Source organism: Thermobia domestica, chromosome 17 (genome assembly GCF_964235325.1).
Source record: "Thermobia domestica chromosome 17, izTheDome1.hap1.1, whole genome shotgun sequence".
NCBI classification, from domain to species: Eukaryota; Metazoa; Arthropoda; class Insecta; order Zygentoma; family Lepismatidae; genus Thermobia; species Thermobia domestica.
Genome location: NC_137470.1, coordinates 183,358,913 through 183,503,091, shown reverse-complemented (window position 1 = coordinate 183,503,091; position 144,179 = coordinate 183,358,913). Strand labels below are relative to the sequence as shown.

Genomic DNA, 144,179 nt, shown 5'->3' with positions numbered 1-144,179 from the left:
TTTGCAAGTTGTCTCTGCTTCTAGGGTCAACGCATATTCTTGTTGTAATTATAAAGGGAGTTAAAATGATTCCATTGGGCATCTAAGGTAAATGTAGCAAAATTGCACCAAAATATTTAGCTATGTGTTCGATTCTTTTCATCATATATGGACGTGAAAATTATTGAAAGTCACGGAAATTTTTTATCGTCACTCACATAGAGGGAAAAATGAAATAAAAAGTTTACTGAGAAGTAATAAAAATGACTTCAATGAACATTCCAGTGTTAGTAAGAAGAATACAGGCTACAATTTGTGCATAGCTACACAACAGATGCTCCTTGACTTTAACAAGTTTGTAAATTTTAGTTTACTGTATCTACTTGCCTACAGCGTATATGGTTGATAAGCAATGCTGTATCACAACGTTCTTATTCTATTTGACAAGACAAAGGAAATGGCATTATTCGAAATTTGCATAAAAATGGAAGTGTGAGTTTCGAATCACGCATTTTGGGGGCCGCGCTGGCTCAGTGTTGGAGCGTTCACCTCTTGTGCATGAGGTCCTTGGTTCGATCCCAGCTCGCACAAGGTGAGTTTTGTAGTGGAGAAACACCGTGAGCGTGGGTTTTCTTGGAGTTCTTCTGTTTCTTCCCACTTTTTCATTCCACCACTTCATTTATTTCTCATCATAATCGTCTACTTTATCCTAGCCGGCATAACTGCGGAACGTAAAACTTAAAGATTTCATTTTCAATATGATAAAAGTTATTTTCTTTCATAGTCAATTGAAAGAAATTACCCTTTGGATATACCACAGATTTTAATCTTGAATTTCGAATGACTGACTCATTTTATCTTTTAAAAAAATCGTGATTGGGCTAGTAACCTCAATGCTGGCTTTCGCATTAACCCGAAACAATAAATCATTACTTTAATTCTGATTTCCCATTGTTGGCAACCCTAACAAAATGGCCTGATGCCGTAATTGTGAATTTAGAATTCTTATTTTCAGAGCTTCTGAGGGAAAATCAGTGAGAAAGAAAATTGGCTGCACTACTGTTGCCCTCTACCGAGACACATTGAAACCTTAAGAACAACAAATAATAGAAAGTACTATCTACTGCTGCCACCTTGTGAAAACACTACTAACTTCTTCTGAATGAAAGTTTCAGTAAAGTTTCTCCCACGTATTGTGACGTTGAAGGGAAAGTTCCTTCCGAGGGATATTGCGAAGGGAATTTCCAAATTGGAGACACTTGTCCTAAATGAAATGAAATCTTTAAGTTTTACGTCCCACGGTTATGCCGGTTAGGCTAAAGGAGACGGTGATAATGAGAGATGAGTGAAATGGTGGAATGAAGAAAGTGGGAGGAAACGGGAGAACCCCGAGAAAACCCACAAGCACGGTGTTTGTCCACCACAAAGTCCACACGGCGCGAGCTGGGATCGAACCAGCGACCCCAAGCACCGGAGGTGAACGCTCTACCACTGAGCCACCGCGCCCCCCACACTTGTCCTAGTTAAATTTATATAAATGTAAAATTATGTTACCCTACTTGAAATATAGGTAGTGGCTAAATTATTATTATTATTATTATTATTATTATTATTATTATTATTATTATTATTATTATTATTATTATTATTATTATTATTTTATTTTTGTTTAGTTTGGCGTCATTCTTTATCATCTGCCTAAGTGACATACGGACCTACATTTAGCGTGGGATCCTTATGGGAATCGAACATGATCTACGTCATTGAACTAGCGGTGATGCAGTTAGCTCTTGATTGATTATGTAAATCCTTTGTCAACACCAAGGCTAAACACGATTAGGATTAGAAATTAGATATCTGGGCTGCAGGCATCTAAGGCCATTTAGCCCGTCACGTATATGAGGGATGACATCCTTCGGCGATCACACTATCTGATGAGAGGGAAGGTAGAAAGGATTGGGGAAGGAAGGAAGCGGCCTGGGACCATTACACTAGGTACCATCGCGGCATTCGTCTGGTGTGAATGAGAGAAACAAAGGAAAAACCTCACTCAAGATGACTGGCCTGAAAAAAGCTGTTACACTTTTTCGACTGAGTATCCCCTTCGGGAATCGAACCCGGGACCGCTCGTACCAAAGGCGAGAACGTTAGGGCGAGGCTAAATACGACAAGACGTATAATTTAAAGTTTGATCGGAATCAGTGTAATGTAATGTATTCGGTGCTTTCCCACCAGGAATCGAACTCAGTATTTCGTACACTTTGTACATCAAAATCCTGGGTGCCCGTTTAATGCATTTTAGGCACCATCAAGGACAGACAAAAACACAAACAAATTCTTTAGTTTATTTATATTATATTACATTTATTTATTTACTCGCTTTCTTGAATAATATCTTTTGAGCATTGAGATAATCTTGCACCACCCGTGATCTATATAAACTGAAAAGAACTAATGGAACTTCAAATAGGGATGATAGCGCAACCGAGAAGATTTTGTCTCTTCTCGACATTTTGATACATGATCGCTGTAGAAATGACTGTTTATAAATCGTGACGAGACCATGCCCCCGTCTTCAAAGTATTGGGCTTCCTCTCGAATATTAACATAAATTACTCGAATTACATTTTTTACTCAAAATTTATTACTGTTATATATAAAACTAGTTGAAATACTCATCCTTAGCATGGGCCCGATAAAATATCCCTGTGAAAAAACTGAACAACAAAAGAAAAATATATCAGTCTTTTTTTACTACTTTTACATATTCCAGTAAAAGCACTCTGAGAACTCCTGGTTCGGAATTTGAAAAACAAACAAACAAACAAACGCCTCTTGCCCCCAGCCAATGCGGGCTGCAGTTGGAAGTCAACGCGTCTGGGAGTATTATCATTCATCTCAGCGACAGCGAAAACTATGGATTCGATACTAATATTGCTTATTTTGTGCTATTTTTACCTGTATCGGTAACGCCCCTCAGCAGGTGACCCCTGGCCCGAATACAATGGTAGCTGAATTTGAAAGTAATCGCTAGTGGAAGTGTCACCATTGATCTCAGCGACCGCGAAAACTATGGATTTGACGCTAATATCGGTCATTTTGTATTACGCTCTCCTGAACCCTCTTGGTTCGAATAAAAAATAATCCGCTTCGTCTTGATGTGGGGCCTAGAACAAGATACTCGTGACCAACATTGGTAACTCTCGATCCAATCGTCTGGTCCCCAGGCCGCACACAGACAGACATACACACACAGTCTTTATTTTATTTGTATTAGACTAGCTGAATATACCCATTCTTCGTATAAGTCAGCTAAAATATCTGCGTAAACAAACTGGACAATGAAAAAAAGTATTGATCATTTTCTACTATTTTTACATATCCCGGTAAACGCCCCCTGAGACCCTCTGGTTCGAATTAAAAAAAAAAGCCTCTAGATTCCAGCCGATGGGGGGTGCTTTTGGAATTCAACGCCTGTGGGAGTATCATCATTCATTTCAGCGACCGCGAAAACTATGGATTTGACACTAATATTCGTAATTTTGAGCTATTTTTACACGTATCGGGATCCCCCGCACTGACCCCCGCCTGCATACAATTGTAGCTGAATTTGCAAGTCATTGCTAATGGAAGTGTCACCATCGATCCCAGCGACCGCGAAAACTATAGGTTTGACACTAATATTTCTCATTTTGGATTACTTTTAAATGTTTCGGTATCCCTCCCCCGATGATTCCAGGCCGCAGCCGAATAGGGTGAATTTGGAAGTTTACGCAATCGAAGTTTCACCATTGGTCTCAGCGACCGCGAAAACTATGACTTTGACGGAAACAGGTCAAAACTCCCACAGCCAAAATCCCCAGACTCAAGAAATATCAAAACGCCCACACAAACGGTCATAACCCCCACACAAATGGACAAATCTCCCAAATACACGAACGGTCATAACCCCACAGCCAAAATTCCCACGCCCACACAATCGGTCATAACTCCCACACAAACGGACAAATGTCCCAAATGCACGAACGGTCATAACTCCTACAGTCAAAACCCCCACACTGGTAATCAGTCATAACCTCCAACGGTCATAATTCCCACACAAATGGACAAAACTCCCACACATATCAACGGTCACAATCCCCACATAAATGGACAAAAACCCCACACAAATGGGCAAAACTCCCACATGCAGAAATTGTCACAAGTGCCACACAAATGAAAAAAACCCACACAATCGGACATATCTCCCAAACTCTGAAATGATCCTGGTTGCATGTTTTGCCCTTGTACTTTTTAATAACATTTTTTATTCCACTTAAACTGATGTTGCAACTATTCCTCTTGCACTGTTTTCTAATGACAGAAGCACTAAAGTTGGCGTCGCAATCACGATCATTTCAAAGTGTGGGGGATTTGTCCGATTGTGTGGGAGTTTTGTCCATTTGTGTGGCAGTTGTGACAATTTCTGCATGTGGAAGTTTTGACCATTTGTGTGAGAGTTTTGTCCACTTATGTGGGGATTATGACCGTTGATATGTGTGGCTGTTTTGTCCATTTGTGTGGGAGTTATGACCGATTGTGTGGGCGTTTTGACATTTCTTGAGTGTGGGGGGTTTTGCCTGTGGGGGTTTTGACCTAGACCCACTTTGGCACCAATATCGGTTATTTTCTAATACATTTACATGTCCAGGTAAACCCCCTTCTGAGGCCCCCTGGTTCGAATTTAGAAAACAAAAAAAAAGTTTCGCCTTTGTCTGGGGCCTGGACCACGGAATTCGTGACCAAAATTAGGTAAGTCTCGGTCAATTTGTCTGGTTCCCACGGCGGTCCTGGTTAACGCCCCCACTAAGACCCTCTGGTTCGAAATATATATATAAAAAAAACGCTACGGGTTGATCTGAGGCCTGGACCAAGGTACCCGTGACCAAATTTTGCTAACTCTCTGACCACTCGTCTGGTCCCCAGGCAGCACACAGAGAGACAGACAGACAGACAACACACAAACAAACTCTTTATTTTATTTATATTAGATTATATTAGATTAGATAGTGAAACAACTTAAATTAGATGGTCTCAGTTACAATCATATACACTAGAGAAAAAAGTCGAATCGCTAATTATTACTTAGTATGTTGCTGAGCTGTTCCGAACCTTAATTTTTAAAACATATAACTTATTTCAAGTTCCTAAATATTATTTTTTACACACGAATTATGAATTTTCCAGGGAATCACATGTTTAATAAAAAGGACCGGCCACCACTCTAAACTTTCTGGATCTTAAACTGTACTGTACCATGTAGTGCTGCAGTTATTAATGAAACAGTTTTACATGAATTACGAACAAAATTAGAAGTCAATTTCGGAAAACTTCATCGAAAGTCATCTCCAAAAGTAAACTATCCTTTGGGGAGGGAGAAAATTGATTTTAAAAAATATATCGAAAATGACAGATATTAGTACTGAATCTACAGTTACCGAGGTCTTTGATATGAACAGTGGGTCTTCCCATGCTGTTTAAAACCAAATTCAGCCACGCAACTTGGGGTAGGAGGGACAAGAAATATAAAAATCATCGAAAATGACCGATATCAAAGAGCGCTTCAGGAACAATGAAAAGCGACTGACTAAGCATACTCTGAATGAAGAGCATACTACCATGTTTTTTTCTTAATTTAACTCAGCGAAGCAGGTAATAGATGCTAGTCTAATATAAATAAAGTACTGAGTTTGTTTGTGTGTTCGTTGGTCTGTCTGCGGCCTGGGGACCAGACGAATGGACCGAGATTTACCAAATTTTGGTCAGGGGTACTTTGGTCCAGTCAACAGATCAAGAAGAAGCTTTTTTTTTTTTTTTTTTTTTTTTTTTACATTTCGAACCAGAGGGTCTCAGGGGGTCGTTTACCGGGACTGGCCTGGGGACCATAAAAGTTGACCGAGAGTTACCAAATTTTGATTACCGATACCTTGGCTCAGGCCCCAGACCAAGGCTATGCGCTTTTGTCAAAATTCGAATCAGGGGGCTGAGGGGGCGTTTAATGAGACATAAAAGTAATCCAAAATGACCGATATTAGTGTCAAATCCATAGTTTTAGCGGTCGCTAAGATCAATGGTGACACTTCCATTGGCGATGACTTGGAAATTCAGCTACCATTGTATTCGGGCGGGGTCACATGTAGTGGGGGTTACCGAGACATGGAAAAATTATCTAAAATTACTGATATTAGTGTCAAATCAACAGCTATCGGAGTCGCTGAGATCAATGAAGAAACTGAAGATCGCGTTTATTTTGAAATTTAGCCTCCATCAGCTTAGGAACGGGGTCATAATAGAGGGATCATCGAAACGAAGTTTTTTTTTTTTTTTAATTTCCAACCAGGGTTTCTCATGGGGGGGGGTTCCCGGGACCGGCCTTGGGTCTGGGCTGAGAGTTACCAAATTTAGCTCACGGTTAAGTTGGTCCAGGCTGCAGACCAAGACGAATAACATTTGTTTTTTAAAATTCGAACCAGGGGGTCTCAGGGGGCGTTTACCGGGACATGTAAAAGTAGTAGAAAATGACCGATATTAATGTCGAATTCACTGTCTTTCGCCGTTGCTGAGATCAATGATAAAACTCCGATCGCATTCACCCCGTTCGGCTGCGGGCCGGAGGTCACTGGAGTGGGCGATACCGAGACATGTAAAAATAATCCAAAATGACCGATATTAGTGTCAAATCCATAGTTTTCGCGGTCACTGAGATCAATGGTGATACTTCCATTGGCGATGACTTGCAAATTCAACTACCATTGTATGCTGACCGTTAGTCAGCAGGGAGGGGGAAAGACATGTAAAAGTAATCCAAAATGACCGACATTAGTGTCAGATACATAGTTTTTGCGATCGCCGAAATTAATGGTAATATTTCCACAAGCGTTGACTTGAAAATACTGCCCCCATGCGAAGGGTGGGTATATTCATCTAGTCTATTGTATATTATAAAAATGAAGGTTCATATGTTTGTGACTTAATTACTCTTAAACTACACGATCCGTCTCGATCAAATTTTCAACATAGACGAGGTTCTCGCTTGCAATGGTTTTTGTCATTTCACTTTGACTTTGAACTTAGTGTTTCGGGAGGAGAAGTGAGATATTTGAAAATTATCGAAAATGAATGATATTAGTGTCGAATACAAAGTTTTCGGGGTCGCTGAGACAAACATTGACACTTCCGATGCCGTTTAAATCCAAGTTCAGCCCTTTATGTCGAAAATAAAGCTATTTTTCCGTGCGAAGAATGGATATTCCGCCAGTGATGAAATATGAACAAAATTGCCTGAGTCATTCTTGAGAAAATTCATCCCAAACAACAAAATCAATACAGCCATTGTTTAGTTAATCGTTTTCTCTCTCTCTCTCTCTCTCTCTCTCTCTCTTTCTCTCTCTCTCTCTAATTCTTACCCTTAATTTTAAGCCTAGGAAGAAAAATTTAAAAAGAGGGAAGTTGAAGAATCATGTAAAATCTTTAAGTTTAAAATTAGACTTAGATACATTGAACGATATGGCCTCTAGACAAACGAAGGAACAGACGAAAACACGCACGGACGGAAAGATGTCAAAATATCACTTTCTCGGTTTCTATGGGCAATGTAAAGTGTAAATCAGTTGAAATTTCGAATTTGATTGTTCTTTCACAATCAAAATATTTTCTTCTTTCCTAACGCCGCTCGAAAGTAAAAGTGCATGCCTGTACGTTTGTATGTTGCAGCATAAGTTTGGAACGCCTTGAGCAATTTAAACCAAACTTCGTACACAATGTACAAAACAACTCTGTCAGGGTAATACTTATTAGCACACATAGGAAAAAGAGGCATTTTGTGACTAATAAAAATAAACAAAAATGACCGTTATTATTGTCGAATTTATAGTTGTCGAGGTCAGTCGTCACACTTCCGATGCCGTTTAAATCTAAGTTTTGTTCCCGTTGGCACTGTTGGGGGAGACTAGTGTATATAATAATAATAATAATAAAATGACGATATGTGTCGATTTCATAGTTTTCAGGATCGCTAAGCTATTTGATCACAGTCTCGATAACATTTGAGCCAAATATTAGGCAAAAAGGGCATACACATTTTAGGCAAAAGCTGGCGTTGAAATTTACTGCACCCGTTTTCAGCAGAAAGGCTATATGAGACGTGGACTACTGCTTAACGCAGAATTCAAACCACATGAGGGTCCGATGAGAGTCGAATCGGGTCTCCCACGCCAAAGGCGCGTGCGGTAACCGCTTAGCCACAAGGGAGCTCTCGCTGTAAATTTAACTCATTTTGACAGGGAGTAGACAGAAGGCGTTGCTCCTCCTTATTTATTTGTTTCACTCATTTCCTTTTTATCTTCTCCGTGCGAACAACGGCGATTTAAATATCTAAACAAAAAATAAATAAGGTTAAAAAATACAAATAAGTAAAACGATAATACCAAAAGTGAGATAAAAAACGATGATGATATAGAGTGGGTGGAAAATAATTTGATATTGTTGTTTCAAGTCGAAATACCACGGAAAAGTTGCGAATTGATGAGACTAACAACAATTTTAGGTGTCATAAAAAATGAGTCAAAAGATTACAATCTTGGCCAATAATCAGTTTTTTTGGATCAGGGGGCCACAACATTTTTGAACAACCCCTAAATCGAGTTTTTTTTTTTTTTTTTTTTTTTTTTTTTTTTTTTTTTTTACGGAATAAGCACATCATACTGAGTTAAGTGATAGTTCGGGTTTGACTACACTATATGTAGCTCTCCAGATATAAGACCTACAAAAAAATGATTGAAATGTATTGGATCTTTTGTTCCAGAGAGGTTCGAACCCAGCTGGCGCAAAGTGAGCTTTGAGGTGCACATACATCGTGTGGGTGAGTTTTCTGGGGCTTATCCCGTTTCCTTCCACTTTCTTCATTCCACCATTTCCTTCATGTCTCACCATTACCGGCTCCTATAGCCTAGGGGACATGATCGTGGGACGTCAAAGTTAAGGATTTCGTTTCATTTTCTTGTGTATCAGCCTCTCCATCAAGAGTGAATTTCGTGCATTTGCTCTTAATATCTCCTGAATTTGTCCAGCTGAGGACTTTGCCCCCACAGACCCGTGTTGGCTCGGCCTGGGGCCTTACACCTTTTAAACCCACAATTCTACCGAAATTCATGCTTCCTTTCGTATTTCAACTACCTAAAAGATAAGATTTTGTATTCCAAGAAAATGCCCTTTTAAATAACATGGAAAACTTTCACTTCTCCATTAGACGACCTAAAAACTAAAACTATTCTGCTTTGGCAATTCTGTACGTTAGGGCAGTCTTTTGTAGCTTACTCCCGGAAGGCTACAATCTTGAAAAATTTAATCATTGTAGCCTTATAGGAAGTGGAAAGTAATTTTAGGGTGTAGAAGATGTCCCATATAAACAGCATGGTGTAGATTTTTCAGATCCCCATAAAACTAATCTAAAATTGATTTTTAAAAAAATGTTAAATAATTGTACAGAAAAGTACAAGCTTACCAAGTTTCAAGTTTTCATACCGATACCAAGTATTTAGAAAATGCAATTATAAGTCTCTAAAATGTCACTTTTAAATAACATGGGCAATTTCTTCACTCCCCCACTAGACCCCCTAAAAGTTAAAAATGTAACTTTGGTAATTTTCCTGTGGGTTTGTTCTGAGAAGCTACAAACCAAAAAGAAAAAAAAAATGCCAAATTTCAACTTTCCAGGTCAACTGGAAGTACCTTTTTTTTTTTTTTTTTTTTTTTTAATGTCAGTGAGTGAGTTAATGTAGTTTTGTATATAGCTAGGATTAGAATGTTGAGGTGGAAACTTCAAGTAAAAATTTCAAGAATGGGGTCTGAGGTGGCCGGGAGAAGTAAAATGGAGAGAAGAGGCCCTACCTGGGATGAAAGACAAGGTACAAGGCGCTTTGAGTAAGAGAGGAATGGAGAATAGAGGATGTCTAAGATAGAGAGAAGTGGAAGAAAATAATTAAAGTCGGGACTGCCAATCCCATATAAACTTCGGAAAAGACGGAGACAAAGAAGAGGAAGAACTAAAATTTCTAATATTAAAAATTGAGACATGAAAGTTTAAAATAACTCAACAGTCGATAATGGAACTTAATTTATTTATTAAAAAAAAAGAAAAAGAAAAGATTCTGAATTTTGAAATTGAAATGAAATCTTTTAGTATAAAGTTCCATGTTTATGCCCTTTTGAGCTAAGGGAGACATATCCTTAAGGCAAGTGAATGATGATGGAGAAATTAGTGGAATGAGAGTGTGGGAGAAAACGAGAGTATTCCGAGAAATCCCATCGACACGATTTTGTTCACAGAAACTTACTTGTCGGGGAATGGAGCCAGGAATCGCACACACTATAGTGATACAGTTATATAGGATTTTTAGGGGGGAGGAGAATATGCAGAGGGTTTAAGCATATGTAAGCGCATTCACACTTTTTCACACAGAGGAGGACATCCACATCTGACCAATACTCCATCCTCACAATCAGTATCATATATATATATGTAGTGATTCAATTTTGGGGGGAGTATCATTTAGGGAGTTAGAGAAACGTGAGTTTGATGTTTCCACTTTTTTTTTTAATCCTGACAAAAACAAACCCCCCCCCCACACACATATATATATATATATATTAAACACCTCTGCTTCCCATATGCATATATTTCCGTTTTGGGTCTACCTTTATTTATCTATTTTTTTGTGCAAAAATCCCATACATTTTAAACACAATCAAATGAATACAAAAATGAATACAAAAAATGAAAATGAATACAAAAGTGAATAGTTACTACAATGGAACCTTGTTGATAACAAGGAGGTAGACATCTTGAAATTTAATGTGATTATCTTCTGGCCAAGACAAATGATCCTCTGAGACCAACTCCACTTACATTTTCAATGTCACCATTCTCCAACATGTTCTTCAATATCTGCACACATCTTATGTACTGTCTTCCATGATTTTGATGTCTCAATCTATCCTTCAATTTCCTGAAAGACAAAGGTGCCCCTGCTTCACCATTCGCTAGATGAATATGATCTATCAACATTTTGCGCCATTGTTCATCGCGTTCCCTTATTCGGAGACTCCTCCGTATAGTGTTATTTTCTGAATCTATAGTTTTGCTATGACGTCCTTCTGGAAGGTGAAACTCATTTCCATTTAAGTCCATAACATCTTCAAACAACACATGCTGAATGTCTCTATGAAACATTTCACTGATGACCTGATCACACAACTTATCAGTCTCGTTCCTTTCTGCCAATTCATCAATCCCATCAAGCACACTACACAAACCCTGAGTTTCAGCATCTGTAAGTGAGTCTATATGAAACTCTAACGCTAAGAACTCCTCGGAGATGATTGATGTGTCTTGGACAATACAGCTAAAGAGGTCCATCTTATAGCAATTTATAGTCCAGTAACTGCAATTCGAAGTAACTACTTGGAACTGTCCAGAGAAACTAATTAATATTATGCAAAATATCCAAGCTTTTAGATCACGTGTTTATAGATAACGCTCAAACATTATCTACATTTATGTAACAGTGATTGTTGTCGTATTCGTCGCAACAATAGGAAGATAATTCTTTTTGATTTTTCAGCTTCATATTTATATATTTATCTATATAAATAAAAGTGAATACAAACATTTTGAAAGCTAACTTCTGCTAGACTGCTGCAGTAGTTTTGAGAATTTTGATACATGATTGACCCTGGCTTAATATAGGTTTTAACAAATATTCGAGAAGGGGGTAAAGGTGAAGAGGTGACGTATAAAAATAATCGAAAACGACCGATATTAGTGTTTCATCCATAGTTTTCGGGTCTCTGAGATTAATAGAGATACTTTCGGTGTAGTTTGAGTGAACGTTTAGCCTCCAGCAAAGGCATTGGCTTCCTAGGACACCCGAGGGGGAGGGGCAAGACAAAAAAAATCAGAAAGGACCGAGATTAGTGTCGAACCTATACTGTAAAGTATTTTGGCGGGCTTATTTTTGCACGTAGAAGATTGAAATTTTGCGCAAACATTCAGTCCACCGAGTAGTATTTACCAGATTTTTTTTTCAGATTTCTGCGTTAAAACACGGGGGTATCCAGAGGGTAAAAAGTTGAAAAAAGAGATATTTTTACCAAAATAATCCCTTTCTTCGCGATTTTCCCGCCTTAGATGCATGATGGAGACAAGTGAATGGTACCGCCTGAAAGGCAGTTCTATTCTGAAGAGCATGATGTGCGACACATGGCCCTAGGGTAATTAGGGAAGTGTCAGGGAATTTTTATCAAAATATACTTCTGTATAGGGAAATTTTGGACATTTTCGGTATTACTTTTTGCGGGCTTATTTTTGAACCTAGAAGATTGAAATTGTGCACAAACATTCAGTCCACGAAGTAGTATATACCAGATTTTTTTTCAGATTTCTGCATTAAAGCAGGGGGTACAGAGGGTATAAACGTTGAAAAAGGGAGATTTTTACCAAAAAATCCATTTTTTCGCGATTTTCTAGCCTTAGATACACGACGGGGACAAGAGAATGGACCGCCTGAAAGGCAGTTCTATTCTGAAGAGAATGATGGGCGAAACATGACCCTAGAGTTATTAGGGATGTCTCAGGGAATGTTTAAAAATTTCCCTCTGTATACGGGAATATGGGACATTGTCGGTATATTTTTTTGGCGGGCTTACTTTTGCACCTGGAAAATTAGAATTGTGCATAAACATTCAGCCCACCCAGTAGTATTTATCAGATTTTTTTCAGATCTCTGCGTTAAAACAGGGGGGTCCAGGGGGGCTAAAGTTGAAAAAGGGATATTTAGACCCAAAGATTCCTTTTTTTCGGGATTTTCCCGCCTTAGATACAAGATGGAGACACGTGAGTCATACCACCTGAAAGGCAGTTCTATTCTGAAGAGAATGATCGGCGAAACATCACCCTAGGGTAATTAGGGATGTCTCAGGAAATGTTTTACCTGAGATCATGGTGGTTTACGGTATTTTGGGGCATGGTGGGAATTCCTGATAAAATTTCCCTCGCCCTTGGTATTCAAGATAGAAACTTGAAATTTGACACACACATTCAGTATACCAAGTACTATTTATCAGATCTTTTTTAGATGGCTACGTTCACACAGGGCCGCTCCAGAGGGGCCCAAAGTGCGAGAAAAAATTTCCCTCCGAAATTTTTCCCGCTCCTGGTATATGGTATGAGCATACAAGTGGTACCATTTGAAAGCCAGCTCCATTCTGAAGAGAATGAGGTATGAACCATGATCCAAGGATAAATAGTGACGATGCAGTAGCTGCTTGACTGAAAGTATAAAAAATAGCCCAAAAAGCCGGAATCCGGAAAGGGTTAGGAAATGAGGTGTAAAAGGATGACCTGTAAAAACAAGCAAAAATATCCAGTTTTAATATCCAATCAATAATTTTCCCTACTGCTGAAATGAATAATGATACATCAAACTCGTTTAAGCCAAGTTCAGTCCCATCGGCAGATGAGGAGGAGGGCTGGAACATAAAACGTCCAAAGTTACAGAGATTAGTGTTGAATACGAAGATTTGGCTGACAAGATTTACACTGTTGTCAACCCAGCACAACGTCTTATTTTTTTTTTTTTCAAATAACACTACGTTAGGTTATTAGAAATTTTAAATCTACGAAAACCCACAATTCCATATTTATTACGCAGTGTTGGAAACTAAGGACGCTACAGTATCACAAACATACAAATTTTGGTGACTTCTGCTGTAGTGTTGCCACGAGATGAGATATTTCTCGTAATTTTAAGTTCGTATACCAATTTCAAGTACCTAAAATATGATATTATAGCTCAAAAACCTCCCATTTAAATAACATGGTCAATTCCATCATCTCCCTATCAGACACCCTAAAAATTAAAAGTGTTTGCTTTTGCTAATTTTTCTGTTGGTTAATCACAAAAAGCTACAGTCATGTCAAATTTAGTCATTGTAGCCCTAATAGAAGTGCCCAATAACTTTGGGGTGTAAAGGTGTCCCATCTAAACAGCACGGAGAAGACTTTTCAGTTCCCCAAAAAATCTGTCTAAATTTGAAATTTTTATTTTTAGTGAATTACTTAGGTAATGCTGAGAACTAAGTATAAGCATGCCGAATTTCAAGTTTTTATTCTAATTCCAGGTACCTAAAACATTAAACTATACGTCAAATAAATAAAGTAAATAAATAGAGATGCGCACGAATCGAGTCGAGTCGAGATTTAAGCCTGTCTCTACTCGTCTCGAGAAAATGTTGTCTCAACTCGTGTCTCGGCTCGAAAACATGTTTCTGTCTCGATTCGACAGTTTCTGTCTCGACATGTTTCTGTCTCGATTCGACAGTTTCTGTCTCGAATTCGAGCCGACACAAAATATACGAGTTAAAGTAATCGCACACATCAGCCAGACCATTATGACTACCTACTTAATTGTCAGTATGTTCACCTTTGGCACGGATAACAACGGCGACGTGTCTTGGCATGGGCGCGATGATCCTTGGTATGTCGCTGGAGAGAGTTTGTAGCACACACAGTTCACCTAATGCCCGTAAATTCCGGGGAGGGGGCAATGCGCCCTGACATTACATTCAATTACATCCTAGATGTGTTCGATTGGGTTCAGATCCGGCGAGTTTGGGGGGGCGTCACATCACTTAGAACTCACCCCTGTGTTCTTCGAACAACTCCATTACACTCCTGGCCTTGTGACATCTTGTCGAAAAATGCCACTACCATTGGGAAACATGGTCGTCATGAAGGGGTGTACGTAGTATGCAAGTAGTGTGGGATACGCCTTGGAGTCATGGTGCCTTACTCGAGCTCCAGTAGACATATGGGATAGGTGCTGATTGCCACGGGTGCTGACTGCCACAGCCAATTATTGGTGCTGACTGCCACGACTGTCACTGATTGCAAATATGAAGATGCTGACTGCCACGACGGCTTGCTGACTGCCACAAGCCTGGGAGAAACTGTATTTGGAAAGAGAGGAATTAATCCCTCATACTTAATTTATGATTATTAATTAATTTAGTAGGGATTAATTTAGTAATCATCACAGCAAATCTATGTGACATCCTATAAGTTACAAAGTTGCTCACTAAGTGGAACGACATACACTTAGATGTTTTTAAAGGGATTGTCTTTTCTGTTATATGTACAATTTGCACATTTCATTGTTTATATTAATTGTTTTATTGTATTATTTAATTGATATGAAGGTCTGAAGCCAACTGACAAGGGAAGTTTGGGAGAAGCACTCGACTGCAGAGCAATAAGCATGTCATTTGAAGGACCAATTCATGCTGATTACAACAGGTAATAAAACTCCTGTACGTTGAGAACTGTTCGAGATATTCAGCTTGGAAATGTATATGAAAAAATGAGTGGGTGCACGTTTCAATGCGTTAAGTATTCTCACAAATGGCGAAGCCTGATGGTTTGAACTTGCTGTTGCTTGATCACTGGGGTCCATTCACAGACAAATTGTCCATTACAAGTTGCATGACGGATGGCAAAGACCTAATGGTTGAGAAGATACCAAAGAATTGCACACGATTTGTGCAACGATTTCATGTGTTTTGATTCCGATCAATCAAAGATTATGGCATAAGATTTGTACATAGTATGAAATTTCTTCATCCGGACGTTATAATGTACCAACGAAACAGTCAAATAAAGTTCGTGTCCATACGAATCACTTCCGATCACCGCGATGGGTTACGAAATAATTATAGACCTATAACTTTTGAATCGCTTGTCGAATTTGCTTTTTGCTTTGGTTCTGCGAACTGTGCTCTTGACTGATGCAACACAATTGCACATACAAAATGTTCATGGTGCAAGGGAGTCTTTTGTCTGCGTCATTTCTTCATAAAACAGAAGAACAACAGTGATCAATTTTCATCTCTAACCTATAGTTGTTGTGAACAATGCAATGACTAATTGTATCTAACAAACCCGTTAGTTATTGCGAAACACTTTTTTTTTTCTGTTACTTCCGATAGTTTTCAATTCGTATGTCAATATGTTACTAATTATGTTATACTTAACGCGTATAAATGTGTATATCCTCATTTACTAATATAAATTTCCAAGTTGAATATCTCGAACCGTTCTCAACCGTACATGAATTTTATTAGCTTGTTGTAATCAGCATGAATTGGGACTTCAAATGGCATGCTTAGTTTCTCGGCAAGCGAGTGCTTCCTCCTGAACTTTCCTTGTGAGTTACAGCCAGCAGTACTTTTTTTATGGAACTTTCAAGAGCTGCTCGAAACAATTTGCACAGATGTACACAGTTCAGGCTGACCTAGGGAGTTCAAGTGAGAATACATAAATCGTACCAATTTTGTACGCACCGCTCCCTGACGAAACTGAAAGTACACTCATGCCCAAAATTATTGTCGCATATCTATAACTGTCTTCTTGTAAGAATATAATTTGATAATTTTGCAGAGTATTTTTAATACTTATATTATGTGTATTATCAGGAAATTTAAATTTTTGTGATAAATTTTATAGAAAATTATAAATACGAAAATCATAATGAGTAAAATAAAATGTAACTAAATGGACAAGAAAATTTTATTTTCGTTTTATTGTTCTTATTTACTGCTCTTTTGACATGAAACTTACCACATACTTGTCTTTGCTGATTATACACATACTAACATTATAAGAAATACCTGGCGAATTCGTTATCAAATTATATTACTAGAGACCTGTTTACCTTTGTTAGGTGTTGGTCTGAACAACACGATCCTAACAGCTTATCTCCGTCCCGCAGTACAGTTATCAAAGAGCTGTTCCCTTGCAACATGACGGATTCGCACCCTCCCATCGTCATGATGAAGAAGGTATCGGGATTCATTAGACAATACAACGCTCTGACACTGCGCCAAGGTCCAGTGGTCACGTGTTCATTTCAGTGGTAGTTGCCAATGTCGTGGTGTTAACATTCGCACATTTGAATGGGTCGTCGGTTGCAGAGGCCCATAGTTAGGATTGTTCGGTGCACTGTGTGTTCAGACTAGTGTTGTGAAGGCCTGGGGAAAATCGGAAATTTTGGGTTAAAAAAAAAAACATTTTTTACGTTTTTTTTTTCGAGCTTGGGAAAAACGGAAAATTTGGGAAAAAATTGAAATTTTCGAATATTTTATTATGCTATGCTTTCAAAATGAAAACTATTTTATATTTACTAGTTTAGAGTTAAGATAATTGAGTACTTATGTTTCTTGTATTAGAATAGTGAAATTTTGTGCACTCATCCAAACACTTCAAAGTTAGCACCGTGATAGAATGGAGTTATGGCTACAAAAGAAACTAAAATATAATCCTAACTAGCTTAATTAGTATAGACGCAATAAATTTATATTGAGTAATCTTATGAAGTTGATGGCAGGGAAGTGTTAAAATAACGGGACCAGAATCATTTCAGTCAATATGTTAAATCAAACATATATTTTATAGAGATATCTTCCTTGTGCTGAGTAATATTTCCGGAAATTTTAAATCGATTAAAAAAAATCATTTGTTCGGAAATGTTAGCAAAAACCAGAAAATATAATTTAAAAACTATTTCTTGGTCTGACGCTAGTAATCTTACTTATTGTCACATGTCTGCAGCATATACAGGGTGTTTCAAAACAACACCGACAAGGTTTGGGAGGTGATTTTTGACAGCAAGATAAAACAAAAAGTATATAGTAGACCGTCCTGGGTGAACAAATGCCTCCTTTCGGAGTTATAGGCTGCCGAAAGCATGAAAAAAAATGAACTTTAAAGATCCATAGCTCCAAAACTATGGGACCTGCTGTAGTCGGGTCAAGACTTTACTTAGGAACTAGTATGTGTCCTATTCAAATATCCAAGTTTTAGAATCCTGCGATACTTCTCCAACAGTTTTTATAAAGGTAGTTGGAGAATACTTCAAATTATATGACCATAGTCAAACTCCCTCCATAAAAATTGCTTCGTGAGTACCACAGGATTCCGAAACATGTATTTTTGGATAGCATACATATCAGTTCCTAAGTGAAGTCTTGAGCTGACTACGGTAGGTCCTATAGTTTTGGAGCTATGGACCTTTAACGTTCATTTTTCATGTTTTCACTGTATATATATCCTCCCCCTTCCCCCAAGTTGCAGGGCTGAATTTTGATTTAAACGTCCGGAAGTGCCACTGTTCATCTCAGCGACCCCGAAAACTATTGATTCGACACAAATAGCGGTAATTTTCAATATTTTTTTTATATATATATCTCCTCCCTCCTCCAAGTTGTGAGGCTGAATTTTGATTTAAACGGCATCGGAAATGTCATTGTTCATTTCAGTGACCTCGAAAATTAAGACACAAATATCTGTCATTTTTCCCTCTCCCCTTCTCTGAAGTTGCACCTTCAAAGTGAAATAGTAAAGAACATCCCAACCCTCATCTACTGTATGTTGTAAATTTTATCGAGGTCGTCTGATGATTCAAGAGTTATTAAGTTACAAACGTAGTCACTTTCATTTTGATATGTAATAGATAATGTGTCGCACTAGAAATCATGTATTTGTTTACATACAGGATTTTGTACATACAGTTTATATTAGTGTCTATATTAGAATATTAAATAATAGTAATTATATGTTTTAGTGCATGAATATTAGTGAAATTTGGCTGCTACTCTTTCTCTTCAGGAGCAATTTGGTGAAAATTAACAAAACTCCAACAGATCAAAGAGCACATTAAGAACACAGTTTCATTCAAGCGACATATTTTTGCAATAGAAACACTTCATGATGATAGGCTTGTACGTAACTGTAAAAGTTCTGTAATTAATGCACATCCACGAATAAACGACATAACAGAAATGAGTGCATACTATTAATTTTCAACTAGCTAACCTGCGCACTCTACACAGCGCATCATTCACATATGAGCATCAATTTCCTTGTCATTCCACATATCTGTAGATGTCACTTTACAGATACAAGTGAAGGACTTCTTTATAAAAATCGGCCATTGGTATCATAAAGGGATAATATTTTCTATTGTTTTTTTTTTTTTTTTTTCAATATCTCGCACCGTTTGCAAGATTTGAGCACGCTCCTGCTTGGAATTTCTAATTCATATATGATCAGCGTTTTCTTTCTTTTTGTATACAGTATGTAATAAGTAAATAAATTACACACACAATTAATTATAATTTCAGCGATATGTGATGCTCATTGGGCAAAACACTGCAAACAATGAAGATTCATCTTAGATTGGAGAAATGGTTATCCTTCGTTTTTCATTATCATTTAGCAATGAAATAGATGCCTGAGAGATATACAACCCCTGTATACAACTATGTTATGTTGGAATATATAACTCGTAGGGTATGATGCTTTACTTTTTTAAAAAAAAAAAAAATCAGTATTTTCAGTGTATCCCTAAAAATGTAACAAAGAGCTAATGGCCATGTTTTTTTTTTAACATTCAACTAGAACTGGACAATTTACACAAAATTTGGAATCGACCAGTGAAAATGGCACTTTTTTTTTTTTTTAGCACTTGTGGGCTTCGAGATCTCATTGTCGAAAGGATTGGAGACAAACATATAAACTTTTTATGTCGGGACAAACACCTAGCATTTTAATATATAGATAATAATTGGAATAGTTTTATTTTCTTTTTTCTTATTAATATTCGCAATATTGAAATTTCCGAACTTCTATTTTTCACGCGTTGAAAAAAAAAGTATTCCATTACTAGTAAAATTACCCTAATACAAACTTTTTTTTTTAATTTTTCAATTTTTTCCATTTTTCCGGAAAGAAATCGGATACAATGCTTTTTACCAACAGGCTCAAAATTTCCGGAAATTTTACATCACTAGTTCAGACACACTTGTACTTTGCCCAGCATTAAAGCTTGATGTTACTTCCGCCACAGTTCTCTGCCTGTCCTATTTTACTGTACCAGTCTGCCCAGCCTACGACGTCCGACATCTGTAATGAGGTGGGGGACGCCCAACACCTCGACGTTCGGACGTCGTTTCCCCTTGGTTTCGCCACTTGTTGAAGACACTCATCATAACACTCCTCGAACACCAGACAAGTCCTGCAGTTTCCGATATTCTCGTGTCGAGTGTTTCTGAGTGAATACTTTCTTCAAAATAATATTAAAATTATAGAAAGGTTTTCGAGACATTCGAGTCGAGTCGAGATTTTTATGAGCAGTCTCGACTCGAAAATCGAGTCGAGAAATACGTTTGTTTCGACTCGTCTCGAATTTTACAAAGTGTGTCTCGACTCGAATTCGAGCGGAGTCCAGTCGAGATTCGAGACATGTCTCGACTCTTGCGCATCTCTATAAATAAATAACGTGGGGAAATTCTTCATCCCCCTTTAAAGTCCCTAAAAATTAAAAAGATTCACTTTTGGCAATTTTCATGTCGATTAGTCGCGGAAAGTTACAATCATGCCAAATTTTAACTTTTCACGTCAACCGGAAGTACCTCTTTAATTTATGTCAGTTCGTATAGTTTTATATATAGTTTGGCTAATTAGGATAAATATTTCCTTGTTGAATTACATATACTTTTCAGTGGAAAATAGAATGAAATTTGAAAATCTCAAAGCAAGGAAAGTAGGACAACGTTAAAAAAAAAGTATAAAATTCGACTTTGTCTCGATATCCAAGAATTAAGTTCTATTGCTATTATTACAATTACAAATATCAATATGCTAAAGTGCTTGAATTTCTTTTTTCACTTAGATATACTCATCTCCGTTAAGTAAATGGAAACAAATAAAAAAAAAAAAAAAGAAGAAGAGAAATCGAAACCTTGAAAGTAAAACTAGTCAAATTCAGGAGATGGTGTTTACAATGCACCAAGTAGAGTGCGTCGGTAGGTCATAGTGGATCGATGGGTGAGAGTGGATCATGGTGGGTCGGAGTGGGTCAAGGTGGATCGCAATTGATCCTGTCCTGTTGAGCCACAACTCACTGAACCACTCACAAATCTTGACGCATTTGACCCACGACCCACCAATTCACTCCACATCTGGTAGAAACAAAATTTCTCATTTGAAATAATTAGACACGTGTTTCAGCTTTTTTTAAAATTATTTTTCCAATAGAAAGGAAGAAAAAGTACTTGGATGAAAATACAGGGTTAAAATTGTTTTAAGAAGATACCACATCTCGGAATCCTTTACGGTTAGAGACGTATCAATTTGTATTTAGAATTTTCATTTAAAATAATTCAAAACGTATTTTAGGTTATTTTTAATACTTTCTTTACTAGGGGAAAAAGGCGTAAAGAATATAGTGTCTGTTTTGCAATCCGGATGAGATATAACTTGTTTCTGAATTACGATTACAGCCTATACTGGAGCTAATTAATTTGAAAGTTACGTCTTCTCTCAAAATGTTATCGCAATTGTTTTAAATCCAATATGACGTTAATCTGAAGGAACCTTAAAGGTACACGATAGATGGGCTTGTCCCTACATTACATAATATTCTAATTCCTTTTTTTAAAAAAAAAAAAAAAAAAAAGTAAAATCAACTTCGATTAGTCTTTAAGACGCATACTTAGAAGTAACAATGATTGGAAATCTTCGGATGGAAGATAACTGCTAACTCATATGGAAATAATTACAATAATATATGCGTAAGCTTTAGCGTATATCAAAGAAACTAAACAAGCATTAATAGCAAATATGTGAACTAATGAAAAAAATATTCACTGAATTCCTTCAGTATTCTAAGGTCTCCGGTTTGTAGCATTAACCTTACCATAACTTGGAACCTATCCGGTAGATGGCATCAATGTATTCTTTCTCTGTATAAGCTCTCTACAACAGAAAGTCCAATAGATCTTCGCGGCACTTTTTCAGCTTCAAATACCGAAGCCAAGAAAGCTCTTTCCGAACAAAACAGTTTCTCCAAAAGTTTGTTCAGATGAATAATTAACAAATATATTGCAACTGAAAATTATAGCGCAGCATAAAAAATTAATGGAATTTCAAGGGTTTAAGTTTCTTGTGTGCTTATTCTTGTTTGTTGATATAAATGCTAGCTCACGTGCCTTGGTGCGCGATATTCTCGAATCAATTCTCGGTTGGAGGTCAAAAATAATCTAAAATGACCGATATTTGTGTGGAATTCATAGTTTGGTCTACATTCATGTTTTTTTTTCTGTTTAGTAGTAGATCGTTTTATTGTGGTTAAAAACAGGTTAGTTAATGGTTATACTAAGCATAAACCGTGTTTACTATTAAAGTCATCCCAATGGAAACATATATACTTTGTCGGATGTGCATTCACACAAAATAGATCCAGATTTAGAAATGTTTAATTTTTCTTTCGTTGTTCAGTTTTTTTTTTTTAACATAGATATTTTATCTGACCCATGCAAAGAACGGGCATAACAGCTAGTTATCTATATAATTGAATTCATCATAATTCGGCCCATGACACTTTACCATTTTATTTTCTAAAGGTCAGGTCCATCGTTGTTGTAATAGAACGGTGCTTGAGCGATTGATCATAGAAATTCAAATTCCGATTAGTGATAATTTCATAGCCATTTCTTATTGCAAGTGTAAACTCTTTAATCAATAGAGAAGAGGGCGTGGATCACGGGTCAGAGCTAATGACGATCGATTTTAGTAGGTCCGTGGGTCACAGTGGCTGAGAATGGTTCATGGTGGGTGGTAGGTCAGTGTGGGTCACGGTGGGTCATGGAACGGAGTGGGTCAATTGTCGTGGGTAAAGTTTTCATTGATCCACGCCATCTCTGAACTTCAGTGTTGAAAATTAATCACTGAAAATCAATTGCAATTGGCCAATCAACTGAAAGTAATTGTTGTGGAAATCAATTGCAATTGAATTAATTGCCAATTAATTTCAATTGCAATTATTTTCCACTGCATTACTTTCAATCGATTGATTAATTGCAATTGATTCTCATTTATTGGTGGCCAACTGCAATTAACAATTGACCATTACTTTCTTCAATTGTTAATTGCAATTAACAATTAAATTTACAGATTAATTGTTAATTGTGAATTTAATTGAAATTTGCCCAACACTGGTGTGATGGCACATGGTGCGTCTTAGAGTGTTTCGTCACCGTCCTTAAACTTGTTAAACCACCGCTGCACTGTTCGCGTAGTCAGGAAACACTGACCAAAAGCTTGGCATATCTTCCATCCCGCTGCATCATCGTTTAACACCAGTTTGAACTCGTACAGCATACACGCCCTTATGACGCTCTGTGGAGCTCCCATGCTCACTCTGACCTTACGCAAGTTCACGGAGTAACTGAACTGCCACAATCAGATAGTATGCTTCTGATTCTTCTTCATCTTATCTCCATTCGCATTGAATTCATGGTGTGGGGGCCAATTCAACACTAACCTCCCCAAAAAGCGATGGAAATTTCTTGGATACCTTTATAATAATAATAATAATAATAATAATAATAATAATAATAATAATAATAATAATAATATAAACGAGATTAAATATATTCTTAAAATCTTCTCGTGTTTATATGGTGTCGGCGTTCCCGTCTTTAATTCTTTTAATCCACTCTCTTCTATTCTGGGCGTCCTGCATTTTCTGTTCCATCTCCTTAAAATCATCTCACATCATGTCTTTCCATATTCTTGGGTCTTACCTCTTCTTTCTTCCTGCTTTTTCCATCTTTCTAATTCTCTTTCCCACATAGTCGCCTGTAACGAAGGGTCTAAGTCATCCGAAGATGAAACAGATAATAACGAATTAGAAGTGGGCTTTTTTTTTTTCACCAGTGTTATCACCGGTACCTTCACTAGCATCGATGAAACTAGCCTGGGAACCATGCCGATGCGAACACTACTGTAAATACTACTTGATAATACATACTGTAAAGAAAGCTTGGAAAAGTGCGTGACAGATACTGTACTTATATTACGTGGTTTGCTTGCCATAACGAAGATTTTCAATGGGATTACGGAAACGACGAAGTTCTCGGAATACGTATATCGTAATTATGCGCAGTGTAAATTATATAAATTATTATGAGGAACGAAATATAGTCAACGACGAAGAGTAACATAGTGAATATAGGAACAACAGATAGCACCACTTCTACTCATATAGATGCTATCAGGAAATTTATACTCTCACAAACTATTTTCGTAAAATATTTCAGGAAAAATAACAAGGTACCGGTATTCCTTACCTGGTGTAAATATCAAATATGCCGCGTATAGCTTAGGTCACAGCAAAAATAAATAAATAAATAAATAAATAATAAAAAGTGATACCAATAACAATTTGAATTTAAATAAAGAAGTAATAATTTATTGAATATTCGCTCGGACCTGCCCTGCGAAAGTTCCAGTAATTCTGCTCCAAGACGTACATAGGTTTATTGAAATTTGTATTACGGATTTATTTGAAACGTTGATCATACAGAAAGGCAATGTATACATATTTTATATTTTGATGTATACAACATGAATACATCGTACAGAAAGATAATTTTACTAATTGTCGAAATTGACAGAATACCTAAGGTTGAATTTTGGAAAATTCAATTTGAGGTTTATAAGTTTTAAGTATCAATTTCAACAAAACGGTGGAAGTCTTCCAATTTCGATTGTAAGTATTTTGTTTTTTTACATAACCTTTGCAAAATAGATGCCTCCAGAAAGTTATCTCGGGATGACGGAAATTGACGAGCAATTTCCCTAACGATTTATGTTAATTTTCAGTGAATCCATTGTTTTCGGATGCGAGAAAACGACTTGAATCGTCTTAACGTAGTAAAGAGATATTTAAAAGCACTTAAGACGATAATTTCAGCAAAATTAGACTTACATAAAGAAGTATTTGAAATCAGAGAAGTGTTGTATACAGTTTTAATATATTTTTCATTAGTCTTATTCTTCCAGTACTGGGAACAAGGCATTTGGGGTATTACATAAATGTGGCAACAATTAAAGAGTGCTGAATTTTAAGCATAATAATTCTGAAATTTTGCATAATTGCTACTCTTTGTTTATCAAGTGTGCGTGACAACAAACAATAAAGTTACAAGACATTAAAAGCAAGGAGTCACTTATTATTTTTATGTAAATGTATTTTTTGTTCTGTACGGGATTTTAATTAACAAGTTAATTATCCGAATTAACAGTTGAAGTTTTGTTAGGAACATTTTTAGAAATTAAAGTATCATATTTTATGTGAGAACATAGGTCCATTAATTATTTACATTGTTTCTAGAGACCGTTTTTTTTTTTTTTTTTTAATTTCAGATATGACACTACTAAAAAACAACATGATATAACACTTAAGAATCCTGTAGGGATAATGAGGTTTTGTGAATAAAGAACTTATACTACTCTGTCAGACTTACAACGTACTATTTGTTTTATTATTATTTCAATATTAAAAAGGAAACTAATACTTAGAATCTTCAGTAAAGATAAGCTAAAAATGAGAGCGATTTTTAAGCATACTTCTCTACCGAAACACAAGTTAGATAGAACCTTTATTTTTTAATTAAATTAAAATTTATTTATTTATTTTCTGGATCAAAAGATCCAATATATTTCAATCAAAAATATTCTTGTAGGCCTTATATTTGGAGAACTTTATATATAGTGTAGCCAAACCCAAACTATCACTTAATTCAGTATGGTGTGCTTATTCCTTAGAAAATACTTAAACTCGACTTAGGGGCTGTTCAAAAATTTTGTGGACCCTGATCCAAAAACTAATTATTGGCCAACATCGCAATCTTTTGATCCATTTTTTGATCATTCTTAAAATTATTGTTTAATTTTACTTTATTTTTATTGAAGGTCGTATTGTTTGGCGGCCTTCAGATTTGAAGTAAGGCAACTGAGGAATTTCACGAGACGACATGCATATCTTTCAGGCAATAATATTGTAATGTATAATAGAGAAGTGATATATTTTTTCCCTTTTTTGTTCTAAAATTTTTTTATTTTTTTTTTCTGTAGATTATACTACTAATAAGAACATAGTTTAATACTCCTTATATATTTAATACTCCTTTCACTCTTTTCAGCAGATCTTTCCACAGTCATAAAACATTCATCAGTTCACTTCTATGCGGATGATACCCAGATCTTCATCAGTAGTACGCCTGAAAATATTATGGACACAATAGAGTTACTTAATACGGATCTTTCAGCTGTTAGCAACTGGTGCCTTAAGAATGGTCTTTTACTTAATCCACTAAAATGTGTTTTCACTGTATTGGGAACATCACATCAGTTGAGCAAAATCAACCCTGATGACCTAAAAGTAACTGTAGTGAATTCCAGTATTCCATTTTCTCCCTTTGTAAAAGATCTAGGCTTAATAATAGACCAAGGGCTTAGCTGGAATAAACACATTTCTGAACAGTGTATTAAAGCTAAGCGCATCTTACGACAGCTTTATAAATTGAAAGGCTATTTATCGCAAGAAACAAGACTATATCTTGTTAACACTCTGATTTTGCCTCTCTTCGATTACTGCGATTCAATATATGGTAGCTCTCTCTCCACTCAAAATACTAGAGCAATTCAGAAAATACAGAATTACTCTATACGCTTCTCTCTCAATTACAGGAAGTCTCAGCATATTCTGCCGGTACTTAATGTCCCGAAGACGATATCTCCGATACTGTTGTTTACTATACAAAATAAATTCACATAAAGCACCACCTTACTTGCATCATAAATTAACATGCAGATCAGAAATTCACCGTTACAATACCCGAGGAAGTAATAAGCTGAATATGCCCCGGCATTCTTTAAAAATAACAGAGAAGGCATTTTCAATCTCGGCAGTAAGAATCTGGAACTCCCTACCAAAGTCAATCACTGACAAACGGTATAATTTATTTAAATCATCACTCCAAAGATTATTATTTAGAGATCAGAGACAAAGCATTGGCACACATGACAAGTTTACTACAGTTTGAAATTGGACTGAAATTGGTATGAAATTGGACTAGCACTATGAGTATAGTTTTTTTTTATTTACATTTACTGAGTGTTTTATTTATCATTAGTATTATTGAATGTATCATGTTATGTTGTTATTTGTATCTTGTATCTTATTTGTGTCTATTTTTTTCTTTCTTTTCTTTGTAATGATGACAAGGGTTAGGTGGCAGAGCAGCCTCCGGCTGAACCTGGCCCGCTGAAATAAAGAGAAATTCAATTCAATTCAATATATATATATATAAAAGGAGTATTAACATATGTTCTTATTTATAGTATAATTTACAGGAAAAAGTATATATATATATATATATATTGCTCGAAACAGCGCACAGGTGAGTAGTATTTCTTGCTTAGTGCAACGCGGAAATAATAATAATAATAATAATATATATATATATATATATATATTTTTTTTTTTTTTTTGCCTGTAGCAGCACAGAAGTGGATAGTATTTTTCTGTCTAGTGCAGTGCAAAAATTAAAAAAAAAAATGCTCTTGCTCCTAGCAACGTAAAGGTAAGAAGTGTTATTTGCTAAGTAGAAAAATTGGTAAGGCTAGAAAAAATATTTCGTTTAAAGCAGCTTAAAAAAACTAAATTGTAATTAGCTAATACTAATGTTTCTGCTTTTGAAGATGCTCATTTACTTTATGTATTTTTTTGTAAACAGTATCTATCAACTAATGGGTAATTATTGTAAAAAAGCACGATGTGTTGTTTGTATATATATAACATCGCACTGTGGTGGGCTAGGGAATCAAACTAATACTATTGGTAAACTTTGTTACTTAAGTTAAAGTCATAGCAAAACAAAATGAATTTGGAAACTAATTAAGAGCCCTCACTACTTCTCGAGCATGTCAGATTTCAGTGTTCTGGGAGCGGAGAGAAAGGTAGTGTAGGTGTGGCCATTCGTCTGTCAGTCGAACTCGTCCTGTAGTGTTTCCACTTTGCATTAAATATCGTTATCGGTACTTACACATTTTCCTCTTGTTTTGTCATTTGTTAGGAAAATTCTACCACATTCTCATAGGTGACGTATTCACACAAAAGATACTACTGTACAAATTTCTTACTGTTCTTCTTGCAAATTTCGTACAGAACGTTAACATTCTTGTCGAATTATTTTTTTTCCTTTAGACAATTCTTTCATATCAGATATGGTAACCTTGAAATTCCGCCCAAAATAGTTCTCATCAATAAAACATGTAAATTTCGGTTATAAGTTTTCTTTAAAACTTTTCACTGCTTGAAAACAATCATAGTGAACCTTCCTGACATTCCTACAGACACTGATCTCAGCATAAACGATGAACCCTATACTTCTGGGACAGTTTACTGCAATACATCCGCGATGCATGAATGGCAATGAAGTTGCATTGTAGTCGACTTCGAAACTACCCTGTACTCTGCAACAGCGCTAGAGATATGAATAAGCGACATACCACACACACACAAATACACACACACACTCACAACGTGTGAACACAGGTTCTTCTTAGAAACGCGCGCGCAGACTTTTGATACCTGCCGGACAGATAGTAAAATTATTCCCGCACTCCACAGTCCATTGACACGGTTTCCAGCTGTGGAGGAGACCTTTCAGTTTGTCAAAAAGATGAAGGGACTTCGTAATGAGAACTGCTGTGTTGCGTTTCCTGAAGATTTGTTTTTTAGTCTCCCATTGTAAGAAAGCATATGCCCTATGCAATTTCAGAAACGTAAATCACAATACTCCACACGCAGAAAATGCTAATACAGTGGCATCACTAAAATATTTTTTTTGGGGGCCTGAAGATCTTTTGGGGGCATACTCCCCAACAACCCAAAAACTCCGTTTAGTATTTTAGAATCATCTTCAATCAAGGACACAATGAAATTCGCTTTTCGGCGAGGGAAGGGGGGGGGAGAATATTGTTGCTGCTCTACGCTTTCATATTTTTGTTATCATAGTCATGTTTATTTGTTTCACTTTTATCGTTGCGGAAATGCACATTCTTGTACTTCATCGATTCATTCAGATACGAGGGTCACTACGAAAGTTTTGAGATACGCATTGTTGTGGCACAGTATTTCAATTCCAACAATTGCGTTCGGTAGTGGTATCCAGAGCAAAGAAGCGAAGCAAGTTTCAACTCGCCTCGCTTATCGGCATGGCCGTATCGCCTTCACTTGTTTGTTGATGTGAGCAGTATTCGGCTGTCTAGAATGGAGCTCGAAAGGGAACATTTTTGGGCAATGATCCTTTACGATTTTAAAAGTGGTTTGAACGAGACACAAAGCCTTGTCCGTTTGCAGGGGGCATTTGGGGCCCTTGCTCCTTCCCGTGCTACAATTTTTCGGTGGTTTGGTGAATTCAGAAGAGGCCGGACATCGTTTAAAGATGAAGAGAGAGCTGGATGTCCGGCAACAGCTGTGTCAGATGAAAACATTGCCGGTGTGGAACAAATGATTCTAGAAAATCCTCGAACAACTTTCAAGGACATTGAATCTACAGTGAACATTGGATCGCCAGCAGTAACAAAAATTCTTCATGATCATCTTCGGCTCAGGAAGGTTTCATCTCGTTGGGTGCCTCACACTTCTTTGACTGAACATCAGAAGCGCATGCGTGTGGAATGGTGTGAAGAAATGCTTGCAAGATTTGATGGAGGCAATTCTCGACGCGTCTCTGACATTGTTACTGGTGATGAGACTTGGATCTATCAATTGACCCTGAAAATAAACGCTAGTCTACAGTTTGGATCTTTCCAGACAAAAATTCACCCACGAAAGTGAAGCGACGGCGAAGTGTGGGATAGAAGATGGTCGCAACTTTCTTTTCCAAATCTGGCCATGTTGCAACTGTTCCACTTGAAGAACAAATGACTGTTAATGCTCAGTGGTACACCACTGTTTGCCTAACAAAAGTGTTCCAGAAGCTTCGGGAACGGCGTCCAAGAACTGGATTTCGTGGGATCCTGCTTCATCATGACAACGCGTCTGCACACACGGCCAACATCACAATTCAGTTTTTAGAATCTACGGAGGTCAAACTTATGACTCATCCACCGTATAACCCTGGCCTGGCCCGTGTGATTTTTTTTTTATTCCCCAGGATCAAAGATCGCATGCGTGGGAAGAGATGTTGCAGCCCTGAAGAAGCTGTAGTGGCTTACGAGAATGAACTTTCAACATTTGAAGAAAAAGACTGGCAACACTGCTTCCAAAAGTGGTTTTCGAGGATGCAAAAGTGTGTAGAGTGTAAGGGTGAATACTTTGAGAAAATGCAAGTGTTAAATTGATTTTAAGTATGTAAGTTATTCACATCTCAAAACTTTCGTAGTGATCCTCGTACAATCACGCATTTTTTTCTTTCTTTATCCCCTTCTTTCCTTGATAGTTATTTTTCTTAAAAATACTTCATGAAAAACTTCTTTCTCAGCAATCTTATATTTATATTCACTTCTGATCTGCCTGAAATAGTAATACAATAAGATAAAAATAGGCAATAATAAATAACATAAAATTTCTTAAAAGTTATCCATCTAAAATTTGCCGCATGAGATAGTTTATAGTTGAGACCTCACCTTGCGGAAACTAAGAAGTAAAGGAATGAGAAGTTCAGTTCACATAGTATTTCCAAGTGAGAAATACGATAGAAAAGCATAATTACGTCCAGTGGCGTATTTACGATTTTGTTTCGGAAGGGGCTTTCCTAACTTTCGGGTGGGGGAGCTTTGCCTGGAAATGTGAAAATTCTGCAAGATATTTCAGTTATTTTATTATAGTAAGATTTGGGGGGGAGGTTAAGCCCGGAAGTCCCCCTAAATACGCCACTGATTACGTCATAATCATAATAGCTATCGCTTTTCTCAGCTAAAACTAACACATCAACAAGTATCTGTAGTCGCTCGCCGAAGACTGAACTTCACATTGAGAACTCTATACAGAACGCGTTGCTGTTTGTTGAAGCAAAAAGAAGACAACCCAATATATCATGAGTCTACTGATGGCGTGTTATAATCTTACTTTTGAAATAAATTTCTCAGTATATAACGTATTTTCAGTGTGAGATTTGGGAGGGGAGCTTGGAAGAAATTTCCGGGCTTTAACCCCTCAAATAAGGCCTAATGACGCCACTGTACATATAGTCGTCTTCTGAAAATCAAAACGAAATTAGGTAAGTAAATATGTATATTTTTAAATAAAATTCTTACATACTGAACTTGCATACAATAAAAAGTCTCATATCACAGAAACAGACACATTGTATTGGGTCCATTATTTCCCTTAAATGACTACATAGTAAACAACAAGATGAAAAAAAAAGACACATGCTCAAATTGGTTATATTTACATATTATCCATACACTGAATAACTTACGTTTCGATTCTGTTTCTTTTCCCATCCCCTCTCTCTTTTGCACGTACCGTAAGACACGGTTACTTTGCACACGATTTAAGGAATTTTAAAGAAAATCGCATGTAACTTAGAAATGTAATGATTTAGAACACTGTATTTTAAACGTACTATAGCTAGATATGTGTGGAAAACATTCGTATAAGTTCATTAGTAAACATTCAGTATGACATAGTTACTGAAATATAAACTTTGGTGAAAAGTATCCCCATAGTTGGGGTCACTTTACACAATATACAAAAAAGTATGTTAACATACGAATATAACGTTTCTGTGCAATGTTTTCCCTTCAGAATTTATACATTTTACTTTCTACATAAAAGTGCATACAGTTTACAAATATTGATATGAGAACGAGGGTACTGGTATCGATACTAAGCATGAATTACCAATATTTGTGAAGAAAATTATGTATTTTCTGGTACCGGCACAGGGACTACATTCTAATAGTTCAGCATATGTCCCACATAAATGCCAACTCAGGAACAGAAAAAATCCCCGTGAACTGATTTGCCTGGGTTATTCCTTATACCCAAGAATATCATCCCAACCGTAATTAGTGGAAGATTTACGGAGTTTGAGACTTTCAGGCTGAAGTCCACCCAAATTGCATGATTTCTTTTTCAAAAAATCTAATGCTAATCATCGAGCCGTTGACAACCCTAAACTCGGGCCGAGCAGCTATGAACATGTTTGGCCGACGCTCTATGAGTTGTAACAATTTTTGGCTCAAGCCCGAATACTTGTTCCTCCGGAACTCAAACCCAGAACCTCGTGACCGATGTCCTTCCCTCCTGAAGACTCCTCGAAGACCGAGATCGACAATCAACTAGTTTTAAGTATTTCAATCCAAACCGCCGACCTTTCATGTTTATACACAGTGTTATAATAATAATAATAATAATAATAATAATAATAATAATAATAATAATAATAATAATAATAATAATAATAATAATAATAATAATAATAATAACAATAACAATAATAATAATAATTAGTAGTAGTAGTAGTAGTATAATCACCATCATCATAATTGATAATTATACTGTCTATGTAGGATATTTGAAGAGAGTACTTGGAACTACACAGGGTTTAGCTCAAATTGGCTCGTTTTGGCTCGACTCGACTCGAAATTTGACCCAAATTCGAGTCGAGTTGGAAGAAATTTTTCGAGCCGAGTTTTCGAGTCGAGCTCAAAGATATCTGTTTCAAGTTGAGTCGAGTTTCAAAGAAAACTCGCTCGTGCCCATCCCTAAGTATTACAGTCTTCATTGATAAATCAGTGGCCACCCCTAGAAACCTGGAACGGTGAAACGGATGTCAAATCAGGGAGTTTCTGGGGCAAACTTCTAATCTCCATACGTTGTTATTTATCATTATACCCATTATTACAATTTTGGCCTATTATGATTTGAAGCTAATTGAACTTTCATTCTCATTTGTGAAAATTGTATTATATGGAATATGATTACTTATCATCATTAACAGGAGATGGGCAAATATAGTTTTTCAGAGAGAAATGGAAAGTTTCGCCAATAGGTACTGTTGCTGCCCTGATATTTCTGCTTTGCTCTAGCAGAATTATAATCATTCATAATTATTATAATTATAATTGATAGTGTAATATTATAATATTACCTCTGCCTTATATTAGCATGTTTCATAGTAAAATATATAACACTAAAAATATGCAAAATGCAAGTCAATTACATACTATACAGTGACCCTGGTGGAATGAGTGGTTACGCTCGTCGCATTCTAATCAGTGCTTGGGTTCAATTCCCTGTGGGACACAAGTGGCTCATGTCTCACGTTAAACTATAGATCCCGTCCTTTGGACGTCATCATAATCCCATAGAAGATAATGGCAAACCACCATGGGCTTACCTTGCCAAGAGATATTCGGGTTAAAGACCTACTTTCGGGCAGAACACTCATCATCATATAATGTACACTCATGTTCAAAATTATTGTCGCATGTCTATAAATATGTTGTTGTAGGAATATAATTTGATAACGAATTCTCCCGGTATTTCTTATAATGCTAGCATGTGTATAATCAGCAAAGACATGTATGTGGTAAATTTCATGTCAAAAGAACAGTAAATAAGAACAATAAAACGAAAATAAAACTTTGTTGTCCATTTAGCAACATTTTGTTTTACTCACTCTAATTTTCGTATTTTAAATTCTTTTCCTATGAAATTTACCACAAATATACATTTCCCGATTATACACATAGTATCAGTATTAAAAGTACCCCTCAAAATCATTATCAAATTATATTCTTACAAGAAGACAGTTATAGACATGCGACAATAATTTTGGACATGAGTGTACATCGTTAGTTGTCTTCATTTTTCAAGTTCCGTTTTCTTTCTACATCACTTCAAGTGCAAAACTTTTTTTTTTTTTTTTTGCTAGTAACCTCACCTTACGATACGTACAAGTAAAGTGAGACATTCACCAAAAACAAACAAACAAAAAAAAAGAAAAGAAAAGAAAAGAAATAAATAGCTGCAGGCACGTGTAATGTTAGATGCGTGGTATTCGCAAAAAAAAAAAAAAAAAATTAGTATTTGTTGCCAGGGTAACTCTATTATCACTGGCATGGTACTGTAACTTATCACTTAATATTAGCAATGTCCGTTGACTAAATACTAGCCCGGTTTGTGAAATGATGTTCGGGAAGAGAAACCGAAGTCAAATAGCAGTAATAGGTGAGACAATACCAAGAATGTATCTGCAACACACCAACAAAATGTACTCAAAATTATAGTCTATTTGTGAGGTCCCAGAAAGGATAATGACTCCAGCTTTCTGAATTTCTCGTAACCTTCTTTAGACTACCTGATCTTCTAGTCAGTAAAGTGTTTTTCCTTTGATTTTCCCTCATTGATTTCGGTCGCTACTTTGCCACAGAACCGAGAATATTTATAAATCAAGAATGCCCTTCTGATAAGGATTGTAAACAGGAACGTACGCAGGGGGTGGGTCCTGGGGGTCCGGATCCCCCCGAAATTTCGACTTTTGTATAAATTTAGCCTAAGTTTAGGGGCAATTTTAGGAATTTTGATATAAAATACCCTCATTTTGAGTTTGGACCCCCCCGAAATAAATTCCTACGTACGGTACGCTACTGATTGTGAATTATGCAACCATCCCCGCCTACTTTACATTGCTTTCAAGCTCTTTACTTTTTCTTTCGCATAGGCAAAGTATCAAAATACTTGTAATCTTTACTGATGAGTGATAAACATAACAGTTATATACTTGATAAAAGAAAGACAGAATTTTTATGCTGAAGACGTCCAGTTGATAGACAAGCCATCAACATTTAGGGTATTCGGTGCACTAAATTACAAATCAAAATCTTAAACTAACAACTTATCTAAAAATTTAATTAAAAATCTACCTAAGTAATGAATGAAAAATTAAGAAGAAAATTTTGTCAATAGTTTCAAAATTTACAAATGACATTTAACTTTGTCCGTTCCCTCCAGGCAGCTAAATTTTCGCCTCGATTTGTTTCCTTCTTGCAGAAAGATAAAGGCCGCTCTTCTTCCTTTTCTGAGATGGCATTTTCCTAAAGATTACTTTCTTCAAAGCTGCACAAACACAGTGCGGAAGCAAAACAAAAACACACTATGCGTTCGCCCTGGAATTCGGAGATTACAAACCTACCAACAGAGGAAAGGATTCCCGAACGTGACATAAGCAGCCGATTTGGAACGAACTGAACTCGTATTTCGCGCCTCCAAGAAGTTGAGTGAGGCAGACTGCAAGGAATAGTATCACTCCGCGCTGACGTCAGAAAGTGGGTGGGTCTATGCTTGCAGCAAACGCCGCCTATGCTGGCTAGATTTTTTTTAACGTACCATTTTTTTTACGTAATAGTTTTGCTAATATGCATTCAAAATAGATTTTGATTTCAGGAACGTTTAGCAAAATGTACAATCTACAAATCCCTGTTTTTACTTCTTCTTTTACGCAACAATTTGTTTCTCTGTTGAGGAGTAATTGATAGACAAGCTGTCAATTCGATATTTTATTAATACTTTTATTAATTAAAGTTGCGAAACATGGTCGCTTACTCTGAGGGAAGAACATAGACTGAAAGTATTTGAGAACAGGATCCTGAGAAGAATATTCGGACCCAAGAGGAACGAGAATGGGGAATGGCGGAAGCTTCATAACGAGGAACTACATAGTTTATACGGTTTACCCAACATTGTTAGGGTCGTCAAGTCTAGGAGGCTTAGGTGGGCAGGTCATGTAGCTAGAACGGAAGAAAGTAGAAACGCTTTCAAAGTCTTGACTGGTAGACCCATAGGAAAACGACCATTAGGAAGACCTAGGCGCAGATGGGAGGATAATATTAAGATGGATCTCGCAGAGATAGGAATACAACGTAGAAACTGGATCCAATTAGCTAAGGATAGAAGTCAGTGGAGAGCTTTCGTGAACGCGGCACTGAACCTCCGGGTTTCATAGGCCATAGAGTTAGTTAGTTAGTTAATTAAAGTTATTTTACCATGCTTATTGGAGGAAAGAACTACAGACAACTGTTACATACAATTTAATCTATCTAACAAAAAAAAAAAAAGAGCACAACGATATCTCACATGATAAGAGAATTAGAGCGAAAATAGATTACCATGGATTCAAATAGCAATAGCGAACTTGGACAGAATGCAATAACTCCTCTTAAGAACTGGCAATAGATCTAACCCGTAACTTAATAGCCTACCATAGGAAAATAAGAGTTATTTTCACATATAAATTATATATATATATATATATATATATATATATATATATATATATATATATATATATATATATATATATATATATATATATATATATATATATGAAAATAACATGCATGGATATAGAATGAATATTGAACATGGATATAGAATCCAGCATTTATACAAAGTCAGTCAGTTTGCTTCAAGTTCTGCGGATAATTATGGTTTTCATCCTTTACAGGAAGGGCCATAATCGACAAGACGTGGTTTGTGAATAGTACGTTTGTAAGAAATAATTTTATAAACGATGTAAACTATGTTAGGTGTGTATAAGATGTAGGTGTGTATTGAAAATAAATAGAAAAGGATTAACTATTTTTATACTTCAAAGATGGTGGATATATTGAGTTAATTATGCAGGATTTTCAGTGCACGGTAACTCCATATTGACAACGAACTCATAACTTGAATAACATGTTTCAATAGAATGGATCTTCGTAGAGTTGGCAGGCCTAAATGTACAAATACCGAACAATATCTTATGGCTATAGTGCAGTGTTTTGTGCGATGAAAATCAAAAAGTTGTCTTTGAGTACATTCAGGGAAAAAGTGTGTTTTTCATTTTGTAAAATTATTTTGGGAATAACATTGAAACGTAGACAGTTTCACCTAAATGAAACCGACACTATTCATAGTTAGAGATTTGAAACAAAATCTGGGGCCATGTGTATAAACAAGTTAATAAAAGGAATTATTTGTCTCCTAATTTGTTTCTTCAACTTTCCCGATCCAAGAGTTTATTACTCGGACACAGACAAGACATATCTTTCAATGTTCTCGCTTGTTGAATATACTAGAAAGTCTTATATCGGATGCATAGGAATTGAACTGTGCAACCAACTAAACATCTGCTTAATGAAACAAAGCCATAATCACTAAATCATTGAAATGTGGTATGCCTGCTTATGTACAGTCAACAACAAAAGTTCTTTCCATTCTGTAAAATTTATTTTGGGAATAGCAGTTGTATTACTGGAATATATGTATGGCTGGAACGTATAGAAAACTATATTCTTTTTTTTTAATTTACTGAAAACTGTGCTCAAATTGTCCTTCCATTCTGAAGTTATTTACGAAACCAATTTCATCAAACGGAAAGAATTTTTGTTGCTGACTGTACATGACTTAGGTAACCTAACTCAATGTCATGAAACAACTTGTTCGTTTTTTTAATTGATAAACAAGCCATTTCAAATGTACTTACGGTTCACCCAGTAGATTGAAAAGACGAAGGATAGAAATAACAGCAACAATTGTAAAATAAAGAAGTCATTGTTTAATATTAACAAATAACAAATTATGTACAACATGTAACAATAATAATAATATTTTGTGTTGAGCACTTGAGCAATGACACTTTGGTGTGTGAGCACTTTTAAGTCCTGAATATTTCACTTTCTTAGTCTCTGACAGTTGCACACTCCGGATGAAGATCACTCGTCTGAAGATACAACGGCTGAAAAAGAAAGTAAAATTATTTACGTTATCTCTTATTACTACATACGATGACAGAAAAACAGCGCTGGCAATGCTTTCAGTGGAAACAAACATTTATAGTTATACCAAAGACTGTTGCTAATTTAGGTAGCAGAGATACAAATAACCTAAATTGCGCCACATGGTGTCGCTATTGCATATTAATCTAAATAGAACAGTAATTCAAACACACTTCATTTAACCCTTTTCTTGACCATGTATCATTTGGGATACATAATTTTTTTGAACAGTTTTCGTTCTTTGACTACCTATTTTGGCAATGTATCCTATGGGATACATTACATCACAGCCTTGTGTAAATAAAACATGTAACTAAAATGTGCAATTATCTATTATTTTATAATGGCACGGAAGTCGCATCCAGTATTTTTTCTCGGCAACACAAGTCTCCTTGTCAAGAAAAGGGTTTAAATTCCCTATTATTGAGTTGATTTCAGTTTAGCATCCCCTTCAGCAGCGAGGCTATATGAGACGTGGACTGCAGCTTAACGTTGGATCCGAACCACATGAGCTCCAGCCGGGAATCGAACGCGGATCCCCCACTGCAAAGATACATACGTTAACCACTTAGCCAAGAGAGTTCATAAGTTCCCTAGGTCTATTATAATCAAGTTAAAGTAAGTAAGGATATTAGATGTGTAATCACGTTGAGAGCCACAGGGATTCGACCCCTCAAATGAATGTCTGACTCCTGCCGAATTGAGTTCGTATGTTTGACTCCTGATTATTAAACGTGTCTAAATATAGCAAACTAGCAGCGTTCACCCCGCTTCGCTGCGGTCACCCCGGAACGCAATAAACTTTGTTACTTAGATAATTTTTACTTTTTCGCTTTCAAGTGATATGATAAAAACCATAGAAGATTGCAGTAAATCTTAACATTATATCGCCTGTCATTTATGTTAACCCGCCCCGCTTCGCTGCGGTCATCCCGGTGCTGGCATATTGTAAAAGTGTCTGTAAAAATAAGCAAATCAATTAAAAAATTTTAAACAGAAGATTCAAGCTATTTTCCGCTGTATATCGCCTGTCATTTATGTTAACCCGCCGAGTGACGCGGTCATGCGGGTTGCATATAAATACGTTTATTTTTACCTATGATGAACTAATAACAAAGGATTTGTACGTTATGGACACTTGAATGGTCAATTATCTCAAGACACTGGTAATTAAAAATTAAAGTGATATGATAAAAACCATCTAGGGTCCAAATCCTAATAACCCCCCAAAAATGAAAGAAATTGGTTCAGCCGTATTAGCGTGATGAGCGGACAAAGGATTTTGTACGTTCTCTTTTATATATATAGATGAAATATGCTTATAGTAGAACATGGAAAAAAATAAAATAAAATGCACAAGATCAATGTGTTAAAATAACTAAAACAGCTGACATTATTCATGAAATTTGTTACTCTCATCCGCCTAACTATATGATCACACAAGATGCAATGCGCTTTCCCTACTAAAATTTGCTTGCTACACCGCTCTGGGTGTAGACACGGGCGGGTATATGGATGCCGGTCCACTCAAACGATTTCCTGTTCTCAAATGAGATTAAATGCTCACCATTCTACCACTGAGCCACCGTGCCTCCTGTGTATAGTCCTTTATGACATGATTCAATGGTATGCAATCTCCTTATAATTTTTGATATAACTTATGTGACTTGAGTATTTTTAAATGGGCGTGTAATTCTTGTTTGTAGTAATTCTTTACAAAATTTTGGGGGGTAATTTTGTGACAATATTAGTGTTTTGAGAAGAAATATGTTTATTGTAAGTGAAGATAGGGTGATTCTTCCCTGTAATTTCGTGAATATTTGAAATGTGTTTGTCATCTGAGAGTCTGAATATTGAGTAATCTGTTTCGCTTACATTTGGTAATGCTAATTATGTGGCTGATTTCTGTCCCATGTTTCCAAAACATTCAGAATATGAGATCATGCAATACTATTTGGAGACACATATGCTTTCTTACTTAGTGGAGATTAAGAATTAACTTTAAGGGGTTTCGGCATATATGACCAATCTAGCCTGTCATATATATGAGGAGGGATGGTGTCCCTCGGCAATCACAGTATCTGGAGAATGTGGAAGGAAAAAATGAATGGGGAAGGATGCAAGCGGCCTGAACCATTCTGTTAGGTACTATCCTGGCATTTGCCTGGTATGAATGAGGAAAATCAGGAATACTCCACTCAGGATGGCTGTCCTGAAAGAAAACTTTTACACTTTCTCGACCGAGTGTTCCAAGCGGTAATCGATCCCGAGATACTGAATTGCCAACACTTCATTGTCATTGGTTGTTTCCTTGCATTTGAAAATACTTTGATTTAACTAAAAAATTTGTTTGGATTTACGATGAAATATTTATTGGATTGTAACTGTGGAAAGCGTCAAACCTTCAATGGTTCTACTAAATCTAAATTTTAGATTGTCTAAACCGCTCTACACTAAGAAATATCCGTTCTCCGGAGAGCGGTGTATTGTACAAATATGCGGAATCATCTTGCTTACTACAGAAATCAGTACGGAGCATTGCCCTTAGATGTTACACCATACCGTTGCAGGATGTCATACATCTAACAGTTTTCCGTATATCGCATGCATATAAATACTCACTTATGTTACATTCCTCAGCTATATGTTATATACGTCCATTTGTATGTGAGATCCTTACCGCCTATATTGTTTCATACGGAAAGTACGTATAGATGGAACATTTAGACAGAAAGTATTTTAAAGCATGCGTTTTCAGTTATACGTCTGCTGTACGTTAAGTCCAAAATCTACAGAAATAAACTGAAATAGTATGACGTCATATCCGTCTCGTTGCCATGGTGATCGTACTTTTGTTTTCTAAACAACATGGCCTAAGAACCTAAGTACAAAGCAAAAACAGTGACGCGTTAACTTCCAGATTGCAAACATTAGAGTAAAATAAACACTTGTGCGTATGTGTTTTTAAAAATCCAATGAATGAAATCACAAAAGCATAGAAAAAGCAAGCAATTGGGCAAATAATATGTTAAAATATGTCAAGCATTGAAAGTTAGTGTTTGCCCTGATATCGCAGATTTTGTGATTTATACAATTGGAGGTTACGTTAAGTGTCAAAATATACTTAGCTTATTTATTATCGGATATTAAATTTAAATAATTCTGGAAAATTTTTATTCAGTATCATACAGTACATTCCAAACGTGCAGGTCTACAGAAATGGTGTTTAAAACTTAAGCTGAACCACTAATAATTAGATGGTTTGTTGTTGTACTATCAGTATACTATATATTTTTAAGGTAAGTAGGAAATATAAGGAAAGATCCGATGCATGTTAACCGATCAGAAATTGGTCCAGATTGAAAATTCTCAGAAGGCATATGGTTAAAACTTTGGGTTCCCCCATTTTTTGGTTGACCATTTATTTGTTTATTTTGTAGCTACTGTAACTACGCACACACATTTTAAATGGTAGGCGTAAAATATCGAAATGCGCCAATGTAATTAATATTATTTTCAAAGTTGACAATTATTTTTCCTCGTAGACACGTGATTTGCTCTATTTTCATTGTGCCGACAACTCATCAGACTTGCCTGTATTTTATAGTTTTTACATTGTGTATAGTTGCTTTTGTTCATTGTGGATTACGTGGTGATGGCTCTGGCATTACTTATGCAATTTCTATCTTATCAGATTATCTAGAGATGTGACCCCTGTAGAAGAAGGTTCCTTAAATGTTACTTTGTTAATTACTAGTTTTCATTCATAAATTTTCTAAATAATGGACCCATATTCTTAATCCGTATCTTTTCCTGCCAACTTTACCTTCCCCAAAATATTCTAAAATTATTATTAACTGTTTGTTCTTATTAACAGTATAGTTCAAAGTATTCCTGTCGCTCCATGCATTTGTTTAGAAAAAAATGGCAATTACCATGGTAACGAAGAAGAAATGACGACATCACTATTTCAGTATATTACGCATGTAACCTACCTTTTCAAGTACGCCACCTACTTGCTTTTCTCAGTGTACAAGTGGAAGCATTCTTTGTCAGTGATGTGACGGCAACTGAGATAGATCTTCTACCAATTGAGATTTTCCTATAATTTGCTCTAAAGCAAGCAATACACCAATACTTATTCTTCAAATACAGGACAAAAGCTGGTATCGTACGTTAAAGAAGAAAGTTGTAGGATGGTCAGCTTGAGTTTAGAAGTAAGGGTATAAAAATTCGTTCAATGGTGTTCTCCATTTGGAATAGACGAAAGTAAAAAATCACATTTTCTTGGCTTTGACACGTACTTACAAATGTAGTCACCTTCACACTCCGACGATAACCATTTTACAGGTGCTAACTGGACTAGTGAGTTATTAAGAAACAGTGGTAAAACCGGAAATATAACTAACTAACTCTATGGCCTATGGAACCCGGAGGTTCAGTGCCGCGTTCACAAAAGCTCTCCACTGACTTCTATCCTTAGCTAATTGCATCCAGTTTCTACTTTGTATTCCTATCTCTGCGAGATCCATCTTAATATTGTCCTCCCATCTGCGCCTAGGTCTTCCTAATGGTCGTTTTCCTATGGGTCTACCAGTCAAGACTTTGAAAGCGTTTCTACTTTCTTCCATTCTAGCTACATGACCTGCCCACCTAAGCCTCCTAGACTTGACGACCCTAACAATGTTGGGTAAACCGTATAAACTATGTAGTTCCTCGTTATGAAGCTTCCGCCATTCCCCATTCTCGTTCCTCTTGGGTCCGAATATTCTTCTCAGGATCCTGTTCTCAAATACTTTCAGTTTATGTTCTTCCCTCAGAGTAAGCGACCATGTTTCACACCCATACAGAACAACAGGCATGATTATCGTTTTATATATTTTAAGCTTCAAATTCCTCGACAGAATTCGCGACGACAAGAGATTTTGAACCGAATAGTAACACGAATTCCCTGCTTTTAGTCGACATTTAATTTCTTCGTGAATATGATTTTCGTCTGTTAATATTGATCCTAAATATTTGAAACCGGAAATATATCCCGTCCCAAAGTGGGGATCGAACCCGGTAAACCCATTACTGATTAGTAGACTAAGTAGACATTTTATCCTGAAGAGGCTGTTGTCCGAGTGAACAGGATATTTTGATGGAAGTTGTATGAAACTATTGGTATAAGATGAGGAAATTAGCCAGATGTGCATGAGCCAGCAAGTAAGTCTTTTAATGTAAAAAGCAAATAAGTCAACATTTAGTCTATTTGAATATCATACTTTGGAAGCTTTATATATGTATGTTTTGTGCATATACATAGTTTTAGCTTCATTAATATTTGCATTATAATTTTGTCTAATTTCGTCAGTAGAGAAAACCTACGTAACTTTTATTACTATATATATATAGATAGATATATATAGAGATATATAGATAGATAAATAGACAGATATAGATATATATGACTTTTACAAACTCAGCTCTTAAATTCATGCGTCAATGAAGAAACTTAAAGAAAAACAAATATGGATCACAGTGGAAGTGGAGCGAAAGTTCGATACGCACGGAATTTCTCATCAACATTACATATAATATATAGTGAAGAAGGGTAGGTTATATTTCGGTAGACATGGTCCTAACCGTAAGTCAAATACTACTTGTAAATTCATAGCAAATGGAAGACAGTAAATTAAGATAATTTCTACGGACTCGTTTACCAAACAATGTTCACATAGTTTATACCGTTTACGAAACATTGTTAGGGTCACGAAGTACACGAGACTCAGATGGGCAGGTCATGTAGCCAGAATGGAAGAAAGAAGAAACGTTTTTAAAGTTTTAACTGGAAATCCAATCGGAAAACGACCATTAGGAAGACCTAGGTGCAGATGGGAGGATAATATTATGATAGATTTCGCACAAATGGGAGTACAAAGGACATAATGCAGATGCAGATGATACGGTTATAATAGCTCAAACCGAAGGAGGACTACAGAGGATGATTGACAAAATAGTTGACACTTGAAAACTGTATGGTATGGAAATCAACATCGAAAAATCAAAAGTGATGAGACTATTCAGTTGAAACTAGCCCTTACGGATCAGAGTAGAACAAATAGAAGTTGAAGAGACCGATAATTTCAAGCATCTGGGAAGTATTTTACTAAAGACCCTTACTACACCAAAGAGATCAGGTCAAGGAGCTACCATAGTGAAAAAAAGAATTCAACAACAACAAGAAATATATATATATATATATATCACTCTTAACTAGCAGCCTTAATATTGGACTAACGAAGATGTTGGTCAATTGCTATGTATGGAGTATTGGGTTATATGGTTCAGAAACTTGGACATTGTGGAAGTTAGAGAAGAATTATTTAGAGAGCTTCAAAATGTGGTGTTGTAGTAAATTCGAAAATATAAAATGGACGGAGAGCGCAACAAGCGAAGATGTTTTAAAACGGAAAGGAGAGAAGATACGGAAGGACATTTCTATCCTGCATCCTTCGTAGAAAGCCCAATTGGATTGGACACATCTTGCGAAGAAATTGTCTTCTTCACACCGTCATAGAAGGAAAGATAGAAAGGAAGAGAGGAATAGGAAGAAGAAGAACACAGCTGATCGATGATTTGAAAAATAGGAGAAAATATTGGGTGTTAAAAGACGAAGCTGAAAATCGAGAAACGTGGAAGAAACATTTCCAGGACCAAACCTAAAATTAAAAAGAAAGTACTCATTAGTCCCAGGACCTGAAGGAGGGTAGAATACTTAATAATAATAATAGACAGAAGTCAATAAAGAACTTTAGTGAACCAGCGTTGAAGCTCCGGATTCCATAGGCCATAGAATTAGTTAGTTTTACGAGACTCGGGGTGGAAGCCTCATGGTTCTGATCACACATGATTCTGATTCGTGCTGAACAGGTATGTTAACCTTCAATTAATCAATAAAGTAAATAAACTAGACAGAACAAAGAGAATTGAATTAAAATAATCCCTGAAACAATAATTAAGTAATCGGACAATGAACCAGAAAATTATTCTTTGAAAGAAAATGCTGGAAGTGATATAATAATTAAGTCTCTAACTCTGTACAAGTTAGTGCCACCATGTATTAGTTTTCTCCTTAAAACATAGGTGAATATTGCGTGCAGAAATAATACAATAACGATTCACACCTTATGGTCTTAAGTGTAGTACAATAAAGTTTAATAAAGAAACCGGCAAATTGTAGGAGCACGATACTACACGGTATTTTACGCTCTAGGAGTTGTCAACTATGAACCTCAATGCGACAACACGATCGAAATTCCCTTGTGTACCCATTATATCTCCGAGATATCATATTCTTTCCACTTTGAAACGAAACAAAATATAAAAGAATCTTTTTTCGTTCTTTGTTTCTGAACGAGTGGCTACAATTAGAGTCCATGCATTGTGGACAAATATAGAAGATTCGCGTAATAACTACGTCATTTCACTTTCGTCCTGTCTTCACGGAGTGTTAACAGTTTTATGGTGGAGTACATTCCTTTCCATCAGGACAGATTCACAAATTTTGTTCGCATGCGTTTGATAACAGAGTTTCAACTTGTAAATGGTTGTCTTCTTATATGTTGTGAAATGTGCTGCTATTAATAATATAAAAATCATAAGCAGAACATGACACTTAGTTTAGGGATTTACTTTCAGCTATCGTGTAAAATTAGCAATTAGTCGCTTTTTTTGGATGAAAGACTGTTATGTAAACAACGCTATAAAATATTATATTTATAGCCCCATTACATTTTTCACGATGTTACTTAATTTAAATAGGAAAACATGTTTTTAACGTAATTTTCACATTTATATCCTAATTTGAAAATTCGTGTTATTATTCAGTTCAAAATATCTTGTTCTCGCGAATTTTGTCGAGGAATTTGAAGCTTAAAATATATAAATTGATAATCATGCATGTTGTTCTGTATACTTGTGAAATACGGTCGCTTACTCTGAGAGAAGGACGTATACTAAAAGTATTTGAGAACAAGCTCCCGAGACGAATATTCGGGCCCAAGAGAAACAGGAGTGGGGAATCGCGTAAACTTCATAACGAGGAACTATATAATTTATACGGTTTTCCAAACATTGTTAGGGTCATCAAATTTAGGAGGCTCAGGTGGGCACTTCATGTAGCCAGGGTGGAGGAAGGTAGGAACACTTTCAAAGTTTTGGCTGGAAATTCAATCGGTAAACGACTATTAGGAAGACCTAGGCGCAGATAGGAGGACAATATTGAGATTGATCTGGTGAAATAGGAATACAAACTAGAAACTGGATCTAGTTGGCTAAGGATAGGAGTCAGTAGAGAACTGTTGTGAATGTTGCATAGGACCTCCGGGTTCTATAGTCCATAGAATTAGTTATTTAGCTTATAGGCTACCCTAATCGATATTTGAGGAAGGTGTTAATACAAATTAACATTATTTTTTCTAAAACAACCATAAAGTGGAAGGAACAAGGAGTCCTATGAGAAAATTCGAACATAGTCTTGTTAATTTGATTTGAATTTAATGTCCTCTTGCAGCACTGAGACTAGATCAGGCTCGGATCTGAAGCTTAATGTAGGATTCAAACCACATAATCCTTCATAACCTACGTAGCACGAAGTTGATTAATTGATTGGTTGTCGTTTAACGAGGGCGTTAGAAGCTTGGCTATTTATTTGTCCCTGTCAGTGTACAGTCTGCAGCAAAAAAAAAAAAAAAAAAAAAAAACCTGCAACATCAGCATGTAAGTTTATTGTTTAATGACGAAGTCTTTTGCTCCTAAATAAGTATGCAGGGGGAACGCCGAAGTTTCTCCTGGCGTGATTCGTGCAATTTAGACGTTATGTTGATTCTCTGGACTGTTAGGCGTAGTTTTAAATAAACTTACATTCTCATCTTGCAGGTTTTTTTGCTGCGGACTGTACACCACGAAGTGTATCGAATGTGCGTCATCTTGTATGTTGTGTGAAACCAAACCTTAGTTTTATTTGACTCTGCTAAAAAAAAAAAAAAAAAAAAAAAAAAAAAAAAAAAAAAAAAAAAAAAAACGAAGCACACAATAACATAAAATGCTTGCTACACATTAAGACTATATGCGCATAATAAAGAAAAATATGTGTTTCTTCCAAAACCTTAGTTTAAGATATTGTTACATTCTCAAACTGTGCTCTACGATCAAAGTATTTTTTCAATACTCAGTGCATTCTAACTGTTACCTGGAAATATACGGGTATTGATGTTTCAACGATCTGAAAAGGATAAGAGTAATTCATGTAAATTAGATTGACTTAATGGAATGGAAATAAATTATTGTTTCCATAATCGTAATTGCCATGGCTGCCTGGAATCCTTCAGGATTTGAGATTAAAATTTATAATATATATACTATACAAGAAAGTACCATCCTCATTCTAGCGATAACCTGGAAACCAAATAGTACTTAAATGTAAGCCCTCAAAAATTCAACAGCATAACATTTTCACTATTTATTTAGAAGAAAAAAGATGAATTTCCAGACCACACTTTGTATAGATAGTATAAATTGCACACCAAACAGTCAAAATTACTTCAGATTTACATTTTTATATCAGAGTCGTCCCTTCATGTCCTGCTCTCAACACACTAATATAGTTTAGAACATTTTCCTTTTTTGCAATAGAGGGTTTCCAACACATTCAACGTGAACGTTCTTGAGTCCTGATGAATTATAAGATTTTCTTCTTGTTTATATATCTTAAATATCTCTATAAAATTCCCTGCGGCCCTATTGAACATTAGCAGTATTTCCTGGGCAACGTTTCTCGGCCCTGTTAGGCATAAAGTACCTCATTATTCCACTCTATGCCTAACCCTATGAAGTAGATGCGCCCATGCTCTGAACCATGAAGCATCGTCTTCCTTAGCCTTGGAGCATAATCATGGAACAGTAAATTAAAAAAAAAGCTTACTTGATAATATAACGAATTCAGTGACACAGGTATCAGAATATATGTTAGCAAAAGAAAAACATTATTAACTCTTCTTTGTGACTAACTATCTTTGCTTTCCTCCATCTAATTTGCCGTTTTACACATTCAAATGTAAATTGGTCGAGGGCTGTGTGTGGAAGTTTGCTGTAAATAAATAAATTAATATTAAAGCAAACGAAATAAAATAAGTTTTACAGGTAGCTTTATAATAATTTTAGAACCTTCGAATTAGTGTTGTCAATTCTAGGACATTTCTTGAGTATGCATTTCTATCAGTCCCTCAAATATTTAATTATGATGTGTCTGGATTCATTATTATTATTATTATTATTATTATTATTATTATTATTATTATTATTATTATTATTATTATTATTATTATTATTATTATTATTATCTATTTTGAATATGCTATTAAACGGTAATCTACACTAGCTGTACTGCTATAGGGAAGAACGTAGACTGAAAGTATTTCAGAATAAAATCCTAAGATGAATATTCGGATCCAAGAGGAACGGGAATGGAGAGTGGCGAAAACTTCATAACGAGGAATTACATAATTTATACCGTTTACCAAACATTGTGAGGATCATTAATTCTAGGAGGCTCAGGTAGGCAGATCCTGTAGCTAGAATGCAAGTGAATAGGAACGCTTTCAAGGTTTTAACTGGAAATCAAATCGGAAAACATCCATTAGGAAGATCTAGGTACAAATAGGTGAACAATATTGACTCGTAGAAATAGGAATAAAAATTAGAAATAGTATTCAGTTGGATGAGGGCAGAAGTCAATGGAGAGCTTTTGTGAACATGTCATTGAAGCTCCGGGTTCCCTAGGCCACAGATTTAGTTAGTTACTGAGCTGTATGATGACCTGAATCTCAATTGTTTTAATTCATACACTCTTCTATCATCTTATATCAATAGTTTCTACATTTTCAAAAGTTATAATAGTGGTTGCAAATGATCAAAAATGAATTAGAATGCATACAATATTCTCAATGAATTCAACTTTGGCTTTAGCGGAAGCAAATCCACAATATATACCAAATATGTTTTGCTTTGAAATAAAGTATTTAAATTCAAAGTTATTGATTTGGCAAAATATTATGATCTTACCAAAGTATTTGATCATGTGGATTACAACTTCTGATAAATACATTGACTTTTTATGCATTCCATGGTAACGATGTGAACGTTTTGAATACGTAACTACAAGGTCATTCTTAGATTATCAACGTAAATGGAGAGTAGTTAGAAGCAGCTCGAATAAAATATGAAGTGTCACAAGGATCCATCCCAGTGCCTTTACTTTTCATATTGGATTGCACAACTTTTTGTCAGTAATAATAATAATAATAATAATAATAATAATAATAATAATAATAATAATAATAATAATAATAATAATAATAATAATAATAATAATAATAAAACCCTAGTACAGTTACAAAATAGATAAGAATGGTTGTAACAAATCAAAATGGAAATAACAGTTCGCTGAATGTTCTAATGGAAGACCTACAATATAGAATCTATATGTATCATATTTGATAGGCAATGATCATAGGACACTCATATAAAGTATGTACGATTAAAATTATATAAAGTAGTTTGTTTAATATGGCTTCTAACGGTTATTGAAAAGTATCTAATATCAAAGTATTACATATGACCCAATGTTATGAGGCAGCGATAAAAATAATCTAATTTGATTAAGCCGCTGTTTTGATTGTTTGAAAGGAATATTTAAAAAAAACAACATAATAATAACTTAAGACTCCTATAACATTTTCAGATGCGGAAGTGAGGTTCCAAAAGTTTTGAAATTTGAACCTATCAGTTACTTAGCTTTTGACACTACATTAAAGTGGCAACCATTTTCGCGAAAGAAGTGTTAATTGCTTTCCCTTTAGTATAAAGAGAAAGATGATTTTTTGTCTTCATCGGTTATTCATTATAAGTACTAAAAATGCACAATTGTATGTATAGTACACGAATAATTGTATACTACTATATAATGCAATTGATTGAATATATTTTAATTTCGATTGTGTTCTACCTCAAATAAATATTTTATTTAAATTATTAATTTATTTCTTAGTGTATGAAAATAATATTACAAGTATCTCTAGCAGGTACAATTTTATCATTGTATTCCTAAATATTTTAAGATAATACGTGCATTGTTTAATGTACCACATAAGTATAGGACGAAGTAAAAGTAACATTTTTTTTTATTTGCATTGTGTTACCCGTCAATTAGAACACAATTGTTATATGCTAATTAAATTGCAATCAGAAAAAAATGATGGTGTGAGCTTTCAGAAATAAGAACTCTGGGTTCCTACTTGTTCATCTTTCTGTTGAATATATTGAGCGATAATATTTACAAAGTAGTTATCGACTACCATAAACTAATGATTTCGTATAAAGGAGAATATTTTGCTTAGTCAATTGCATAAGTAAACTCTCACGTGAAATCATATATTGATTGAATATATTGATTTTCTCTCATATTTCATATTCGCTGGTGCAAAGGAATGATATATCTAAAACTCTGGACCGGACTCACCCATCTGGATGTCCGGATCTAGAGATAATATGTGGTTCTTACTGACTTCTGCTAATATATTTCTGTGAAAGTACAGTAGAAAAGTTAAGGAAATACACGTAGTTCTACATCAACCATATAATGTATTAGATGATATTAAACTTAATGGAACCTTCCAAATACATGATAACAAACAAAGTTACCCTTTTGTATAAATGTAAGAAAAAAAATATGATTGTATCTTATAGCATTCCTTTTAGACAGCCATTTGAGATTTTGATTAGAATGGGAGCCCTTGTCCTTCTGCAGGCCTGGGTATACAGCTCAACTAAGTCCCCCCCTTAATTCCGCCCTGCTAAAACTTTCCCAAACACAGAATAGTGCATTCCAGGAGGTCTAATGTAATTTCCTCCGTCCTCCTGTTGGTGTAAACTTTCTAATAATTCGAGATCAAAAGAACGTCCTACCATCCTCCTAAGAAGAGCAGCTGATATACTATAATGCACTTTTTTTTCTTCAGTTTTATGATTTAGTTTTGTAAAATGTTATATATCTCAAAGTATCAAAGTTCTGATTGTTTATATGAAGATATGAATTAAAAGCTAAAAATCCACACACCATGGATCAAGGCTGCTTCGTGGTATCCATGAGGTTTGAACATTACGGCCACCATTGGCTACACTGGCTATGTCTGAAATTTCAAGGATCACTAATTGAAATATGGGACCCGAGGAGTGGCTACCACAGTCAACTGGCTTGTATCCTTTGAATTGTGGGACCGTGGAGGCTCAGTGGTAGAGCGTTCACCTCTGGAGCATAGGGTCCCGGGTTCAAACCCTGCTTCCCGACAAGTGAACTTTGTGGTGGACAAACACCGTGTGCGTGGGTTTCCTCTGGGTTTTCCAGTTCCCTCCCACTTTCTTCATTCCACCCTTTCATTCATTGTTCAGCATCGCAGTCTTCTTTAGCCTATTCGGGATAATCGTCGGACGTAAAACTCCAAAATTTCATTTCATTTTTCCCCTTTGAATTGTACGTGAAATGGAATCTTTCAGTTTAACGTCCTACGTTATGCCTTTTAGGCTAAGGGAGACGAATGATAAGGCAAGTGAATGCTAATGGAATAATTGGTGGAATGAGAATGTATGAAACGAGAATACCCCAGGAAAACCCACTGACACGATGTTGTCCACCTCAAACTCTCTTGGCCGGTGTTCGATCCAAGAACCCCATCTACCAGAGGTAAATGCTGTCCCCTGAGCCAACGTGCCCTCTCAATTGTACATGTCATGACATACGAACCAAGGTGTAGAGTGTCACTTCAACATATCTAAAGCTTGGAATCTTGGAAGATTGTGGACGCCAGAGGCTCTCTTGTCTGGTCAACGTGGGACGCAGGAATTACGTCTAGCAGATTGAATGAACCTTGCGATTCTAAGTGTAGTATATCCAAGTTAGAAACAGAGTACCTGTGTACGAGACCTTCGCCTCACTCTGTGAATACTGTATTACGCTTACATTTAACCTGTAAAACACTCCCAAGCTATCGTCCAGAATGTCTTATGTAACTTATTTTACGGATTATAAGGCTCTCTTTTTTCCTTTGAAAAATTGCCTCGAAAACTCAGGTGCTTCTTATATTAGAAATTAGTATAAAAATGTTCAGCGTTTGGTTTAAAATTCGCGTCAGTCTTATAAATGATAATATTTTCGATGCTGCGGGAAACCTATCTCTATCTGGCAACATTGGATTTAACTAGTAGTAGCAGTGCACCGATGCGACGAACATGAAAATGTAGTCTTTCAGTTTTACGTCCTATAGGCTAAAGGAGACGACGATGATGAGAAATGAGTTGAGTTGATTTTAGTTTAGCGTTCCGTTCAGCAGCGAGGCTATATGAGACGTGAACCTACTGATTAACTTGGAATCCGAACCACATGAGCTCCCGCCGGGAATCGAACCCGGGTCTCCCACACCATAGGCGCGTACGCTAACCGCTTAGCCACGAGGGAGATGATGAGAAATGAATGAAATGGTGGAATGAAGAAAGTGGGAGGAAACGGAAGAAGCCCGAGAAAACCCACGAGCACGGTTTTTGTCCCCATAAAGTTCACACGGCACGAGCTGGAATCGAACCAGGAACCCCAAGCACTGGAGGTGAACGCTCTACCACTGCGTCAGCTCACCCCCGAGACGAACATGAGTTGCGTGCATTCACAAGCTTGCGAACACGGTCTCCCTACCGCCCCACCATCACAAAATTTCTTAAAAAAATGCTTAAATAGCCGAAAACAACGCTTAAAAATTAAGGTGCCTATTATAGTCCGTACAATACGGTAACAGCTCTTGTCTTTCACTCGTTTACCACCAGATGTCTAAGCAAAATCTAGAAGAGATAATAAGAAACGATTTTTTGATGTGAATTCAGGGTCCCAAAAATACCTTTTGTCTCTGCCTTTGTCCCTCTACTGAAACAGAAACTGGTGGAGGTGTGATATTTCCGGTTTCAAAACTGAGCACTCATAACGAAATATCGAGAAATGGATTTTGGTGTTCATTGAACATTACATAAGTTATTTCATCTTCGCCATTACATTTCTATTGAAACAAAAAGCTGTAAATATATCTTGAGGTTTTGACAAGGTAAACCGTAGTACCAAAATGCAAATATATCTTGAGGTTTTGACATTTTTATTATTATTATTATTTATTATATCCAAGGGTAGATGCTTATATTAATACAGATATATATGTTTATGTTTCTTAGTTACATGTAATGGTCACTATCATCACTGTTCATACACTAGAAGCTAGGATCATCTATGAAGTAGGTCTCCCGCCTTTGGCATGGGTGATCCGGGTTCGATTCCTGGCCGGAGCTGTAGGTTCACGTCTCATGAAGTCTCGCTGCTGAAAAGGACACTAAACTGAAAATCAACTCCTATATTTTACAAAACTGTGTTAATATTATTTTGTGGTAATTAAAAAAAAATCCCATAATTCTTATATTTACCTATAATGATAAGAAAACAAATAAAATTAATAATAATAAATAAATATTCAATTGGTTAACATTTTTGTTTCATAGAGTTATTACTCTGTAAGAAAATTCACTTAGGTACTTTACAAATTCATTTTTAAAACTCTATTTTTTTTTAAATCTACGTGTTTTAAAATGTAATACTTGCCTAATGATTCTTACATGTATTAACGCTATAGGAACTTTCAACAACAAGTGGGAATACATCATAAGTGGTTCTATGTTTATGTGTGTGTGTGTGTGCGTGTGTGTGTGTGAATGTGTATAGATATGGTTATGCGTATGTTGGTTTGAAACGTCGACTACCATTAGTGATTTTTTTCTTTTCTAAAATCAGCAATTCATGGAAAATAGTGAGAGAAACTTCAACAAAACAAAAAATATAAATAAAAAATAAAAAACGAACACGGTAATAAAAAAGAAATATATATATATACTTTCCCAGTAATTTCCCTCCTTAAAAAAAAAATGTGAAATTGCGAACATAAGTAATTCGTGTCACACATTGCGTGCAATATAGGATCTTGTTCAACAGAACTAATTAAATAGGACAACTAGGAAGAAACTCTTACAGAGTACAATTGAACGTTTTTATGGTATGTTCTTCCTATCAATATCTTCTACTTAGGTCAGCAGTATGTTGATTTGTTTCATGCATTTTTATTTCTGTTTTTCCCTGTCCTGAACCAGACTTTTTCTTTTTCCTTAGTTTTTCCTTCCTTACATCTATTTTTCGTTCGTTTGCATTAATAACGACCCTCTTCTAAGAATTTGTCCTACTGTCATTCTCTTCATAGATAATACCATGATTTGTCTATGTTTAATATGTGTTCAATCCTGTTTTATATACATAGTCATTCATCATCATCATACGTATTCTTCCATTATTGGCAGAACATTTGCCGCAGCTGAGAAGCTTCCATCTTCCACGGTCTTCCGCTAACTTCTTCATCTTCACGTACGAATTTTCAGTTTCGATGTTGTCCATTAATTGTAGTCTTCTTCGTCCTTCCCTATCTTTCCTGCCACCATACCCTCTAGCACGTCCCTCATGGTACAGTATTATAGGGAGCTGGCTTTAATGCGAGGCTGAGGAATTTAGAGTTGGTTGACAGGTGCCCCACCCCGTCACTAAGAAACGGTCACTCGACTGTCCTGGGCAGGGTTGCCAGTGCATTGTCAAAAAATTCAGCTAATACTCACTTAATTCAAAGAGTTTATGCAATTATGCAATCCCTATCAAAGATCCCTGTATACATGGACACACGCAAATTAGGCTGTGATAACAAATGCTTCAGATTTTTTCTCCCTGGCTTGCACTGCACTATGGCCTTCCTTATTACTTCTCTAGCTTCGCTGTGTATAGTTTGCCCTCTCTTACGCTGTGAAGCCATTGTCAAATGAATAATAAACACCAAAACCGCAACCACAACAGCACACAACAAATAACTCACACTCTCACACTCTCTTCAGCATACTCACACTCTCTTCAGTATGACATTCATATGACAATTTTTTTAACCCTGGCAACGCTGACATATAGAAGGAGGGTAAGGGAGTATTGCAAGATTCAGGCAGAAAAATTGTTGAAAGCTTTCCCCCTTTACCTCAGTCCCCGCTGGTAAACAAGCTAGCTCCCTGTAATACCTTCTTGTCCAATGTCCCAGCCAATTTATCTTCCTTTCTCTTTATTTTGCTCTTCTTAATAATAGCTAGAATCGTTTTTTTTTCTCCCACCATTTCTAACACTCTCTTATTAGTTTTCCGCTCAACCCAACTAATTTTCTCTATTCTCCACACTCACATTTCGAAAGCTTCCAGTCGTTTCTTCTCCTTTTTTTGCAATGCCAATGTTTCTGAAGCATACAGTACAATACTCCACACAAAGCGTTGTATGACTTTTTTCAACTCTTTATTCAAGGTCTCACAAAATAGACTTTCCTTCTTCCTAAAGGCTTCTTTCGCCATTCCTATTCTTGCTTTTATTTCATTTTTACACTTCATATCATCACTAGTCATACTTCCCAGATATCAAAAATTGTATAGTTGTTCCAGCGTTTCTTTTATATTAGACGTAGAAGGGAAGTAAACGAGGTGGGCAGGAAAGATGGGGTAGGAATACAAGTATTGTTACAAGATGTCTGTATTATAATAAGGTGTTGGTATCTCGAAATTCTTCAATGGTCGATACATTTTATCTAAAATAATTTGACATGTATTTCAGCATATATTTTAAAAATATTTGTCCTAGGAGAGAAGAAAATGAGTTGGAAGATAAATGGAAGGTGATGAAATTATTATTATGCTTTATGTTATTGTTATCGGGCACAATTTATATATTACCACATATTTTCTTTGTCATTATTGCATAAGATTGATGGCATGCATCATATACCCAGGCGCACTTGTGGCTGAAAATGATGTTTCCTGCCTAATAAACAAATAAATAAATAAAAAGACAAATAAGTATTACAGTCATACGATCTTTGTGCGTTCAATTCGTTTTCTGGACTTTTTATCTAAAGTAGCAGAACACATCTTTTAGCACTTTTAGATGTTTGACCTAAAATGTAAAGAAAAGAAGTAGGGATTCTCCCATAAGGTGCCCAACAAGACGTTAGAATTTTGGGCGAGATTTTGAATTCAGGCAAATTCTATATGAAAAGTCCAAAAGGAAGGTCGTAAAATGTGCCCCAAAAATACTATTAGTGATGATATGAAGTGTAAACGTGAAATGAAAGCAAGGATAGGAATGGCGAAAGAAGCCTCTGGGAGGAAGAAAATACTATTTTGAGGAACCTTGAATAAAGAACTGAGAAAAATACTCATAACATACTTCGTGTGAAATATTGTACTGTATGGGGCAAAAATATGGATATTACGCAAATATGATGAAAAAGTATTTCAATTTTTCGAAATGTGGGTGCTGAGAAGAATGGATAATTAATTGGGTCGAGCGGAAAACGATTGAGAAGGTGTTAGAAACGGTGGGGAGAAAAAGAACAGTTTTAGATATTATTAAGAAGAGGAAGAGAAACTGGTTTTAAGAAGGAACTGTATTATGAGGAACGTGGTAGAGGGGGTGATGGCAGGAAAGAAAGAGAGGGGCAAAGAAGACTACAATTGTGGACGATATGAAAACAGAAAAATCGTACGTGAAAAAGACGAAGATGTTAGCGGAAGAGCATGGAATATGTGAGCTTCTCAGTGGCGGCAAGTGACCTGTCAGTAATGACAAAGTACTCACGATGATAATGATGGTGAATTCGCTGATGGATGAATACTTCCTACTCATCTTTTTTCATTGCTAAACTTCCAGAATAACATACGATTTCATGTCTTGGTGCTGGTGTTGAAGTTTAGATTTCCTTTTTTCAGCACTGAGCCTATACAAGACGTGAAACTGCACCTTAAGATAGAGTCCTTCTAACCAATTAATCATCTCCCACCGGGAATCGAACTTGAATGTCCTACACCAAAGGCATGCGCTCTACCAGTAGACGACTGGGGAAAGCTAGTCTAATTTAATTTATTCATTTTCCATCTGAAGGTTTTCCAGGCCATTTTTTATCTCTTGAAACCTACTAAGAAATGTTTGTGCGTGATTTGTTTGTTCTTCTAGTTACGTGACCCACCAATCTCCACGTTTTTCTTCCTTTTTAGAGCTTTGATCACGTCTTCTACCTTTGTTTGAGAATAAATCCGTTTCACTCCCCCACTATTTCTCCTAGTTATTCACAACACACATTTTTCCATTACTCGGCACAGCCCAGGCGATACTGCCTGGATTAGAAATTACGTTCTCGGATAAATTATACGTTTTATGAAAACTTTTGATTGTCAATAGGCTTAAATATTTTATCTTACTTCGCGTAAATAATGTCAGGATACAATTTCCCTCTTTGTGCAAATTTCTGAATTTAGTGTCTCCAGGTTATGACGTAAGCTGATAATGAAAATTTAATAGAGTATGATAGAAGAACGATAGAAAGAAATGCAGAGATCTTATTAAACGCTTGTAGGGATATAGGCTTAGAACCATATGCAGAGAAAATTAAATACATGAAAGTTCGTCGAGATCGTAATACCGCAAATTATGGACATAATACTTTTGTTAAAGTGGATACTTTCAAATATTTAGGATCAATATTAACAGACGAAAATCATATTCACGAAGAAATTAAATGTCAACTAAAAGCAGGAAATTCGTGTAATTATTCAGTTCAAAATCTTTTCTCGTCACAAATTATGTGGAGGAATTTGAAGCTTAAAATATATAAAACGATAATCATGCCTGTAGTTCTGTACGGTTGCGAAACATGGTTGCTTACTCTGAGGGAACAATGTGGACTGGAAACATTTGAGCAGAAGATCCTGAGACGAATGTTTGGACACAAGATGAACGGGAAAGGGGAATGACGGAAACTTCATAAAAAGAAACTACATAATTTACATTGTTAGAGTCATCAAATCTAGGAGGCTCAGGTAGGCCGGTAATGTAACCAGAGTGGAAGAACGTAGGAATGCTTTCAAAGTTTCAAGATCAATGGGAAATGACCATTAGGAAGACCTAGGCGCAGATGGTAGACAATATTAAGATGAATGTTGCAGAAATAGGTACACAAAGTAGAAACTGGATCCAGTTTGCTAAGGATAGAAGTCAATGGAGAGCTTTTGTGAACGCGGCATTGAACCTCCAGGTTCCATAAGCCATAGAGTTAGTTAGTTAGTTACGTCTTGCAGCTTCGTTACCTGTTCTAAAAATATATATATATTGTTAGACGGGAATACATCAAATAGAATTAAATCAGGATAGGATCAATGTTTAAGACATGGGTAAGGAATCCTAACTGCAACTAAACATCAACAGAAGAAAACGCAAAGTGGACGTAATTGAACATAATAGAAAAACCTGGGGTAACTTATTGTTGTTGATTTTGACTCGTTGTTGTCAGCACCAGTACCAGAAATTATCGCACACGTCAGAGATGAACCTTTTACCGTATATTGTAAAACATTCATTATTACTAAAGAATATGAAAATAAGTTTGTAAAAGTTTACTGTCGTTCCTGATGTCTTGTTTAGTTGTGCTGGAAAATACACTTCTCATTTAGACACAATGTGACTCATGGTTCCTTATAGAGGAAACAGTGCGTTATTATAAAGCTTAGTACATAATTAGTTCTATAGTCAATCGACAAGTAACTTTTCTGCAGCTCAGGAAAAACATTCGACATATTGTTACGCAAATTAAAGAGTTTCAAAAATGGGAAGATGTAGTATAACATATCGTCAAAATTGTAACAAATGTACTTACAGAATCGTGGAGATTTTATTCTTTCAGTTCAAGTATTCCAGATGGACGTTATATACGGTTAATGTCATCGGTGGTTTGTGATATACAGTTAATGTTGAAAAAGTGAAATGAAATCTTTAAGTTTTACTTCCCACAGTTATGCCGGTTAGGTTAAAGGAGACGATGATGATGAGAAATGAATGAAATGGTGGAATTAATAAAATGGGAGGAAACGGGAGAACCCCGTGGAAACTCACGCACACGGTGTTTGTCCACCACAAAGTTTACTTGGCAGGAACTGGGATCGAACCCGGGAACCCAAGCACCAGAGGCGAACGCTCTACCACTGAGCCACCGGTGAATCACGGTTAATGTTGTCGGTGGTTCGCTATACAGTCGAAAATAAAGAAAAGCACGGATTTACAATAAAATAAACAGTCTCTGAACTCAAAAATGACCGTATTGTTCTCTACAATAAAAGCAAACAAACAGTAAGCACTAAAAGCTGCACAGTACAGGACAGGAAATACGCACAAGGAAATAAACGATAAAAGAAATGACGGAGCACTAAAGTGGATATGGGGTAACAGCAAGTAAACAACAATGCCGCGACGGCGGTAAACGACAATAAACATCGTGACTCACCGACAAGTCGGGACAAGTTCGGCTCGAGCACGGTCGGACCAACAGGAGTGGCGGACCAGCCGAGGGCGGACCAGAGGGGTTCTACTGTATATGGTTAATGTTATCGGTGGTTCATATTATCGGTGATTCGCTATGCTCTGTTTTGTCTGTTATCGACAATTCCACCAGGAGAATACTGAGGTAGTACCTTCAAGCAAAGGCTTCAATCGACTTCAGAATGTGCTGCAGCATTTTGTTATTGATTACTTTCAGTATAAAGTAGCCTTAAATCTTCTCAGGGACGTTATTTTCATAAATAACATATTTTCTTTCAAGTTTAGCGAGTCTAAATATTTCATTTTCTACAGTATTAAACAAATTTAAAAGTTTTTTTTTTTCTTGTAAGAACTACGAGCATTATATAGGTCAGTAATATCGAGTTTAGTAAAGTCAAACACAAAAATCATTTTTAAAAGTATTCGTTTTTATTTTATTTATTTATTTTTTTTTAATGAAGATTATTACACTTTAAAGTATGACTTAAGAGCTTCAGTTATATGGAACATAGAAAGTAGAAAAAAATGGGATACAGAAAATACTACTTTCTTCTATGTGTGTAAGGGTCTCAGCATCTTTCCTTTCCATTTTCTGTATGAGAACGTGGGTGTCGAACAACAATGGAGAACAAACTTTGTACAATCTTCAGAGAAGTGGAGCGAAGAATGCTTGAATAAACAATCAAGGCACAGAGAAGAAGAAGATGAAGAAGAAATTAGAAGAAAAGAAGAAAAAGAAGTGGATAAATGAACACAGTATAGAGAATAATATGACTTCTTTGACCGTGGAGTGTCCAGTGAGAAGGAAGATTTGTTGCTTTTAATAATTGAATTTTCCTTTGAGTTTTTTTTTTCTCAATCTACCTTCGTTCAAGGTATAAAACTCAATCTGTCAGTTTATCGTCTCACAATTATGCCCTTTAGGCTAAGGGGGACGATAATTAAGGTAAGTAACTGATAATGGAAGAATTCGTGGTTGGAAACGAGAGTGCCCGAGAAAACAAACGATGTTCTCCATCACAAATTTACTTGGTCGGAGATCGAACCAGGGAATCCACACACAAGTGATTAGCGCTTTATCACTGAACCAACGTGCCTCCTTTAAAGTTAGAATCAACAGCTGAAGTGTCTCAGTAAACAGTCCTTTGGGTACATCAAAGACAAATAGGAGAATGCCATGAACTAGAATCTTCAACCGATAGGCTACAACAATGCAGGTTGCTTTCGAGGAACAGATTTAGTTTAGTTTTGTTTTTTAGGCAAGAAATGTAATTCAAACATTATTTATTATATATATAATCGATTTCACCCTCAAACACTGTGGTGGAAAGAATGTATACTTACACTCTGTGGTGTCTCAGAGACCCGAATTTATTTCTTTTGCGATTATTGAGTTTGCAGTGTGCTCTTCCTTAATTATTCTGTTTATTTGTCATATTACAATATCAAAAAACAATATGAACTCATTAAGTAACTAACTAACTAACCCTATGGCCTATGAAACCCGGAGGTTCAATACCGCGAAAGCTCTCCATTGACTTCTGTCCTTAGACAACTGGATCCAGTTTCTACTTTGCATTCCTATTTCTGCGAGAACCATGTTAATATTGTTCTCCCATCTGCGCCTAGGTCTTCCTAATGGATGTTTACCGATTGCGCTCCCAATTAAGGCTTTGAAAACGTTCCTACTTTTTTTTTCGTTCTGGCTACACCACCTCTCCACCTAAGCCTCCTAGAGTTCATGACCCTGACAATGTTTGGTAAACGGTGTAAACTCATTGAACTATTAAATGTAGTTCCGCTGAGGTTTTAATGTCACGTTGAGAAATATGAATCTGGATAAGATTTTTTTTTTTTTTTTACGAAAATAATGAATGTATTTACTTTTCTTTTCTTATTTTCATTTCCAGATATGTAATGTAAAATTGCACTTAAAATTTATATAATTTCCTGCTTCTACATTGTCACTGCCATGTATTTCCTGAAAACAAGATTCGTCACTTTTCCTGTTGGTTTTTATATACACATTACTTTCTATATCTTCGTTTGCTTCATCTTTCAATTGTATTCAAGACACTAAGGATTAACTTCGATATTTTGTCCCTGCCTTTTGCTTTCAAGTTAATCTCAAATAGATACTGCAATAGATGTTTGTACAGTGTTATGTATTTTGTCAAAATATGCAAACTTATTCCGATTTGAAAATGGGTTAGACGCAGAAGGTAACGTCTTCTCTAGGACCAATATTTTTTTTTTTTTTTTGAGTTCTGTGTATAAAATCTAAAATTTATAAAAGCGAAAGCTAAAAGCATATAGATACCGCAAATTAAGTTTGCCATTCACAACGTTCAAATAAAAAACATTAACATTCTTACTTTATTAGGGTATCTAAGACCTAGAAGTGCACCCACGGGAGGTCCGAACTTCCCCAAAACTTCCTAACTCTAAATACATTTGTACACTTTCTCAATTGAACTATACATATTTAACAGGGAAATGATTGATGAAGCATTAAAGTTTGGTTTTACACTTCATCTGTATTCTTTCTCTTATAAAAACATTTTTTTTTCGTTTTGGTGGAAGTATTTCAAAATTACTTATCGTCTTTTTCACATGCAGAATAATACCTATTTAATACTACATAGACTTAGTTTTGGACTATTCCCCCAAAGCTTGAACACCTTCCAACAAAATATTTCTGGGTGCGCGCGCCTGCTCAGACCCCAGGAAAGTATGAGAGCCAAGTATGTTATAAAACAGAGGATCTGCCCATACAGAAAAATCGTGAACCCAAACGTCACAGCTTCGCCACACCTACTCTGCCCACTCCGCGCCACTAAGGTTGCAGTGTTTCGAGCCAACAATCATGACAGAAACAAGAGTAGCCAATCAGACGTGATTGCTCAGACGATGCTCGGTTGTTTTGTGGCTTCATGAGGAAGATACGCATGGGCAGATCCTCTATTTTATAACATCCTTGATGAGAGCAGACAAGAAACCAGCTTCATCAATTGAGCACATTTAAATTTAGAGAGAAACATACTACGGCTGTGGTCTGTGCCCAGACAGGGTAATTAAGGTCTAAAACAACTAACGAAAGGTTATTGTAAAAGCTATTAGATTAGGCCTAGTTATGAAAGTATATGGTTTCAACAAGGGGAGGGAAGGTAATTAGCGATTTTTGTTTCTGTTTTATATTTCGGTTTGAGATGGAAGGGGATTGGCTGCAGTAACCTATGATAACCAATCAGGAGTCAACCATTTGTTGTTGAGTTGAGTTTAACTTCTCGTTCAGGAGCGAGGCTATATGAAACGTGGACCTATTGATTAAAGTGAAATCCGAAGCACATGAGCTCCTGCCGGGAATCAAACATGGGTCTTACATGCAAAAGGCGCGTACGTTAACTGCTTAGCCACGGAGGAGCTCGAATCAGAGATTTGTTTGCTTTTTTTAAAATATTAAATGTGTCACTACCTGTGTATTCACAGTGTCTTATGAAGCCAAGTGGATATTTGCAAAAACAGTTACACCTTAATAATTTTAACAATAAACGTATTATTTTGCTGAGCGAGTACAGGTAGTTTGAATCAGATTTAAAACAAATGAAAGAAAAAATAAACTTACCTTGTCCATTCTCAGTTGGTTTTTCAGCTTCACTGTTGTCATCATAAATATAACTGTAACCAGGAGCATATTCATACTGGGACACAATTGGCTTCTCGACAGCTTCTGTATGTCTCTTCTTATGTTCTTTGGCCTCCAGTGATGATGACGCCACTGACAATGGTTCTGACTTGTCCTTCTTCTTCTTCTTTCTGCTGGGTCTCAGGAACGGAGGTCTGTTTTCAGGTTTAGTAAATAATTTACTTTTCTGACTTTTAGTTAAAGTGGAGAGATCAGGCTTGTTTAATTGTTCACTAGAAGATTGCGTACTCTCTTCTGTGCTGGATAAATAATGACTGGTTGGGAATACACTTCGTGTCGAAATACCATCATAGCTCTCTGGAGAACCATTAATCTGCGTTGTGTACGAAGTGGGATGTCGAGGGCTACTAGACTGCTGCTGTTGCTGGTGTTTTTGCACGTGATGACGGAAAAGTGGATTTGGAATGGGATAAAATCCATTGGTGTTGTCTTGATGATTTGTATGCTCATGAACACGATATTGCACACGTTGAGAATATCGTTCATCATTGTTTTGGTTTCTCATAGGTGTAAACGAGTAACTAATATTAGGAGCTTTAGTCACAATTTGGTTGCTAGAACCACCTTGAAGGGCGTATGTATTGTACCCTTGCTGAACAGATTGTCCTTGACTTGAGTATTTTTGGTAAGAAATTACAGGGGTATTCTTCTGGTCTTGTTGTTGATGATAGGTTTGGTATTGTTGTTGATGCTGTGGGTTGGCTGATTGTTGTTGAACAGGAGGTTGAAGAATTATAACTACCTCTTCATTGTTATTACCGTTACTTTTGCTTTGTTGGGGCTGTTGTTGGTTACTTGTATGTGCACCTAGAAGATAGTACATGTGCTTTTGGCCTGGAATTGGAATTGCAGGAATTATATCTTTTCCTGTTTGAAATTTCACACTAGTATAGCTATTAGGTTGTTGGTTATTGGAATTATGGTGTCCTTGTTGTTGTTGTGTATTGTGGCTGTATTGAACTGGACCATAACCGTTACTGATTTCTTGACTTGGATAAAATTTGGGAGATTGTCCATCGGAAATTGGATAAATGTTTTGGTTATTCTCCCCTTTTTGATTCGCATCACTTATTTCATTGGGAAGAAATGACGGTGCTTGAATGATAAAAAATCCTCCAGTTTGAACTCCATTTTTACTGTTGTTCAAGAAACCACCATTGCTAATAAGTCCACCATTTTGAGATAGTAACTTATTCAATCTTAACATAGTATCGTATCCAAATGTTGGAGCATAATCATAGTTTTGCATACTATCGTCACCAAATTCATCATACATCGAACCTTCTTTTAGGATTCCTGCGCCCTTATTTGATTGTGCATTTCCCTTATCACTTGCTTCAGCTAATTGGTTACTACTACTGCTGCTAAATGTGTCACTTTCGGAGAAGTCTCCAAATGAAGCTGAATCTGGAGCTTCAAGTGTTAATGAGGGAAAGTCATTAATATCACCTCCACTGTAAGAGAACTGATTGGCGTATCCAACACCATTGAGGCTTGCAAGTTCTAAAGCTTGTAGAATGTCAACATAGTTTCCACCAGCGCCCAAAGGACCACCAATGCCTCTGAGGAACGGTAGTGGTCCTGGCCCTCGACCATAGCCAATGGGGAAGCGGCCACCAGGGCCAAAACCTGGCCGGATTGGTGGCCTCCTGAACCGGGAAAATGGCGGTGCTGGCGGTCCACGAAGAAGGCCGTAGCGATACCCATATGCATAAGGGGCGTACGGTGCGTACGGTGCATAAGGTGCATATGGCAATGGACGTCCAGGGGGATACGGCAAGCTGGAAATAAACATAAAAATTCATTAAAGCTTTTCATAACTGGATATTTTTTAGCATTCTTTTTTCATAAAAAAACATTATTGAAATTAAGAGGCCTCATTCCAGCGAAATTAAAATACCGCTAATTTTACAATAATTATGTGATATCTTCAAATAGATAAAAGATAATTGAAATATGGAACAAGAGCGCCCTAGACAATATTATTTTGCGTGAGGTACCGTTATCACAAGTCACCTAGTGGCTTTCCGTTTCCAGCTGTTTAGAAACGCGAAAATAAATGCCGATTTTCAAAATGGCTCGAAATCGAAGGCAGATAAGTGAGTCGTGATAACGGTATCTCATGTAAAATGATATTGTCCAGGGCGCTCTTGTTCCAAATTTCGATTATCTTTTATCTATTTGAACATATCACATAATCACTGTAAAATTAGCGGTATTTTAATTTCGCCGGGATGAAGCCTCTTAAGCTGAGTCAGAATATACTCGATATTTGTCAAGACAAACAAACAATTCTACTGCATTTCAAACTTTGAATACGTATATATCAGAAACAATCTGAGAATAATTTTATTATCTCAGTAGCGACTTCAAATCCACAATGGTGGGTTTACTTTCTCTTAGTTCCGCTTAAACCTTAACTACATGATTACATGCTTCCACGTTACGCTTCAGTGTTATGTTAATGCAATTTTCTTTTTGAATATGTTATGTCACTGACTTATCTTTACGTTGAAAATAAAAGTTAAAAAAAAACAACAATAAAGTTGAGTTTCATAATTATTTATAAAAAAGTAGTATGGCATCCTTAATATTAATTCTATTAATATTGTTTCCCAAAAGTAAAGAAGTAAAAGGCAATGCAATATTAAGATTGGCACATGCATCTAATATGGATCGAAAACACATTTTTTGATTTAACGTATATTTTAACCTGCGTAAAACCAAGACATTTTCCACTATGAATATATTTCATATGATTTAACGCAAATGGATCAAAATTCAGACATTAATTCAAATATCCCAAGTGATATTATGTATATTGATTTTTTTAGTGTGTATTATTAGCATTACGCAGTTACTTATACCATTATGTTGTTAATACGTCCGTTTTCCGTTACTCCGAACAATGACTGTAGAAAGGTTGCTTTATTTTTAATTCAGTTTTCTACAATATACAGCTAAAGCGATTATCTGGTTGAGTTTTGTTAATGGAGTCAAACCAGATTAACAGATAACAGCTACTTTAACGATGGTTATGTGTTAGCCATATCCCACACATGGAAGGGACTAGCCGTGTTCACAAAAGCTTTCCACTGACTTCTGTCCTTAGCCAACTGAATCCAGTTTTTAGTTTGTATTCCTATTTTGTGAGATCCATCTTAATATTGTCCTCCCATCTGCGCCTAGGTCTTCTTAATGGTCGTTGCTCGATTGAAATTCCAGTTAAAACCTTGAAATCGTCCCTATTTTCTCCCATTCTAACCACATGGCCTGTCCACGTGAGCCTCCAAGATTTGGTGACCCTAACGATGTTCGGTAAACGGTATAATTTATGTAGTTCCTCCTTATGAAGTTTCCGCCATTCCCCATTCCCGTCGCTCTTGGGTCCAAATATTGTCTTAGAATTTTATTCTCAAATATTTTCAGTCTACGTTCGTCCGCACAGTACAACGTTACGGGTTTTGAGATCTGTCTCTCTCGCTATCATTACGTGTAAGTCCTCAAGTTGGTATATATCAATAGGCTTGTATTTTCAGTGAATCATTTTCACTCTTTCATATAATAGTAAATGTGCTCTCGTTTCTCTTCCAGGAGAGGAAACCTTAAAAATGCTGAAATACATGTTTGCCCTATTTCTAAGTAACAGTTTATATAACAAATTTTACAACTCCAACATAAGCTAATGTTTACACTAAGGATTTTCTTAAAAAAAAAAAAAAAAAAAAAAAAAGGGAAAACTTAATGAACAAACTCCATAGCTCTGGATAAGTAGCTTAACAAATAAAACACAGTTCTGACCAGAGCAGAATGAAATATATTAAAAACTATTACTTACAATGTGTTACAGTTTCAAGGACCTAACGTCCTCTTCATCAGACACCAACACTCAAAGTGTTGGTGTCTGATGAAGAGGACGTTAGGTCCTTGAAACTGTAACACATTGTAAGTAATAGTTTTTAATATATTTCATTCTGCTCTGGTCAGAACTGTGTTTTATTTGTTAAGGGAAAACTTAATATTATAGAAATTGTCCTCCTTACCCCCTTTAGAATTGGAATTTTCGCCGAAATACGCATTAAACAAATCCTAAAAATGGATACCTTTTTTAATAAAGAAAAAAAATTTTGACATTATAGTAATGATCACCTTCTCTTCCCAGAAAAAAGAGAAGTTTTAGAAAGTTGGGGGCTTCAACCTCTAATCCTGCGTTTACTCGGCCTATGGCCTCGCACCTCTTAATCCCACAATTCTACCGAATTTTAAGTTTATTTTCGTATTTCAACTATCTAAAAGATAAGATTTTGTATCCCAAGAAAACGTCTATTTAAATAACATGGGAATTTCTTCATCCCCCTTCTGAACCCTTAAAATTAAAAGTGGCCACTGGTTACTATTTGGAACCAAAATATTTACCATCCTCTTAGGTATTGATCAACATCAATATCCTACAACTTATGGTTCCCGAGCAATGGCTCCTTAAATATCTAGGAATTGGCCATTTCTTGGCCAATATCATGGGAATGGTAAATCGTAACGAGATGACATTTGTGTTACTAAATACCTAAAAGTATGGTAAACATTTTGGAGTCGATACTGATTATTGGCCACTGGCCAACTGGCCATTGGTCAAACCAGTGGCCAGTTGGATAGCGGCCACCGGTTACTATTTAATACCAAAATATTTACGATCCTTTTTGACATTGATCTGTACAAATATGATCTCTCTATCACTTACAGTTCTGGAGCTATGACTGCTTAAATTGCTGGGAGTCGGCCATTTTTCGGCCAATATCTCGGAACGGTAAGAGTGATGCAGAAACTTTAATAAATTTCTCTGATAGTTTTTGATGCTCTATCGAATGCAGGGTTCAAAACTGAAAAAATCGCAAATAACAGACAGACGGACAGACAGATAGACACATAGACACAGAAAATTCAGTAACGAACTTTTTAAGTTCGTTGATCAGGACTGCTGGCCTGAAAAAGCTCCTACACTTTCTCGACCGAGTGTCCCCACCGAGAATCAAACCCGGGGCAGCTCGTGTCAAACTACAAATAAAGAGTGAAGCCTATGGTGGAGCAAGACTCTGTCTTAGCATTAAATTCTATATTACAGCATTAATTAAAATAATAATAATAATAATTTGATACATTATATTCCCAATCAACATAAACAACGCAACATTTTAATATTACTAGCGCAGTTTAAGAGTAATTACAGTTCCAGGGACTGATTACAGTTCGACGTGGATAATCGCTTTTAGCTGTATAATACCGAATTGAATTATTAGTCGACATTGGCTGCGGTTGAAATCAGTTATGAAGTAGCGGGTACATGAGGATAAATTCCCCAAATTTGAGGTTTCCTTATTTAAATAATTATGATAAGAAAATAATTTTCGTCAATATCTTTCACTAAAATTATTCTATTGGCGTACATTCTCTCTGGATCTTCCCAACAGTCCCCATTGCTTCCTTTTAAAGTATTCTGCTTCTTGTCAAGTGTCGGGACTAATGGTGCTTTTTTTTTAAAGTTTGGGACAGATTTTTTTTTTTTACATTTCTCAAAGTTCAGCTTCCTCTTTCAACTCCCAATATATTCTATTATTTTTCAAATCATCGATCACTCGTATTCTTCTTCTTCCTATTCCTGGCTTTTCTAACATCTTTCCTTCTATGGCGGTATGAAGAAGACAATTTCCTTTCAAGATATGTCCAATCCAATTCGCCTTTCCACGAAGGATGCTTGTTAAAAGTGTCCTCTTATCCCCTATCCGTTTTAAAACATCTTCATTTGTTGCTCTCCCTCTGTCCATTTTATCTTCTCCATCTTTCTCCAACACTACATTTCGAAGCTCTCTAAGTATTTCTTATCTAACTTCCGTGATGTCCAAATCTCTCAACCATACAGTTCAATATTCAATATATAGCACTTACGTTGATTCTGAGTTTAACGTCCCGTTGAGCAGCGGGGCTACATAAGATGTGGGCCTACTGATTCACGTGTAATCGAACCCGGGTCTCATACGCCAAAGGCGCGTACATCAACGGTTTTTTCACTTATAGCACTCGATTATTTTTTTCCAACAAAATGTAATTCGACGTTTCAACCGATTTACTATATACACGCTCAAAATATTAATGTCCGTCTGTCAGCAGTCTGTTTATTTATTTATTTATTTATTTATTTATTTTTTGTTTAATTATGTGGTAGTTCCAAATTTTAAAGGTTTCATGACATTCTATAGTCGTTTTTTTTTAAATTTCTTCAAAGTCAGGTTAATATGTTGTAAAGTGAAAATCAGAATTCGATTTACTACCCTAGTAATTTTATTTAGATTTTAGATATTAGGTTTTCATATGTATAGTACAGCTGAAAGAAACTGACAATATTGAAATTAGTTTAATGATTTCCACATGTATTTCCTTATCAAATGCATTTGTGATTTTGAAATTTTATGGTGATTAATAACGTAGTACAGAAATTCCTTCTCTACGTTTTTGGCGAGATGGAATTACGCAAGATTGGAATTTTCATATCCTCAAAAATGGCGGAAGCTCTCTTTTATCTTAGAGAAATTCGTAATAGATAAGCCTTCAGGTGAGAGAGGATTAAGTAAAATGGAATTTATCTCTCTTTGTGTACCAAAAGTACGAAAAGAACTATAGCTTAACAGTCTTCAGGTTATTGCTGAATTATTATTATTATTATTATTATTATTATTATTATTATTATTATTATTATTATTATTATTGATTTGCTCTGCCTATTCCAATATCGTGACATGCCTACTTATAGGGTGAACATGAATCTATTTTGCACATTCTTGTCGAGATAGTTTTAATGAAATTAAATCTTTAGGTTTTACGTCCCACGATTATGCCGGTTAGGCTACAAGAGACGGTGATGATGGGAAATGAATGAAATGGTGGAATGAAGAAAGTGGGAGAAAACGGGAGAACCCCGAGAAAACCCACACACACGGGATTTGTCCACCACAAAGTTCATTTGGCGCGAGCTGGGATCGAAGCAAGTACTCCTTCCACCAGATGTGAACGCTCTACCACTGAGCCACCGCGGCCCTAAAATAGTTTTAATATCTTGTGCCTTGAAAACAAAAGATATTGCAAAAATATATTAGATTCGAAATAAATATTCTACTATGTTGCCAGGATCTTTCTTTCTTCTTCTTTTGTTAATGACAAGTTGTAATTCTAACTTATATTTTACGTAGAGTGTACAGGTTGAAAGTTCATCGGAAGCTCAGATTGGAAGTTAATACTGCAAATTATGGATGCATCAACATATCAAATAATATTTTTGACAAAGTACATACTTTCAAATATTTAGAATCAATGTTAGCAGACCAAAATCATGTCCACGAACAAATTAAATTTCAACTGAAAGCAATAAATTCATGTTATTATTCAGTTCAAAATCTTTTGTCGTCATGAATTCTGTCGAGAAATTTAAAACTTAAAGTATATAAAACGATAATGCTAGTTGTGCTGCATGATTGATAAACACGGTAGCTTACTCTGAGGGAAGAACACCGGCTGAAAGTATTTGACAATAAAATCCTCAGACAAATATTCGGACCCAAAGGAACGGGAATGGCGGAATCTTCATAACGAGAAATTTATACCGTTTGCCAAATATTTTGAGGGTCACCAAGTCTAGGGGGCTCAGGTTCGCAGGTCACGTAGCCAGAATGGAAGACAGTAGAAACACTTTCAAAGATTTAACTGGAAATCCAATCGGAAAACGTCCATTATAAAGACGTGGACAATATTAAAATGGATCTTGCAGAAGTAGGACATTGAACCTCCGGGTTCCTTAGGACGTAGAGAATTAAAATGTACTGTTACTTCTATCGTCAAAACAGTTCTAAAGTTGCAAATCTAAATTGAAGTTGTCAAATTTAACTTGTAAAATTGCTTTAGTCTCTGAAGCGTAGCAACTGAAAGAAAGTTATACTTTGGTTACGTAATTGTAAGTTCAGTTCGTGTTATAAAAGAAGTTCATGTGAAGATTTAATTGTGAGTTTTATCCCCGCTAAATTCTATACACATAGTGTTCAAAAGCTAGCAACAAATGTATTTATTCGTGTGTTGGGAGCACGGTGGCTTAGTGGTAGCCGGTGGTTGTAGCCAAGAGGTCTAAGTCGTTGAGCTGATTTCGAATCCCTCTGAAGAGCTTGGGTGCAAATTTAACTGTCCTCGATATTTCTGTGTTCGTGTCCCTGTCGTGTTTGGATTACGTAGAAAGTACGTGAGATGAACATGAAGAACTATACTCCGGTTGGGGCGATTTTTTTTTTTTTTTTGAAATAGTGGTAGAGTGCTTAACTCTGGTGCATGAGTTCCCTGGTGTGATCATCGACTAAGTAAGTTTACGATGGACAACATCTTGTCTGTAGGTTTTCTCAGGGTACACCTGTTTCTTCTCATTTTATCATTTTTACTAATTTTTCAATCATCATTTACTTGCCTTAATCATCGTCTCCCTCAGAGTAAAAAGCATAAACGTAGAACGTTAAACTGAAAAATTTCATTTTCATCGGTGTGTGTGTGTGTGTGTGTGAAATTTGACAATATCATTGCTTATAGTTATTTTAAATGCCACTAAAATACGAAATTTTCTTCATCCGTACCGTATTTCTGACAATTTCTAAGTTTCAGTATTTTTGAGCTCTGCAATGTATATTCATTCAACCGTCTCTCACTTTAGATATTATTATTATTATTATTATTATTATTATTATTATTATTATTATTATTATTATTATTATTATTATTATTATTATTATTATTATTATTATTATTATTATTATTATTATTATACGCTGTACGCTGTTTTATATATAAGAGCAATTTTTACAAAAAAAAAATTAACTTCATGATAAAGGATTTGGTTTTGTTATTATTATGTACCTTCATAATATATTTAGTTATAATATTTTATTCAAAGAACCAATCTCTTATGTTAAAATATGACAATAAGTAACCAAGATCTTTTGCATGCAATTTTAAGCTAGGCTTGACTTATTCATTTAAATGGTAGTTAAATGAGACTTTAATTTGCACAGTTCTGTTAATTGTATCTTATGAAATTGACTATTTAAAAAAAATAATAACCTTGTTTTGTATATCAGTTAACCTTCTGACTAAGGCCTTAACCTGCTTTAATATTCATCCTATATTTTATATTTTCTGGTCCGTTTAAAATGATTATATAATGCTTTTAACATAGTGCTGCATTTTTGCCTATGAACTGTTCACAGCATATAAAATAAAAGTATTTTATTATTATTATTATTATTATTATTATTATTATTATTATTATTATTATTATTATTATTATTATTATTATTATTATTATCTCTCTATAATCTCTTTGTAATTTATTTTTTATCATGTTTTATATATATTTATTTTCTTAATAATATGTTTTGCTTGATTTATTAGTTATTGAATTGAGGTTATATTGTAACTTTATTTTATAATTTAGTCTATATCAAACATGTCTAAAATTTTTATTTCTTTTCTTTTTTTTTATTTTGTCGAGATGATTTGATGTATTTTTAATTTGTTTTGTTTTGTTTGCATTTTTCTCGTAATATGATCATTTTGCCCTCGGGTGTGGTCTTTATCATCATGAATAAATAAATAAATAAATAAATTATTACTATTATTATTATTATTATTATTATTATTATTATTGCAGTATAATTAATTAGTACTGAGTACATGAGGAAAAAATGCAACTTACAACTAAGACCTGCAATATAACATAAACTCTTTCTTTAACACCATCAATATACGTTTCTTAGTTTTTAATATAGTAAGCATTGTGTAAACCGTGTCTCAATTAGTTACACCAACCAGCGTCATAATGTACGTATATCCAGTCCAGTGTTTCGTAGTCCTATGATATTCTGTTATTTTCCTCGGCCAAAAAAACCCTCCCGAAGAAGACTCAATTCACTCTCCTAGCGTCACGAATTCGTGACATCATGTTTTTACACGACATTACATACAATGAAAAAAAAGGAACATCTTATTTAGTTTAAATGACAAAGACTTGAGTGAAAAAAAAATCAACAATCGTTTTCATAACCGTTGCGTAGTTTGTTGTAATCTGCATAGAATACAAGCGAAAGTTTCTTATCATGCTAACTGGTAGAAATTAAAAGTTCAGTTTGAATTACCATATTGTGTTTACTAGTGGAAAAATAATAGTAATTATTTAATTTCTTGCTGGTATTTATATGTTAGAAAGACACCGTATATTGGTTACAGACTCTAACACAATACTAAACATGAAAAGTATCATTCTATTATTGTTGTTTTATCATATGCTTTTAACTATAGTGATGTCGTTAGTTGCGAATGTCTTTCATATGGTTGGTGGATTATCAGATATGTCGGAAATTTCGATTTTCAACATTGTTCATGGCGCAATACAGTGCTGACAACAATGTGATATGATATGCTCTGAAACTTTGTAGCAATTTTCTAATTTGAGCTGTTTTCTTTTGAAAGAAAAACAATTTGTAAATGTTAATCATAGTAGGTTCTTTAAGAAATGTATTATTCTCTTCAACTTTTCTACGTGTAAAGTTTCTATAATCTCTGGATTGACAAAGGGAATGTTATAGTGATATAAACCTACTTCTCGCATGTCCGCTATTATTCTTAATATATTTTATCAAACGTTCCACCCTGTTTCTTTGAATTATCTTCAGTGTGTGAGGTTTGAGAATAGTTATCCTTCCCTCTTCAATACCAAACTTTTTCCCAGAAAATGTTATCCATGGGGCGAAATCAAAATGCGAGGGACTGTAGCTGGACACCTTTTCGCTACGGAAGGACGTGTCCTGTACAAAAGTAATCTCAATTAGATTTATCTTAGCTCTAAGAGCTGATGACTGAGGGCAGACTTATATCTAGGATCTAATCAGGGGGCTCAGTCACGCTATCATCATTTTCAACCTCTTTTTGAAAATTTAAGTTGTGTGTTTAGATAAATGTATGTTTAAAAAAAGTAGTCAAAATTTATAGGGTGAATTCAACCTATTTTTTTTCTAGATTCTAATCTTAACGTTGTTGCTAACGACCATGTCAGGAAGGCGGAAGCTACTTGAAAGTACACCTGAATCCAGAAATTGAATTCTCACTCTAATTATTAACTTACATGACCACCCCGCTGGTCTAGTGGCTAGTGCGTGTGCCATTGGTGTACCTGGTACCTGGTTCCCGCTAAGAGATCAGAGAAGTTAATTTCAAAATCATTCACTTTCATAAATCATCTGTTTCCTTTCCCCTAAAAGACATAACCATGAGACGTAAAATTTTCTTAAAAAAGAGAGAGAGAGAGAAGAAAATACATAGTTATTCTTCTAAAGAAATAAAGTTATCATAACGAAATTTTCCTACTTTAGATTGAAATAATAACATCGAATACACGGTTACGTTTTTTGGAAAGTTTGGGATATATGACCAGGCTAGTTTAGCATTTTTGGATTGCACTTACGAATTGTTGATAGTGCTACGACAAATTTTATTTACAGAAAAAAATGGAGTATTAACGATTTTGAACAAGATTATTCATTCACAGAAAGTCAATGGTGGTTGCAATTTTATTTTTCACATAAGAGTTATTTGATATTAATAATCCCTCTAATCAAATGTTAATATCTTATCTTCTAATATAAATAGCTGAATATACCCATCCTTTGCATGGGGGCTGTATTTGGAAGTCAACTCCTGTAGGAGTATCACCATTAATTTCAGCGAGCGCGAAAACTATGGATTTGACACTAATATTGGTCATTTTGGTTTACTTTTATATGTCTCAGTAGCCCCTCCCCCCAGTGACCTCCGACCCGTATACAATGGTAGATGAATTTGCAAGCCATCGCTAATGGAAGTATCACCATTGATCTCAGCGACTGCAAAAACTATGGTTCCGGTAAACACCCCCCTGTTTGATTTTTTTTTTAAAAAACGCTTAGTCTTGATCTGGGGCCTGGACCAAGGTACCCCTCACCAAAACTTAGTAACTCTCGGTCCATCGTCTGGTCCCCAGGACGCTCACAAAATAAATAAAATAGTTTGTTTATGTGTTTGTTTGTCTGTCTGTCTGTGTGCGGCCTGGGGACCAGATGAGTGGACCGAGAGTTCCTAAGTTTTGGTTAGGGGTACCTTGGTCCAGGCCCCAGATCAAGACGAAGCGCTATTTTCAAATTTCTAAACAGGTGGTCTCAGGTGGAGCGTTTAACGGGACCGACCTGGGAACCAGACAAGTTGACCGAGAGTTACGAAATTTTGGTCACGGATACCTTGGTTCAGGCCCCACACCAGAGTTAAACGTTTTTGTCAAAATTCGAACCAGGAGGTCTGAAGGCAGCGTTTACCGGGACATGTAAAAGTAATAGTAGAAAGTGACCAATTTTAGTGTCGAATTTATAGTTTTCGCGGTCGCTGAGATCAATGGTCAAATTCCCATCGCATTAACTTCCAAATTCACCCTATTAGACTGCGTGCCGGGTGTCACCGGGGGAAGGAATACCGAGACATGGAAAAGTATTCCAAAATGACCTATATCAGTGTCAAATCCGTAGTTTTCGCGGTCGTAGTGCTCAATTTTGACACTTCCATTATCGATGACTAGCAAATTCAGCTACCACTGTATGCGGGCCAGGCGTCACCTACGGAGGGAGAGGGATACCAAGACGTAAAAATAATCCAAAATGACCGATATTAGTGTCAAATCCATAGTTTTCGGGGTCGCTGAAATTAATGGTTAAACTCCCATAGGCGCTGACTTCCAAATACAGCCCTCATCGGCTGGAGGCCAGAGGCATTTTGTTTCTAAATTCGAACCAGGGGGTCTCAGGGGGCGTTTACCGGGATATGTAAACGTAGTAGAAAATGACCGATATTTTCTTCGTTCAGTTTGTTTACATAGATATTTTATCTGTTCCATGCGAAGAATGGGTATAGTCAGCTAGTTATGAATAAAGTTTATATTAAGAACATAATAATCGACAGAACATGTCCTCTGAATTCTCACATGTTAGATCACATTCAAAGAACTGAATGTTGAACAAAGTACCCAGCAGTTAAGCTAATGTGCACAAATACTCAACTTTTAATAGTTATGTCCCATTGTGACTAATATTCATGAAATATTACTTACCCACGTGTGAATCCTGCAGCCGCTCCGGGATTCCCAAGAGGATATTGTCCCAAAGGATATTGCGGCCCCCCAGGCGGTGGGAACTGTTGAGGCATACCATTTGGGAATCCTTGGCCAGCCCCTTGCTGTGGGCCTCTGGGTGATTGAGAGAAAGGATATCTGTATCCGCCGAACCCAGAAAACGGGTTATATATATTGTTGAAGTGATGAATCATATGGGCAAATCCGATCATATCACTCAGGGCGAATGTGGATTCACCCTTTGAGACTAATGCCGTCAGGAGTATGAATATAGCCTAGAATGAATACAGGAAATAAACTTCATCAATATAGGCAATTTTAGAAAATACAATACAAAACAAATTCTACCAAGAACAAACTCATGTGGATCGTTACATGCACGTGCAATTCTGGACATTCCGATTGAAAATTTAAACTTATATCAAAAGCAAATCATAATTGTAATATCAAATGTATTTTGTTTAAGATATGTCAGAATGACACCAAATATTATTTAAAATATGTAATCGGAGATTTAGTATGACACAGAGTACAAAAACAGTAAGTTAATGCGTATTTCTTAATGGCAATTTTCATTAAAAAAAAAAAAAATCAAATCTGAATACAGCTCCACTGCGGTAGGCAAAGGATTAGTAAGGAGTGTGGTTAGCGGTAACCGCCTCAAACATCTCATAGGCAATGTTTATTAACCCCTTTCTGCATGATGGTTTTCTTTTAGCGAAAAAAAAAAAAATAATAATCAGTATTTGAAATCCTCATATGTGAACTTAAAAAATGAATTAAAACTTGTATTTTAGATTTTTTTTTTTTTACTTAATTCCGACGAGAAATAAGTAAGTGCCTTATACGACAAACTTACAACTCACAAAGAACATGCCAGATGACACTAAAATCTCTTATTCATACATGTCAATATCTCACACAGCAGACAAAACAGTCATTTTATGCCTTTGATAAATCACAAAAAAGCTAAAGTAAAAAAGGGTATGTGCCATATATGGCACGAAATGTGGTAAGGTGTTAAGGAATGATCTAAGAGTTCCGCTGACACAAACCTCATTTCTCAAAAAAAAAAAAAACAAACAAGAAGAGCCTTCTAGTTACTATTGATGACAGTTGAAAGGCAACATATCTCATCCCAGATTATGGGATTCGTAAGGGTGACAATGCCCACCAGCTCACGTAGTTCATTCACCAAGTTATCTCGATGTGGGCATACACTATCATTCACAAGGATTAAGCACGTGTAGAAGTTACCTCTGTAAAGTCCTACTTGCAGTTCAGACATCTTCTTGTGAACTAAGTAATTAAGAAAGTCGTCAGCAACCACGAGTATTTTCGTATACTCTTTGACAATGGTACCTGCCTATACTGGTACGCTATTACAGGCGAATTGGTTCTTTTCCACTACGTTTCTGAAATTTTACCGCCTTCGACATTCATTACAAATTATTGTTCAGGGAGAGGATATAGTTTTGAAATCAAAATGAAATGAAATCTTTGAGTTTTACGTCGCACGTTATGCCGGTTAGGCTAAAGGAGACGGTGATTATGAAAAATGAATGATATCGTGGAATGAAGGAAGTGGGAAGAAACGGAATAACCCCGAGAAAACCCACGCACACGGTGTTTGTCCACCACAAAGTTCACTTGGCGTGGGCTGGTATCGAACCCGGAACCCCAAGCACCAGAGGTGAACGCTCTACCACTGAGCTACTGCGGCCCCAGTTTTAAAATCAAATTTGCATTCATATGTGAATACCATATTCCACTATTCACTCAGATGATAATTTCTGTACTTCTGAATGCTATATAGACTGATATATCTACAAACTTGAGAGACAGAGAGATAGTAAAGAATTCTGGTGCAAAGACAGTCTGCACTGAAGTTGCAAATTTTGCTAGAAATACTCATTCCTGGTCAACTACAAATTTTGAGAAAAATTGTGCAGACATCAATCAAATTTGCTGTGTACTTAATAATATATTCTTGTTCTTTTGCTGTGTTCAGCGATTTTATCCTTCAAGGAGCATCTTCTGTGTTAAGAAACTATCACCAAAGGCTGGAAACGACATTTTTGGTGTCATATCCAGTGCTGCTAACGGTCTCTTTGTGACTTGCTTCTATGATTTGTTTCTAATCTTCAAAGTAGGGTCCAACTGACGTATTTGCGCTCAGTTTAGATTGTGCAGAACACTTTTCACGAACATTGTTCTCTTGTGTTATGTTGCTTTTCGACAATACTTCCGGTACGTTATAGCAATGCAGTGCGGTAAGCCGTACACGCTTATGACAATTTAGGATATAGCTCATCTGTGCGTCAAAGTATCAAACAATACTTTCGATAAAGTGGATACTTTCAAACATCTAGGATCAATATTAATAGACTAAAAGCATATCCACGAAGAAATTAAATATTGACTGAAAGGAGGAAATTCGTGTTATTATTCAGTTCAGAATCTTTTGTAGTCGCGAATTCTGTCTAGGAATTTGAAGGTTAGAATAGATAAAACAAAGTTCCTGTTGTTCTGTATGGTTGAGAAATATGGTCGCTTACTCTCAGGGAATAATGTATACTGAAAGCATTTGAGAATAAGATCCTGACACGAATATTCGGAACGAAGAGGAACGGGAATGGGGAATGGCGGAAACTTTATGACGAGGAACTACATAATGTATACCGTTTACCAAACATCGTTAGGTTCACCAAATCTATGAGGCTCAGGTGTGCAGGTCATATAGCCAGAATGGAAGAAAGTAAGAACACTTTCGAAGTCTTACGTTAGCTGGTAGACCAATCATAAAATGACCATTAGGAAGACATTGCCTCAGATGGGAGGACAATACTAAGATGGATCTCGCACAAATAGGATACAAAGTAGAAAGTGAATCCAGTTGGTTAAAGACAAAATCAATAGAGAGCGTTTGCGAACGTGACATTGAACCTCCTTGTTTAATAAGCCATGGAGTTAGTTAGTTCTCTTTCTATTTGATTTTAAATTTAGTGCTCCTTTCAGCAGCGAGGCTATCAGAGACGTGGGCCTCAGCCTAACCCTCCGAATCACGAGCTCTCAACGGAATCTGTTCTCTTTTCTACGATTAACGTAGCGGCACGTGAACATATCTGACCTCCCGTTGACTCGGTTATCTAATATAAATAAAATAGAGAGTTTGTTTGTGTGTTTGTTTGTTTGTCTGTTTGTCTGTCTGTGTGCGGCATGGGGACCCAACGAGTGGACTGAGACTTAACAAAATTTGGTCACGGTTACCTTGGTCCAGATCCCAGATCATGACGAAGAGTTTTTTTTTTTTAATTTGGAACCAGGGGGTCTCAGGGGGGCGTTTAGCGGGACCGAGCTAGAAACTAGACAAATTGACCGAGAGTTACCAAATTTTGGTCACGAATACCTTAGTCCAGGCCCCAGAACAATACGAAGCGTTTTCTTCAAAGTTGGAACCAGGGAATCTCAGGAGGCTGTTAACCGGGACACGTAAAAGTAGTAGAAAATGACCGATATTAGTGTCGAATTCATAGTTTTCACGGTCGCTGAGATCAATGGTGAAACTAAGATTGTATTAACTTCCAAATTCACCCTATTCGGCTGCGGGCCAAGTGTCACCGGGGGGTTTACCGAGACATGTAATATTAGCCCAAAATGATCGATATTAGTATCAAATCTATAGTTTTCTCGGTCTCTGAAATGAATAGTGATACTGGCACTGGCGTTGACTTCCAAATACAGCTTCCATGCGAAGAACGGTTATATTCAGCTAGTTAACAATAAAATTCACTTCAAGTTATCCTTCTATATTGTACAAGGCATAACCGTTGGTTAAAGAAGTCGAATTAGAACTGGAAGTGAATAATTATTAAAGAGTGTGTGGAACAATGAACATTTCGCTATACAACACCGAGGTGATTCACGACATGGCTTGGTTGATTGACTTGGAGATTTGCTTCCCGTTCAACATCAAAGATGTGGGCCTACAAACTTAACGTGGCATCTAAACCAGATGAGCTCGCACAGGAAATGAAACCCGGGTCCCCTGTACTGAATTCACTTACGTTTGCCATAGAGCAACAAGATAGTTTGATATGACTTACTTTTAACATGCGCTCCGAGCCAAAGCTTTGAATCTGGTACAGCTGGTCGGTGCACAGGTCATGATACTTAATCACTTTAGAAACACATGCGAGCATTTCGCATGCGCCCTAATTATTTTAAATGGTTATCAAACTAATCAATGCGAGCATTTCGCATGCGCCCTAATTATTTTAAATGGTTATCAAACTAATCATGGTCAAAGTAAACAAATTAAGTTTTATTTTACTTGCAGATCTTTTTTTTTTTTTTTTTTTTTTAACAAATTAAGTGAAGAGCAAATATATATGTAGGTGCATGATATGTTATATTGATAAGTTACTTATAAATAATTTTCATCAAGCTTTCTTAAAGTCACACCCACTTAGTTGAGCCCGAGGTAATTAATTTCAATGAATTCAGTAAATAGTAGCTATTTTGTATTTAATTCTTCAATACTCCCACATAACCTAGGGTACATAACAATATTTTCCTGCAACAAAGATAAAGAAAGAAAGAAAAGAGAGAGAGAGAGAGAGAGAGAGAGAGAGAGAGAGAGACAGAGGAGGATGAAGAGGAGGAAGAATAAAAATGATTTCTCATATTTGAAAATCAAAATCCTAATGTACTGATATTCAGGATAATACATTGCGAATTTGCATCAAAAGATCCAATATATTTCAATCAAAAATTTTCTTGTAGGCCTTATATCTGGAGAACTACATATAATGTAGCTAAGCCCAAACTATTATTTAACTGAGTATGATGTGCTTGTTCCGCAAATAATACGAAAACTCGATTTAGGGGCCGTTCAAGAATTTTGTGGCCCCTGATCCGAAAACTAGTTATTGGCCATGATCGCAATCTTTTGATGCATTTTTAAATTCATTGCTAAAATTCCTGACCAAGATCGTAATCTTTTGATTTTTTTTTTTTTTTTTTGAATCACTCCTAAAATTATTGTTTCTAATATAGGAGGTTCACTCAAGTCAATCTGGGACTTTTGTTTACAAGTTTAAAACTGAAAATATTTATGCTTAACGTGCCACAATTATGCCCTTTAGACCAAGGGAGACCATGATTAAAGTTAGTGAATTAGTGGAATGGGAAAGTTGGAGGAAACAGTGTAACTGACGAACCAACGAACACGATGTTGTTCAACACAAATTTATTTGGCTGAGGATCGAACCAGGGACCCCTTACAGTAGAAGGATGCTCTCTACCACTGAGACACCATGATTCCAGGTTTAAAACTGAGGCTAATGATCAAGGTTTTGTATACAGTAGGAACTGGCACTTGTGTCTTGGTACTGGTAGGTAGCACTCATTTCGTACGACAATTCAGTGGTCGTTATTGAATGGTGATTTGGGGTTTTAGGTTCCCGTTCAACAGTGGTAGAAATAGGTGGTGTAATAGTTCCAATCGCATCAACGTTTGGGCTTTACAGTGGTAAGGCGCCCTGTGTTAAATAATAATAATAATAATAATAAAAACGTTGCCAGGTCAAAAGGCTCTTTCCTTGGGCTCTCACCATAGCAACAATAGAACAGTATTAAGAAATGGTTCTAGGTTCCGTCACACAACAATGTAGGTGTCATTTCTGCATAGCTTTACGTTCCGTTCGAGAGAATGTTGAGCTGAAAACGTTACTTTTTCCTATAAAAAGACCACCTTTTGTAGGGGGCACGGTGGCTCAGTAGTATAGCAATTACCTCTCGTATGTGGGGTACCTGGATCGATTTACGAACAAGTAAGTTTGTGATCGACAGTATCGTGCTCGTGGGTTTTCTCGAGTTGCTCCCATTTCCTCTCACTTTATCATTCGACCAATTCTTGTATCATTATTCACTTGCACAATTCCACCATTTAAAATCGAAAACCACTTATTTTCAACAGCTTTCCTCTTTTTCCATTGTTTCGTATATTCACTCGTAAGGGACTTGGCGTATGTGCACTATGGGTATCCATATGACATATGTTTAGAATTTTGGCTCCCAAGTTACAGCCCATCAAATTTAGACCTGTGACTTACCGAAATTCTCTCTTTTCCAAAATAATAATAATAATAATAATAATAATAATAATAATAATAATAATAATAATAATAATAATAATAATAATAATAATAATAATTTGCTTACTATTTGGAACAAAAAATACATGGAAAATTTTGTTATTAGATGTTAGCTTGAGCCATAAAAAAAAAAACTGTTACGCAACTGATGAGTTAAATATATGTTTAAAAGAGTTTCTGATGTTATATTTCTTGCATGTATTTATGTGGTGTTATTGAGGAAAAAAAAAAGAATTTTAGGAATGATCCCAAAAAAATGAATCAAAAGATTGCGATCTTGGCCAATAGTTTCTGTATAGGAGCCACAACATTTTTGAAGGACCCTAAGCCGAGTTATTGTTTTTTTTTTTTTTTTTTTTTTTTTCCGGAATAAGCAAATCATACTGAGTTAAGTGATAGTTTGGGTTTGGCTACACTATATGAAGTCCTACAAGCAAATTTTTGCCTGAAACATATTGGATCTTTCGATCCAACAAAGTCTTGTTATTCACACAAACAGTGTTCAAAATACACCAAAATATTAAACTTCGAAGAAACAAAACATAGTTAACAAATAGTTTAATATTATAGAAGATAACTAAGAATAATTAGAAATGCGGGCTTGAAGTATCCATATGTCTCTCCAAAAATACATAAAATGCTAATTGAGATAAAGAAACCAACATCCAATTCAGTCTTATTTCTAAGTTGATTACAGCATATTTTAATTGAGAACTGCTGTTGTATATCTTAACTTGGTCTAATATGACCTAATGTTACCCAAGTCAAAGCTTATGTTAACAGAATAATAATTTTGTTACTTGCCACAGAGACTATGCAATAAATATACGCTAATATTTGTCGATATATTTTTTAATCTAGCAAGACAATATTGGTTACATCTAGCGACAATCTTAGAAAGCTCTAGGAATTATTACAAACACTTTTCTCCTTCTATTAGCGAACAAGTGAAACCATTAACGAACTATTTTCAGTTTGAACCGCATGAAGACACAGGGAGGGCTGGTTCTACCATATGGACAACACGTGCATTTGGACAGGTTCGCAAGTTACCAGGGGTAGCAATATTTTTCATAACTACATTATTTAAAATAAATATTTATTGTTGGATAGAGACATCATGATGATGGTAGTTACATCTATTAAGCTGACATTCTATCCGAATACTGCCTAAATAGGCTTAAATCACATTTAGGTTGCATTAGTTTAAGGTCACATGAACACTGATAAAGCAAAACGTCAAACACATTTCAGCACGAATTGCTTGATTGTTGTCAAATACAAGGAGTCAATTCTCGAACACTAGCGAACGCCTTTTCCATTTAGTTAGTTATCACAGTTTTAATATGAAAATTACTCTTGTCTGTCACAAACAAGTTTCTTATCATTGAAGGTGAAAATGACTTTTTATTTTAAATTATATTTTCCTCCACTTCGTTGTTCATGATGGGGTAGAATTCTTAAAGTCCTGACTTTTAAGATTTGTTCTTTCTGGAGGAATTAGTCCCAGAAGCGGTAGTCCTATTAGCGACAGGAACTGTTATCTGTCCCATGAGCGACCGATTCATTTACATTGAGATGATGGAAGATGATATGATTCCATCTCGTAAAATATGTTTGCCTCTGGCGTTATTAGCGCCCGAACAACCTTGGTATGAAATATGTACGTGCCAATGATACTATTCGTCAAGAATATTTTTCCTGTACTGTGAGTGCAAATAAAACTGATTTTCATTTTGAGTTAGATTTGACATAAAAAATATGAAATAACTTAACGAGACAACAGGGATATTTCCATTGCCTGTAAATTCATATGTAATTATTGAAAATCCAGTTGTAATATCCTCTTTCTTTAAAAGCTCTGTTTTCTGTACTTAATTTGATTCAAATCTAATTACTCACTAAGCCCAGTAATATATTTTATTTTAAAAAACTTAAACGTGTAACAGTTTTGCCAACTATCTACTTTTTAGACTTTCTAAGACACTGTGAATAAAATGAACAAAAAAATGTCAATGACAAAAGACAGCTTTCGAAATCCCTTACATCTGATTGACTATTCTCAACCAATCCCACCAATTACAATGCAGTTCACTCTAAACAATCCAAAAGGTAAACAAACTCTTTATACTACCTTCTTCCCTATTGCAAGCTACTAAAACGCAAATTAATTGCTTAATTTGCCTTCCTACCTTGTTTTGACTTATACATAAAATCTTATCGTGTAGCTCTCTGAAATAGTACCTTATAATTAGACGAACTGTTAGATCCTGCTAGAGATTTGTAACTTGTGTAATAATTTCTTCGAATACACCGTGTTTTTAGATTTCTTTGATATCCTCAAGTGGTGAACACCCTCTTTCCATGGGCGCCCGATGGGAAGGCAGGGGTTGCCCCCTGGGTCACAAAAATGTATACGCAATATAGCAAACCACATATATTAAATATCAGATATACCAGCAACCATGGATATGCCCTTCCCCAGAAAATTTTCTTCGGGCGCCCCTACCTCTTTCTGATTTCTTTCTTATACCATAAACATGTTCAATCTAAACTTATGCTCCGTATCATTTTAACATGAAATTTTTCATTATATTAGAATCATAGACAAAGGTGGAGCTACTCTTAAGTATTTAGTTAGTTTTCCCCCTTGATATGGTCAATGTATTCATAGAAATTAATTCAAAAATATAATATTAAGGAAAACGTATAAAAGATAGTTAGTGCAATGAGAGCATTCTTATGCATTAAATTCAGGTAGAGCGAAATTTTTCATAGTACATTTTGATAGGTTCTGAATCACATTAGCATGAAACAAATTAAAGAAGATAGAACCTTATCTTCTTCCATTATCTTAGTATGAACGAATCGGTGACTCATAGGGCAGTTAATAGATCGAATCGGTCGCTCATAGGACAGTTAACAGTTCCTGTCGCTAATAGGACTGTCGCAAGTGAGAAGACACCTTCTGGAGAAACAGGGGACGCAGATGATGTCATTGCACGGTGTGGCATATTGCCTAAGGCCGTTCCTCGTTGCAAAGGTAGACATGAGCGAATTTCTGCATTACAAGGTTGCCAGAATATAAGACTAGAAAAAAAATCAGAAGAGATTTTCCATTTCTCGTTAAGTTTTGTTACAAATGAAAATGGATTTATTATTTTAACGTTGCACGATTGTGCCCTTTAAGCTAAAAGATGGCAATTATTAATAAAAGAGAATTATTGTAATACACTGTGGAAAATCCATTATCCGGACTGCGGTATATTAAACGCATATACGGAATCCTTATGATTACTACGGAAATCAGTACGGAGCATACGTTATTCATATGCTACCTACTTTTCGCTCTTAGATGTTATATCGTGCCGTTGCAGAATGTATGACATCCTAAGAGTCTTCCGAATATTACATACATGTATGTATGTTTCACATGTAAGCTAAATGTTACATACACCCATATGTATGTGAGATCTCGACCGCCTATATGCAGTTCTTTTGTTTGTACGGAAAGTGCGTTTATTCGGAACACTTGTACGTATATAATTCGGAAAGTACTTATAAAATCTTTTTTCCGTTGTACGTTTGCTGTACAGTACGTTAAGTCCAAAAACTACAGAATTTACACATGTAACATACGGTTTTACTTACGCAAAATTTTTTGTTAGTGTAGTAGATATCTGGCGTTATCTCACTGTAAATAGAACCCAGTACCACGTACATAAAATGTATTCGACTAAACTAGTAGATTAGCGGGAAGGGTTGTTAAGTTTTGTTACTGCATACAATTGTTGACATTATTATTGTGATTTGAAGATGAAAATTGATGTAGATAATAACGCAAAATGCTCTGTGCGACTGATAGTTGCACTGTTTTCACTTTAACACGTAAAACTGTTCTCTTTATATATAAAACCAAGAAGTGAATCAATTATAGTTGAAAAACCGCAATGTACCAATTACTATTTAGTTTATCTTACGAAACAGGTTGGGTGCACCGTTTCTCAGCGGTAACGCGCTTACGTCAGGTGTGTGAGGTCACTGATTCGATCCGCGGCCAAGTAAGCTTATGGTGGACAGCATCATGTTCTTGGATTTTCTCGGTTCCTTCCACTTTCTCATTCCATCACTCCTTCTATAATCATTCAGTTGCTTTAATCATCGTCTATCTAAGAGCACAATCGTCAGACGTTATACTGAAATATATTTTTTAATTTTTTTTTAAATTTAATTTTATTTTTGTATTTATTTATTTTATTATTATTATTATTATTATTATTATTATTATTATTATTATTATTATTATTATTATTATTATTATTATTTGCGAAAGAGGTTACTTCTCGTTTTCAGTTTGAAGTTGAGAGATAAGAGGCCTCATTTCGGTGAAATTAAAATACCGCTAATTTTACAGTAATTATATCTTCAAATAGATAAAAGATAATTGAAATGTGAAACAAGAGCGCCCTAGACAATATTATTTTGCGCGAGGTACCGTTGTTACAAGTCACCTAATGGCTTTCCGTTTTCAGCCGTTTAGAAACGCTAAAATAAATGCCGATTTCCAAAATGGCTCGAAATCGAAAGCAGATTAGTGAGTTGTGATAACGGTATCTCATGTAAAATGATATTGTCTAGGGTGCTATTGTTCCACATTTCGATTATCTTTTATCTATTTGAAGATATCACTTAATTACTGTAAAATTAGCGGTATTTTAATTTCGCCGCGATGAGGCATCTTAAGGGAAAATACATTGTAGGAATCAAGAACATAGTAGCCTCGAGTACTAAATCGAATGCTATGAAGTAGCCAAGAAGTAAGAAAGGGTAGCCTTCGACGTATTAATTAAATACATTTTCGTATGCCGTGTGAAAGCTTTATTAATTATAAAATATGTACCATTCAAAGCAGTATTCCTTTCCTGATTATCTCGCTGGCATTTAAAGATTTTCTTTTCTTAGTTGTGATTTAGTAAGCTTTGTATTCTGGACTCATTTGCGAAATCTACGTCTAAACGTAATGATCATCAAAAAACAAAATAGTTAGTTTTTCAGGAATTCGCTTCATTTTCAATTGGAACTTTAATTATTTAATTATTTTTGTCAAATGATATCGTACTTTTTGAAGTAGAAACCATGACAAGCTAGAGGTGTCCGTGTATTCATTTAAACATCTTCCGAAGAGTTATAGCATGTTAGGATCAATCTTATTAGTATTGGTGCGTGACACAATAAATATTTTCAATCTAGGCCAACATACGGAAAACTTATTCACTTCTGTCCACTTGCAAAACGTTTTAGTTTTTTTTTTCTGCCAGTTACAGAAGACAATGTTTGTTTTCTCACAGCTGTGTATATTTTCGAAGTTTGTTTCTTTTGTCTCAAATATTTTCAGGATTAAATAAAAGAGTGAATCTCATTTATTTATTTTTTTTAAAAAGAGTTAATTTAATTTTTAGTTTCAATTAAAAAGCCAGTTAAAACTTCATCCGACTATCTTAAATTGGAGATGTGTGCACTGCTAATTTTCTTAGGTAGGTTACTTATTTTCTTCATGACGCCTGGTGAGCGTCGCACTGATTTTGTTGATTCCAATGACAACTCATCTAAACACTGTTCTGACCGGGCACTGGGACGCTTGACTTTGGTGGTCGTACGGGAACTGAAAAACCAGCACAGATGAGACATTGTGTTTCTCAGTTAATACTTATGTTAAGTACAAATGAGTCCTGAAAAACATGTGTAAATTAAGTAGTTTACAAAAACAAATTGATCGATGCATCAGTGAACACTTTTCTTCTTATTGGAGATTCTTCCCAATGAACCAACATTGTCTAAATTACAGCGTTTCTTTAACGTGGAAACGCTGGGTAATACTACAAAATATATGATATCAATCAGCTAGTATTTGAAGCTGTGAGCATGCCTTGAACTGTGCTTTAAATCTGTCGTTGCAAATAATTATTTTAGCACTGCTTTTTTGTTGTTGTTGTTGTTGTTGTAATGTATGAGCAGGTATGTTGTGTCATGGATTCTGATAGAGAAATACAAAATTAATAAATGTATTAAACAAAATTATTGCATGCATTTATTTTCATTTCATTTTATTTTATTCTAAAAAGTATAGGACTTGGCTTATGGAACTTAAGTTCGAAAAACGATTCAATTATGATTCGAAAACCGTTTATGAGGGAATCAAAGAAATATCTGTTTAGATCTTTCCCGTCGATTTGCAAGGACTCAGGCGAATGTAAATTGCGGGACTAATGACATAGACAAGAATTTCATACCTAGCATAAATAAATTAATTTGTACCAACCAGTGGAGGATCTAGAAGGTAAAAACTGGGAGTAGAGAGTCAGAACCTACAACATTTATTTATTTATTTAACAGCTCAGAGGCCATTTTATACTGGATACCTATCAACAACAACAACAATAAAAGGGATTTGGTGAGGTATCGACCAGGGCCTGTTTAGTAGGTACCATCCCGGCATTTGCCTGGTAGGACTGAGGGAAACCCTGGAAACTCCCAGTCAGGATGGTCAGCAACGGGAATCGAACCCACGACCTCCCGAATGCGAATCCAACACTGCCACTTGAGCTATCATGATTTTACTATATTAAAAAAAAAAAGATTATATAAATAATACCTTAAATAGCTTTCTTCATATCAATAATACGCCAGTGAATAATCTTGAATGCAACTATTGTTGACGATATGAATGGATTTGTTAACACTAATAGTATACAGTCATAAAAGGGTGGTTCAACATTTAAAAACAATTTAAATCCTAAGAATGAGGTATAAATAGTAAAGTTGCAACTTTCCCTGTAGCGTTTAAATTCATCTTCCTATGGCACAGACCCTGTACGAACATCCTATTAGCTCTACCCACGAATACGCTACTTATTATTTGACACATACCAGTCACCTTGAGTGATACGGTATACATTATGCAGTTTCTCGTTATGAAATTTCCGCCATTCCCCATCCCCATTCCACTTTCTCAAATACTTTCAGTTTCTGGTCTTCCCTCAGAGTAAGCGACCATGTTTCGCGACCATACAGCACAACAGGCATAATTAGCCTCTTATAAATTTTAAGCTTCACATTCCCCGACAGAATTTGCGACTACAGTAGATTTTCAACTGAATAATAAGACTAATTCCATGGTTTCAGTCTACTTGATTTCTTCGTGGATATGACTTTGATCTGTTAACATTGATCCGAGATATTTGAAAGTATGCACTTTGTGCTATTTATAATGTCTGGACCTGGATACTTTAAACTTTGAAAGGAGATTTACACAGAGATCTCAAAGATGAAGTATAACACCGTGTGCGTGGGTTTTCTCGGGGTTCTCCCGTTTCCTCCCACTTTCTTCATTCCACCATTTCATTCATTACTCATCATCACCGTCTCCTTTAGCCTAACCGGCATAACCGTGGGACGTAAAACTCAAAGATTTCATTTCATTTTTCCCAAACATAAACCAATCATATCAAACGAAAGTTTGTTTTGTTAGTCATCTTTCATAAATTAACACTGGCAAAAAGTTAAATAACCTTCTTTGGTCAGGCACCAAAAATATATTATTTACAACAGATCAGTTTTGAAAAATGTAGCTTTTAAATAATTTAATACTTAAGAATGTGAGACGTATAGTGTAAAATAACTGGCTGATGCAGGAAGAAGATAATTGAGTATATCTAAAAATGCAAAGATTCGATAACATTCCATGTCCACGCAACATGGTATCAAATTCAAGACCATCTATTCTAGAGGGTACCCCTTAAAAGGACCGCACGTAGACTAAGAATAATAGCTATTTTCATGCCTGGAAAATTTCTCTGAATTTGTCAGTGCAAAATAATCCTTTTTGTATTTACAAGTTTTGTGCAAGTTTGTGGCAGCAAACATTTTAAAGTAACTGATTTAGTTAGCTAAGATATTGTGAAAGGTGTGCTTTGATTAGGTATACACCTTTCAATTTTGTATTGGTTTGTGTTATATGTATGTGTGTGGGTTAGGTTAGGTTTGTGAGACGCATCCCTACTTAAAACTATTCTCACAATGCTTTAACTATGCTTTTTTTTTTTTAACTGTTAAAATAATTTAAATAACTAGTTTAGTTCCTAGGACTCATTTGCTTCTGTAAAACATTTAAATGATTCCTAGTTTTATTTAATGACAGGACAGAAATGTGTTTATAGTGCAGTGAAACAAGTGTGATTATTGTGCTATATTTATATGAAGTTATTTACATAAGAAATTAAGATCATTTTGGTCTTTTTGAAAGAGAGAAAATTATAATTTAACTAGTAGTTTCGACTCATGTAATTTTATTGATTTTATTTTATGATTTTTGAGAATGTAAGTTATATTATCTAAATCATAGGAATGTAAATTAAGAAAGAAGTAGAACGTACGAGGAATAAACGTATTTTTTTTTTAAGTTTTTAGTATCCCTTTCAGCAGCGAAGCTACACGAGGGGTGGATCTACAGCTTGCCGTTGAATCAAAACCGCATGAGCTTCTGCCGGAATCGAACCCGGGTCTTTCAAATCAAAGGCAAGAAATATAAGATGTGTGTGATGTATCATCATTTTTACGATAATAAATAATTTCACATACTTCATTACTTCTTAATATTATTCTGCCTAGGCTTTCTTTTTTTTTTTTTACTTCATTCCGACTGACAACCTTTTAAAGGTAAAAGTGAAGTTTTTAATTCTAAAATTCGTCTATGTCTTACTTTATAGTGTTGGACTCTCTTGTATTTTGAATGCGTCTTATTGTTCTGACAAGATCAAGACGTATTTACTAGGATTGCGTATAGATATATTAATAGAACGTCTATATGTACAGTAATTATATGTTCAACTAGTTCCTGGTTTAGTTTTCGGCGCGCGCACGGTGTCTCAGTGGTAGAGCGTTTACTTCTGGTGCCTGGGGTTCCTGATTCGATCCCCGGTAAAGTAAGTTTGTGTTGGACAACAGCGTGTCGGTGTATTTTCTTGGGCTACTTCCGTTTCCTTACACTTTCACACTTCACCAATTCTTCCATCATCATTTATTTGCATTAAACTTCATCTCTCTTAACCTAAAAAGCGCAGTAGTGGGACGTTAAACTTTAAGATTGCATTTCATTTTTTTTTTTTTTAAGTTTTGGCTGGGTTCAAAGTTACGTACAAAAAAGCAAACAGGAGTTCCAATTCCACTTTTAGCAGTAGATTCTTTAGTAATTAAAAGTGAATGACGACAATAATTTTGTTAGTTATAGAAACAAAGTAAAAACGTTCGAGAAAAAATGGATGTTGAAGCTTTTAACTAAAGTTAATGTTAATTATGCATTCTGAAATTTTAAGCCGTGCTCAGTTTCTTAGTAATTAAACTGAAGTAACCATTTATTAGTTTCTGGATTAAACATTAACAAGTCTTATGTTTTGTAATAACGCAATTGTTAAAGCGGTAATGGCAAACAATAAGTTATTTTTTTTATGTTTTAATCTTTTTGCTTTAATTTTATTCTAGTACACATTCCTCGTGTACTATTACACATAAAATACAGTATAAAACTAGTAGTAATTTAGTAATTCGTAGTAGCATTAAACTAAATTAAGTTAAAGTAGGTAAACATTAAAATATGTTTACGTCAATCTATAGTTTAGTGTGCAAGTTTTTGCAGCGATGAAATTATGTTAATTAGAAGAAACAATATAACATATAGCTTTATTTTTTGTCATATATCGTTACATAATTTTATTCTGGTAAAAAGAAAAGTTAACGTGGAAGGGAAGCGTCTCTGCTAATGATTAATTAGATGCCTTAATCAAATTATTTTTATAGTTGAAATAAAAAAATGTCCTTATACTTACTTGGCAATCTTAAGTTAGGAACGAATTTTCAATTTGATTTTTTAGTACGAATCAATGCCCTAATTTGAGGAAATCTTATTACGTTACCCTCCCGTTGAACAATACTTAATTCCCTGTACTATAAAAATAAATGCTTGTAACCGAATTTTCTCAAGTATACGCTCATACTGAGAAACACATTATCACATGTTTTTAATTGTTCTAATTAATGGAATCTTGCTAATTTTTTTCACAAGCCTTTGTAACAAAGGGGGGTTATAAAAATTATGTTACTATTATTTAAAGAAAAGAGGTATTGATGTGTATGATAAGGTAAGAAACAAATAAAAATAAACTCCGATGTAAGCTTATCAGCTCAAGCTGAATACAAGTTATGTGCATAGTTCTGAAAAACTGCTAAACCTTAAAAAAATAACAAACAGAAACCCGTGATAATTATGCAAAACAAACGTGTTCAAAACAATATCCCATAGTGAAATAGGATAATGATGAAAATCCTGACATTCAGATTTACAAAACGTTTCAATGATGCAAGATAAAATATTAGATTGTTGAGTACAACAAATCTTTGGTAATTACTTTTTCTTGCTGATTTCTCTGACGTAAGGTCTAGAAAAGTAACTTGCCACAATATATTTAGAGATATTTCGAACCAGAAATGAGAGAAGCCACATTCAATGTAAAAGCTTAAGAGTGCATAATACCGTTTTTTTTTTTTTTTTTTTAATAATAATTTGAAATTATATAAAAGTCACAAGAATATGTTACAAGTGAAGACGAAATTGCGAGCTTCAATTTCGTGATTAAAGAAAAGTTGAGTTGGGTAATTGGAAGTATTCATTAAATATTTTACCTGCATTTTGTCTTAATTTTGTTCAACTTTCCCCAATCAGTCGAACTGCCACAAAATCACACGATCACACTAAATTCACCACTTTTCTTTTTAAAAGGATTGCACCACACTTGATTAATCAACGCGTTAATAACAACTTCGCAATGTTGACGGTTAGTAAGGTTAGATGTAAGTTTCGGATTCATCGAAATGTGGTAAGGAATTCACTTCGTACTCACCAGCACATTTTGATCCATGGCTGTAACGAATAAAAATTCGCCGGAGCTTGACACTCATCTATATTATATACGGCAGTCTCCGCCCCTTGCACGCAGCCTGGCACTGACAGTGATTCTGCTCTGGAGACAACACTTTCTATCTTTCCCGCCTTTGTTCTGCAGCCGCTGTGAGGCAGGGTGGGAACTTTTTCTTCCAATAGAAAACAACTTCTGTTCACATTGCAGTTTTATAATATACAATAGTTCATTGCTTCCTTTTATCAGCAAGTAATTAGTTCTAATCAAGGTCAAATTTAATGACAGATCTGTATTTCAATCATATTTCGACAACATGACAACGTCCATACTTTCTCAAATGTTCCAGAATGTGTTTTTCTGGATTCTCTTCAATGTGAGCAAAACCAAGCCCGGAAATGATTTTCATAGGATACACGTCAAGCCACAAAATCTCTAAATGGGGAAATATTAAGAGTTCAAAGATGACTTGGTTGTCTCTTATTTCAATTCAGTGTGGAAAGCATGTTGACTCAGTTGTATACTGCTCATATATGGTTCGATAGGTTTGGGTACAAAACTTCGAGAGCAAAATATCGCAGCCAAAACCTTGCGTCCCAGAATCTTTTGGCCAAAACCTCACCGACCAAAACTTCTTGGGCCAAAATCCCACCTGTCAAAAACCTCGATAACCCAAAATCTCGCCCGACCAAAACTTCACGTGGCCAAAATCTATCCGCCCAAAATCCCGTCTGACCAAAATCTTGCATTGAAGAAATCTCATGGGCCAAAATCTGTTCTCACCCAAATCCTCACCGACAAACAAAATATCGTAGGACACAATCTCGTCTGACGAGAAGCTCACGGGACATGATCTCACCTAGGAAAGAACCTCGTCGGTAGAAAACCTCACCACAACGACTTATTCACTACAGAATGTTTTATATATCCCTATATCTATAAACCTGAAAAAATATGAACATAAGTAATTATATTACCAGTGAAATCTGCATTTTAAAACAAAAAAAATTCCTACACAAGACTGACTTTTCGTTGTTATTTAAAGGGCATTTATTATGTCCTTGTTATGTCCAATGTTTTAAAAATTTGCTTACGCATAACTCGAGAACTTCAAGCCTGTACTACGTACTATTTTGCATGCTAACAAACTGATCAAGGTGTACCACAATGTCAAGTTTGAACCCGATCTCTACTTGTTTTGGAATACATAACGCTAAATTTGACAGCGCACAACTCGTACAACAAACTGACGAAACTAGATTCGATGAATAAGATTTCTCTTTACTGGATTTATTTTAGGATTATATGTCCGTTTATTTTGCACCCGTAATTTTTTTTACTCTTCTGTGTCTAAAGTAAGCATTTTTCTCTATACCTTTCATATTATCATTACTATTATTATTATTATTTTGACCTTAGAAACTCGTTGAATAAATTGTTATGGGAAATTTTATTCCGCGAAGTTTTGCGTGAGGTTTTGATCAAGCAACATTTTGGACAGTGAGGTTTTGGGTTGCGAGATTTTGGCCACACAAGATTCTGGCTAGGCGAGATTTAGCCCCCTAGGTTTTGCACAACAAAATTATTACCACACGAACTTTTGGGCGACAAGGTTTTGGACACAAAATTTTGGACCGAGAGGTTTCCGCCGCGAGATTTTGTTCGTATACCGGTTCGAGTGATCTTTGATTCGATCCCAATAACGAGAGTTTATTATAGACACCATTGTATCCATGGATTATTCAAGATTCTCTCGTTTCCCCTCCCATTTCATTGAACAAATTATTTCATAGTCATTCACTTTCAATAATTATCAATTTTCTTCAGTCTAAAAAAACATCACGCTGCGACGTAAAAATTCAATTTTCTGGCCAATCTAGTGTTAACAAAACATGTCACCGAAAAATAGTATACAAAATTGGTTTCAGTTTAAGTCCCTGTGTATTAATAGTACATATTTTAAATTTTCAGTTTACTGTCGTGATACTGCGGAATAAGGTTTTCATCTATTCTTCCTGTTTGTCAGTCTCTCTACGTCGCCAAGGTTCATTGATAATTGGTTGGATTGCATTTTAGCGTTCCTTTGAGTAGCAAGGTTATATGAGACGTGGACTTATTGCGTAACGAGAGATCAGAATCACATGAACTCACATCAGGAATGGAACCAGAATCTTCTGTATCAAAGGCGTATACGGTAACCAAATAGCCGCGAGGGAGCCTTCAAGCTTGATTGACCTGTGTATAATCTCTAAAGCGTAGCTTTATATTCAGCGGTTTTAAAATGTGTAATAATAATAAGTTGTTTCCTTCTCTCTCGAAATGTTTTTCAAAATTAGTGCAAATGAGTAAAACAATTATACGTACATATGTATGTATGTATACAGTGGCGGATCCAGGATAGTTCAAGGGAGGGGCTAAACCATATTTTGCCGTTTTATCCAGTGTAAAGCAGGATTGAAGCCCATTTTATCCAGTGTATACCTGAGCGTCAAGGGGGGGCTATAGCCCCTATACCCCTCCCCTTGGATCCGCCAATATATATATATATATATATATATATATATATATATATATATATATATATATATATATAATTGTGTGTGTGTGTCTGTGTGTCTATGTGTCAGACCTCATATACGTAATACTACCGTCCTCTAAAAGATCAGTGTGCTCGCTTTCCGTCATTAGTGGGCAAATTTCTTAAACTATAGTGACAGCAACAACTCGTGAAGCCTAAGCCAGTCACAAAATTTAATTGCGTTGCGTGTGATACATCGAAAAATTTCTATGCCATTCGTAGAGCTGTCTTCAGAACGTAGTCTTGACGAAACATCAAAGGTGAAAAGCGCATCAACAATATTAGCAAACATTGAAGGTAAAACAAATGTAAAACGAACTGTAAGAATTACTCGAATAAAATGATAACAATAAAAACAAAGAAAATAGATAAGAACAACAAGAAAAAAATAAAAAGAACGTAAAATGGAGGCAATCTGACAACTCTATAGGAGATGTTCTCCGCACAGCGCAAAAAATGATACTGACAAAATTTTAGGATAGAGATTGACGGCAAGGACAAAACTTCACGTTCTATTGGGTGGTGAAATTGGTTGATCAAGGTCTAGCTTCAGTACTCCTTGCGATCACTATAGTGAATTTCACGATTAAGTAAAGAAAAATCACAATTTATTGATTATGAGGGAATCATTATTATATATAATTATTGCGTTCACTTTAATAGGTTTGTTACATTCAATTTTCCTGGTTCTCGTTAAATTTCCAAATTAGGATCGAATTAGCTTTTGGTCAGATGTTTACAAAATTTGGGACAATTTTTGGATAAAATTTTCTCAACTCCAAATGTTCTCTTAAAATCGCGTAAACAGATGTATGTTTTTCTAAATTGTTCGTTCAGCAATCATCCGGACAGATAACCGACGATCGGAAAGCCCAAGGGACCGCAAACATTTAATGTTGTCTTCAACACAGAAGGTCGACGGTCGTCCTGCCTTTGCGACATCCTTGTAATCTTCACAGTTCTCACTGAAATTCTTGATTCGCTTGGAAAGAGCTTTTTCTCATTCTGTGCGCTTTTTACATAAACAGCCATCAACATTTCATGGATTTCCTAAGAATTATTTTTCTTTTAATTTCAAAAAGAATTTGATGTGAATTCATTGTTCCATCTCTTCATTAATATTCATTGTCCGCGAGAAAAAAAGCAACACCAAAAAATATTTTACTTTGGCTGTCTGACGGTTACTGTTACTCTAGTGGTTCCTCAGCCAACAGAGCAGCAAGTGTGCATGGCCTAACTTCAACTAAAGATCACCCTACGAGCTCAGTTCGCGTATTTGTTGGACACACCACGTAATATATATATATATATATATATATATATATATATATATATATATATATATTCAGAACAAAAAGAGTCTCGTCTACTCCGTTGACCTTCTATTTAAACCGGAAGTGGTAGAAAATGACAATTTCCAACTTTGATCAAAATTGGTACAGTAATAGACAACGACAGTGTTTTTTAATCGATTAAGCATCTAGATAAAATACACTATCTTCACCCACATCTTACCTACTAAACCCGGAAGTGGTAGAACTTTACTACTACTTCCGGTTCCAATATTGACAAGAGATAGCGAAGGATGTTTCTTCTTTTCTTCATACGAATTCAGCGTGTGAGTAGGAGTTGTAAGTTTACTACCTCTAGTTATTATTATTATTATTATTATTATTATTATTATTATTATTATTATTATTATTATTATTATTATTATTATTATTAAAGTGTTCTGCCTCTTAGCAGATCTTTTTTTTAAGTTTAGACTTAGGCCTGGAAATATTTCTTCCACTTTTCTTGATCTTATGGTTCCTGTTTTAAACTCCCAATAAATTCTCTATCAGTTGTATTCTTCTTCTTCCTATTCCTTGCTTTCCTTCCATGTTTCCTTCTATGGCGGTATGAAGAAGACAACTTGTTCGTAAAATATGTCCAATTCAATCGGTCTTCATTCAAAGGATAACATCATTTATTTATATTTATTAAATGCTAGCAGATTGCCCTTTCTTCACACGGGGTGAAAACGTTTCACTTTGGGCATAAAGGACAATTTGGGTTGAATTTGGATTTAAACGGCATTGGAAGTGTCACTATTAGTCTCAGCAACCAACCCCAAAAACTATGTAATTGACGCTTATATTACGTCATTTACGAGCGCATATATATATATATATATATATATATATATATATATATATATATATATATATATATATTAGGGATGGGAAAAACGTTGTTGAAAACTTTTGGAAAACACATAAAACTATTTCTGTGGAAACGGAATAGGTTTCCGGAGAACAATGGCACACTATTCTGGTCAGAAATAGAACAAATTTTGGGAAAACCGGAACTGATCTTGAAGAAAACCGAAACCAGATCAGATTAAAAAACGAACCGGATTTGGAGAAAACCGATAACCAGATTCGGTGAAAACCGAACCGCTTTTGAAGAAAACCGAATCAATTTTGAAGAAAACCGTATCCGGTTTCGGTTAACAGTTTTTTTTTGAAAATTTTCAAAAAATGATTTCGGTTTTTCCAAAGACCGAAAACCGGAAAGCCTCTTTTTGTGCCCACCACTAATATATATATTTTTGCGAGTACTTAATTGAAAGGTTATAAAGGAGGAACCAGTATCTCCACCATTTTACGGGTGCTTAATTTGGAAAGAATTTTTAAAGAAAACTGTGTTGTTAAAGAGAGATTTTTGGGATGTTTTTTTTTTTTTTTTTTTTTTTTTTAGGGTAGAACGGGTTTTGGGGCCGGACGACACCTGTTTGATTTTAAGAGAAATAAAAATAAGGATTTTAGCTTTTTTGAAGTGAGAGATAGAGAGAGAGGGTAGTTGAGAGGTGAGGAAAAAAGGATGAAATTTGACTTCACAGTACCTGTAGTTCAATCTTTTCTAATGGGCTTTCTACTTTTTTTTTTTTTTTTTTTTTTTGATTGTTTGACGTTTTGTATGTCGATAACCGAATTATATATTGTTCGGTTTGTTTTTAAAATATTTTTGACGTTTTCACCAAACCTACTCCGTTGACAATTTGTTAAAAACTCCGCGACTGAGTCCTATGGTGACTTCGAAGACCGACACTCGACAGACTCTGGAGACTAACTTTGAAAACCGACTCCAAAGGCTCCGTGTGACTCCCAGTTTTCGAGTTGGAAGGAGTATTTAAAGACAAAGATTTGCTGGTAATCCTGCTGACTCCAGGCACGTGTAGATGAGATGTTTTTGTTTGAACAGGTACTTATGACGTTAGGGATGGATAGATGGTTGGGAAAGGAGCTTTTTTTAGCTTTATTATATAAAATACATATTGACATAATACATTATATAACACAAATAAATACTTTTACGTTTTAGCTACGAAAACACAAACTTACGGAAGAAAAACATTGACTAAATTTTCAGACATAAATGAATTTCATTAACTAAGACTTCCGAGTGACTAGCGTTCTTTGACACATAAGAAATAGTTTTATGTAATTAGAAAGATAAAAAAGAATAGTCTCACAACACCGATGATAAGTCTTAAAGAATAGTATGTTTCCTATACAAACAATAAATGATTTTGTGCGAGATCAACGAAAGTCAATAAATAATAAATATTAGTCTTTGATTAAATATATATCGTCCCTCCCTCCACCAAGTTGCGAAGCTGAATTTAGATTTAAGCGGGATCGGAAGTGTCACTTTTCGTCTCAGCTACCCCGAAAACTTTGGTAATATCGATATCGTTTCCAATTATTTAAATATGTTACATCTTTTCCACCGTCTAATAGGGTGCTAGGAGTCTTGCCTCCAACAGATTTTTATTCTTAGATTTTAAGTCATTTATGTACCAAGCTTGGTTCAAATTGCTCTGGGTGTTCTTGAATTATACTGGAACGTACGCATATTCACTAATCCATCCACGTACAGGATGAACCATTTAAAGTGACACCTCCGTGTAATTTCCAAACTGACTGAAAGTCAAGAATAAAATTTGAGCCTTGAAGTTTGACACCTGAGCCTCCCAGTCTTCATGATCCTAACAATGTTTGGCAAACAATAAAAATTATGCAATTCCTCGTTATGAAGTTTCCATCATCCGGCAATCTCGTTCCCCCTTGGGTCCCAATATTCGTCTCAGGACTTTATTATCAAATACTTTCAGTCTGTGTTCTTCCCTCAGAGTACGCGACCATGTTTTTCACTTTTTATATATATTTTAAGCGCTTCACATTCCTCGATAGAATTCGCAGCCACAAGAGATTTTGAACTGAATAATAACACGAATTTCCCACTTTTAGTTGAAATTAAATTTCTCCGTAAATATAATTTGGTCTGCTAATATTGACTCTTATCATAGTGTCCACAATTCACAGCCGTGCTAAGGAGTTGAGTCTACTCATAGTAGACATCATGTGTGAGAATGAAGGGTTTCGCACAAATAAAGGGTAACATCCTGGTAACATTTTCGCGAGTTTTTTTTTTTTTCTTTCACATTGTTACTTCATACTTGAATTCGCACGTCCAAATCAACCAACCAACCTGTAACTAGCACAGATCTTGTTTTATTATCTTTTAGGCGTTAATTACATCATTGAAACCATTACTTACCTACGCTTGACGTAAGTACAAACACGCAAACATATGAGAAAGTACAATTGCTTCTTGTGATTGAAACTATTAATTAATGACATAAATTATTTACATTTCCAAGGTCACTGTACTCCATAAAAGGAAAATAATAATGAAATGTTAAATATTTGGAAGCATAGATTGTCAGGGTATCTGAGAATTTCTCTTTGTGTTCAATACAAGCAAATTAACTATGCAGGTCTAATAAACAAAAGCAATATACAATTTTGCAAAATGTTGATTCTAAGTAAAGAAAAGAAGAAAAGTAATGAGAAAAACTAATGTTTCACTGAATGAGTTAGAAACTTACGAAAGAATTAAGTGTTGTTTTCTGCAACCAAAAAATTCTATTGCACCAAATTATCTTTATCCCAAATATATTTTTGTTCTACTTTTATCTTAATTTGCTAGGATATTTAATAAAACGTGTGACACTTTTATGGTTTAGAATATGCTGTTTCCATAATCGCAAACGTTTATTATTTTTTTTACTTAAAATGTGATTAAATTTCATTTTCTAATTGCAAATTTACTGGCATCTCATTCAAGTAAAACAGCTTTCTCATCAGTTCTTCAGTGAGCAAAGGTTCGACTCAACTAATGGGTTACACTATTTTTCAGTGGTGCCCTCCCGGCTGTCCTAGTGGCTAGCGGATGCAGATTTGATGTAGTGGTCTCGGGTTCGATTCCCGATGGTGGAGCTGATGGAATTTTAACTGTCCTCGATGTTTGTGTGTTCGTGTCTTTGTCGTTATGGGTTAATGGAAGAACAAGTAAAATGAAGTAAAACATAGTGATAATTAGGAAATTAAGTTAATGAAGAATGTTGGCAAAATCAGTTAATTAAAAAAATAGTAGAGCGCGTAATTCTGATACGTCGGTCCCTGGTTCGATTCCCGGGGAAGTAAATTTGTGCTGGACAACATCGTGTACATGGGTTTTCTCGGGGTACTCCCATTTCTACCCATTTTCGCATTCCACCAATTCTTATATCACTTGCCATAATCATGTGTCCTGCTCAATTAAATATCGTTGTGCTCCGTAAGCCTCCGTAGACGAACGCTAAATCATAAAATTTGTTTTATCTTCATAGAGAATTACGTAAATAAAGTACATAATTTTAATGGAACGTAAAACCTACAATATCGAGAAATGTAAGTCATTAAATAGTCATAAGCATCATTTTAATTATCGTGGAAATATATAAATTACAATTCTAAATTATAGTAGGAACTTTTCAATTAAATGCCTACGAAAGCAGTAGTTAAAATTTAAAATCCGCGATACCCTTACCTCAACGAGAAATAAAAGTAATTTAATATGTAATAATTATTTTTATCAAATCGTAAGTGAAAAGTCGTTTCAACATGTTTTATTTCTTAATTTGCGAATTTTCTTTTTCTTTACATCATAATCTGTAATTATTGCTCCGTTCTCAAATAAAAAAAAAAACAAAAATAATTACAGTTTATCTTAGGAAGGAAATTTACACCTAGAAAACAGAAAGTGTCATTAATTTCGCTTTTTAAAATATAGCCTTGTCGGTTTGTTTTCTAACATGGGTCAAAAGCACCATTTGGAATAAGTTCTACGAAGAACTACAATATAACCAGTAGGTATATTGTAAATAGAGATTATGTGGGTAACCTTGTGTCTAATTTTTCTCTCTATTTCACATCATTGTTGAAGTTTTGTTTCCCACAGAGTGACAACAAACATTTTGTATCATTCCTTTCTCTTTGTTGTACAACACCAGAAGAAGTATTGTTATCTGAACGTTTCACGTGGAAGATGACACTTTCTTTTGTATTTTTTAACTCTCTGTCAATTCATACTCTTTTAACTTAAAAACTACACTTTGTTTTCTGGCAGAGAAAATTGTGAGTCATTAAATAGTACTCTACGATGGTTGTGCCAAGAATGTTTAAGGAAGAAGTGATGTTGTCTTCCTTAGTTTCCAAGGCTTCTATTGTCTTGCACGTCGCTGCGGAAGAAACGTTTCTCAGTAAGGAACAAAATAATGCACTGCAAGTATGTTCAAAGGGAGATATAGAAAAAATCCTCTACATTAAATTTCAAACTTTCTTTCTCTTCCGAGCAACGATAAAATCTGAACAGAGTGTGAAATATGAATTTCCAGATAACATTGTCACAAACTATACAAAAGTATTCTGTTTCACCGAAAAACAAGTAATAGAAAGTTATAGCTACTACAAGGTGTCTCAGCAAAGTACAAACTTTATTGGATCAAAAGATCCAATGTATGTCAGGCAAAAAATTTCTTATAGGCCTTATATCTGGAGAACTACATATAGTGTGGTCAAATCCAAACTATTACTTAACTCAGTATAATATGCTTATTCTGTAAAAATAAATAAATAAATAAAATAAAAAAATAGAATAAAATAAAATAAAACTCGATTTACGGACCTTTCAAAAATTCTGTGGACCCTGATCCAAAAAATCTAATATATTTGATTCAATGAAAACTTTTCTCGTATGTCTTTTATCTGGAGAAATACATGTAGGTACCCAAATTTAAACTAGAATTTAACTCAGTATGATGTGCTTATTCTGTAGGGGCCGTTCTAAAGTTATCTGGCCCAGGATCCAAGAAAATCTAGTACATTTAATTTAATGATAAATTTTCTAGTACGTCTTATTTCTATAGAATTACATATAGTGTAGCCAAACTCAAAGTATCACTTAACCCAGTATGATGTGTTTATTTCGTAAAAAAAAAAAAAACGAAACTTGATTTAGGAACCATTCAAAACTTTTGTGGCTCCTGATGCAGAAACTAATTATTGGCCAAGATCGCAACCTTTTGATCCATTTTTTTTTGAATCATTCCTAAAATTCTTGTTTTTGTAGATAATTTCTGTGGCTTCCTAAATTCGTAAAAACATCACCGCAGAAACGAGTAGTACACCAGATCTTAACCTTAGTCGGAATTGTTGGTATGATCATAAGACTCCACGGATGATGGCTTTTCTTGTGTCGTACTGCTTCCCGTGACGTAATTCCTTGATTTTGGCCAAAAGATCGTCATGAAATATCTGAATACGTTGTTATGAACTGCGGCCATGCGATACTTTAATCTTGATCCAAGTACGTTGTTCGTCTATCTGAAACATTGTTATAGTCAGTGGCGTAACTAAAGGTTTGGAGGTCATCCCGCAGACAGCGTGGAGTGGAGCTCCTTCTCTATGTACCACTTCACAATTTGGGGGCCCTCTCATGGGTTGGGCCCCCCGCAATGCGGGGTCAGCGGGGCCCTTATTTACGCCCCTGGTTATAGTGCTTCCATTTTCCTCTTCTACTTTATGGCCCTGCTGCTTTTCACTGGATAACACAGAGTCGTTAACACTTGTCAAACTTTATCGCCGTACATTCCTTTATCAGCTCCGTAAACCTTGTACTGCCCCTTTGACGTAAGAACACAGTTCCCATTACCTTTTGTCCAATCTATGAAAGTGAGTAATAACAGTGACAACGAATCTCTCTACTTTAACCTGTTACGAACCCCTAAGCAATCTGACTATATTTGTTTACACGGAGCATGATTTTTACCTCCAGGAAAATAATAGGTGATATTTGAATGATTTTGGTGCGTAGGAAACGAAACTGATAATACTTTTCGCACATCACGTCACAGTTTTGAGGTGTTACATGAAATATATCCCTTTGGGTATCCGATGGTACAATTTGTACCATACGGGTATTTCATGGTACATTGCGTTATAACTCTCCTATTTGAGCTTTTTCGTCCGTTTTTTTTTTTCAAGTCCAGAGGCATTGTAGAAGACCTTACGTATGGTTTCACACCTTCCTGCGTCGAGACATAGGAGGTGATGACGTCATAATTCTAAAATATATTTTCTTTTATTAAGCCATGTTCATTATTTTTTGGCGGGTTTATTTTTGCACGTAGAAGATTGAAATTTTGGACAAACATTCAGTCTACCGAGTAGTATTTACCAGATTTCTGCGTTAAAACAGGGGGGAGGATCCAGAGGGGCAAAAAGTTGAAAAAAAGGGATATTTTTACCAAAAAATCCTTTTCTTAGGGATTTTCCCACCTTAGATACATGATGGAGACATGTGAATGATACCGCCTGAAAGGCTGTTCTATTCTGAAGAAAATGATGTGCAAACCATGATACTAGGGTAATTAGGAATGTCTCAGGGAATTTTTTAAAAAAATCCTTCTGTATACGGGAAAATGGTACATTGTCGGTATATATAGTTTTGGCGAGCTTACTTTTGCACTTAGAAGATTGAAATTGTGCACAAACATTCAGTCCACCAAGTAATATTTAACATATTCTTGTTTTAGATTTCTGCGTTAAAACAGGGGGTCCAGAGGGGCTAAAAGTTGATAAAAGGGCTATTTAGACCCAAAAAATCCTTTTTTGGGGGGGGATTTTCCCGCCTTAGATACATGATGGAGACATGTGAATTATACCGCCTGAAAGGCAGTTGTATTCTGAAGAGAATGATTGGCAGATTATAGTCCTAGGGTAAATAAAGATGTCTCAGGATTTTTTTTTTTTTTTTTTTTTTTACCTGAGATCATGGTGTTTTGCGGTATTTGGGGGCATTGTGGGAATTATTGATAAAATTTCTCCTGCCCTTAGTATTCAAGATAGAAACTTGAAATTTGGCACAACATTTAGTATACCAAGTACTATTTATCAGATTTTTTTACGAGCCAGTTCTAGTAATTCTCCCTCAAAAAGCTCGCTTATTCACTTCCTTCTTCTCCTTATTTGTTTTCCAAAAAGTGACTTTATACCTACCTTCTATAATTGAGCCATTTTTTTCATGGATTCCTGTGGTCTGGTGTAAAACTGTGGAGACTCAAAAAACACGGAAGTCTAAAAAATAGCAGTATTCTGTTGGTATTATTACACGAAAACCTCAAATATAACTTTCAAGCTTTTAGATTGCACGCAACTCTCGTTGAGTTCACTCTTACCACCATGAATTCCTTGTACTCATGATGTATCAAACTGAAAACATTTTTTTCTTTTAATTCAATTTAACTTTCATTCTTTAAGAAGTGTTTCAGAACTCACAGTGAAGATTGAACAATGTATCTGTCTATATGCATCTCACAATAGTCTCTTTCTTTTCCGTCTGACAAGTCAAATCAGATCTTTATCAGATTGTTCACATGAACATTGATTTACAAAAGAGAAGTTCGGTGACATGTTCAATTTTAATCTGTGTAAAAATATCAGATAAAAATATCTAAAACTTCATCTCTTGTATTTAAAATGAAACATAACTTTCAAAATAAATCTTTTCCGATCTGATATGTACTATTTACACACAAGTACATTTGTAAACGTTTTAGGAATCAGAGTTTGAGATGTTGCTTTGAATGACCGACCTACGAGTTGATTCGAAATCACAAATTGAAATGAAAGTGACAATATAAAAATTTAGAAAGAATTAACTTTCACTTACTTTTCATTAACAGCAAATCTAAAAAAAAATCCGGGAAGTTCACGTTAAGTGTGATGCAATTGACTTTTCCTACATATAACTTATGAGGGAAGTAAATAAAGTTCTGTTTCAATCTGTATTCAATTATTAAATATGCTCCTTTGTGGCTAAGTGTTTAACGAATGCGCTCTTGTTCATAGTAGGTCAGATACGACTTTATCAACTCTACAAGAACAACGCGTTTTCATTAGCTCATGTATCACAACGTGAGTTCATATAAGACCCGAATCTTTAGAGTAGTTATATTAGGTTAAGTTAGGTTGAAGGAGGTTAGGTTAGGTAAGGTAATGTGATATTGGATTATTTTAAGCTAGTGAGGTTAGGTTAGGCTAGGTTAGTGAGGTGAGGTTACGTTACGTTAAGTTAGGTTAGTGAGGTGAGGTGAGTTAGATTAAGCTAGTGAAGTGAGGTTAGGTTAGATCATCTTATAGATCTTATGTTAGGTTATCTAATCTTATACATCTTAGGTTAGGTTAGGTCAGGTTTAATTTTGTTAGTAAGGTGAGGTTAGGTTAGGTTATTTTAGTTGTGATTAGGTTAAGTGAAGTTAGGTTTGTTAGGCAATATCATATTATAGATCTTAGGTTAGGTCATATAATAATCTTATACGTCTTATGCTAGGTTAGGTTTCTTAGGCTATATTATCTTATACATCTTAAGTGTATTATGCATTTTATATTTGTCGATATATTTGGTTTCTTTGTTTATATAAGATAGTGTAGAATACATAATAATGAAGTTTATCTTCAAGGTGATAGCAGATTTTTGGTGGAACGGTTTAGTGTACACTTACTGCCATTCTTCTCATAAATTACTTTTCGTTGTAACAAGTCTGCATCATCATCATTATTAGCATCAGCTTCAAATTCATACTTTTCTTGTTCATCCTGTTCCACATTATCCTCATTTTCACTTAATGGTTCATTAACGTAGGACATATCCTCACCTGATTCATCTAAAATGCGTGCAATGTCTTCCTGACTCGAATACTTTCCCCATTTCTAATGAAATTGCCTCTCTAGAATATATTTTGCTATATGTTTGTTCAAAAGAAAAAAAAAATGTTTCGTTAATCAGCGTTGGATCATATATAACTCCAGCACTCAAGACAGCAGAAATTACTGCACTAACACAACAATGCAACATGCATTTTCAACAGCATGCTCTGAACTGAAGCTAGACGAAATATCGTGTTTCACTTTCACAATGGTGCAATCACATAACGTATTGTGTATGGACTGGGGTCGCCGGTGATCCCACGTTGTGATTGTAGGGTTAAGTACTATATTCAAATATATAATAAGTAGTAGTGTTACGAGTACATTGCGTTAAGAAGTTTGGTTTGAATGTACTATATTTAATCAACTATTATTTAAACCGAAATTGGTAGCAATTTTTTCTCTTTAGTTTTAGTAGAGAGATTACAGTGTAGATGGAATACATTCTTGAGAACCTTAACTGATTACAGATAACCGGTTCTCTCTACCTGTTATCGTTTTCAATGTATTAAAAAAAGAAATGTTAAATTCTGGAAATAGGGCCTAAGCAACTTTCCAGTTTTAATCATCTGTATGTTCTCCGTATTTATTCGGTTTAAGGACCATAAGCTTGTTCTGTTGGACTTTGCTTATCAAAAGATTTCTAAAACTGCCTTACTGCCCCCAAAATCTGAAATTCAGGATGGGGATGGAGGCAGTTGCCCTCCTGTCCCACTGACGCCCCTGTCTAGGGGCTGTCGTATGAAACCATCCACTGTCCTTTCGCATGGTTTTAGTTAAATTTTTCTGGCTCTTGACTCCGAAAATATTACATTTTGTAATAGAATTCATTTGCTGAGCAATACTGAACTTTATTAAAAATTGATTGAGATCCATTGTACTGAGAACGCACAAAATATTACATTTCTTCAATAAATTATTGACTCATAATATTCTAGCACAACATCTGATGAGTCAGACACTTCCAAGTTTCATCATTCTCGCTCAAGCCTTTCTCAACACACAAGGATGATGAGGACTTTTGTTTTGCCATGTATATTGATAGATTGTGTGAAATCTCCATTTAAAATCTATCTAAAAAGCTTATTACAACCAAGAAAGTACTTACGAGAGTCATTGACAAGAATATGTAATAAAAGGGGGTCGTGATATGAAATAAGTTGAGAATTACTAATCTATACTGAAATATTCTGTACCCAACACAGTGTAGTCTTAACGAGAATAAAATAAATAAAAAAGTCTGTTTCGTTTTAAACTATTCAAAATGTTTAAAACATTGTTTTTTCGTTTGTGTTTTAAAACATGTTTAAAACATTTTGAACACCTTTTTCTTGTTTTAAACACTTGTTTTGTTTTGTTTTTTAATGTATTTTTTTCCAACCTGTAATAAATATTACGTGTTGTTAATGCATGAGCTCTTAATTTATGGGAATTACACTTTAGAAACAAGTATTTTTTTATGCCACTTACTTGATTTATATTAATAATGATTTTTTTTTTAAATTTGTACTTTTATATGATAAATATCTATAAACGTATGAATATTAGGTTTATTCCCAGGCCTGGGTGTTTAATATATATTAAGTGTAAATATGAAGTTAATCATTTATTTCATATATATATGTATATTAATCTGAATATTGTATACAAACTGTATATTTATTTATTTATTTATTTATTTAAGCATTGCAGCTCATATAGATAAAAATGAATCTTTTAGTTTTAAAGATAGATAGAAACACTGGTCCATTAGAAGCTACAGTTTTAGTCCACATGTGTTACAGAGAAACGGAAACAATATAGGAGGGGAGGTAGTTAGCGTCCTTCCTTTTTTCAAAGTTAAAAATCTTTTCTTTCGTTTGGCTAGGGAACTTTTCCTATTCATATTCTGCAACGTGTCTCCCGATTCGTATATAAGAGATCCCTGTTCTCTTGGTCAGGGTTGTTCTTTCAGAAACCATTGGATCACATGGCTACATAAGGCCTTCGGTCCTGGGTTAATGTGGATCAACCATTTTTGTTTTTAAGTCAACTTCGAGGACTTTTTTCTTTTTGTCAGGTCTATGCAATGAAAGGCTTGCTGGTTAGGTGGTCTTGCGTACGGCCAAGTAGGGAGATAGGATACATAGTTTAATAATTTAAAATGTTAACTTTTTCTTAAGGTATAGGAATTTTCGATTTTCTTAAGTTTGTTCCCCTGCTAGGAATTATGTTTAGTTAAATGAGATTTTATTAAGGTGATGGTTTGATAAACCTTTGGTTAGGTCTTATGAATGATATTCCCGAACTCAAACGGTTTTGGGTAAGATCCATTTTATGATTGAGAATTTGTTTCTCAAACCTTGCGTAGTTTTTACATGCTGTAATTTTGTTTTCCTGTCTTAACCTGTGATAGGGATTGGCCCTTGTAAAAGGGTCAAGTTTTCTGGTCTCATTAGTGAGAAACCGATGCATAGGGCACGACCTACTTTAAGGGCCATTTTCTTGTCTCATAATGAGACTGTTTTTTACCTTATCCTCACCTATATCCTCATAAAGATTTTTAGCTAGGCATCCCGAACACAGTTTTTCTTGTATACGAGGATTCTGTGTAGCTAGGACCAGCCTTTCTTCTAATGAGAAAATTGCTTTTAAATTTAAGGCTAAGATGAGCTGTTGCATCAGTGAGGACAGCAATAAGCTTATGCCACAGGACCCTCAACATTTAAAGAACTTTTAGAGGACTAGAGAATTTACATTAGGTATGTACTGGCTCGGAGTGAGAGCCTATACAGATAGAAACACTTCAGAGTTTGCAGTGAAGAATCTGGGGGAATAACTCTGCGTGTGCGATTACTAAAAATTTATTATTGGTTTATCTATCTTGGAAATAAAAGGATCATCAAAAAAATGGTGTTTTGTCTTTAAAATAAAAAAAGTCAGTAGTATAGATTTAGTATGGTGACCATAAAAGAGATGCGACAGTTGATAAGAGATAGTTTATCGCTTGTTTAATTAAGGATAAGGGGAGTATCGAAGGAGGTGATGAAATAGGGTCAGTTTTTTTTTCCTGCAGATAGATGACGAAAGGAAAGGTTGAATGACCACTACGAAGGTCACAGTGGATGGTCCCTGGTTTGTAGGACCACAATGGATGACCCCTGGAAATGACCCCAGGACCCATTGCCCCCTGTGCAGGACCTATACGAACAGTATGTGAGAACTTTACAAGCTACATGTTAAAAATGTGAGAGCAGATAAAAGGAAATGGTTCCCTTTCCTGAATGCATGACCCCTGGAAATGACTTCCAGGACCCATTGCCCCTATGCAGGACCTATACGAACAGTATGTGAGAACTTTACAAGCTACCTGTTAAAAAGATGTGAGCATATTTTAATGTTTTGTATGGCAAGCCATACTCCTTGCTAAAAAGGTGGGAGCAAATAAAAGGAAATGGTTCCCAGGACTACAGTGGATGACTCCCAGGACCCATTGCCCCCTGTGCAGGACCCACATTATTTATTCCTACGCTTCATTAGAAGCTACCTGTTAAAAAGATGTGAGAATATATATAATTGATTAGAAGCTACCTGTTAAAAAGATGTGAGCATCCCTTGACTTGAAAAAAGTGAAAAGTTAAAAATAAGCCCCTCCCCCTCCTACAAGTATACTATGAAAAGGGTAATATTTATTAAAAATTATTTTTTTTTTACTTGTGAGCTGAAGAGTAAGTGCCATAGATATCCTTCCTTGAGAGCCGTTGAAATTGAAATGAACGAGCGAAAAGCCGTTTGGCTTGGCTTTAGTGACGTCAAGATTAACTTTGTACCGTATCAGAATGATAAAACTGATTGACCTATATGATTAAGCTAGACTTTACTTATTTACACGAAAGAGAAATTAATTGCAATCATCTACAAACATTTGTATGAATTGAACTTAATGAGAACTCTGAATAACAATCACGTGCAAGGTTAAAAACCTTTATTATTGACAACCATGAGTGATATCTAACAGAGTTAATCACAGATGGATCACGAGTTTATGTGTCTAAGTTTAAATGATATTGACGATAGAGAAAAAATAAACCGATAATCACGAGAACTGATGGGTTATTGAACGCTTGCCCTATTACAAACTGAACTTGTATTTGTAAATATATATAAACAATTTGGAAATGTTATTACTTAGAGATAACCAGAGAATGGCGAAAACATTTATTTTGTTATTAGAATTTAATACTAAAAAAAATAAACTGCAACTTTAGAGATTAATACCTTGAACTGCACAATTATTATTATTATTATTATTATTATTATTGTATCGATTTAATGTCCACGGTGAGAACATTGAGCATGCACCACTTCTATGCAATAAAGCATATGGACTTATGGGTAAAAAAAATGGTTCCACCTATACTAAATAAAGTACTTATATATAAATCCCTATGTTCCCTTTTTTATATATTATAATTGTTGCTACTGAGAGTGCCTTTATAGTAATTAATTGTGTGATTTTACGTGTGTGTGTGTGTGTGTGTGTGTGTGTGTGTGTGTTTGCTATTTTTAAAAAGTTTGGACGACCAGCGAAAATTGTAAGTTATTATTGTAGTTGATGTATATATTCACACATATTCATTGACGCGCCTTTTGTACATTAATATTTAAACCTAGGGCTAACGAACAAATGTAAAATTGTAATTCACTTTAAAAGTATAACACATAATCGTTAACGTGCCACCACAGGCATTTACATTGAAACGTGAGAAAAAAGTGATTATTTGTAAAACATTTTGGCATTAATGCTACGCGTTTGTTTGAAATACTATTTATGTTGCACGCTTACACAAAAGATTAATTTTTATTATAGCAAACATTTACGGAAATAATTTTAAAATGCAATTTCCCCCTAACATATGTTGGTTACGCCTTTGTTATAATTGCACTTACGCGAAAGCGAAATAAAAATTACTGTGTGCACCTAGCACATATTGGTTGCACTTTTTAAAATTTCACGTACGCGAAAGCGAAATAAAAATTACTGTGTTCACCTAACACATGTTGGTTGCACTTTTTAAAATTGCACGTACGCGAACATAAAATAAAAATTACTGTGTTGACCTAGCATATATTGGTTGCACTTTTTTAAAATTGCACTAACACGAAAGCGAAATAAAAAATTACTGTGTTCACCTAACACATATTGGTTGCAGTTTTTACAATTGCACGTACGCGAAAGCGAAATAAAAAATTACTGTGTACACCTAGCACAAGCTGTTTGTACTTTTAAAATTGCACGTACGCTAATACGTCCACCAGCTTACATTTAAGAACGCATTATAAAATAGTTTGTGTTATATAACTTCCGCGGACAAATTAGTTGCCTAGCACAAAATTTAAATTGCCTATTCATTATTAAACTAAGCTAAGATGGCTATACTTGGTAACGCGCCTTTACTGGAAAACTACATGTTTTTTACTAAGCTAACCTAAAATGTTTATATTTGCTAATGTGCCTTAGTGGAAAACCACATTTTTTTACTAAGCTATTGTAACGTAACCGTCGCTAACGCGCCATTACTGGAAAACCATATGGTTTTTTACTAAACTAACCTAAACTGGTTATAATTGCTAACGCTACCTATCGTAACGTAACCATCGCTAACGCGCCTTTACCGTATAACCTAACTTAACGCAGCATTATTTACCTTTGATAATAATGTATAAAATAATAATTATTTTGTTTTAACTTGTTGTTACGCGTTTGCTAATACTGAATAATTGCTTGAAAATGCACACCGACTTTGCCCTACCCTGAACCACTTGTTTGCGCGGTGGTTTTACCCTGCCCTGAACCACATGGTTGCGCGACGGTTTTACCCTGCCCTAAACCACTTGTTTGCGCGGTGGTTTTACCCTGCCCTGAACCACATGGTTGCGCGACGGTTTTACCCTGCCCTAAACCACTTGGTTGCGCGACGGTTTTACCCTGCCCTAAACCACGTGGTTGCGCGACGGTTTTACCCTGCCCTGCCCTGAACACTTGTTGCCGCGGATGTTTTTTTTTCATATAAATGGACATCGACTGCTACGGCTTGAACTATTTATTGTACGCATACTTTCGTATAAATGCACGCACGCATGGGCACCAATTGCCACGCTTTTAAAACTAATAAATGTAATTAAAGCACGCATGCTTCCGTATAAATGCAGGCACGTTTTTCCACATGGACATCGACTGCTACGGCTTGAACTATTTATTGTACGCATACTTCCGTATAAATGCACGCACGTTTTTCCACATGGAAATCGACTGCTACGGCTAGAACTAATAAATATACGCATGCTTCCGTATAAATGCAAGTATTTTTTCCAAATGGACTTGCACTGCCATACGTTTAAACTAATAAATGTAATTATTGTACACATGCTTCCGTATAAATGCACGCACGTTTTTCCACATGGAAATCGACTGCTACGGCTAGAAATTAATAAATATAAACATGCTTCCGTATAAATGCACGCACGTTTTTTTCACATGGACACCATTTGCTAAACAATTGTTTAATGTATATAAAAAATCACGTTTATATTTTAATAATAAATTAAGCACAACACATAAAATCATGTACATATATATCAAGAATCACGAAAACCACAGGAATAGAAAGTTGAAAATATATTATCCCTAGTGGAAGCGAGCTGTTTTATGATTTTGTAAGCAGATACATACTAAATAATACATAATAAAAGCATATACATACTAAATAATTTATTGCTAAAAATATTAAACTTACCTTTATAAATTCTTCTTATTATAACACATATCTAATGATTCCACATGAAAAGCACTTGTAAGCGGCGTGTCTGGTTACATTGGAAAGAACAGGAAGTGACTCAACTTCCTGTAGCAGTGTTGGTAAATCTTAATACTTTGTGTTTAGTTAGAGAATGGTAATGGAAGATTTTTGATTTAAAGAGATTAATAAATAAGAAATCATTATGAAATGGGGAATTGTTTTTGGTATACTTTATTTACAAGCGCAGAAAAAGTATTTGTGTTGCCTAGTTTGTAAAATAAAAATAAATGAAAATGCTTTAGGTCATTTTGTATTGTAGCCTATAGGAATATGAGCCGATTCACTACCCTTTATGATATTTAGACCGCAAAACACAGACTATAATGTAACACATTTGCTTATTTTATGGATTTTGCGATGGATTATTTACGCAAACTAGAATGCGGAGACAATTTAGTAAGACACAATGTGTTAGTAACAGAGAAAAAAGGGGGCAAACTAAGAATAGTTAAGGTCTATTTAGGTGGTAATCAGGGGTTAGTTACGGAATACTAAAGATAGGCAGGGAATAATTAGAGTATACTAAAGATAATCAAGGGGGTAGTTACGGGATACTAAAGATGGTTAGGGACTATTTAGGGAATTTTTACAGGGGGAATACTAAAGAAAGTCATGGGGTATTCTAAGAATAAAAAGGACTATTCAAGGAATATTCAAAGGATATTCAAGGACTATTTAGGGGATATTCAAGGCATAGTTAGGGGATATTAAAGGAATATGTATGGTATATTCAAGAACTATTTAGGGGAAGCTTAATTATAGAGTACAGAATGAGGGCCTTTTCTTTTTTGTTATACTTAGTTTGAGAATGAATATTGCGGTGGGGCGCAGTACAGAATAAGGGCCTTTTCTTTTGTTATATTTAGTTTGAGAATAAATATTGCGGTGGGGCGCAGTACAGAATGAGGCCCATTTGTTTTGGTATATTTATTTTGAGAATAAATATTGCGGTGGGGCGCAGTACAGAATGAGACCTTTTTTTACGATACTTAGTTTCAGAATAAATATTGCGGTGGGGCGCAGTACAGAATGAGGGTCTTTTCTTTTGGTATATTTAGTTTGAGAATGAATATTGCTGTAGGCTGCAGTACAGAATGAGGTCCATTTGTTTTGGTATATTTAGTTTAAGTATAAATTTTGCGGTTGGCCGCAGTACAGAATGAGACCCTTTTTTTTGGTATATATATAGTTTTAGAATAAATTTTGTGCTGGGCTGCAGTACAGAATGAGGGCTTTTTCTTTTGGTATATATAGTTACAGAATAAATTTTGTGATGGGTTGCAGTACAGAATGAGATCCTTTTTTATATACTTAGATTGAGAATAAATTTTGTGATGGGGCAGAATGTTCCTTAGCTTATTTTAGAATTGCAATAAGGCAACATACATGTATACTGTTAACGCAAATGTGTATAAAATGGGCTTTAGGATATTTTAGGATTGGGATAAGCATACATAGATGTGTACTGTCAACGCAAATACGTATAGAATGGGCTTTAGGATATTTTAGGATTGGAATAAGCCTACATAGATATGTACTGTTATTGGAAACACGTATAGAATGTACCTTACGATATTTTAGGATTGGAATAAGGCTACATAGATATGTACTGTTAATGCAAAGGGATATAGAATGGGAATTGGAAAAAAATGGGCAGAGACCTGTTATTTTATGAATCCGTTTGCAGACGACTTAATACTATACTGAATGCTTTTGAGTTAAACCGCTAAGTGGCATTACTTAACATATGATTTTGTGAAAACATGGGTGAACTTGTTGAATATAATGATATATATATATTAACATAATATTTTATTTGGCATTATTTTGTATGTCCAACCATATTTGATCACCGTACTAAAGACGGAGTCTTGTTTTTGTACATCTATCACCGAAGAACTTAAGACATGAACTGAGGTTTTGCGCGCTTTGAAAACCCGGATGAACTGACCTTTGTACAATTAGATAAACTTGTTGAACGAGGAAACATCATGTGATGATGAGTAATTTTGACCGTTGATACATGACTAAACATCATGTGACTATGCCAGAAGAAGTAATTTTGACCATTGATACATGATTAAACATCATGTGATAAGTAATTGGGGTCATTGACGTATGACTAAACATTATGTGATAAGTAATTTGGGCTACAACAGTATGATTAAGTAACATGTGATTGATAACTAACCACGTTTGATTATGCATAAGGTGAACACGTGATGGGATGTTCACCAACAGATGAATAAACATTATATGACACTGCCACAAGTAATGTTGATTTTACGTATTGTGAACATGTGATGGGAACGCTATGATAAGATATTATAAAAGAAACTGTTAACGTACTACGAAATAAGATAGATAGGGTATTGAACTTATATGATTAAAGATCCTTGTTACTAATTAAGATTGGCAGAGCGTTAAATACACAAGCGAGAGATTACCAATGATAAATAAAACTGAATTTAACATTATAGATGTTTTGAACTTTGAAAAATTGTTGTTTTCGAAATAATATTTGTTTTAATAGGTCGGTTTAAAATATCATGTGGTTTGATTACAACATGATAGCATATTGTTTACGTGTTTTCCGTATATCATGTGCTTATGATGATGGGTTGTTTTCGAAATTATATTTGAAAAAATATAATGATCATGTGATATGACGTTGGTGATAAAATGTTTCCTTATATACTGGGGTTTGAAGAGAAGTTATTCATAGAGGCATCAACGCTGTAGAGTCGATTAAGAGTTAAGTAGAGAGGCAGATTTGAGATGGATTCTAATATTGAACCGGCATTGAAGAAGTTTAAGTCTTTAGACGCTCCGGAATCTCCAGAAATAATTATTGAGGAGGAGATTATTCATCTTAGACATGAACCGGTTTTAATTCCATTATCACCAGTGGGATCACCTTCATTATTGAGAGCATCAAATACTGGACCATTGTTTGGTACAACATTAAAAGTACCAGCAATGAAATGGACGCTGGATGTTGAGAAAGAAGAAGAAGCAAGACAATCACCACCACCACCACCAGCGATATATGTGGAGAATGAGGAAGCAAGACCCCCATCGCCGGATTTATTTATTGAAGAGGAGGAAGAAGGAAGAACAGCAGCAAAACCACCATTGATATATGTGGAGGAGGAAGAAGGAAGAACAGCAGCACAACCACCATTGATATATGTGGAGGAGGAGGAAGAAGGAAGAACACCATCACAACTACCATTGATATATATGAATGAGAAAGAAGCAACACCAGCACAACCACCATTGATATATGTGGAGGATGAGGAAGCAAGACCCCCATCACCAGATTTATTTATTGAAGAGGATGAAGAAGCAAGGTTTCCATCATTATATGTGGATACGGAGGAAGCAAGACCACCATTGACAAGTTTATTCATTGAAGAGGAGGAAGAAGCAAGACCACCAATGTCACATGTAAAGGAGGAAGAAGAAGAAAGGCCCCCATCGCCAGACTTATTTAGTGAGGTGGAAGAAGAGGAAATTTTTCGTTTATTTGAGGAATTGGACGAATGTAAACCTGATACACCAATTGCAAGTGTTACACCATCACCACAAAAGGAACCAATGGATTTATCAGTGCGACGAAAAGAAAAGTGTGAGTGCGGTTTTGATATTGTGGACAAAAACTGTGTACATAAAAGTATTTTAAATTGGAAACCTGAAAATGTATTATTGTGTCAAGGCTGCGCCTTTAATTTTTACAATCAGCTTGCACATCATTGTTTGCTGACAAACCAACTGTCATTGGAGGCGGAAGCATGGGTTATTATGTCAAGAGAAAATGTAAGAAACGACGTTTATATTATTTATTTGATTTCACATGCTAATATGTATGTTAATGAACAATTGTTTAAGAAACAATATAATGAATTATTACAAAATCCGAAATATATTGAAGAATTACCCAATATACTATTGGAGAAAGATAGAAATGTAACATTTAAAGCATGATTTTTGTATACATATTTTGTTTTGTACTTATTTTATTTCTTTGTATTATTATTTTCCTTGTATATATTTTTTTTGTTAGTGAAATAAATATTTAGCCAAAATTTTATTTTTGATTTTTATTTATTATTAAAAACTTTTCCTGAATAATAATAAAAATAGGTAATATACTATTATTGGGTATAAGAATTGGTATTTACAATGAGCTTTAATCCGAAGAAACTTATTTTCCAAATACCCAAATTGTAAATTATAAAAAGTTATACGTTAATTAGAAATGCAATATGAAAACTGTAGAAACTTTTTCATATACATATGGTATAAAAATTTCAAAACAAGTTTAAAACAAAATGAAAATGAAAATAAAAATACAAGTTTAAAAACAAAATGCAAAATAAAAATAAAAATACAAGTTTAAAAACTAAATGCAAAAAAACGCAAACTAAAAAAAGTTTTCTTACATGCATGCATTATAAAATGCACAAGTAAATTTTATGACATGTGAATTTTGTCTTGTTATATGCACATGTTAAAGTTTTTTTTACTTGCATGAATTAATTTTCACAGAATACTTTAAGTATAATAATATTGTAAAACGCATTTACACAAAAGAAAAATACATTTAAGGAAATAATAAAAAAAATGAAAACAAGTAATATACACTGATAAAATTTTATTCAAAATAAGATATACACACAGATACATTTGTATTTTTAATAATGTTAACATTCTTTGATATATTGTTTAATACATTCAAAATTTATATTAGTATATGCACAATTACATATTGCACAGTTTTCTGCTAATTTATACACATTGTTTTTATTATTTACAAATTGATTAACAGAAGAGTTTTCATTACAACTTTTTAAAATGCGGATTATATAGTAAATCTTTTTGTAAAAATAATTTGGTAATTAATTCAATGTTGTCTTTGTTTAATAACATGTTATATAATGTACATGTAAATTCCAAATCATCAATTTCAGTATGAGAATGCAGTGCTGCAAATTGTTCATATAAATCATCAAAAGTGTGTGCGCTTACCATTGTACGCCATGCATTATAACATAACATATTATAGTCCGAAGTAATACAATCGTGTTCTTCTATTTTGCTTCTGTTTTGAAAACATCCGTAACATAAAAGTTCTCGATGTGGTTTCCAACGGGCAATACACATTAACACAGTGTTCTTTGATAGAAAAAGAAGAACAATGATATTCACATTCCTCGTATCTATTTAGGAAAATACACCGGTGTTTACAATAACGATTTTTGAAACACATTTTTAGCCTTTTCAAGATATACTTCTCTTAAATCAAAAATATGATAATCAATAAATGTAATTTCCTGATATGTATAGTTAAATTTGTTTATAAGATTTGGATTAATGTTGGTATTTATATACTTTACATAAATTTTCAAATATTGTTTTATTATTTGATCACGTGTTGATTTTTTAATTAGGAAATTCCACACAACAGTATTTAATTCCTCATCGGTTTCAGTTAAACATTTATGTGCAGTTTTATTTTCACTACGATTTGCACAACCTTCACAAAGTAAAGGTTCAGAAAGTTTATAATTTTCTAGTAATTGTTTTACACAAATTTCAATTATGTTATTAGGAGTACAATTACACTTTACGTCGTTAAATATAAAATTATCATTAAAAATTGTATTTTCACTTGTTACTTTCTTTTCAAATGGTATTTCACTTAATTCTTTGAAACTTCTTCTATACACTTGTTCGGGTATTGACTCCTGTGTTGGAAATATTATGCGACATGTATCATTTTCTTCAGGAATTTCAGGATCATTTGGATTAACAAGTATAATTTTCTTTTGTTTTTTAAGTTGAAACTGTTTTTCACGTGGTGAGATATACTTAGACTCTAAAGTATTACTTTTGGATAATAAAAGACTAGTTTGAATTTCACCTTTTTGTTTTTTATTATAAGAACTTGAAAATGGTTTTATATGTAGTGATGTATTTCATTTTCGTTTGCACTAGCTGAAACAGACGGCCTTTGAATGTACATTTTATCATGGTAGAATCCGCTTTATATCAGTATGAGTCATGACCTGATTTATAATCACAAACCTGCGCAGAAGATTGAGCATATGCTTCTTTTTCTAGATTTCCAGGAAATCTTATGCAAAAAGGCTTATGCTCAATCTTCTGCGCAGGTTTGTGATTATAAATCAGGTCATGACTCATACTGATATAAAGCGGATTCTACCATGATAAAATGTACATTCAAAGGCCGTCTGTTTCAGCTAGTGCAAAACGAAAAAGAAATACATCACTACATATAAAACCATTTTCAAGTTCTTATAATAAAAAACAAAAAGGTGAAATTCAAACTAGTCTTTTATTATCCAAAAGTAATACCGTAGAGTCTAAGTATATTTCACCACGTGAAAAACAGTTTCAACTTAAAAAACAAAAGAAAATTATACTTGTTAATCCAAATGATCCTGAAATTCCTGAAGAAAATGATACATGTCGCATAATATTTCCAACACAGGAGTCAATACCCGAACAAGTGTATAGAAGAAGTTTCAAAGAATTAAGTGAAATACCATTTGAAAAGAAAGTAACAAGTGAAAATACAATTTTTAATGATAATTTTATATTTAACGACGTAAAGTGTAATTGTACTCCTAATAACATAATTGAAATTTGTGTAAAACAATTACTAGAAAATTATAAACTTTCTGAACCTTTACTTTGTGAAGGTTGTGCAAATCGTAGTGAAAATAAAACTGCACATAAATGTTTAACTGAAACCGATGAGGAATTAAATACTGTTGTGTGGAATTTCCTAATTAAAAAATCAACACGTGATCAAATAATAAAACAATATTTGAAAATTTATGTAAAGTATATAAATACCAACATTAATCCAAATCTTATAAACAAATTTAACTATACATATCAGGAAATTACATTTATTGATTATCATATTTTTGATTTAAGAGAAGTATATCTTGAAAAGGCTAAAAATGTGTTTCAAAAATCGTTATTGTAAACACCGGTGTATTTTCCTAAATAGATACGAGGAATGTGAATATCATTGTTCTTCTTTTTCTATCAAAGAACACTGTGTTAATGTGTATTGCCCGTTGGAAACCACATCGAGAACTTTTATGTTACGGATGTTATCAAAACAGAAGCAAAATAGAAGAACACGATTGTATTACTTCGGACTATAATATGTTATGTTATAATGCATGGCGTACAATGGTAAGCGCACAAACTTTTGATGATTTATATGAACAATTTGCAGCACTGCATTCTCATACTGAAATTGATGATTGGGAATTTACATGTACATTATATAACATGTTATTAAACAAAGACAACATTGAATTAATTACCAAATTATTTTTACAAAAAGATTTACTATATAATCCGCATTTTAAAAAGTTGTAATGAAAACTCTTCTGTTAATCAATTTGTAAATAATAAAAACAATGTGTATAAATTAGCAGAAAACTGTGCAATATGTAATTGTGCATATACTAATATAAATTTTGAATGTATTAAACAATATATCAAAGAATGTTAACATTATTAAAAATACAAATGTATCTGTGTGTATATCTTATTTTGAATAAAATTTTATCAGTGTATATTACTTGTTTTCATTTTTTTTATTATTTCCTTAAATGTATTTTTCTTTTGTGTAAATGCGTTTTACAATATTATTATACTTAAAGTATTCTGTGAAAATTAATTCATGCAAGTAAAAAAAACTTTAACATGTGCATATAACAAGACAAAATTCACATGTCATAAAATTTACTTGTGCATTTTATAATGCATGCATGTAAGAAAACTTTTTTTAGTTTGCGTTTTTTTTGCATTTAGTTTTTAAACTTGTATTTTTATTTTTATTTTGCATTTTGTTTTTAAACTTGTATTTTTATTTTCATTTTCATTTTGTTTTAAACTTGTTTTGAAATTTTTATACCATATGTATATGAAAAAGTTTCTACAGTTTTCATATTGCATTTCTAATTAACGTATAACTTTTTATAATTTACAATTTGGGTATTTGGAAAATAAGTTTCTTCGGATTAAAGCTCATTGTAAATACCAATTCTTATACCCAATAATAGTATATTACCTATTTTTATTATTATTCAGGAAAAGTTTTTAATAATAAATAAAAATCAAAAATAAAATTTTGGCTAAATATTTATTTCACTAACAAAAAAATATATACAAGCAAAATAATAATACAAAGAAATAAAATAAGTACAAAACAAAATATGTATACAAAAATCATGCTTTAAATGTTACATTTCTATCTTTCTCCAATAGTATATTGGGTAATTCTTCAATATATTTCGGATTTTGTAATAATTCATTATATTGTTTCTTAAACAATTGTTCATTAACATACATATTAGCATGTGAAATCAAATAAATAATATAAACGTCGTTTCTTACATTTTCTCTTGACATAATAACCCATGCTTCCGCCTCCAATGACAGTTGGTTTGTCAGCAAACAATGATGTGCAAGCTGATTGTAAAAATTAAAGGCGCAGCCTTGACACAATAATACATTTTCAGGTTTCCAATTTAAAATACTTTTATGTACACAGTTTTTGTCCACAATATCAAAACCGCACTCACACTTTTCTTTTCGTCGCACTGATAAATCCATTGGTTCCTTTTGTGGTGATGGTGTAACACTTGCAATTGGTGTATCAGGTTTACATTCGTCCAATTCCTCAAATAAACGAAAAATTTCCTCTTCTTCCACCTCACTAAATAAGTCTGGCGATGGGGGCCTTTCTTCTTCTTCCTCCTTTACATGTGACATTGGTGGTCTTGCTTCTTCCTCCTCTTCAATGAATAAACTTGTCAATGGTGGTCTTGCTTCCTCCGTATCCACATATAATGATGGAAACCTTGCTTCTTCATCCTCTTCAATAAATAAATCTGGTGATGGGGGTCTTGCTTCCTCATCCTCCACATATATCAATGGTGGTTGTGCTGGTGTTGCTTCTTTCTCATTCATATATATCAATGGTAGTTGTGATGGTGTTCTTCCTTCTTCCTCCTCCTCCACATATATCAATGGTGGTTGTGCTGCTGTTCTTCCTTCTTCCTCCTCCACATATATCAATGGTGGTTTTGCTGCTGTTCTTCCTTCTTCCTCCTCTTCAATAAATAAATCCGGCGATGGGGGTCTTGCTTCCTCATTCTCCACATATATCGCTGGTGGTGGTGGTGGTGATTGTCTTGCTTCTTCTTCTTTCTCAACATCCAGCGTCCATTTCATTGCTGGTACTTTTAATGTTGTACCAAACAATGGTCCAGTATTTGATGCTCTCAATAATGAAGGTGATCCCACTGGTGATAATGGAATTAAAACCGGTTCATGTCTAAGATGAATAATCTCCTCCTCAATAATTATTTCTGGAGATTCCGGAGCGTCTAAAGACTTAAACTTCTTCAATGCCGGTTCAATATTAGAATCCATCTCAAATCTGCCTCTCTACTTAACTCTTAATCGACTCTACAGCGTTGATGCCTCTATGAATAACTTCTCTTCAAACCCCAGTATATAAGGAAACATTTTATCACCAACGTCATATCACATGATCATTATATTTTTTCAAATATAATTTCGAAAACAACCCATCATCATAAGCACATGATATACGGAAAACACGTAAACAATATGCTATCATGTTGTAATCAAACCACATGATATTTTAAACCGACCTATTAAAACAAATATTATTTCGAAAACAACAATTTTTCAAAGTTCAAAACATCTATAATGTTAAATTCAGTTTTATTTATCATTGGTAATCTCTCGCTTGTGTATTTAACGCTCTGCCAATCTTAATTAGTAACAAGGATCTTTAATCATATAAGTTCAATACCCTATCTATCTTATTTCGTAGTACGTTAACAGTTTCTTTTATAATATCTTATCATAGCGTTCCCATCACATGTTCAAAATACGTAAAATCAACATTACTTGTGGCAGTGTCATATAATGTTTATTCATCTGTTGGTGAACATCCCATCACGTGTTCACCTTATGCATAATCAAACGTGGTTAGTTATCAATCACATGTTACTTAATCATACTGTTGTAGCCCAAATTACTTATCACATAATGTTTAGTCATACGTCAATGACCCCAATTACTTATCACATGATGTTTAATCATGTATCAATGGTCAAAATTACTTCTTCTGGCATAGTCACATGATGTTTAGTCATGTATCAACGGTCAAAATTACTCATCATCACATGATGTTTCCTCGTTCAACAAGTTTATCTAATCGTACAAAGGTCAGTTCATCCGGGTTTTCAAAGCGCGCAAAACCTCAGTTCATGTCTTAAGTTCTTCGGTGATAGATGTACAAAAACAAGACTCCGTCTTTAGTACGGTGATCAAATATGGTTGGACATACAAAATAATGCCAAATAAAATATTATGTTAATATATATATATCATTATATTCAACAAGTTCACCCATGTTTTCACAAAATCATATGTTAAGTAATGCCACTTAGCGGTTTAACTCAAAAGCATTCAGTATAGTATTAAGTCGTCTGCAAACGGATTCATAAAATAACAGGTCTCTGCCCATTTTTTCCAATTCCCATTCTATATCCCTTTGCATTAACAGTACATATCTATGTAGCCTTATTCCAATCCTAAAATATCGTAAGGTACATTCTATACGTGTTTCCAATAACAGTACATATCTATGTAGGCTTATTCCAATCCTAAAATATCCTAAAGCCCATTCTATACGTATTTGCGTTGACAGTACACATCTATGTATGCTTATCCCAATCTTAAAATATCCTAAAGCCCATTTTATACACATTTGCGTTAACAGTATACATGTATGTTGCCTTATTGCAATTCTAAAATAAGCTAAGGAACATTCTGCCCCATCACAAAATTTATTCTCAATCTAAGTATATAAAAAAAGGCTCTCATTCTGTACTGCAACCCATCACAAAATTTATTCTGTAACTATATATACCAAAAGAAAAAGCCCTCATTCTGTACTGCAGCCCAGCACAAAATTTATTCTAAAACTATATATATACCCAAAAAAAGGGTCTCATTCTGTACTGCGGCCAACCGCAAAATTTATACTTAAACTAAATATACCAAAACAAATGGACCTCATTCTGTACTGCAGCCTACAGCAATATTCATTCTCAAACTAAATATACCAAAAGAAAAGATCCTCATTCTGTACTGCGCCCCACCGCAATATTTATTCTGAAACTAAGTATCGTAAAAAAAAGGTCTCATTCTGTACTGCGCCCCACCGCAATATTTATTCTCAAACTAAATATACCAAAACAAATTGACCTCATTCTGTACTGCGCCCCACCGCAATATTTATTCTCAAACTAAATATAACAAAAGAAAAGGCCCTTATTCTGTACTGCGCCCCACCGCAATATTCATTCTCAAACTAAGTATAACAAAAAAGAAAAGGCCCTCATTCTGTACTCTATAATTAAGCTTCCCCTAAATAGTTCTTGAATATACCATAAATATTCCTTTAATATCCCCTAAATATGCCTTGAATATCCCCTAAATAGTCCTTGAATATCCTTTGAATATTCCTTGAATAGTCCTTTTTTATTCTTAGTATACCCCATGACTTTCTTTAGTATTCCGTAACTAACCCCTGATTACCACCTAAATAGACCTTAACTGTTCTTAGTTTGCCCCCTTTTTTCTCTGTTACTAACACATTGTGTCTTACTAAATTGTCTCCGCATTCTAGTTTGCGTAAATAATCCATCGCAAAATCCATAAAATAAGCAAATATTTTACATTATAGTCTGTGTTTTGCAGTCTAAATATCATAAAGGGTAGTGAATCGGCTCATATTCCTATAGGCTAAAATACAAAATGACCTAAAGCATTTTCATTTATTTTTATTTTACAAACTAGGCAACACAAATACTTTTTCTGCGCTTGTAAATAAAGTATACCAAAAACAATTCCCCATTTCATAATGATTTCTTATTTATTAATCTCTTTAAATCAAAAATCTTCCATTACCATTCTCTAACTAAACACAAAGTATTAAGATTTACCAACACTGCTACAGGAAGTTGAGTCACTTCCTGTTCTTTCCAATGTAACCAGACACGCCGCTTACAAGTGCTTTTCATGTGGAATCATTAGATATGTGTTATAATAAGAAGAATTTATAAAGGTAAGTTTAATATTTTTAGCAATAAATTATTTAGTATGTATATGCTTTTATTATGTATTATTTAGTATGTATCTGCTTACAAAATCATAAAACAGCTCGCTTCCACTAGGGATAATATATTTTCAACTTTCTATTCCTGTGGTTTTCGTGATTCTTGATATATATGTACATGATTTTATGTGTTGTGCTTAATTTATTATTAAAATATAAACGTGATTTTTTATATACATTAAACAATTGTTTAGCAAATGGTGTCCATGTGAAAAAAACGTGCGTGCATTTATACGGAAGCATGTTTATATTTATTAATTTCTAGCCGTAGCAGTCGATTTCCATGTGGAAAAACGTGCGTGCATTTATACGGAAGCATGTGTACAATAATTACATTTATTAGTTTAAACGTATGGCAGTGCAAGTCCATTTGGAAAAAATACTTGCATTTATACGGAAGCATGCGTATATTTATTAGTTCTAGCCGTAGCAGTCGATTTCCATGTGGAAAAACGTGCGTGCATTTATACGGAAGTATGCGTACAATAAATAGTTCAAGCCGTAGCAGTCGATGTCCATGTGGAAAAACGTGCCTGCATTTATACGGAAGCATGCGTGCTTTAATTACATTTATTAGTTTTAAAAGCGTGGCAATTGGTGCCCATGCGTGCGTGCATTTATACGAAAGTATGCGTACAATAAATAGTTCAAGCCGTAGCAGTCGATGTCCATTTATATGAAAAAAAAACATCCGCGGCAACAAGTGTTCAGGGCAGGGCAGGGTAAAACCGTCGCGCAACCACGTGGTTTAGGGCAGGGTAAAACCGTCGCGCAACCAAGTGGTTTAGGGCAGGGTAAAACCGTCGCGCAACCATGTGGTTCAGGGCAGGGTAAAACCACCCCGCAAACAAGTGGTTTAGGGCAGGGTAAAACCGTCGCGCAACCATGTGGTTCAGGGCAGGGTAAAACCACCGCGCAAACAAGTGGTTCAGGGTAGGGCAAAGTCGGTGTGCATTTTCAAGCAATTATTCAGTATTAGCAAACGCGTAACAACAAGTTAAAACAAAATAATTATTAATTTATACATTATTATCAAAGGTAAATAATGCTGCGTTAAGTTAGGTTATACGGTAAAGGCGCGTTAGCGATGGTTACGTTACGATAGGTAGCGTTAGCAATTATAACCAATTTAGGTTAGTTTAGTAAAAAACCATATGGTTTTCCAGTAATGGCGCGTTAGCGACGGTTACGTTACAATAGCTTAGTAAAAAAAATATGGTTTTCCACTAAGGCACATTAGCAAATATAAACATTTTAGGTTAGCTTAGTAAAAAACATGTAGTTTTCCAGTAAAGGCGCGTTACCAAGTATAGCCATCTTAGCTTAGTTTAATAATGAATAGGCAATTTAAATTTTGTGCTAGGCAACTAATTTGTCCGCGGAAGTTATATAACACAAACTATTTTATAATGCGTTCTTAAATGTAAGCTGGTGGACGTATTAGCGTACGTGCAATTTTAAAAGTACAAACAGCTTGTGCTAGGTGTACACAGTAATTTTTTATTTCGCTTTCGCGTACGTGCAATTGTAAAAAGTGCAACCAATATGTGTTAGGTGAACACAGTAATTTTTTATTTCGCTTTCGTGTTAGTGCAATTTTAAAAAAGTGCAACCAATATATGCTAGGTCAACACAGTAATTTTTATTTTATGTTCGCGTACGTGCAATTTTAAAAAGTGCAACCAACATGTGTTAGGTGAACACAGTAATTTTTATTTCGCTTTCGCGTACGTGAAATTTTAAAAAGTGCAACCAATATGTGCTAGGTGCACACAGTAATTTTTATTTCGCTTTCGCGTAAGTGCAATTATAACAAAGGCGTAACCAACATATGTTAGGGGGAAATTGCATTTTAAAATTATTTCCGTAAATGTTTGCTATAATAAAAATTAATCTTTTGTGTAAGCGTGCAACATAAATAGCATTTCAAACAAACGCGTAGCATTAATGCCAAAATGTTTTACAAATAATCACTTTTTTCTCACGTTTCAATGTAAATGCCTGTGGTGGCACGTTAACGATTATGTGTTATACTTTTAAAGTGAATTACAATTTTACATTTGTTCGTTAGCCCTAGGTTTAAATATTAATGTACAAAAGGCGCGTCAATGAATATGTGTGAATATATACATCAACTACAATAATAACTTACAATTTTCGCTGGTCGTCCAAACTTTTTAAAAATAGCAAACACACACACACACACACACACACACGTAAAATCACACAATTAATTACTATAAAGGCACTCTCAGTAGCAACAATTATAATATATAAAAAAGGGAACATAGGGATTTATATATAAGTACTTTATTTAGGATAGGTGGAACCATTTTTTTACCCATAAGTCCATATGCTTTATTGCATATAAGTGGTGCATGCTCAATGTTCTCACCGTGGACATTAAATCCATACAATAATAATAATAATAATAATAATAATAATAATTGTGCAGTTCAAGGTATTAATCTCTAAAGTTGCAGTTTATTTTTTTAGTATTAAATTCTAATAACAAAATAAATGTTTTCGCCATTCTCTGGTTATCTCTAAGTAATAACGTTTCCAAATTGTTTATATATATTTACAAATACAAGTTCAGTTTGTAATAGGGCAAGCGTTCAATAACCCATCAGTTCTCGTGATTATCGGTTTATTTTTTCTCTATCGTCAATATCATTTAAACTTAGACACATAAACTCGTGATCCATCTGTGATTAACTCTGTTAGATATCACTCATGGTTGTCAATAATAAAGGTTTTTAACCTTGCACGTGATTGTTATTCAGAGTTCTCATTAAGTTCAAATCATAGAAATGTTTGTAGATGATTGCAATTAATCTCTCTTTCGTGTAAATAAGTAAAGTCTAGCTTAATCATATAGGTCAATCAGTTTTATCATTCTGATACGGTACAAAGTTAATCTTGACGTCACTAAAGCCAAGCCAAACGGCTTTTCGCTCGTTCATTTCAATTTCAACGGCTCTCAAGGAAGGATATCTATGCCACTTACTCTTCAGCTCACAAGTAAAAAAATAATAATTTTTAATAAATATTACCCTTTTCATAGTATACTTGTAGGAGGGGGAGGGGCTTATTTTTAACTTTTCACTTTTTTCAAGTCAAGGGATGCTCACATCTTTTTAACAGGTAGCTTCTAATCAATTATATATATTCTCACATCTTTTTAACAGGTAGCTTCTAATGAAGCGTAGGAATAAATAATGTGGGTCCTGCACAGGGGGCAATGGGTCCTGGGAGTCATCCACTGTAGTCCTGGGAACCATTTCCTTTTATTTGCTCCCACCTTTTTAGCAAGGAGTATGGCTTGCCATACAAAACATTAAAATATGCTCACATCTTTTTAACAGGTAGCTTGTAAAGTTCTCACATACTGTTCGTATAGGTCCTGCATAGGGGCAATGGGTCCTGGAAGTCATTTCCAGGGGTCATGCATTCAGGAAAGGGAACCATTTCCTTTTATCGGCTCTCACATTTTTAACATGTAGCTTGTAAAGTTCTCACATACTGTTCGTATAGGTCCTGCACAGGGGGCAATGGGTCCTGGGGTCATTTCCAGGGGTCATCCATTGTGGTCCTGCAAACCAGGGACCATGCAATAGGGACCATCCACTGTGACCTTCGTAGTGGTCATTCAACCTTTCCTTTCATCATCTATCTGCAGGAAAAAAAAACCTGACCCTATTTCATCACCTCCTTCGATACTCCCCTTATCCTTAATTAAACAAGCGATAAACTATCTCTTATCAACTGTCGCATCTCTTTTATGGTCACGATACTAAATCTATACTACTAAAGTCCCTGAATCCTTGAACAAGAATCTCCAGTTAAACATACCCTTAGTAATTGAATAATATTACATACGTATTAATATACTTTTTTATGTGTAGTATATTTATATATAGTGAGTTTTGCCTTAAGGAAAGGGCCGAATCGATAAGTAGGCCAGGTAGTTTCATATGAAAAGAAGAAGTGAAGATTAGTTAGATAATTTGCAAAAAGATATACTACAACTCACAAAAGAACTGAAGATAGTCATATGGATTATATAGAATATACTCTAACCTTTGATTTTACAGTTGCTTTGATAGCCAAGCATGCTAAGGCATGTTTCTTTGACACTTATTTTGTAAATTTTGAGAGATCACTTTTACCTGGTTCAAATCGCATTGTCTTCTACTTTTTTATATTTTTCCTGCTACGACCTAATTGTATCATTAATATATTCATTTCAAATATATATATCATATAACTATGTCTTTTTTTAAAAAAAGAATATAAAAAATATGTATAGACGTATATTTTGAGATCTCACTTGATGGCGGTGAGGCATTATGAAAACATCACATCTAAGCAATGAAGCAGAATTTATTATTTGAATTTAGCAAGTCTTCTGATCTGAATCATTTTCTTTTCTAAATAATTGTTTATTTGCGATTCATTACTAAGCAATAAAATTATACTGACTTAGATAAAATATAGGTATTTCTGTAGAAATTATTTGGGTTAACTTGGTAAGTATTTGCTCTTTTGTTCGCAAGTGAATTGTACTTATTTTCTACCGACGCTAATAGATGATGCTAGTGTCAACATTATCGGCTTTAGCTGCCATCCGGAAAGAATCAATGTAACTATTTGATGGAAGATTAACTGTATAGTTTTTTTTTTATCTGCAATGCGATGTTGCCACATAGTGCAAACCACGTCTTCAGACTACCATCAGAAAAATATACAATTTTATATATATATATATATATATATATATATATATATATATATATATATATATATATATTGCTTTATTTTGGCCTGTAGAATAATGTTCTGTGATTCGTGGGCACCATTTTTAGAACACCCGATACAAAAGAGTTTTATATAAGCAGAATGAATTGTCAATGACAGTACTAAGCGATAGGGAAGTCTTAAGGTGGTCATCCCCTTGTCTACACCACTAGTTCATGATTGCATACATGTTTCGACGTGTGGTTGAGTAAGCCACTAAGGTGAATGTTTTCTCTAAAGCAAAGATAATGTTGGGGTTATAAAATCGGACTGTTAGGAAAATACCTCGTATTGATATATCCTATGCTTATTTAATGTTCTCCCAAAGATCAGATCGTTGCTTTGGTGTTCACACAATAGCAACAATTGGCTATAATTTTTACAATTTCGACGTTTCTATGGAGAACATGGCTGAACGAGTAAATTATTGTATTTGATGTGTGTATTTCTAGAGCATTGCATTGTTCATCTCAGCAACGCCGATTGCAATAAAGTGTTAATTTCTCGATCGTAACAATATAAATACTTTCACTCTTACATACTGTGGCCGCTACAGGCCAGTATTGTAACAACAATATTCGCATTGTTCATAGAAAAGTCTATTTAAGAGCATTCGTACGTTTCCCATTGATCTCTATTAAACGTAAACATACTTAGTTTCTTTGTTTCCATCTTCTCAAGTGATATGCCTTTGCCAAAACAATGTCGGAAATATATCTAACAGCATGTCATGATGGTGATCCTAGTAATCGAAGAAAATAAATTCAGTTCAATGGCTTTATGTTTTTCTTCTCTTGACTTTAGAAATATAATTTATTGTTTTGAGAACATAATACAAAAGACGAAGTACCTGTTTAACAATTTCATGTTTATCGTAAAAGTTTTCAGTAATGATCTATTATTCTAGCTACAACCAGTTGATAATGCTCCAAGAGTATTGCCAGAACGAACTTAAAAGGAATGGAGAAATGGAGCGGGAAGGATAACTGTGATTGTTCCTAGATATAAAAATAAATCTTTTTATCCGAACCTTCTTCTGTTTCTCGCAAAAATTAGCAAAATATCATCTCTTTATGCCTTACAGTTTCTGGGATATGGCTCCTTAAATCTCACGAAATTGGAAATTTTTGGCCGATATGTGGGAAACTGTAGCCAGTTGGCTAATAGTCACTGGATCAGTGCCCACCAGTTACTATTTGGTACCAGATGTTCACCATCCTCTTAGGTATTGATCAACAACAATATGATCTCTTTGTGACTTACTGTTCCGACATATGACTTCTTAAATCTCCGGAAACCGGAAAAATTTTTGGCCATATCACGGGAACGGTAAGTCATAGAAAGATGCTATTGGTGTTAATCAATACCTAAGAGGATGGTAAATATTTTGGTACTGATATTAATTGATCGCCACTGGCTAAACCAGTGATCAGTTGGACAGTGGCCACCGGTTACTATTTCTGATCAAAATATTTACCATCCTCTTAGATATTGATCAACAGGAATATGATCTCTGTATGACTTACGGTTTCCGAGGTATGGCTTCTTAAATCTCTGGAAATCGGCCATTTTTGGCCAATATATCGAGAAAGGTAAGAGTGGCGCGAAAAATTTAATCACTTTCTCAGATATTTTTTGATACTCTATCGAATGCAGGGTTTAATTAAAAAAAAACGCAAATAACAGACAGACGGACAGAGACAGGCATACAGACATTCAGTAACGAACTTTTTAAGTTCATTGAAATTATAAATTATATAGTACTTCATAGTAGTTATGCTGCTTGAACCAGTGAAACCTTCCATATTTCAAAAGTAGTAAAACAAAAAGCATTGCGGGTAGAATGCTGTTCATTCAAAGATGTAAAATTGTATTGAAAAAAAAAAAAAAAAAAAAACTTTGTAATTACTGCAGATCTTCTTCTAAATCTTTTCTTACGCTCTCCCTAAGAAACATAACCTTGTTCAAAAATTCTCTACCCACTACAAAATATTCTTCTGATCAGAAACATTTTTATTGCCTGGAATACCAAACTTTACGTTGTGATAATTGTGGTATCCATGGACAGGAAATCTATCATCACTACTCCATGCCGATCTCAAAAACATTTGTTAGCATGTCCTTGGTTGTTGAGACTTCTTTGAAGTTGGTGAGTTAGTGTGTTCCTACTAGTTAGACTCTGGGTAATATTATAGACCTATATGTCATTCTGAGTTATTAGTTTGTCAGAAATAGGGTCAAAAGTTTCTAGTATCAAGTGACTCGTTTCTGCTGTTGGAAAGGTGTCACTAGCCGAGAAATTCGTTGAACAGACACTTTATTCATGTGCATGCTCATAGGTGAGTTTTTCTTTCTCTTTTCTTTTCTTTTTCTTTTCTTTTTTTTTTTTTTTTTACTCCGACCCCACACATATTCAGCTAGTTGTCGAAGGTTATGCGGCGATCCTCCAAGATGGAGATTGAATTGAATAATATTTAATATATTGTGGCGCAATAGGTGAAACTACCAACCGAACAGCACGGATTTAATATATTAAGTAACCAAGAAAGTTCTGCCGCTTCTTTAGGTCTGTGTTACATTGGCCCTTACATCGTGAGTTGAGTGAAAATGGGGATTCGGTGAAGGTCAGTTGTTGGTGTGGATAGGTCAAACATACTACAGTGAAACCTCTACTAGCGGACACCTCTATAAAGCGGACACCTCCCGTAACGGACATATTTTATAATCCCCAAAGAGTGCAATAGAAAAAAAAAACATATTGGCAAACCTCTTTAAAGCGGACACTCTCTAGTACGGACACGGACAGTCTTTTCTGTCTTTTATAGGTATTATTTACCTCCGTATTACGGACACTTTCTCTAGAAACAAGTTGAAAAGTTCAGTAAAAATACATTTTAGTAATTCATACATGTGTCACCAAGGAAGCATTGTGATAACACTTTGCCTTCTCAACTGTCTGCTTGCAATCCAGACGAAGTGCCTCTGTTTAACAACACTCTCATGTCTTTTGCTTGTATCCCACTCCCACTCACGCTATTTTAGACACAAAGGTGATTGACAGTTGCCGGCCGTTTAGGATGACATGTTATGCTAATGTCCCTCTGGAATCTCTAACCAAACAGAAGACAAGTTTTTTTTCTTTTTTTTTTTGCCAGCGGGTACGCATATTGTCTCAAAAAAGACACTTCTGGACTGCAATTAACCCACAAATTAAAGCGACATACTGAAAACGTAATAAGTAGTGATAAGTGTAAACTATAGCATCGTATTTCAACGTTGTGCCTCGAACATACAGTATTGGATGGTGGAGGATAATGCAGGTACTGTAACATTTGGTAATATTCGTAAATACACGATTCATGCAAAAATATTTTTTTCTAATTACATATCACCTTGATTACTAATTTACGTAAGAAAATGTTGAAACCTCTGTAAGGCGGACACCTCTCTATAGCGGACAATTTTTTATTCCCCACGGCTGTCCGCTTTAGAGAGGTTTCACTGTACCTGGTTGTGGCATTTCAATTACACTGTAAACTTTCGTAAGGGACAGAGTGAACGTGGGACCTCCACAGAGCGTCATAAGGGTGTGTATGTTGTACGAGTTCAAACTGGGGTCAAACGCCGCTGCAGCGAGGTGGAATATATACCAGGCCTTTGGTGAGAATGTCTTGACAGAACAACAGTGGTTTAATAAGTTTAAGCACGGTGACGAAACACTCGAAAACCAACACATGCACAAAATGAAGATTTCAGGCAGCAATTAAGGCTAACATTGGCCTGATATGCGAGGAACTGGGACTACAATTCAGTGTAAGCGGAAAACCCATTAGGCAACACCTCCATCAACTTGGAAAGCAGTACAAGTTGGGTCGATGGGTCACATATGATTTGAATCCGGACCAGAAGACAACGCGAGCAGACATCTGTATTTCTTTGCTGTATTGTCTAAAGAAGGAGCCATTTCTGGACAGGGTGTTGATATGTGATGAGAAGTTGGTCCTGTATGAAGCTCTTCGTTGTCGTGATCATTGGTTAGCATTCCCTGAACTGGTTCCAAAACAGCCGAAACCTGCACTGTACCAGCAGGTCCTCCTGTTTGGTGGATTTTTGGCGGCATCGTGCATTGGGAACTGCTACAAGCCGGTCAGAACATTAATGCAACTGTGTACTGTCAGCAGTCTAGCCGTTTCAAGAAAACATTCAAAATTTTGGAGCCAGCACTTCTGAATCGCAAAGGTGTCCTCCTGTTACTGGACAACGCTAAGCCCCACGTGGTTAGGATGACCTGGGACATCATTCTGCGCCTTGGATTTTTAAACACTATTGCATCCGCCATACTCCCGAGACATTGCAATATCCGACTATCACCTGTTCCATTTCTTGAACAATCACCTTAGAGGACGCAGTTCAAATCTCTAGTAGAGGTGCAATAACCCACTTAATACCTTCTTCGCTCCACAGCACACCAAGTTCTGAGGATGGAATTCATAGCCTTCCAGAATGTTGGCAGAAGATCGTTGATGCTGATGAGGACTACTTTTGATATTCCAGGTACGTCTTAGGTGACATATTGATGTTCGAAGGTAGTGGTTGAAAAAGCGATAGAACTTTCTTGCTTATCTTTATATTTAGCCTATTATATCTTACGCTACACAAGTGTTCGTTCAGTCTCCGTGAAAGAGTACTTGGAGGAACCAAGAGATATAAGTAAAGGCGATCGAAGTGAGGCTGACCACATTGTATCCAATTTGCGTATAGCTTATGAAAATGTAACACTTTTATTTTCAGATCTCTCGTATAGATCACATTAACTTTTCCCAATCGGGGTATTACATTATTGTTACATATTCAGCAATAAATAGATAATTTTATACTGCAAAGTGTTTAATTGCGTAGTGAACTAACAGCTCGAACTAAGCAAACAATATCGCAATCTTAGAATATTTAAAACTTCTGCTAAGCGAAGTGTATCCTGCGTCCTTCACGGAGGGTGATTTTTCTTAACTACTGACGTAATCTAGTTCCAACTGAGTTAGACAGCGAGATGGTTGTTGTGCTTCTTCGTTTACATTTCGCAAATTTGAATCTTATATTCATGTCAGAATTTTGCACTCTCTTCCTCGTGGATTCAGCTACCGTATCATGGAAAACATTCATGCTTAAAACGTAATATTTACATTTACGTTAATTTTCTCGCTTCTAATCCCTTTGCTAACCTGGCGATAAATTTTACTACTTGGTGATTCCATTTATCAAAATCGTGTTCAGCAAACACAGGTTTTATTCGATGCAAGTTTAAGAAGTGACAACGTTTACAAAAATTATACTTTTGCATTACAAGAATAACTAAAACTTTCCTGACCAGAGTATATATATTTATTTATTAAAACTAACATACAGTGTTAGGGTTTCGACAACTTAACGTTATCTTCATCAGATACTAACTGAAAGATATATTTTCAGAGGACAACGGACAAAATCTCGCCGCCGAAACATCGCCGCCCAAAACCTCGCCGGCCAAAATCTCGCTTGGACAAAAACATGGGGAATGAAACCTTTCCTTAAAATTTACCCAACGAGTTTCTTAATATGCAATCCCATATTACAAATAATAATAATAATAATAATAATAATAATAATATACAAAACATCGTACAGGCTTTCTTGGGGTATTCCCGTTTCTTCCCAGTTTCTTCATTCCATCATTTCCTTCATCCTGATCATCTACATCTCCTTTAACCTACAAGATATAATGGAAGGACGTAATAACTCAGATATTATTTCATACTTTCATAAATATTATTCGATTTTGTTACAATTTCCTAAGATCACCGTCAAAGTGAAATAAAAACAATCCCAGGCTTCAAACCTCATCTATATTGAAAATTTGATCGAGACCGGTCGGCTGATTCAAGAATTATTAAGTCACAAACGCAGCCACTTTCATTTTTATGTAATTATGTATGTTAGTTATCCCCTCTCCTCCGCCTTCCCGTCAAAGTGGAATGATAAAAAACATTCCAGGCGGTAACCTGATCTGTCTGGCAGATTCGATCGAAATTGGTCTCGTGGTTCAAGAGTTATTAAGTTTTATTTATTTTTATATATCTCCCCCTCCACTTGAATATGCCTTCAAAGTGAAGTTACAAAAGATATCGTATGCCCGAACCAAATCTATGTTGAAAATTTGATCGAGATCGAGATCGTGGCTCAAGAGGTATGATGTCACAAACATAGTCAATTTCATTTTTACATATACAGATTTTCAAAGCACGCATTAGAATAATTTCTTGTCATTATATTCATGTTCCATTATGCATTGAGTGAGTAAAAATGAATCTGATTTTGCTACTAACGTTGATTTAATATGAATGTGTTAAAATTCTCAAGTAGGAAGCAACTAGTAAAAATAATTTTGAAACTTATTATTTGAATTAATCTGTATCACTAATGAAACAAATTACTCTTATTTACTTCTAAGAAAATGAAAAGGTAGAAAGAGCATCATGTTTGGTTTTGAATAAAAATAAATAAGTAATACGTTTGGAAATGTAAAACAAATGAAATAAATAACTACTCCTATTATGAAAATATTTATAAAAAAAAAAAACATTTTATTTTCCATTATAACAAAATAACATAATTTAATTTACAACAATAAATTTTCAAACATAACAACAACAATAAACATATTTGTACAAATTTCAGATTCAAAGACAGCCACACATCCGATATTTCTTGAGAAGCATTTTTTGTCTGTAAAGAAAAACGAATTAATATTAGTCATTTAAAACACTCCAATCGTGCGTTTCTTAGAAGCTATAATTTTTCCAAACATAATTCAGTTACTTCATCTTATTAATGACCATAGAAATATAGAATGTTTTGAAGTTAGATATCTATAATACTATAAGCTTTGTATAAAGAAAAGAAAAGAAAAAGTCGGATTGCTGTGGAAAAGTTGCGAATTGGCGCAGTGAGGTATTTACAATTCAAGAATATGTCAATCTGTGAGTCGCTAACAGTACATAATCAAACTAATATGTGTCACTACGTTCGTTACCTGCCAGCCTGATATCAATAGATGTCGCTATTGTGCAGGTAATTTACATATTTAAAACTAATGTGATGAGTTAATTGTAACTGTATTGTTCCGATTTATTTATTTGAAAATAAATAATGATAATCTTGAATGCACTTTGCTTTTTATCATTAGGACATGTAAACAATTAGAGTTCTTAATTAAACACAATTTTAATATATTGTGTACAGAGGGCCAAAGGCTCAGGCGCAACACCTAGTAGCAACAATGTAGATATCTTTGAAAGCAAGATGATTAGGATCGATCAATTATAATCAGAACCTGCTTCATGAGCTTAGCATTAGCAAGTTGGACATATTTTAACTCCTTCTTTACCTTTACCTAATGTGGGTGTGGAGACGAATGAAGGGAATTCGTTAGATAGAACGGAAAACGAATGAGAGCGTGTTAGAAATGTTAGGAGAGAATAGAACAATTTTAGATATTATTAAGATGAGGAAGAGAAACTGGTTAGAATATTGGCTAAGAAGGAACTGTATCATGAGGGACGTGCTAGAGGGTATGATGGCAAGAAAGAAAGGGACAGGGTGAAGGAGACTACACTTAATGGACGACATCAAATCAGAAAAATCGTACTTGAAGACGAAGAGGTTATCGGAAGACCGTAGAGCATGGAAGCTTCTCAGTGGCGGCAAAGGACCTGACAATAATGGCAGAATACCTATGATGATGCTGATTAGCTTACTAGACGAGGACAGTTTTAGCTACGTTTGAGATAGTTTTACAAATCCAAAATGAATTTATCTATTGTTTCAATTAATGAAGCATTAGTGGTCTAATATTTCATTGCACTGGTGCAGGATGTTATAAACTCAACGCCACAAAATCTTATTTTATTTGAATTACATTAACAAGATGTACTGTGTATTAATTGAACTTCGGAACCAGTTCCATAACGTGCTTCATTAAAATATTAGCTTTAATATTATAAATTTCCGACTGTTACAGTTTACGATTTAAGTGGCCGATTGAAATATACAGAATTTCACGCAAAGTCTTTAAAAATCGATATATTGATGATGCAACATGCTAGGTTATATGATTTCAACAAAAAATAGCAAAAACTGTACATATGTAGTGAAATTTGCTCGATTTTGTGTTATGTACTAATTACTGTGGCAGGACTGTACACCATGAGTTAAAATAGTGCTTAATTAAAATATCTAAATGTTTAGATGAAACCTTTACTTTGCCCACCACCAATATTCGGTTATACAAATATTAATCAGATGTAAATATGGTTAAAACTCTTGTCCTATTTTGAAATAATTACTTTGAAACAATGAAGTTTTTTTAAAGTTGCAATAGTCTTAAATCGATAAGTTGCCTGCATGCTAGCGACATCTATTGATGGCAGGCAGGTAGGTAACGAGGGTAGCGACACCTATTAGCATAACTGTTTACTATTATTAATCACCATTACACACAGACAGATACGTTTTCGTTTTACAATGAGGATAATGTATAGTAATCAAGCAATCCCTCAAATGCTAGGCTATTATAATACAATATATGCTGTAGAAAAATGATTTGTATTATGCAATTATCATAAAACATGCATACTATAAAAATATCAATAATATTCTTTCACGGGGGTCCTAAGTCACTTTATGTAAATTTTAGAGTCATTAATAAGATATTATTCAGAACAACAATATATCATTTTCATTATAACCACTTTCAGAGTGACACATAGAACCCTGCTTCATATACAGAGTGCTGCAGGAAAACAGGAAAATTCGAATTGACGTAAAATACACTAATCAACAATGAAGATCTGAAAGAATACATGATTGAGATGCATGTAGAGTATTCCACTAACAATGACATTAGTTATGGCACTTACACGTCACTTTATTTCTTGAATATGACATCGGAAAGATGTACCCCATTTTGGCACTACGAGTATGTTTAGGAAATTGGCTGGAATGCTCAGTTTATTTGAGTCTTTCTTTAACCTTCAGTGTCAATTCAACGATGTTTCCAGGACGTGTACTATACTCTTTGCTTTCGAGATATCCCCATAGATTCGCCACAGACAGAAATCGCACACACTGATTTCAATGGATCTCAGAGACCATAGGCTACTATGTCACCGTTCTTATAAAATGCTTTCACAGCAAACACACATTCCGCACAACTTTAACGCTTCATCATCACTAAATAGCAAACTTTTTTCAATGTTGTCTTACCGGTTCCAAACAAATGCCAGCCATACAGTGTTGCTAATTCTAGACTTAAAATTTCCCGTTTCACTATGCCACTCTGTGTTATATGTATAATAGTCAAAAATTAAAATGAACAATTTAATATTCAAGAAAAAGTATAGAAATCTAACTTCTGAGCCCAGATTCAGATTTAGCTAGCTTTATAGTGAGGTTAACTCTTGTCCGGACAAGCTATTTTTGTAACGTAGACGGCAACTGGGGCCTTACCAACTCTATTAGCCTTACCATCTCGATATGTTCATGACTTTAACTTCGACTAAAGATAGAAGAATTTATAATTTTATACCATCAAAATATTTATGGTTATTGAGAAATTCGAAAAAAAAAAATGAAGCTACTGGGCCTGGAAGGCCCCGCTTGCCCGGATAAGGGTTAAAAGTATTCATTTTTTTCTTTTTAAGAAAAGAAAATCCATCCACCTTTCTTTAAAAATCTATACTCTTACAATCCTACTTAAGATTATCCAGCAGTTTAGTTGGAATAATGATCTTAAGTAGCTGAGAATCCTCTAAAGATGTATAAGTAGCCCGCGTCTCTTGAAAAACACTCGCGCATTTTACGTTACCACTGCACTGATGAACCTTTACGGAACTTATATACTGATTGATCGACTTTAAACCAAAACCAGGAGTACTTATTCTAAACTTTGATGCCAGAACTTAAGCGTAATGCTAAACAAAATTTAATTCTTCTCAAACTCAACCACATAGAAAACTTACCTTTACATAACACAGTCTTTCTCACTCTTTCATCATTGAACAGTTTTCTATTCACTGATATTGAAGCCTCAAGTATCCACCTGGCACTGGGATTCCATAAACATAGTGAATTATCGTTTGCTGTTGTTGAGGCTTGGCAGTTGCCACAGCTGTAGGTGTTCCACCGCTGCTTGCGTGTTGATCGATATGTGTTCTATGATCATAATGATGTCTGTAAATAGTATCATAGTGAGGAGGAATTCGTCTAGGATCACTGGCGTGGCTGGCAGAGTGATCACTATCGTGGTGACTGGTTTCGGCTTCTTGAACATGTCCTGAATGTGTACTGTGTTGTAGATGATAATACTGATTATCATGCAAAGGGCTTGGATCTGGAATATAGTTTAATTGATTAGTAGCGTAATTTTGAACGGGATGAGTGTGTTCATGTTGGTGCTGCAAGTGATTTACAATATGGTTATTGTGTAAGTGTGGGTGATGAAGACTCTCTTGCTCTATATGAGTTTGTGGTACATGCCCATATGAATGGAAATGTTCCTGAATATTAGGTTGATGAAGATGATTTACTTGATGATTGAGACCATGCTGTAACGCATTTACTTGTCTATAATGGAACAACGAACCTTCATTAGTATTACTTAAATCTTGTAGTTCATTGTGGATAGCTAAATCATTTCCTTCGTGGTTTCCGTACCCATACCCTTGAGCGTAAGACCCGAAGTTGTATTGGTGGTTGTCTTCTGGAGGAGGGTCCTCGTGGATTTTATAACCACCATCATCATCGTTGGGTCTCTTGGGTTCATGGTGATGATGATGATGGTGATGATGGTCGAATATATCATTATGATCGCCGTGATGATGAAGGTGATGATGATGGTGATGTTTGTGCCGAGGAATTAGAAGAAACTTTATCTTCTTGTGAAGCATTTCTTTCACGTGGTATGGAACATGGATCCTTATGTGAACACTGGAAAATAAAAAAAAAAAAATGAGATAGTAAAATATAGATTATTATATTAATATAAATTATAATTGTAATAAATAATTAGAAAATTATAATACAAATTCTATCAAATTAATTAAATGAAAAATATGATAATATTTAAATCTCCGGAAGTCGGAACTCTTTTGGTCAATATCTCGGGGAAAGGTAAGAGTGTCGCGAAAAATTCCATCATTTTTTGGGATAGTTTTCAAGGCTCCATCGAATGGAAGGCTCAAAATTGAAAAATTCTCAAATAACACACACACACACACACCAATTAAATGTAGCTGTCGTGTTTTTAATGTTTATATTGGCAACTAACAAAGAAATACCTTTATAGCTTTACATACGAATAATTATGCGTAAGATATAAGTAAGAATCTTTCTGTAATATGTTATAGGATGTGTTAATTTATCTATATTTACACATTAGTTAATTTATTTGTATTTACACAAACAAATATTGCAAATCTACTTTAGAAACCATAGTACTATGCTCTTTGCATACAAACTTTTTGCAACATATCAGTGTGTGATTTTCCAATTCTCCTCCTTTTTTTCTTGAATAAGAATAAGACTTTCCCAAAGAAGCATAAATTATTTCGATTTTCCCTGTGCTGGAACTCTTTATTTGGACAGTTGGATCCAAAAGTTATTTTTAAGAATTATTCGGCAATCTTTAATGAAATTACATAATGTATGCGAACATATTACGAAGGTAAACAATGTCCTAAATATACACATTTCTGAAGAAAATATCACAGAACCAGTGTCGAAAAATTCTATAGTTGGGTGCATTTGTTACCCACTCCTAGGTGTTAAAAAGGTTAAATTTGGAATATTAGGTAATATACAGTATATGTCCAATATGGAGTAAACTTGCATACGTCAATAGAGAATTTTTACAATTGATTTCTGCTTTCTGAAGTATAGATTAGTAAAACATGAAAATATTAATACAAAGAAAGATCTATGGACTGGCCACCGCCACAATGAAACTTTGACTCCAATAAAAGAAAATGTTCAGATATTACAAGAAGCAATATATATACTAGGGTTGATTACCCGATTCGCAGGGTTGAAATAAAACGGCATCGGAATTGCCACTGTTCATCTCAGCTACCCTGACAATTAGACTATGGATTCGACACTAATAACTGTCATTTTGGTTCATTTTTATATATCTTTCCCCTCCCTAACTTTCTAAACTGAATTTGGGTTTAAGTGGCATTGGAAGTGTCATTGTTCATCTCAGCGACCCCAAGAACTATGGTTTAGACACTAACATTGATCATTTTCGATCATTTTTTTATATGAATACCACTCCCCTCACCTACCTTGTACCGTTAAAATGAAATGATAAAAAAATATCATTCCAGGCCGGAACCTCATCTTTGTTGAACATTTCATCGAGATCTGCATGTTGGTTCAAGAAACATGAAGTCACAAACTTATTGATTTATATTTATAGGCTAGCTGAAATACTCATTTTTCGCATGTGACAGATAAAATATCTACATAAACAAACTAAACAACGAAAGGACAAAATATCTGTAATTTTCTACTACTTTTACATATTCAAATAAACGCCCCCTGAGACCGTCTACTTCGAATTTTTAGAAAAGAAAATGCCTCTTGTCCCAGCCGATGGGGGCTGTATTTGGAAGTCAACGCCTGCGGAAGTATCACCATTCATCTCAGTGACCGCGAAAACTATGGAATTAACAGTAATATCGGTCATTTTCTACTTCTTTTACACGTCCCGGTAAACCCTCTCTCCAAAGACCCCCCCTGGTTCGAATTCTGAAACTCCTCTTCTTGGTCTGGACCCGTGACCAAAATTTGGTAACTCTCGGTCCACTCGTCTTGACCCCAGACCGCACATAGACAGACACACAAACGAATTGTCTATTTTATTTATATGAGATTAAAAGTAACTGTTTTTTTTTCCAACAAATTATAGCCATTTAATTGAATATCATGTATAGTTTACTACCTGTTTGTGTCACATAAGTAACAGTGAAGAAGGCATTAATGTATGCGATAAAGTCATGTGTAAGTGTTACTCCGTGCAACAGGTCAATTACAACAAAATTATATATTGCAACGTTAATAGACATATGTTATTTTCACGTT

The 144,179-nt window shown here is 35.0% G+C and overlaps 2 protein-coding genes and 1 non-coding gene across 4 annotated transcripts in view; all 3 read right to left on the bottom strand.

The window, feature by feature from the left end:
* Window positions 1–1,413: 1,413 nt before the first annotated feature.
* TRNAR-CCG (transfer RNA arginine (anticodon CCG)) lies at window positions 1,414–1,485 on the bottom strand. The gene has a single exon. It is a non-coding gene; the product is annotated as a tRNA-Arg (tRNA).
* Window positions 1,486–37,592: 36,107 nt separating this feature from the next.
* On the bottom strand, window positions 37,593–93,479 carry LOC145673853 (uncharacterized). 2 transcript variants are annotated; one of them, XM_081743625.1, is made up of 4 exons: window positions 93,363–93,479; window positions 76,232–76,527; window positions 62,944–64,805; window positions 37,593–37,719 (listed from the first exon to the last, which is right to left on the bottom strand). In XM_081743625.1, exons 1-4 carry the CDS (start codon window positions 93,378–93,380, stop codon window positions 37,697–37,699), a joined length of 2,199 nt encoding a protein of 732 aa, XP_081599751.1. In that variant the 5' UTR covers window positions 93,381–93,479; the 3' UTR covers window positions 37,593–37,696. The 2 variants fall into 2 exon arrangements, with proteins under 2 accessions (XP_081599751.1, XP_081599752.1); XM_081743626.1 differs by lacking the exon at window positions 93,363–93,479 and adding an exon at window positions 93,145–93,343.
* A 47,579-nt stretch (window positions 93,480–141,058) lies between these two features.
* Window positions 141,059–144,179, bottom strand: part of LOC145673852 (uncharacterized) — a 52,495-nt gene continuing 49,374 nt past the window's right edge. The window contains exon 3 of the mRNA XM_081743624.1: window positions 141,059–142,025. Within this exon, the coding sequence (XP_081599750.1) occupies window positions 141,110–142,025 (916 nt within the window). The 3' untranslated portion in view covers window positions 141,059–141,109. The remainder of the gene's footprint in view (window positions 142,026–144,179) is intronic.

What these genes read in the sequence shown, in the direction of transcription:
- LOC145673853 (XM_081743625.1), bottom strand. An exon ending in GCTGCAGGATTCACACGTGG is followed by an intron (nt 64,806 to 76,231) that starts GTAAGTAATATT and finishes GTTTATTTCCAG; the next exon opens with CTTGCCGTATCCCCCTGGAC. An exon ending in ACCAACTGAGAATGGACAAG is followed by an intron (nt 37,720 to 62,943) that starts GTAAGTTTATTT and finishes TTTCTTTTTCAG; the next exon opens with CCGTTGTATCTTCAGACGAG.